This window comes from Rhyacophila brunnea, unplaced genomic scaffold (assembly GCF_057557595.1).
Source record: "Rhyacophila brunnea isolate RB1 unplaced genomic scaffold, BYU_Rbru_1.0 scaffold_13, whole genome shotgun sequence".
Lineage (NCBI taxonomy): Eukaryota > Metazoa > Arthropoda > Insecta > Trichoptera > Rhyacophilidae > Rhyacophila > Rhyacophila brunnea.
The window spans coordinates 17247927-17369911 of record NW_028232785.1 but is presented as its reverse complement, the minus strand read 5'-3'; the positions used below and the strand labels follow the sequence as shown (position 1 = coordinate 17369911).

The following is a 121985-nucleotide window of genomic DNA, read 5'->3' as shown; positions in this document are numbered from 1 at the left end:
CACAAAACGATACATACTGGTGAAAAACCATATAAATGCATTCAATGTTCTTTTACATTCACACAGGCACATAATCTGAAAACACACAAAATGAAACATACTGGTAAAAACCCATATAAATGCAAAGTTTGTTCTTATTCATGCAAACAGGCACAGTACCTGAAAATACACAACAGGTTGCATACTGGTAAAAAACCATATAAATGCAATGTGTGTTCGTATACATGCAAGTATTCACATAACCTTAAAAGACACAAGATGAGACATACTGGGGAAAAACCATATAAATGCATTGAATGTTCTTTTACATCCATACAGGCACATAATCTGAAAACACACAAAATGACACATACTGGTGAAAAACCATATAAATGCAAAGTTTGTTCTTATACATGCAAACAGGAACAATACCTGAAAATACACAACAGGTTGCATACTGGTGAAAAACCATATAAATGCAATGTGTGTTCGTATACATGCAAACATTCACAGAGCCTTAAAAGACACAAAATGACACATACTAGTGAAAAATCATATAAATGCAATGTGTGTTCATATAAATCCACACAGGCACATAATCTGAAAAGACACAAAATGATACATACTGGTGAACAACCATATAAATGCGATATATATCCGTATACATGCATACATTAACATAGTCTAAAATTACATCAGTTGAAACATACTGGTGAAAAACCATATAAATGCAATGTGTGTTCGTATACATCCAAAGATTCACAAAACCTTAAATTGCATAAATGACACATACTGGTGAAAAACCATACAAATGCAAAGTGTGTTCTTATACATGCAAACAGGCACAATACCTGAAAATACACAACAGGTTGCATACTGGTGAGAAACCATATAATTGCCATGTGTGTTCGTATACATGCAAACATTAACAGAACCTTAAAAGACACAAAATGACACATACTGGTGAAAAACCATATAAATGCGATATATGTTCGTATACATTCATACAGTCACATAGTCTAAAATCACATAAGTTGAATCATACTAGTAAAAAACCATATAAATGCAATATGTGTTCTTATACATGCAAACAATCACACGACCTGAAACTACACAAAATGTGCCATACTGGTGGAAAACCGTTAAAATGCAATGTATTGTCTTATAAATTCGCTCTGGCAGATCACTTGAAAAAACACAAAAAGACATATTAAGACGAAAAGCTATATAAATGCGATATTTGTACTTATACTTGCATACATTTACGAACCCGATTAAATCTCAAAAAATGTCATATATGACAGACGCTTCTTGTGAATAAAACTCAAATCTGCAAAATGGGCCATCTTCTTCATGTTATCGCAATGTCCAAACCATAAATACTGAAATGAGATAATAAATCGCTTGAATAGTCACTTTAAAAGTGTTCATCCAACGTATTCTACCACTGCTCACGCATGCTTGTACAACGTAGACCTGTAATATACGAATGTCGCAACTTGGCATCGAAAGGTGCATAATAGGCATAATTTCACCAATTACTTTCTAATTACTTGCCAAAATTTCCTTCTAAATTGAACAATTTAAATTCAAATCTTTCGAAATATGAGTACTATTTCTGAACATATTGTAATATTAAAATAACTCAATAGTCTTTCAGAATGCTTAGAATTATTACTGTCAAGCATGTCATGTTATTTTAACACGACACACTAAGCCAAGCGAAGTTTTTACGCTGGCAACACCGAGAAGCAGGGGCGAGCAAGATGGCGGCTGGCGACGGATGTTTGTTATTGTTTTGTGGATGACAAGCGAATTTGTGCGGAAATGGACAATCAATAATCAATTAAGACGAAGAGAGGCTGGTGTGAGGGGGCTTACGTTAGAGACCACGGTGGAGGACGGACGTCTTGGGGGGCCGTTGACAATGACGGTCCGCCGCAAGAAGAAATGGCGTTCGCGTAACTAAATAGGAGAGATTCCATCGACAATAGCCATCGGACAATAGTAAGCTGTATCGTTCCATGTTTTGTCCTAATATTTATTAGACCTATCGCAAGATTGCCAGGTTTTCTTTGTTTCTTGCCAGTCAGTTTGATCCGTTGCGTAAAGTTCTTTTTCTAACCTGTAAAATCCAATGTCCAACTCTGGCGATAATATAACTTCTTTAATTGAATTTAACCTTTACTTTTATTTCGCTCCTAGTATCCAAATTCATTCCTTATTAGATCTAGGAGCTGACGCCCAGTACATCATTTATTAAATTATGTTTCGACTTGTGGGAGGAGGTTTCGGAGGAGTTAGGCTTTAAGACGGCCGTATGACACTCAAAGCACCTACGGCCTGGGGGTTTGAGTCCTTCTAATACCTGCTAGCCGGCACCAATACTCAATTCTTAGCTTTTAACTGACTATTAAACCTCGTACAAAAAGTTATGTGATAAGCATTTAATTTAACATACGCCGATTCAATATTTATCCTTACATCTTTTCACTTTTACACATTCAAACATATAAAGGCAATTTAGGTTACTATTGTCTGGTGGCACCACTCTTCAGAGCTAGGAATCATCATAGTGATGGAAATTTTTTTAGTTTTCTTGCCTCTTTCACTAAATTAAGTTGCTCCAAAATCTACTACCCATTGTAAAACGTTTTTCTTAGCTCGTATTCTTATTTATCTGGTACAAATCTTGCAATCGATTTATAACTAACCTTCCGACTAGCTAGACATTTGAAACATAAAGAATACATCAGAAAACGATGCCAATGCGTTTTTTTAATACTTTTAGCCATCTTTAAGTATATTTGAATTCATTTTCAGTTATGTCTGTTTTGTATGAAAAGTTATTTCGACACCATTAATGATTGCTAGTGGTCTGGGGTCCTAGCAACTTAATTATTAATATATTATACATGCGTTACTATGGAAATCAATATGATGTCAAGTACAATTTTTTTTATCGTTTAAGCTAGTCAAGTTTATATGGTTCAACAGAAAATTTAAAAACGTTGCATATAAAAAGTTATTTTTATCTTGTAATAATTAAAAAATTTTGTTGGCAAATTCTCTATAGTTTATGTATTAGTATAAATATGTATATTAATATATTTTTTAGAATACTTTACTCCTTATTCTCTTATAAGTATTTTTACCTAGATTAATCATTTGGAATAGCTCTCTCCAACATAAATTTCAAAGATGTTTATATTGTTTGATTTATTTACTCATTTGTTCACATGTTGGAACCATCACCAAATATATTGTTGTATTTTAATCCGAATATTCAGATACTTATTTTATGATTGATCTTGTTGATTGACATAAATAAAACAAATATATAAATAGTGTGACATTAACATAAAAGAAATCATTAGATAATGATGTAAACAAAAGTACGTGATGTGATAGTGGTCGCCAAGTGGATGAAAGTAGTTCACTGGACATGTCGCTCGGCGAAAGGACAACTGTGATATATTATGACCATAAAGACGCTATAAAACCCGCTGGATTGACAAAGCTCATAAAGTTCGGAAGACCACGTTGAACTATGTACCTACATAGAAGAGCGGAACGAGCTTAGGGAAGCCTTCATCCACCAGTGAATCGCCCCCAGTTGATAATATCGAGTCAATACTTTAATAGCACATGATCCTTATAACAATAGAAAATAGTAAATTCATTTTTGATGTGCCTAAAGTCCTTTGCAGAGAATGTAATAATAATTGTAGTGTAATATTTGTAATTTCTACCATAGATGGATTAGCGTATTCTATAAATAGGTTAAGCATGTAATTTTACAGATTCAGTAGTTATTTTAAAAATGTGTTTGCTTTATTTAAATTTATATAAAAACCTTTTTCTTATTCTTTAGTTGTATAATATATTCTTTGTTTTACTTGTACATACTTTTCCACGTAATGCCACCATCATATATAATATGCGACGTCGAGACTCGTAAAACAATGCATTATTATGGCCGTGATTGTTTCAGACATAAGTTATTAAAAAAAAAACGAATATCCCGCCATTTGTAATTATTAATAATTATCACTTGTAGAAAATTAATGAGGTGCATTTGATAGGGTAAAACAAACGCCGTTTACTATATAATGTTGCGGAGGGGAGGTGTTGTTATTTAATGTAAGCCCCGATTTTATGGTTACTTGTAAGGATACCGTCTGTTATAATTTCAGTTTATGTATAGGTAACATACTCGTAATAGGTAAAAAATTAAATACACGTAACACTTAAAAATGTGCATAAATAAAATAACTTGTGGTTACTCGTGGGAACTTATAATTTTTTTCAATCACACTTCTCCCTTAAAACGAATTAATCACGACGAGTACCTACTTTTCTTACATCAATTTGATAGTAACCAGATGTCTATGATGACAGCGGCCCTCGCAGTGCATTGCGTAATGCGCTAAGGTTACATCCGGGGTTTCCGGGTTCGACCACGGTGACGTCACAATACATTTATCATTTATGTGATTTTCTCATAACTTGGTTGTCCCTGACTCGTTTATTTTACTAATTAAACTACTCTTTCACTACACTACTATTATTAAGCCAAAGACATTGCACGGTCTCTCTCGGTCGGTAATCTATTTAAATTAAGCCGTATGACATCATTTAGTGAAAGAATACCTATAATAAAAAATATTTTTTTTTAAATAAGTACCTTGTGAATAACTTAATTCAAATTTATTTATTTTAAGTAGGTACTATGGTAAACTTTACAAATTATAAATTTAAGACATGAACAAAATGCCAATTAAAAACAAAAAATATTATTAAAACAGTAAACACAGAAATATTAAATTTATAGAGTAAATACATAGAAGTACACCAAATGATAGGTACTTACCTACTATGTATAATTTTTGTAATAATGCAGTTGCTCGGAAGATGGATAAAAAGCCTTTGACTTTGATTTAAAATAGAATTTCTTGAATAATATTTCGCGGCGAGCGTTTTTGCTCGATAGAGATAGTTACTTACTAAAATAAAAAAAGGCATTGGAATTTTTCTAATTCTACGTTTTTTGTGATAATTTGTTTCTGAAATACTATATATTATATTACAACGTTTTTATTAGCTCGTATTATTATTTGTCCGGTGGTTGTTTATCGAGTACAAAATATATTGCAATCGATAGTAGAATTGAATTCATTTGCAGTTAATCCTGTTTTATATGAAAAGTTATTTCGGAGGAAATCCGTAATCCAATCCACAATTATTAGTTGTTTAAGTCGGTGGTCCTAGCAACTAAAGTATACATATATACGTGCGTTACTATGAAAATCAAAATGACATTTAGATATACTATATTTGTTTGGTTTTTATTTACTTCATATCAAGTACAAGTTTGAGCATATTGAGGATAATAATTCAACAGAAAATTTAAATGTTGTCTATAAAAAGTTCTTTTTCTTGTAATTATTTAATTAATAATTTCTAATACCTCCTCGAACGGCGTTGCCATGTCAACTGATATTTCAGTAGGTCTACTGATATTTTAACCCAAAATACCTACCTACTAAAATATTGTTTTTTTTTCGAAATTCAAGAAATCTACTGATAGTTGGAAGTTAATGTAGGTACTGATACATCCCTGTTACAGGCGGGCTTCTCCCGGTTTAAAGTAGTCATTCTGTAGTTATAAGCCGAAATGTAACCCTAACCTCTAGAAACGGCTTCATAAAACATCTTATCTGATTCCTTGCTCAACTATGTAAATATTTTATTTAAAAGTAAAGGTCTTCGTACGGTGTGTGAAAATCACATACTGGGCGGAGGTGTGATTAAGATAAATTCTAAAGTATAAACGATGATGGATGAAAGAGATAATTTTAAGACTAAATAAAATATAAGTATTCCAATGTGGTAAATTTAACAGGGTCAGGCTCGTGATTCGCCGAATCCAAAGATCATCCGATCAGATTTGGCTAATTCCAAGAGCTCTTTGGTAAGTCGACGTGGGTTCGGAGGTATTTCAATAAGTTCGGTTATAAAATACCTATGTTAATTTATCAACATACGAGTTACAGCGCAGGACAACTTTGTATGATCTTGTTAGTTACCTACTAACCTAATTTATTTATAATTATCATACAAACATACCATAATTTTTTTATTTAAATTCACACAATCTACTGAGAATTGCATTTTTACGAAACCTGCTCTCAAACATTTATTAGTGGTTTTTGATAGGTGGAGGGCTGTGACAATGACAGGTTTGCAGGTACCATTGTTTTTTTACGCTTTGATTATTATTTAAATTAAAATGTCGATACTTTCTATTGAAGCAACCTAATGGAAAACTGCCACTTCTCTCAAAAGTTGTAATAGTTTAAATCGTTTCTCCATCCGTCGTTTACTATGGTCGCTCCTATGCAACACATGGCCTACCTATCCAATAACACGTCACTCCTCATCGATTGTTCCTTTTGTAGTCTTTCCGCGTTATGCCCAACGCTTATAGTTTTAGGATTTTTGTTCCATTCCATCCATCATGTGGGCCCTTGAATGCGTTTGTTAAACACACGCTCATATACATTAGTGCAAAAATTGCGCAAAGTATTTCGCTCAAGTATTTCAATACTTCTGTGGCTGCCGTTAAATTCCATTGTTAATTGCTACGAGCAATAACATAATAGATTTGTTTTGTTCAATTATCGCATTCATTTGTTCAATAATGAGTTTTAAATTGTCCATTATGACACTTAGGTCTTCCGTCGACGCATTTAAACTCTCGGTTGTTTCACTCAAATTCATCTTAGCTACGTTTAAATCTCTTCTCAAACGCTCTAAAGTCTCCAAAAGTGATTCCACATGACCGTTTTTCACTTGGGGACTCTTTTCAGCGGTAGAAACACGAGTATGAGTCAATTTTGATCTGCTGCTAGCTTCGGATGTAGGTGGAACAGGTGCTGGACTGTTGTCAGTTATTTCTTTAGATTCCTCTTCATCATCGCTTGAAGAATTTGAAGAACTGTCCGAGCGAGTATCATTTGCATTAACCTGTAAAATTGTATATTAATTATTCAAATCTAATCGGTTAATATGTTATAAGCCATTAACGTATTATAAACAAACATAGAAAATCAACAGACATGCTGAATTGGTGGTGGACTGAAGTCGGTTATTTCTTCGGATTCCTTTTCATCATCGCTTGAAGTATTTGAAGAACTGTCCAAGTGAGTAGCATAAGTAGTTATCTGTAAAATAATAAACTTATTAATATCTATTCTTCATCATTTAAAAACATCTTAGAAACACACGGTTCCATGACAAAACAGAACATGCTAAAACTGAACATGACAAAACAGAACAGTGACAAAGCAGAACAACGATAAATATTACCAAGACCTTTTAGGAAAAATATAAATTTAATGTTGAAATCGTCCTATCTCGTTGTGTTTATGTTTTATGTATCATGTTGATAATTTGATTTTTTCTGATTTGACAAGTTTGATGAAGTTGATAATGATTTTTAATAGCAGATGTTTTCAATACGCCATAATAAATCAAATTAAAAACCTTTTCTCTGCATTCCTAATCGCTAGAGAGCCTCAAATAAACAGGATTTACCTTGATGTTGCCGGCAAGCTTAGGATATCTCATCTTATTCAATATAATATGTTCAAAATTATTGGGTGACTAGGTAAAACGAAATAATGACCTAACCTAAATAGATTCCACAAAAATTAATGTTTCATTTTTCCCCTCACTGTTCTGTTTTGTCACTGTTCTGTTTTGTCATGTTCTGTTTTGTCCGGTTCGGTTCGACATGGATTGAACTGCACAAAGAGTGCCGGGAGTCGGGGAGACATAGTCTGCCGTCAATGATGTTATCTGTCAATCTTTGGTTTCGATGGGAGTTTAGTTAAGGCAATAACCTCTTGGTGATTTTTGATTTATTTATTTATCTCACATGAACAAAGCAGTTCACTCGTCAAGATCTTATATACTTTATTAATTCACGAAGACAATATTATATTCGTCTAAATATATCTAGATAATTTTTAATTTTAATTAAAATATTCATTTAATAAAAGAAATAGTAGGTATTTATCTGTATCCATAGGCATTTGAGCATAGTTTTATAATAGGGTAATATTTATATTCATACGTTGATTTTTATTTGTCCAATCGCTGAGCGATATGCCAACTTACTGTCATTTCATCCGCTTATCGACCTCTATCACATTGCATACTCTTGTCTGCTTCCTTATCCATTCGTTTATTTTGTGATCTTTACGCATTATGTCCAACGTACATCTTTACATGCACGTTGCGCTACATGTAATTTTTGGATTTTTCCTATATTAAGAGTCCATGTTTCACTTGCATATGTGAGCGTTGGTAGCGCATATTGGTTGAACACTTTACGCTTAAGACAAAATGGTAGGTCAATTTTGAATATACTAAAATAATGTGTTTATATAAACAATTATTACTTTGTCTTATCCTCGTAATTATGAATAGAATATATTTGCGAAGAATGGAAGGACCTAGGGTAGGACTTCATTCAGCAGTGGATAAACCCCAACTGATGATAATGACACTTTGTACCCTCATATTGTACAGTCCATTAGATGGCTACACAGGATAGACAGATTCACTTACGTCATGCGATGGCGTGACGTTCTTCATTGTCAATGCATGCTGACCACAATGTGTATCCACTGGAAGTTGTAATTTTTGACTGCAATTGGTAAATGGTTCTGGTTCAACATCTGGACATTCTTGCTTCAGGTTTGATATAAACTGGAAACAAAACAAAACAAAATAGTTAGCACGACACCAAACGAGATTCGAATGTCGTCGTGAATTTGTGCCGATGTGTATTAATTTATAGGCTATGTGTGTCCTATCTAATTGCGACGAAGTTAACTAATGTTTTTATAATTCTCATTGAAGTGCCTTCTAACTTTCATTGATTTTTTCTACTGGTTGCATATTGCTCGCAGGTGTTTTCAAATTATGTATGTTTAATAAAGAATGTGACATTCCTAAAACATGCAAATATATACAGAGCACTGAGAATGAAAATATGTATTACTTGAAACTTTTCTGTTTGTTCTTTCTCCATATTTCCTCGATGTTTCGGACTCATGGCAGAGGCCATTCTCAATCGTACTTTGTAGCAGGTTGTTTTCTATGGTGCTACTTAAGTGAATGGGTGTACGCAAAGACCTGACAACAATCATTATTAACCGGTTCTATGCCTTCAGTGAGTTTTCTCTCTCGTCCGAATTTAAACTCAAATTACTAGCTACTCTCAATTGATTTGCATAATCTAAAAAATTAAACACACAGTGACATCTGTGTGAATAATTATGAAATGCTAAGCCACAAATTATCTGTATTACAGCGATTTTAGTAAGAAATTCGATCTACATTCAATATATGTGTCGTTAAAAATCTGCGGCCTGTCAGATACTGCCATAGTTATATCGTGAGGCATAGAAAAGGTTAAACAACAACTGAAACACAACAATCGCAAAGAAAGTGACCAAATTACGGAATACATAGGTACGTCAAAACGTAATGAAACATGTGGCCAACAGAGCATGGATTTGCGGATATTCATATTGCATAACTTTTGCCGAAAATAAATTAACGATCGGCAGAAAAGATATTTTGAAATACTTAAAAAATGTGATTCGAACTCACGTAGTCTTTTGTGCAGGTGAGTGCTTTTATCTTTTGAGTTATCGATCCTTCTATGATTCTTGCAAATGATTACTAATGACGACGCTTATCTGAGGTAAGTTTTGCATATTCAGCCAAATGGAAGGCAACCAACTTTGTAATTAATTAAGAAAAATGCAGTTACATTTTATAATGGTTTCATGTAATGGATCTACCAAGTAATCGCTAGGCAGTGCGAAGGGTGGAGGTAGGATGTTAAAATTCGACACAAATAATCCACACTAAACTTTGTCAGTCAAACGTATTTGTTTACATTGAACTAAGACTAGAATATTATGTAGATAGTGTTTGTTTGTTTTTAAAATTCAATTAAACAGTGCGTATCAGATAATAGCCAAAAAAATATTCGTTGAAGTATCTATAAAATATCTAAAATTATGCCATTAAGCCATACATAAATATAGATATTTTGGTACTGTTCGATTATCAGGAATACAGCCGTAAACACATTTTGAAAATAGCCGATAAACTGGAATATTTGTTAGGTTAAACTAACCAAATCTAACCTAACTCAACTTAACCTTACGTAGACTAACCCAAACTAAAAAATAATCCAGTTTATCGGCTATTTTCAAAATGTGTTTTCCGCTGTATTCCTGATAACCGTATAGTACCGATATTTTTTATCGATTATTGTTTGATATAGGCAAGGTTTAATAAATTTAAAAAACTAACCAACGCCATCTGTAAAATATGTATTCTTAATTCAACATAAACAAATAAGTTTGACGGAAAAAGTGAGCATTATTTTTGTTGTATCGCCCAAAACAAATGTAAACTACTATGGTTTGGTTTGGGCAGGGTTTACTTAATTGAATTTTAAAAACGAATCAGCACCATTTGCAAATTGATTCTTAGTTCAATGTAAACAAATAATAAGTATGATTAACAAAGTTTCGTCTCTGTTCTGGCAGAACACACTAACTGGAGAATACTAGTTTTGAGTAATTTGACTTTGAAGTTGTTAAAAAGTTTGAAATAATGGCATATCATGTGAGTTTATTAAGTAATAGTAAAAAGGATGACTTTAAATTTTTTTTATTAAGAAGGTTTCCAGACGGTAAAGTTTAAAATAAGGAACATTTTGGTACTAACTCAATATGTCATTTTTTCGAATTAGTGTCTTCTGCCAGAACAGCAACGGTTTAACGTAGCACTATTTATGTTAAATCTCAATTAATACTTTTACTAAAATTAATTTTTGATTTGATTGCTCGGTAACAAACCTTATATTCTTCGATATCACAAATGCTCCCAGGACTGGTCAGCAATTCTGGCATCGGCGTCTCTGCATTATCTCCCTCGTTTACGGTCATTGCCAATGGATCTGAAATCTACGAAAGCAAGAAGACAGTAATTCCCAACCTTTTTTGTTTGCCAGAACCTTTGAGATTTTTTTTAAAATCTAGTAGGACCCTTACTCGACTGACACATTAAGCAGTGCGTAGTTACATAGCTTAGCAGAGAGCCGACAGTAAGCGGACTAAAAATGCCGTTCCTTACTATTTTAATCTCAGATGCTATCTAAATTCATTACCTACCACAATATAATATGACGTGTAACTAACGTAAACAGATAATATATATGCTTAGACTTTTTAGCATATAAATTTTGCTTTGGTTATAAAATCAGCCACATTCAAGCTTTCAAGTGTTTTACTACTAAAATTATATAAGTATATGTCAAATTATTGTCAAATTTGGTTTTCAACAATTTTTTTACTCAAATAAATTTATGATTCGATTGCTCGGTAACAAACCTTACAGTCTTCGACATCAGAAATACTTCCAGGACTTGTCGGCGTTTCTTCCACTGGCGTCTCCGTATTATTTTCCTCAGTTTTAGTCATGGTCAATGGATCTGAAATCTGCAAAAGATAGAACTCTATAAAGGCATAAAAAATGACAAACGTTTTGAATTTTTCTTATAAAACATCTTTTTTCTTCTGTGTCCCACTCAGCGGAATCTTTGGATCATTATTTAAACAAAGTTTCATTTGCTTTTGGTAGGTTAGATAATTGTGCGTACGTTAACGTGTTGGCCTTTGTGGGTCTCAGATTCAAATCCCGGGTGTGACAAATTAGCACATTTTTTCAATATGTGTTTGGACTTAATAGTTTGAGCAAGTGGCTAACATCCATTTACCTGTTAATACAACCTCTACTCTGTGAATGCACGAATGGTTACCTTGGGATCGAACGTGGCATTGACGAAGGGTGAGGATAGGCTTGTCAAGATTCGACATAAACAGTGCAAACTAAACTTTGTCAGTCATACTTATTTGTATAGACATTCAAATATATGGCTGTCATTGGCGGCTCCATCTTACCAGAAAACTTCTGGCATGCTTCTTAAATTATATTATCGTTCATACGATGCACATGACCTAGCCAGCATTCTCCGAATCCTAATTGATTGAATTGCACTGAAGCATTGTATTTGTCCTTTAAAAATAATCAAGAGTTAATGTCCAAGATACTAAGGTGTAAGTGAGCGCATGCTTTATCAAAATTGACTGTAACATGCTTTTGGAAATAACAAAAAATTACGTCTTGCGTCGGTCTGTCTTCGATAACCTCCGGCACATTTAGAGACGCCATCAACACAGCGATCCTTCTCTGCAAGTCTGTTAATTGAAGTGCGCCCACCCAGCCTCTTTCCCTGGCTTTCTGGAATCGGTGGATAGTTCGTTTGGTCGAAAAAACCAGGTCGCACCACATCTGAAAAAAGTACAGCTTCATGGAGAAAATACTTAATAGTTTTAATTTTAAAAAAAATCTACATAACAGGATAATATGGTGCTTTTTTCAATATACTGTAAACACAAACAGCGATGAATTTTAAATTGACAATAATTGATGAAAATTGGTGCAAAGGATAACAAGGGATCAGCGACGAAGGGGGAGGTTTATTGTGAAAATTTATTGTGCACTATTTATGTCAGATCTCAACATAATACTCCACCCTTCGCCACTGGTGTATCTTGTATATTGACAATATTATTTTTTATCCTTGAGCGGCAAAGGAAATGATTTTTCTTCAACATACCTGGTCTCTACTATCAATGTTTATACGATGGAACTGTGTATTTACCTTCTTCCAAAGTATGGGTGTGCGCATCGGCCCCAGAGTGTTAAGCTTATCATTTAGTTTCATCCAGTGCTGCTTAGTCACCGTGGTATCACATTGATTCAATGGTAAATCCACCAGCACGGGATTTTCTGAAAAGATGATAGAAATATATTGTTTACATGGAACATAGTAAGAAGCACTCGGCATGAATGTCGCTGAAGGGAACAGAAAATTAATGGGATCCGGCTTACCATATTAGGTATCGAATAACAAGCTACGGATAGCGAGTGTGGAAAAATATGAGATACACTCTTCTTCGTCGTGTTGGGTCTTCAATAGCAACAATGTGTAACTCCAGATGATACCGAAGGCAACGCCATTTTCCTCGGCTTGTAGGATCTAGTCGAAGCTGCAGCTTAATGGGCATGCCTTGCATAAAAATAGGTGCTCCGTGCTTTGCATTTCACCGCACTTGCAGGTTTGGTCATCAGAGAACCCCCACTTCATCGGGTGCGCCCTACCATGGATTTCAGTCTGTTAAGGGCTTTCCATGTATAGTACCCGAGACTGGCTCCGGGTGGGATATGCTCTGCTGGCTTTACCCAATCTTCTGATCTATAATATATCACTCTTGCCGGGAACTTAAAAATATCACACGAACTCACACAGATACTGACAGGCCACGGAGCGGTGCGAGCTTACCTATCTAAAAAGATTTAAATTGAGGGATGATGACTGTTGTCCATGTGACGGCAACACATCTCGAATTGTGTGGCATTTCATCAACGACTGCCCTAGACTAGAAAGGGAGCGATGGACTCTCAGGACTCGATATAGACAGCATAATTATGAAATTGACCTCCAAAAGCCTCGCGAAGTACTAAGCAATAACTCAAGAATACTACACAAAATATTTAATCCTGGCCATAAAGAAAATTAAAGATATAAATGGAGAACCTAATTAGCTCCACATCAATGCAACTAACCCACCCAACCACCTTGTACGAAAAAGCAAGCCATGACACATATCTTGTAATTTCTATCGGATAGGTACTGCAGTTTATGTTTATTGTTAATGTTAACACTTAACTGTCACTTTGTGCGTAAGGATACAACCCAAAAGCATTACAAATAAATATTTACGTACCTTCCATGTAAGTCAACAGGGCGTTTCTTTGAAGTTTAGTAATTAGAACAATATAGGGTTTCATTTTGTTTATATTAGTTACTATTGTCATAAGAAAATAATATGTTTCGAAACCGAAACGCATAGACTAATCCGAAATGTCAAATTAGCACAGTGTTGCCATCATTTTGTCAACCAAGTGTAAACACCTTATTCTATATCCGCTAGCTCAGCCAATTTCAACGATTGTCGTAGTATATTGTCTACGAGTACCTACATATTATTATATTAGTCTATGGGTCGCAATTTGTCACCGCACCGCCATCTTGTCAGTCGGCAATGGTTGTATCCGTAATGTTAATTAATTTCGTCCGATTTTCCTTCAATAATATTGCTTAAATCTTGAAAATGGACACTAAATTTGAACCGGTAGATTTTAAATCCGATACTGATACTGGAACCTCAAGTGATTGTTCGTACAGCTCGGATGATGATTTCTCATCGGAATTTTCTGTCAAGCAGGAACGTGTTGATTTCACTAATTTTGAGGCTGATTTTTTACTTCCATCCATCCATACATCGGTATAGTATATTGTGACACGCAGTTGTTAACAACAAAATCATTTTTCCCCCTTTTCATTTATATATTAAGGATATTGTATTGTTTTCAGTTTGCCGTCAAAGTTGAAAACGAAACATCGGAAGTCAAAAACTATATTGACAACTGCCTTGGGCCAAGTATACGAAATGATTCACATGTAAGTTTATATCGCCAACTACATATTGTCAAATTATTTAAATTCAATAGGTAAAAACTTATTATTTTAATAGTAGAGATCTTCAGTCCGCTATGAAAATTATGCTTCTAACTAAGAACTAACTTCTAAATTTGAAATTCGAGTTCCACAGCAGATTTTTAGTAGGTAGTTTACACATGTGCCCGGTTAAAGTTCGAGTGAAATTGGTTTTGGTTCTCTTCTGTTTATAGCCAGCAGCAAAGAATTTTTGAAAACAGCCGACATACTCAATCATTTGTTAGGTAAGGTTAGGTTTTCAATCTTGAAATCATGAATTTTGCCAAATTCGCCTATGTAAATTAGCGCGGTTCCCACCTGGCATCATCTAAACCGACCTGTACCATGGTTTTTTCTCTTAGATAATGTAATCTTGGTTAATTGGGTTTTTATTGCCATGTTTAATTAAAATTTTCAAAAACAATAGATAACAGTTCAATAATTCACTAAGCATCTCACTCTTTACACATGTACCGTGTTGGGCAACTCATTTTCATTTGGCACACGCCTTGTGTTGCTGGATTCGCCTGTAAGGTATGCCATGAATAAATGATATCTCTAAACCAGTGGTGGCAAACCCTTTTACGTGCGCTTGCCAAAATTTTCCAAATATAATTTTTTTACTGTTTCGCGTGCCGAGCTTTCATGGGAGTAATATGGAAAAATGAAGAATTCTATTGAAAAAGTTTAAAAATTACAATTGAGTTATTGAGATTTTTTCTTTTACCGTTTCGCCGAATGCATATCTTTTATTCATTGAATATTTTTTCCTTGTTTTTAAAATTTTCAAAACATCGTGGGAGCATTTTAACTAGGATTTTTGTAAGTTACGGTCAGTTCCATTCAGTCGGTCATCCGGTAACGTGTCACATAAAATAAAAAATATATATACACACATAATTTGAAAATATGTAAATAGGTACCTATACATATTGGACAAAATCTGGAAAAATATTACGACAACTGGCAGGACTCAAACCTGGACAATGTCTTGTATGTTATAGATTCATATCATTGTAAATACAGTTCTCAATATATTGAAAGCCTTTCAGGGCGATGCTCTGCTGGTGCTATTTTAGACCTTCGGAGGCTGGATTTGTTTATCATGAGTAGAAACGCCAGTTGAATTAATAAATTAAGTACCCTGCTTCAATATCTTTCTCCATGGCGATGGCTTTCAAATGTAGATGTAAATAATCTGTTTTGTTGTTTACATATTATTTCCTAAACATGTATGACACGTCGCAGATCTCTAGGCATACAAACCTTCGCCATCACTGCCATAACCACACTTAATATTTTTTTAATAATGTTTGCATTTTTCATTTCGGCTTTTATTAAGAAATTAATTTTATTGAGCAAACATAACTTCAGATACATACCCACTAAATAAAAAATGAAAAAAATACGAACCTCGATGGTATTTGAACTGAAGTATTTTCAACTTATGTATATTCTTTGTTTGGATTATTACATTTCAAAATCTTGTGAATTATTCATTTGAATACAAGAAATAGTTCATTAAATGTTTTTTTTTTGATCAAATTTAAGATATTTATTTTTGTTTGCTTATATAGCGACTCACGCGGCTTACGCGTCGGCCTATAATGTCGTGGATGTTCGAATCCTGGGTCTGGCAAGTACACATTGTATTTAATTTTGTGTATGAGACAGGGTTTGAACCTAATAGGTTGAGTAAGTGGCTGATATCCGTTTCTCGTAAAAACAAAACGGTGTACACAAACCTCTACCCTGAGGGGTTCATATGATCTTAACGAATGATATAGATAACAATTATTTATTCCCATCTAAACTAAAGATAGATTATTGACATATTAATATTTTGTGAAATACTACCAATATGGAAACATACGGAGATTATACTTAATTATATTCAGTGTTGTACCGTCTAAAATACATTAAAGCTTTTAAATTTGCAGAAGCTTGCCGAGCAACGTTTCTCAGGACGTCAAAGTGCCGATAGGCTGGGTAGCAACACTCACACTTCAGACAGCACGGTCATTAAAAACGATAACGCCAAAGCTTTGGAATCTACATCCGGAGGAAAACGGGATGACATAGTGCTTCACTCGGAGATAACTATAGACGTACAGAATATCAAACAGGAAATTCTAATACGTAATATACCAAAAGATATTCGGATTATGTTGAGAAGGGTGAAGCATTTCTCACATCACTTTATTTGCAGGGAATGTAGCGCAGTTTTTGGGTCCATTAAAGGTCTAAGCAGCCACAAGATTATCCACGGTGTTACGATTGCAAGTCAACCCAAAGTAAAAACCGAGCAGCATTTCTCAGGATGTCACAGTGCCGACGAGGAATCATCGGGTAGCAAAACTGTACAGAGTAATGATCAAAATGATCCCATGGAATCTACAAATACAGATAAATCCTCGAAAGATGTGATACCGTATTCCGAGATTATGATAGATCAACAAAATATGAAAAGAGTTAGCCTATTAAGGAATATACCAAAAGATGTACGAATTATATTGAGAAGGGTGAAGTATTTTCCAAGTAACTTTATTTGCAGTGAATGTAGCGCCGTTTTTGAAACCCTTGCAGATTTGAAAAGTCACAATATTGTTCACAATGATACGTTTGCAAGTCAATCGCATAAAAAAACTTCTGTCATTAGACATAAACTTACCAAAACAAGTGTAAAGCCGTTCAAATGTGCAATTTGCCAAATAAATTTCTCGTTTAAATCATATCTCGACCGACATAAACTAACCCATTGCGGTGAAAAACCGTTTAAATGTGACATTTGCCCATTTACATGTTTGCTGAAAGGGGGTCTCGACCGACACAAACTTACCCATACATGTGAAAAGCCGTTTAAATGTGACATATGCTCATTTAAATGCTCGCGTAAAGGTGGTCTCAACCTCCATAAACTTACCCATACAGGTGAAAAGCTGTTTACATGTGACATATGCTCATTTAAGTGCTCGCGTAAAAATGATCTCAAACAACATAAACTTAGCCATACAGGTGAAAAGCCATTTAAATGTAACATTTGCCCATTTACATGTTCGCTGAAAGGAAATCTCGACCGACACAAACTTACCCATACAGGTGAAAAGCCGTTTAAATGTGACATTTGCCCATTTACATGTTTGCTTAAAGCTAGCCTTAACAAACATAAATTTATCCATACAGGTGAAAAGCCGTTTACATGTGACATATGCTCATTTAAGTGCTCGCGTAAAGGTGGTCTCAAACAACATAAACTTAACCATACAGATGAAAAGCCATTTAAATGTGACATTTGCCCATTTACATGTTCGCTGAAATGGGGTCTCGACCGACACAAACTTACCCATACAGGTGAAAAGCCATTTAAATGTGACATTTGCCCATTTACATGTTTGCTTAAAGAGGGTCTCGACCGACACAAACTTACCCATACATGTGAAAAGCCGTTTAAATGTGACATATGCTCATTTAAATGCTCGCGTAAAGGTGGTCTCAACCTCCATAAACTTACCCATACAGGTGAAAAGCTGTTTACATGTGACATATGCTCATTTAAGTGCTCGCGTAAAAATGGTCTCAAACAACATAAACTTAGCCATACAGGTGAAAAGCCATTTAAATGTAACATTTGCCCATTTACATGTTCGCTGAAAGGGAATCTCGACCGACACAAACTTACCCATACAGGTGAAAAGCCGTTTAAATGTGACATTTGCCCATTTACATGTTCGCTGAAATGGGGTCTCGACCGACACAAACTTACCCATACAGGTGAAAAGCCATTTAAATGTGACATTTGCCCATTTACATGTTTGCTTAAAGAGGGTCTCGACCGACACAAACTTACCCATACAGGTGAAAAGCCATTTAAATGTGACATTTGCCCATTTACATGTTCGCGTAAAAGGGGTCTTAACCTCCATAAACTTAACCATAAAGGTAAAAAGTCATTTAAATGTGACATTTGCCCATTTACATGTTCGCTTAAAGGGGGTCTCGACCGTCACAAACTTACCCATACAGGTGAAAAGCCATTTAAATGTGACATTTGCCCATTTACATGTTTGCTTAAAGAGGGTTTCGACCGACACAAACTTACCCATACAGGTGAAAAGCCATTTAAATGTGACATTTGCCCATTTACATGTTCGCGTAAAAGGGGTCTTAACCTCCATAAACTTAACCATAAAGGTAAAAAGTCATTTAAATGTGACATTTGCCCATTTACATGTTCGCTTAAAGGGGGTCTCGACCGTCACAAACTTACCCATACAGGTGAAAAGCCATTTAAATGTGACATTTGCCCATTTACATGTTCGCGTAAAAGGGGTCTTAACCTCCATAAACTTAACCATAAAGGTAAAAAGTCATTTAAATGTGACATATGCTCATTTAAATGCTCGCGTAAAGGTGGTCTCAACCTCCATAAACTTACCCATACAGGTGAAAAGCTGTTTACATGTGACATATGCTCATTTAAGTGCTCGCGTAAAAATGGTCTCAAACAACATAAACTTAGCCATACAGGTGAAAAGCCATTTAAATGTAACATTTGCCCATTTACATGTTCGCTGAAAGGGAATCTCGACCGACACAAACTTACCCATACAGGTGAAAAGCCGTTTAAATGTGACATTTGCCCATTTACATGTTCGCTGAAATGGGGTCTCGACCGACACAAACTTACCCATACAGGTGAAAAGCCATTTAAATGTGACATTTGCCCATTTACATGTTTGCTTAAAGAGGGTCTCGACCGACACAAACTTACCCATACAGGTGAAAAACCATTTAAATGTGACATTTGCCCATTTACATGTTCGCGTAAAAGGGGTCTTAACCTCCATAAACTTAACCATAAAGGTAAAAAGTCATTTAAATGTGACATTTGCCCATTTACATGTTCGCTTAAAGGGGGTCTCGACCGTCACAAACTTACCCATACAGGTGAAAAGCCGTTTATGTGACATTTGCCCATTTACATGTTCGCTTAAAGGGGGTCTCGACCGACACAAACTTACCCATACAGGCAAAAAGCCATTTAAATGTAACATTTGTTCATTAACATGTTCGCTGAAAGGGAATCTCGACCGACACAAGCTCACACATACAGGTGAAAAGCCGTTTAAATGTGACATTTGCCCATTTACATGTTCGCTTAAAGGGGGTCTCGACCGTCACAAACTTACCCATACAGGTGAAAAACCATTTAAATGTGATATATGCTCATTTAAGTGCTCGCGTAAAGGTGGTCTCAACCTCCATAAACTTAACCATACAGGTGAAAAGCCATTTAAATGTGACATTTGCCCATTTACATCTTTGCTGAAAGGGAATCTCGACCAACACAAACTTACCCATACAGGTGAAAAGCCGTTTAAATGTGACTTTTGCCCATTTACATATTCGCTGAAAAAGAATCTCAACCAACACAAACTTACCCATACAGGTGAAAAGCCATTTAAATGTGACATTTGCCCATTTACATGTTCGCTTAAAGGGGTCTCGACCGACACAAACTTAATCATACAGGAGAAAAGCCGTTTAAATGTGACATTTCCCAATTTAAATCTTCATTTAAAAGTAGTCTCAGGAGTCATAGACTACTTACCCACACAGGCGAAAAATCGTTCCATTGTGACATCTGTCCTTTTAAATGTTCCCTTAAAAAGCGTATCAAGGAACATATTATAGGTACTCACAGGTAAAAAGTCGTTTTAATGTGACAGTTTACCCATTTAATTATTTGTACCGTGTGGCTCCTATCCATCGATTACCTTCAATTAGTAGCGGGCAGCACTATCTTTGTGGCTCTCGGTTCGAGCAGTTTCCGTTCTCGTTTCTTTCTTTTATTCCGTTTTTGATGTTCAACTTACGAAATAACTATCCCCGTTCAATTGATTTTTATATTTAAGTAAGTTTAATTACAAATTTAAACTTGCATTACCCGTTAAACTAGGTTTAAACCGGTGTCTAGTTTTGTTAACTTTATTACTGTAAAGTATTAGGTGCGTACTCTTGCCTAGACTTTTATAACTGATCGTTGCTCATATAGCCAGAAAGGCGAATCGTAAATTGTATAGATCTCTGAGAGCCGCCATGATCATGGAAACTGATTGCCTGAGAGAGAAAGACTATAGATAACTTCACGAGAATAATAAACGTCGCATAATTTGCACACGTGTTAAATATAAAATTTTGTCTACTTTTTCATTTTTAACACCACAACAGGTCATAAGACCTAATAACGGTTTTGTAGTGAAACAGCAGTTGTATTTAGTTATATAACTGAATCGCAATCAAAATCCTGTAAACATATTGTGACAGTGAAGGAATCAGGGGTTCGAACGACAAGCCTTGGGATGAAAGGCCAGTGCCTTTCGCACTAGGCTACGAGAGCCCAATTGTTATATGAAGTCGTTCGAACTGGCAATGTTTGTATTTAGTATATTATTATGGCTACTCTTCCTTGCCATATATTGATATTATTGTCAACTAAATGAATCTAAATTTATACTTTTGTACGAATTCCCCGCCGAAAGGCTTATTATAACAAAATAAAGTACCTAACAAATAGACATTTCGTACGACGGGTTTCAAAAACGAATCTGCAGTTCACAGCATCCTGGTTCGAACCAACACCTATAGGAAAAGTTACTCGGTGAGCAAATCCAACCAATAGAATGATCTCTGTCTTGACACGCCTCGCCAACGGACGCGCAAAGACAATGGAAAGTTTTTTGATGTGGCCACACGAACCGATCAATTAAAAAAAAATCAAAAAGACAACGGCATGGCAGTCGTCGTCTGCATCCCTTACGACACTCGTCCTTTTGGAGTTATCGCCGGAGTCTAAAGTGAAAATGAAAAAGTAAACCTCAGTCTTGAATAATATTCTATTCTTTCAACTTACTATCTACTACAATGTAACATTGCTCTGTAACTCCCTTTTAAAACAATAAATATACCTAACATTGTGTTTCATTCTTACTTTTATAATATTAAACTAAGGGCGTAATGCTCAATTCGTACTTACCACAAACTTACAGTAAAATTGGTAAATGGCCGAAATCCATCTGTTAACTATAGATTATAGAGATAAGGAATCCTTAACCATAGACTACTTTTGTTACAGTGTTGCCAACCGTACTATAATTATAGTATTTGTACTATAATTTTGGTCCGCGTACTATGTACGATATAAAATAGGTATAGTACGCCCAAAATACTATAATTTTGAAAATCGTACTATAATTTTATATAAAAGTACTATAATTCTGCATTTGCCATTTCGCAATCGAGTGGTCTTCGAAAATTTGGAAATCTGCGGCCCGCGGCGAAATATTTTTCCCAAAAAAAACAAGCCGACCACGAAAAATCGGGAACGTGCGGCCCGCGGCGAAATATTTTTCCTAAAAAAAACAAGCCGACCATGAAAATTTGGGAACGTGCGGCCCGCGGCGAAATATTTGTTTTAAAAAAAACGAGCCGACCATGAAAATTTGGGAACCTGCGGCCCGCGACGAAATATTTTTCCTAAAAAAAACAAGCCGACTATGAAAAATCGGGAAAATTTTCATTTTCAACAGGTGACAACGCGTACTATATTTTATCTCCATTCCACTGACAGCTGCTGTCAAAATAAATTTACGTATCTTTAAAACGGCCAATACACTCAAATTCATTTCACAATTGATTTCAATATGGGTATTGACCAACTATTAAATATCCGTGACATTTAATACATGTTTTCCTTTACTTTCTTGATTCTGTACATGTCTTAATTTAGTTAAACCGATTATCTAATTGAAATGTCAGTATCAATGAATTACGAATTAACTTTTCTTATTCAGATTTAGATATTTATGTAATATTAAACCAATAGATAGGTAGTTGAATTATATAAGTACTTAGTTACCTACACACCAACATGGTAATATTAGTTTTAATCACTCTATATAATTATTCACATCATGGCATATTTGTATTAATTATTGTAAATGACAAAATCTGACATTTCAACGGCAAGTGTTACCGTATCGGGAAAAACATGGGTCAAAAAATAACTTATATAATTCACTAATTGCGGAGACATTTTAATTAAATATTAAATCTGTATTTATAGTTATTGAATTTATTTTGTATATTTTTCATATTTTTGTCATCGTTTAACAATTACAAAATAATTTACCTAAATTATGAAAAAGAGAATTTTTATATATGGTAATATTTTCAATAGAAAAACAGAACGAAGCTATTGCAGATTTGGTGGACCATAGACAACTCGATCAAAACTATAAAAGGCTTTCTGCATAGTGTTTTGTTGTAATAATGACAGACGATTGAGCATCGCGCTCCAACCCTTATGCCGGCGCTCCACTGGCATGCAAGTCGGACGATTTACAGTCTTCGGACTTTTTTTTCGCGTGGAGCACCCCAGATCTGCGGACTTTTTAATCCGCAGACCAGGCTCGTTGGATTTCAAACATGTTTGATATTTTACTCTCCGAGTTGCCAGACTTCGTCCGTCGATCACTATGCAAATTCGATTGGATATTAACTCGCGATCATTCGAACTGAAAAAAATCTGTAATTATTTTAAATATTTTCATTGATTAATTTGTTAATTTAGACACATCAGAAAATGAGATATTTACCAGTTATTGTTGTATTTGTATTTATGAAATTCATAAAAGAAAACGTAAAACTTGTGTTGTTTTCACTGCTTTATTTATTATTGTATGCAAGTCTACATATAAATAACACACAATTATAGGATTATCGGAATACATTACGATAATCGCAACTTTTGACTTTTGGCAGCTCGAATTTTTTATTCGTTCGTTGATCAGTAGCAGAGCATAGACAAATCGGACGATTTATTGTCCTCGAACTTTTGGCTCGTCAATGGAGCGCTGGCATTACCAATAATTCATATTATGTATGTTCTCTCCCTTGGTAATAGTACCTTGTGAAACATTTGACAAAGTGATTAAAATATTTAAAGTTTTTAAACTATTTAATTTAAACTATGCAGTTCGGACACTCATTCCAGACTTCTAGACAAGTCTTCTGATAAAAAATCGCACTTCAATCTAAATTAATTGTTACATACGCAATCCATCTATTTCTCGTAGAAACAAAATCTGTTCTCCACCCTGTGCAGGCGCATATTATAATCCTATTAGGATCGGACATGGTCGAAAAAAAAAACATACGCAATACTATTGGAGGTCACTCTCCAGGAAAAGAGAGTTATTCTCTGTTTTGTTAGGTATTTCAAATCAATCAGATTTAGCCATCAAAATTAGTAATATTTCTTAACTATTGTCAACAACAAAATATGGCATTAGAAGTAAACTTCAATGACAATTAGCTAAAAATTCTTCCATTTTAAAGATAAATACAAAACACTCACGTAGGTACATTACTACTAGGTACCTACCTAGGCTATAATATAATGTTTGAGACGTTCACGGTTGTTTTTTTTATCATATTAGATTCGTGGGTTTCCACCGCATGTACTTCTTCCTTCGAATTTCCTAAAAAGTAAAATACAAACTTCTCGAACGATAGGTAAAGAAGCGTGGTCCGGGATAAGGGAAATTTCTCACAATTGGTAAAGGAAGCCAACGGAATCCATAGAATTTTTCTTAAAAAACATCTTTTTTCATCTGTCTCCCACTCAGCGGAATCATTTGATCATTATTAAAAGAAAGTTTCATTTGCTGTTGGCAGGTAAGATAATTGCGCATGCGATTGGCGTACGTTAACTTGTTGGCCTATAAATTTGTAAGTCTCAGATTCAAATCCTGGGTGTGACAAATTAACACATTTTTTCAATGTGTGTTTATAGTCTTGAGTCTCTGAGCAAGTGGCTAACATCCATTTATCTGTAGATACAACCTCTACTCTGTAAAGGCACGAATAACTTACATAAGGATCGAACATGGCAGTGACAAAGGGTGGAGGTAGGCATGTCAAGATCCGACATAAATAGTGCAAACTAAATTTTGTCAGTCATATTTATTTGAATAGACATTCAAATATATGGCTGTCATTGGCGGTTCCATCTTGCCAGAAAACATTTGGCATGCTTCTTAAATTACATTATCGTTCATACGGTGCACATGACCTAGCCTGCATTCTCCGAATCCTAATTGATTGAACTGCACTGAGCATTGTATTTGTCCTTTAGGTTCGTTTCTTTCAACCTGAACGAAACAAATCAAATTAAACCATAGACAATATACATACAAATTGTAGTTGACCGGAAATGGTTTGAGATTTGACGTTTGGTTCAGTGTATCATTGAAAATCAAACCGTTCTCGGACCATCAGAAATGGTTTGACATGAAACGTCAAACCAATTCGGACGATCCATAGACTAATGGCAATCTGTCAAAGTGTTGATAAGCATTATTCGGCATTTATATATCGTGAGGTGTTCATATTAATATGTTAGATATTTACACCATAGGAGTTCACTTGAATTATGTATATTGTAGATTAATAATTAATACCTATTATTCATAAGTAACCATACGCTAACAAGACGCCGCTTTTGGTCTTATTATCTCAAAATCCAGCCATATTTTCTATGCAAAGAGTTCGATTTAATATCATTACTATAATTATTATGTTAGACAAAGAATTTATTTTCATTTTAATTATATTTTGTAACGGAGATTCTAAACTACAAACTGTGTTAAATCAACCCGGAATGATCTTTATTATTTAACTAAATAATCTAATAACCTAACGAATTTAATATTTGTTCGATTGTCGTCTAAGTCACAATATCATACTGTCGACATGAACAAGTGGTCAATTATGAAAAGCTCTAATCAAAAGTAATTTTTAAAAACTCGTCATACCTATAAATCTTATAGATTAACTAAATGGCTACCTATTTATGAAGCATTCTTTATATTTTGTGTATTTAAAATGAATGAATACGACAGTTTGTTAAATTTGTATTATTGTAGACCACGATAGGAGGTTAGAATTTCGTAACAAGTTGACGTTTCAATAAATATGTTTCTGTTTTAGAGACTAATATATTATTATGAATTAATTTTAAGTACTAGCAACACTAATTAGTTGTCAGAAAAGCGTTTCCGTGGACATTCTACCAAACGGTTCCAAATCAAATAAATCCAACGATACCATTTGATTCGTTCAGTTCAGGTTCAATGATACGAACTTAAAAATAATCACGAGTTAATGTCCAAGATACTAAGGTGTAAGTGAGCGCAAGCTTTATCAAAATTGTCTGAAGCATGTTTTTTGATATAACTGAAAACATAGGTCTTGCGTCGGTCTGTCTTCGACAACCCCCCGACACAGTTAGAGACGCCATCAACACAGCTATCCTTCTCTTCAAGTCTGTTAATCGAAGTGCGCCCACCCAGCCTCTTTCCCTGGCTTTCTGGAATCGGTGCATAGTTCGTTTGGTCGAAAATACTAGTTCGCACCACATCTGAAAAAAGTACAGCTTCACAGAGGAAATACTTATTAATTTTAATTTCATTATTATAAGCGGAGGGCAATTATCTGCTGGTTAAAAGCCTACCCTAGTTACATCTATTTTTTTAGTCTCAGTTCTTCTCTGCCAAGTACATTGACTACTAATTTAGGAATTAACAATCAAAATATGTTTTTCAACATTACATTCGAGCACTAAAATTTTAGATTAGGTGAGATTTTTCCTTTTTTCATTTTTTATTTTCCACTAAAGTATTTATTTAAAACAAAAAAAAATATACATAACAAGATAATATGGTGTTTTTTTCAATATACTGTAATCACAAACAGCGATGAATTTTAAATTGACAATAATTGATGATGATTGGTGCAAAGGATTACAAGGGATCACAAACGAAGGGTGAGGGTAGACTATGGACTGTGGCTGACAAAGTTTATTGTGCACTATGTATGTCGGATCTCAACAGCCTACCTCCACCCTTCGCCACTGGTGTATCTTGTATGTAGACAATATTACTTTTTATCCTTGACCGGCATAGGAAATGATTTTTCTTCAACATAACTGGTCTCTACTATCAATGTTTTTACTATGGAACTTTGGCTTTACCTTCTTCCAAAGTATGGGTGTGCGCATCGGCCCCAGAGTGTTAAGCTTATCATTTAGTTTCACCCAGAGCTGCTTAGTCATCGTGGTATCACATTGATTCAATGGTAAATTCACCAGCACAGGATTTTCTGAAAAGATGATAGATATATATTGTTTACATGGAACATAGTAAGAAGCACTCGGCATGAATGTCGCTGAAGGGAACAGAAAATTAATGGGGACCGGCTTGCCATATTGGATGTCGTATAACAAGCTATAGATAGCGAGTGTGGAAAAATATGAGATACACTCCAGATGTTACCGAAGGCAACCACTATTTTCCTCGGCTTGTAGGATCTAGTCGAAGTTGCAGCTTACTGGGCAAGCCTTGCATGAAAATAGATTCTCCGTACTTTGCATTTCACCGAACTTGCAGGTTTGGTCATCAGAGAACCCCCACTTCATCGGGTGCGCCCTACCATGGTTCTCAGTCTGTTTAGGGCTTTCCATGTATAGTACCCGAGACTGGCTCCGGGTGGGAGATGCTCTGCTGGCTTTACCCAATCTTCTGATCTATAATATATCACTCTTGCCAGGAACTTAAAAATATCACACGAACTCACACAGATACTGACAGGCCACGGAGCGGTGCGAGCTTATCTAAAAAGATTTAAATTGAGGGATGATGACTGTTGTCCATGTGACGGCAACACATCTCGAATTGTGTGGCATTTCATCAACGACTGCCCTAGACTAGAAAGGGAGCGATGGACTCTCAGGACTCGATATAGACAGCATAATTATGAAATTGACCTCCAAAAGCCTCGCGAAGTACTAAGCAATAACTCAAGAATACTACACAAAATATTTAATCCTGGCCATAAAGAAAATTAAAGATATAAATGGAGAACCTAATTAGCTCCACATCAATGCAACTAACCCACCCAACCACCTTGTACGAAAAAGCAAGCCATGACACATATCTTGTAATTTCTATCGGATAGGTACTGCAGTTTATGTTTATTGTTAATGTTAACACTTAACTGTCACTTTGTGCGTAAAGATACGACCCAAAAGCATTACAAATAAATATTTACGTACCTTCCATGTAAGTCAACAGGGCGTTTCTTTGAAGTTTAGTAATTAGAACAATATACGGTTTCATTTTGTTTATATTAGTTACTATTGTCATAAGAAAATTTGTTTCGAAACCGAAACGCATAGACTAATCCGAAATGTCAAATTAGCACAGTGTTGCCATCTTTTTGTCAACCAAGTGTAAACACCTCATTTTATAACCGCAAGCTCAGCCAATTTCAACGATTGTCGTAGTATATTGTCTATGAGTACCTACATATTATATTAGTCTATGGGTCGCATTTTGTCACCGCACCGCCATCTTGTCAGTCGGCAGTGATTGCGTCCGTTATGTTAATTTATTTCGTCCGATATTCCTGCAATAATATTGCTTAAATCTTGAAAATGGACACTAAAATTGAACCGGTAGATTTTGATTCCGATACTGATACTGGAACCTCAAGTGATTGTTCGTACAGCTCGGATGATGATTTCTCATCGGAATTTTCTGTCAAGCAGGAACGTGTTGATTTCACTAATTTTGAGGCTGATTTTTTACTTCCATCCATCCATACATCGGTATAGTATATTGTGACACGCAGTTGTTAACAACAAAATCATTTTTCCCCCTTTTCATTTATAAATTAAGGATATTGTATTGTTTTTAGTTTGCCGTCAAAGTTGAAAACGAAACATCGGAAGTCAAAAACTATATTGACAACTGCCTTGGGCCAAGTCCACAAAATGATTCACATGTAAGTTTATATCGCCAACTACATGTCATATTATTTGAATTCAATCAGGTAAGTAGGTACTTATTGTTTTAATAGTAGAGATCTTCTGTCCGCTATGAAAATTATGCCCCTAACATTGAAATTGAAATCCGAGTTCCTCGGCAGGTTTTTAGTAATTTACACCTGTGCCCGGATAAAGTTTGAGTGAAATTGGTTTTGGTTCTTTTCTGTTTGTAGCCAACAGCAATGAATTTTTGAAAACAGCCGACATACTCGATCATTTCGACTGCTCCAAGTAAGACAGAAGTAGGTCAAAATTCGTCATTTTGCAGTAAAATTAATTTAAGTTTTGAAAAAATATTCTTATTCTCCTGTACGGAAATTTCAATTTTTTTATTGATTGTTGCATACTGTTTAATGGTTAAATTTATTAATGTACTGTTTTGTTTCCATCGACATTCTTTCGGGGTACACTATGACTTACTGCCATTTTCCTCGGATATAATAAAAATATATCAAGGCAGTATGTTGAGTTACTTCCTTATTCCCTGATAATTTTTAAATAAATGTAAACAACTAATTGAAAAGAAAAATATTTATTAAAGAAAATATCAATAAATTGACACAATTATCAAAAATAATATATTAGAAGAAAACATTAAGGCAAATAATATACCTAATGTATACATGCAAAAAGTCCAGAATAACATAAACACTAGGGTGTTTTTTCCACATTTATTAACACAATACACAGTTAATGCAACCAGATCAATAAAAAGGACAAAACCTAATAATGGTAAAGAACAATGTTGGTGACAGCTGTTTCGTGTAGCTATCCCATCCTCAGAACAAGCCGCCGGAGAATTGGATATCAATACAAAATAGAAGAACAATATCAATACCAAGTAGTTAAATTAATATACAGTCACTATCTTCAAAGGATACCGTAGAAATGATTGTGAAATTAATAAAAAATATCGTTTAATCACTTTCTAACTCATCCGATGCGTCATCTCTTTCGTTAAGAGTATGTTCAAGAAAATTATCGTTTGAAGTAAGTGACCGATAAAAATTATGATAAGCTTTTGGAATGAGAGTGTTTTCGCATAACGATGTCAAATCTTTCAGTCTTGTTCGTCTTTGAAGTAAAATGGTCATTAGATCCTGCGTGTATGTGTATTTAATACACACTTCGGAAGGTTTTTATATTGCACGACACCTCGCGGACTTTATTCCATTTCACTGTGGAATTATCACTAGCCGTTTTCCAATTTCTTGCTGTAACTAATGGCTTAAAGTCCAGTCTTCATAAGACATTTCATTTATTTTGTATGGGTGACCTTTCACTTTCGCACAGCGAATTAACATGACCCATTGTTCAGGGACATAGATAATTTTGTGTTTTCTTGCATTTTCTATTGTTGCATGCATTGAGTCCCCCTCATTTTATGTATGTCCTTTCTCTAAAAAGCTATGGGTAATGTCAATCTTTAGAGTGTTTGCTGCATATTCTAATATAGTGAATACAATGTGGTTCCGATTTTGCCCCCCGCAGTTATCAGAATACAAAACAATTGTTTTTATGCCTGTTGCATGTGCGGCACGTATACATTTTAAGAGGCATGTTGCAATTTCATTTGCTTCCCTTTTTGCCTCTGACTGATGCCAAATAAAACAATGGCCCTGCTTCTTACCAATATTATACACTGTAAAGTTGTATATTTTCTCTTATAGTAAAAACTATTAACAGCTGACTGCAGGGTCTGCAAAACTTTCTGCAGGTCGAATACAGCCACACAAAGATGTTAGTCGGTTACGCATTTCTCTTTGTCACCATCTTTTAATGCTGTTACTTAAATTTTATTGGTTAAATGGGTTTCATACTCATTTTTTTTTTTAATTACTTTTTCATTTTCTGCTGCGACTTTATACTTATTTCTCGCATATCTCACACTGCAGGTCGATTCCGTAACTTACGACTCGTGTGAAACATCGTAGTTATTCGCGAAAGTGACGTAGGTTATCGAAATAAGGCATGTCGAAACTTATCACTACCTGAATTAGTCATAATCTGTGTCGACATTATTGCCCATACCAAAGGGTACTCGTGACCAGAGACGGCCATACGACTTGAGTCACTCTCTCTCTCTCTCGCTTTGATGTCTCGCTCCGATACGTAGGTAGTTTAGTTTAGAACTGTCAAAAATGAGAGGCTAATGGTACGTTTACATTTGACATTTATATTGTCATATTTATGTATGACACCATATTCACCAAGTGTAAACAGTAATTATGTTTGTACCAGCCACTTATTTTGCGTGTGTCGACACTCACCTGTCACTTATTCAATCTACTTATATACGCAAATGTAAACACCGCGTATTCGACAATTCCGAACTTGCCGCGATATATCACCGAAGTTAGACCACCGTCTACTTTTATATCAAGTACCTACCTGACACATTATTCGTAGTTTGACAGGTACCTAGTGAATTGCATATGTATATTTCTAAAACAACGGACAATCAATTATCATAGGTACACCACGAATGTATGCCCAACGTTTACGTTAATAATGTACTGTAGCGATCTGTCAAAAATCATAGACAAAATAAAATATCGCTTGTTCTCGGCACATGCGATTAATTCTGATGCACTCTGTGAAGAAAAAATGCCCTTCAAATGGTATTACCTAATTCATTTTGGCCCACACCTGCACTCGTATTACGATAATATTATATTGAATATGCAATGACGATCAAGTGCTAGATATCGCAATGTTACTGTTAATCATCGTTCTTCTACACTTATGGTATTTCTGAATTGTGTGTCTTGTTTTTTGGCAAAAGGTCCAATCTTGCAAACTAAAGTTCACAAATTGAGTTGGATCTTCGATTTTAAACTCTGACATTAAACGGAAGGCACCTAGTTCTTCTTGTCGCTGAATCCATTCCCGCACCCATCTAGACCATTTTTTCCTCCTTTTTCTTGCCAAAAGACTTAAAATAATAATACTCGCTGCTTTCTTTTTTAACATTCCCATATTGACAACTGACATAACGTTTTTGAGAAGTATACAAAATAAGTGTCCGAAAAAATTACAATATCATATGTAAACACCGCATATATTTATTCCAATGTTGCCATTGAATAAAGTGTCGAGACTTTATTTCAACGAGAAGTATACCAGAATTTTATGTCAGATCCATGCAGGTGTAAACAGTAAGTGAAATTTTATTAATTCAGTAAGTATTATTTTATTTATTAAATTAAACAGTATATGAAATTATATTTATTTAAATTATATAATTATTTATTAAAATAAGTAAAACGGTATAAGTGTCAGATGTAAACGTACCATAAGCTGCGATCGGATATTATTATCTTATCTTTACCCGCGAGAATAATTACATATTATTGTTTTATATTTCGCCAAAGCACTGCTATATATGTGTATCGTTCACCCAATTATTTTAAAAGATGTCAATCCCAGAAATAGTTACTTTTGCTTCAGTTTTAGGATCACGTAATCATCCGCGAAACATATCAAATAATCAGGCTAACTTATCTGAAAATGCTTTTTTACTCAGTGATGCACTATTTATACGTAATTTCCGGTTAAACAAAAAGCTTGTGAGATATATTTTACAAATTCTCACGCCATATAGGTATATTATCGTACCTAAGTTTAATGTTACTATCTATAAGCGTGAAGAGTTTACAATGCGAAAAAATGAATATGGTTGTATAGCTTAAAATTAATCAAAGACATAGAAGATGTACCTATGATATATATTGACACATTATGACGTTTATACTATTATATCCATGGAGAATTAAAAAGTCGTAGGTAGGTATAATGTTGAGACGGACATAACCTTACCTGATTTCAATTAAGATCACTTAATTGAAACCTCTCCTTTCTTTTGCTACTTTTGCACGACGAAGGACGTGAATTCATGTATCTACCTATTTCCCGATTTCCATGTTTATTTTGATATTTCGTTTCGTATGTGACAGTGACCTTGAAAATCAAAACGTCAAAATGAATGAGTTCGCTCACGGAAAGAACAAGCCAATTACGGCAATTACCAATTTATAAACAATAAAGATGCCAAATTATTATATTACTGTTAATACAATGTTACTTAATACTCTGTTATCTTGAGTTCAATTAATTATGTTAATGTTTTATAATGGTTTGTAATGAATAAATACCGACATACAAATAAAAATGTTATTGAAGACACTGTGTTTATTTTGTTAAATCTTGTTTTACAGTGTAATAATATTATATGGTTTCGCAATTATGTAAGGTTATATTCTACGTACATATATCTATATCATATTGATACCTCCACGTTTCTACGGGCATGGAGGACCCCTTAATAGTAAATCACGAGCGAAGATATGGATGCCACATTCATGTTTCTCATATCCCGCCAAAATCCTTCCATCGCCGTTTTATGCATAAAATGCTCTTTAGTAATCAACTATAAATGTTGCTTCTTTTGGGCTCAATTCTTAGAAATCTCTGTAACTTTCAGTCTGCCTGCCAAAAAGGTAGCTTGGACGACCCTTACGGTAAAACCCAGGCAAAGGCCAAACATTCGCCGCATGCAAGAATGATAGAGAGGGGTGGTCGTTCAGGGGTAGATTGAAAGAGACAGCGATAAAGCTCAAAAGAAGGAGAGCTAGCCGCAACACGGCAGGTAGAGAGAGTTAGCGTAAGACTCCCAAACGCGACAGGCTGTGTGCCCTGTGGAAGCTTAATTTTTAATTGACAGCCTAGGCGCCCATTTTTAATAAATTTAGGGCTGTTAAAAATTTATAAAGTGTGAAATTGTTAATGTGTAGTAATATTGTGTTGTGTATGTAATGTGTGTTGTGTAATTTTTTTCGTGAACCTAACTAATTAGGTAATAAAACTTTCGGCAACGATTGGTGCTACGAACAACGTGCGTTCATCATTTTTCCATCCCGTCAATCCTGCATTTACCCCCAACTGTCAAGACCTACCGTGCACTGAACGTGCTCTACCGGACTAAAAACCAGCTACTATTGACCGCCTTGAACTATTCTGAGCTAGTCGAAGGGTGGAAGCTGGTCGTGTGGCTCGCGCGTTCTGCCGACGGCACGCTACGAGGGCCTCATTGACGCCCGGTTGACCGGCGAGTCGAGCTCTGAGGTCGGATCGGCCGTGCGGCCCCGACTCCCCTCCCTACCCGGACTTCCGGGGTGTCAATATTATACTAAATCAATCGAATATTATAGGAATTATACACAAACATAACCAACAAAAATAATGATTTCGTTTGACATTTCATTTTTGACGTTTCATCTCGTACCATAGACACCGATTTTCTCGGTTTTGGCGATGTTGCCAACTGGTCACTCGCGAATTAAAATGGTCCGTAGCGAGTGGCTTCAAAAATACTTATTATCGTATACGGCATGAAACGGGAGATACTAACTTGTCATCCCACACGGTTGTCGACCACACGAGTCGATATTTACGAATTCGTGCTGGTCCTTCTTCGGTTGCTGGAACGCATTATTGAACTCACTATTAAAAACAACTGAGTACTGACGCAAAGTGGCAGATGTTTTGGTGTTGTCTGCTTTCAGCTATTCTATATAGAGCCTATGCATTTTAGCAATGGAAAGGTCGCTATCCAAGTATTGTTTTTTAGACGATTTTCGGGTATAATGAGACTCGACTACTGGAAAACTTAGTATGTGGTCTCGAACCGTTTCAATAATCTCTGAAGAAATTTTATTTACCCTTTTTACATGTTTTCCTCGCATATCTGCCACCATTGCACCTCCTTCATCAAGTTTTTTACACGCAGTAGATCAGTGACGTCCCTAGACAAAATGCCGCCCCTAGGCAGCGTCAAAATGCCGCCCCATTTTTTTATCATCCTTTCATTACTCCAATTTCTAAGAAATGTGTTGTATGAAGCATGGCCCCCTCATCCTGAAGCGGGCCCCATGTTAGGATCTTTGACCCCCCTACCTATCGCTAAGGATAAAAGCAGTGTGACGCTCTACAGTAATGTTTTCCAAATGGTGTACGCGTTAAAATTTATGTGTATATTTAGTGTTTTTTGTATATTTTAATACATACACTTGAATTATGGAGCTTTTGAGTATCGCTACACAATTATAAATTGTATTGTGTAACCACATAATTTTAAATAATATCATTAATGAAGGAAAATAGCACCGCAGGCGAATTTTTTGCTATTAGAGCAAATTTGTGATAAGTGTGTATCTCACTTATCGAGCCCGAGCCCCAGGTTAGAGCCCTGTCAGCCCCCCCCTTGCGGGGGGCATGGTTTGGATACATTACTAATAAAATATACACCTACCACTAAGCTGAAACATACAAAATTAAATTTAGATATCAGTAAATAAATAAGCGAATAAATATAATATTAGTTAGACACTTACCCAAATCACCAGAGTCTGAGATGCCATTTGGTTGATATGTCTGACACATTTGGTTTGTATCATTTAGTAATACCTACGCAGATGTATTATTTTCACACCATTTTTTCTATGCTATTATTGTACCCTACAACATGTAAACAAAATAATTTTCCTCATTATTTTGTAAATATAAACCTAAATTTAATCATAAATACACTATTAATTAATAGTCTCAACATTCAACCGTTGATGATTGAAATAAACTACAAATCCACACTATTATCAGCAAAAAATATGTTTACAAAAAAAACGACTTAAAAGAAGCTATTGCACAGTATTGTATTCACAGCACGATAAATATGATATAATCTAGGTAGATACCTACTAGTGTACATTTTTATTACAATTAGCTGGTACTTAACGTAAATACCTATTATATGCACGAATACTAATTGATTATGTCAAATGTCAATAAGGATTAATAATCATTATGAATAGGTATATATTTGCAATAGGTACATCCGACAACTTTTAAATCTCGCGAATGACTGGCAAAAATATTTGGATAAATTAAAAAATACGGTATGTACCTACCTATAAATCTCTACCATAAATTCTCCTTGTTTCGTTACCAACGTTGATATAATATATAATATTATTTTCTTTTAATAACTATGGCGCGACATAATTATTGGCTTTTGCGCAGTATACCTACCACTGTTATGAAAGGAACTCTTTAATCTGAGTAAATGACATTATATTATTATGACTGATTTATTATTCGTTTGTGATGTTTTACATTTATAAAAATATTCATAATGTGTATAGGCGCCAAGTTTATTAGCATTTGTATACGAAACCGAGCAGTCAAAAATAAAATAAAAAAATCTCTAGCGGAGCGTGGTGACATCATACTAAAATCGCTGCGAGTACCGACTGGGTAATAATAAAAAAAAGCATCCGGAACAAAACATCTCCAAAGCTCTGGTTATAATATAACTAAGTTTAGGTAGCTATTTCTATATAATACCAAATGATTCTCCTCGATTTGCCGCCCTTCGAGTATCTGCCGCCCCCAAGCGACGCTCAATCTGCCTACCCCCACGGGACGTCACTGCAGTAGATACCATTTTGTCAGAGATTCCCAATGTCTCTATAAACATCTTTTGAAAAACACGCATGTCAGAAATATTACATTCATCATTCACAAGTTTTATGAAATATTGTCGTGAGACGGTTCGCCTAGAATTATTGGCATCGGAAGCTCTTATTTGCTTCTTCGGAACAAATTTTACGTACCAGCTGATAAAATTCCACTGTTTTTCACAGTCTGGTAATTTCCACAAAGCTTCAAATATTTTTTTTCGTGCTTCATCGCATATATTTGTCATGTCTTTAATTTTATGACAGTTCAACCTAAAACCTGCTCCCATGTACTTGGCAACCATAACTTCACCTTTTCTAGTTTTATATTCTAAACCTCGCTTATGAATCTTTTTAGATTTATCGACAGCCCACTGTCAGGATTTCTCATGCGTTTTCTTACAATCTTTCATCAAGGTGTCACCTGTCTTTTGTGAATACCAGATGATTGTTTTACTGGATGCATTTCATTTTTGATATCAAGCGAATTTTCCGGTCTCTGTAAATGTAATATATAGTTATTATATTACCTATCAGGTATTTGTACATCAATCTCATTGGATATTTCAAATTATAAAAGTATGTATTTTCATACAGAGTTTGGTACTAATTCTTCCAAATTAGTAGCATCCGAAGTATCATAGAATATTCCTGTCTTCTCATCAAGGTGCATCATAGGCGACTGTGTATCTTGCCTTTCAAAATTAAAACGTCTTATATTTTTTTGTAATGTGATTGTTCGATTTACTAATCTACTTACTAGTATCCACTATGGGCAAAGATCCTCCGTTTACCATTTCCATTATTATTTTTGTTCTGTTTGAAATAATTTTGATGTTACATCGTATAGTATAACAAGTTTTGCACCATAGACATAATACTTCCGGTGAAGAGAGACGTATGTCTGTCTTACGGCCGGTACATCAAAATAATATCCCATGAAAACGGCAGTAATTCAACTTACTTCTGTAATACATGGAAAAAATATTAGTATTTGACATACGACAATTTTTAAATTGAATTTAAAGACAATCTATTTACGTTAGAGTAACCACTGTCTGACAAAAAAATAGAGAAAAATTTTCTGCTTACGAAAGTGGACCTAACTCAAAAACCCAAAAAAGAGAGTTACTTCCGTCTTACATGGAACAGTCGATTTGTTAGGTTTGGTTAGCTTTTCAATCTTGAAATCATGAATTTTGTCAAAGTCGCCTATGTAAATTAGCGCGGTTCCCATCTGGCTTCCTGTAAACTGACCTGTACCTTGGTTTTTTCTAGTAAATAATGTAATCGTGGTTAATTAGGTTTTTTATTGCCATATTTAATTAAAACTTAAAAAAAAATTGAAAACAGTTCAATAATTCACTAAGCATCTCACTCTTTACACATGTACCATATCTGGCAACTCATTTTCATTTGATACACGCCTTCTTATGTGTCGCTGGATTCGCCTCTAAGGTATACCTTGATTTATAATATTTCTAGATCATATTCCGTGTATACATATATATAATATTGATCTTATCTCGTTGTAGATTTCTATTCAGCGATGTGACACTGAGTGTCCCAATACGAATAGCATCCGACAACCGACAACTGATGGAAACCTAGATAGCGTGATAGAGTATTCAGAAATAACTATAGATGAACAAAATATAAAAGAAGAAATTTCCGCAGCCAATTCTCCGAAGGTTGCTGCAATGTTGTTGAGAAAAGTAATGCATTTTCCACGAAATTTCATTTGCAGCATCTGTAATGCAGTCTTACAATCCTCTAGTATATTAAAAATACATAAAACTATTCACAATGAAATTAGTGTAAATAGTGAAACGTATGGCCGTTCACCCACAACTGATGATAACCAAGATGGGGTGATTGAGTATTCAGAAATAACGATCGATGATCAAAATTTTAAAGCAGAAATCTCCGCAGCTAATACTCCGAAGGTTGCTGCAATGGTGTTTGAGAAGAGTAATGCATTTTCCGCGAAATTTCATATGCAGTATCTGTAATGCAGTCTTCGAATCCTCTAGTATTTTAAGAATACACAAAACTATTCACAATGATAATCATGTAAATAGTGAAACGCATGGCCGTTCCCATTTAAATAGTGGTAAAATATATAAAGGAAAAGACACCAGCGAAAGACCTTTTAAGTGCGATATATGTTCTTATACATGCAAACTGTCTCATCACCTTAAATCACACAAAATGATACATACTGGTGAACAACTATGTAAATGCAATGTGTGTTCGTTTACATGCAAACATTCACATAACCTTAAAAAACACAAAATGACACATACTGGTGAAAAACCATATAAATGCAATGTGTGTTCGTTTACATGCAAACAGGCACAATACCTGAAAATACACAACAGGTTGCATACTGGTGAAAAACCATATAAATGCAATGTGTGTTCGTATACATGCAAATATTCACAGAACCTTAAAAGACACAAGATGAGACATACTGGTGAAAAACCATATAAATGCATTGAATGTTCTTTTACATCCACACTGGCACATAATCTGAAAACACACAAGATGAGACATACTGGTGAAAAACCACATAAATGCATTGTGTGTTCTTATACGTCCACACAGGCACATAATCTGAAAAGACACAAAATGAGACATACTGGTGAACAACTATATAAATGCAATATTTGTTCGTATACATGCAAACATTCACAGAACCTTAAAACACATAAAATGACACATACTGGTAAAAAACCATATAAATGCAATGTGTGTTCGTATACATGCAAATATTCACAGAACCTTAAAAGACACAAGATGAGACATACTGGGGAAAAACCATATAAATGCATTGAATGTTCTTTTACATCCATACAGGCACATAATCTGAAAACACACAAAATGACACATACTGGTGAAAAACCATATAAATGCAAAGTTTGTTCTTATACATGCAAACAGGAACAATACCTGAAAATACACAACAGGTTGCATACTGGTGAAAAACCATATAAATGCAATGTGTGTTCGTATACATGCAAACATTCACAGAGCCTTAAAAGACACAAAATGACACATACTAGTGAATTCGAGAATGGGGTCCTAGCAACTTAATTAATATATACATGCGTTACTATGGAAATCAATATGATGTCAAGTACAATTTTTTTTATCGTTTAAGCTAGTCAAGTTTATATGGTTCAACAGAAAATTTAAAAACGTTGCATATAAAAAGTTATTTTTATCTTGTAATACTTAATTAATAAATTTTGTTGGCAAATTCTCTATAGTTTATGTATTAGTATAAATATGTATATTAATATATTTTTTAGAATACTTTACTCCTTATTCTCTTATAAGTATTTTTACCTAGATTAATCATTTGGAATAGCTCTCTCCAACATAAATTTCAAAGATGTTAATTGTTTGATTTATTTACTCATTTGTTCACGTGTTGGGACCATCACCAAATATATTGTTGTATTTTAATCCGAATATTCGGATACTTATTTTATGATTGATCTTGTTGATTGACTTAAATAAAACAAATATATAAATACTGTGACATTAACATAAAAGAAATCATTAGATAATGATGTAAACAAAAGTACGTGATGTGATAGTGGTCGCCAAGTGGATGAAAGTAGTTCACTGGACATGTCGCTCGGCGAAAGGACAACTGTGATATATTATGACCATAAAGACGCTATAAAACCCGCTGGATTGACAAAGCTCATAAAGTTCGGAAGACCACGTTGAACTAGGTACCTACATAGAAGAGCGGAACGAGCTTAGGGAAGCCTTCATCCACCAGTGAATCGCCCCCAGTTGATAATATCGAGTCAATACTTTAATAGCACATGATCCTTATAACAATAGAAAATAGTAAATTCATTTTTGATGTGCCTAAAGTTCTTTGCAGAGAATGTAATAATAATTGTAGTGTAATATTTGTAATTTCTACCATAGATGGATTAGCGTATTCTATAAATAGGTTAAGCATGTAATTTTACAGATTCAGTAGTTATTTTAAAAATGTGTTTGCTTTATTTAAATTTATATAAAAACCTTTTTCTTATTCTTTAGTTGTATAATATATTCTTTGTTTTACTTGTACATACTTTTCCACGTAATGCCACCATCATATATAATATGCGACGTCGAGAGTCGTAAAACAATGCATCATTATGGCCGTGATTGTTTCAAACATAAGTTATTAAAAAAAAAAACGAATATCCTGCCATTTACAATTATTAATAATTACCACTTGTAGACAATTAGGTGCGTTTGATAGGGTAAAACAAACGCCGTTTACTATATAATGTTAGAGGCGGGCAGGTGTTGTTATTTAATGTAAACCCTGCTTTTATGTATATCAGTAAGGATGCCGTCTGTTATAATTTAAGTTTATGTATAGGTAACATAATATTATGTAAAAAAAAATACACGTAAGACTAAAAAATGTGCATAAATAAAATAACTTGTGGTTACTCGTGGGAACTTATAATTTTTTTCAATCGCACCTCTCCCTTAAAACGAAATCACGACAAGCACTTTTCTTGCATCAATTTGATAGTAACCAGATGTCTATGATGACAGCGGCCCTCGCAGTGCATTGCGTAATGCGCTAAGGTTACATCCGGGGTTTCCGGGTTCGACCACGGTGACGTCACAATACATTTATCATTTATGTGATTTTCTCATAACTTGATTGACCCTGACTCGTTTATTTTACTAATTAAACTACTCTTTCACTACACTACTGTTATTAAGCCAAAGACATTGCACGGTCTCTCTCGGTCGGTAATCTCTTTGAATTAAGCCTAATGACATCATTTAGTGAAAGAATACCTATAATAAAAATATATTTTTTTAAATACTTTCCTTGTGAATTACCTAATTTAAATTTATTTAAAATAAATATATATTACATAAGTACTATGGTAAACTTTACAAATTATAAATTTAAGACATGTACAAAATGCCAATTAAAAAAAAGAAATATTATAAAAACAGTAAACACAGAAATAGTTGCAGTAGGTACCTAACCTACATAATATAAAAACAAAGATATTAAAATTATAAAGTTATACATGGAAGAACACCGAATGATAGGTACTTACCTACTATAAATAATTTTTGTAATAATAAAGTTGCTCGGAATATGGGGAAAAAGCCTTTGACTCTGATTTAAAATAGAATTTCTTGAACAATTCGCAGTAAGCGTTTTTGCCCGATAGAGATAGGTACCTAGGCATTGGAAGTTTTAAAATTCTCCATTTTTTTTGTGATAATTTGTTTCCAAAATACTATATTTTACAACGTTTTTATTAGCTCGTATTATTATTTGCCCGGTTGTTGTTTATCTAGTAAAAATATTGCAATCGATTTTTAACTAACTTTCCGACTAGCTAGACATTTAAAACTTTTAGAATACTTATATCAGAACACGATGCCAATGCATTCTTTTAATACTTTTAGCCATCTTTAATTAGAATTGAATTCATTTTCAGTTAATTCTGTTTTGTATGAAAAGTTATTTCGGAAGAAATCCGTAATACAATCAACTATTATTGGTTGCTAAGTCGGTGGTCCTAGCAACTAAATTATTAATATATACGTGCGTTACGTTGGAAATCAAAATGACATTTGAGTATTCTATATTTGTTTGTTTTTTATTTACATTTCAAGTACAAGTTTGAGCATATTGAGAATAATAATTCATAAGAAAATTTAAACGTTCTTGTAATGATTTTATTACTATATTCTGATACAACTGAACTTTCAGTAGGTCTTCTGATATTTTTAGCCAAAATACCTACCTACTAAAATATTGATTTTTTTTCGAAATTCAAGAAATCTACTAATAGTTGGAGGTTAACTCATTCGCTGCTGACTATATAATGATTTTGTAATTAGCACCTTTAAAATGCACGTTAATTACATCGATCGGCCGCCTGGTCATTACGCGCATGTGCGTCTTCAGCGTCCAAAGTATTAATTTATGTACTGATACATCCCTGTTACAGGCGGGCTTCTCGCGGTTTAAATAGTCATTCAGTAGTTATAATCCGAAATGTAACCCTAACCTCTAGAAACGGCTTCATAAAACATCTAATCTGATTCCTTGCTCAAATACGTTAATATTTTTATTAATAGGTAAAGGCTTACGTCCGGTGTGTGAAAATCACATACTGGGCGGAGATGTAATTCAGATAAGTTCTAAAAGATAAATTATGATGGATAAAAGAGATAAATTTAAGACTAAATAAAAATATAAGTATTCAAATGTGGTAAATTTAACAGGGTCAGGCTCGTGATTCGCCAAATCCAAAGATCATCTGATCAGTTTTGGCTAATCCCAAGAGCTCTTTGGTAAGTCAACGTGGGTTCAGAGGTATTCCAAAAAAAAGGAAGTTAGTAAGTGTCCCTTGTTAATTGTATACGGACCTGCGACACTAATTGTAAAAACTACCCGCACAAGAAAGACTTCATGGTTTTATTTAATTTAACAAATTTAATATAAGTATCTTTTTTTTAACCCAGGGTTCTATGACACCTGAGCTAGCCGCTGGAACCTCGGATATCTCAATACCTATTATATTCTTTTTATCACTACAAGAAACCATGAGGGCCGATGACAGTAGTGTAGCTAGTAATAGAAGGGTAACAATCACAAACACAGACTTTGAGAAAATCCCAAAAATTTAATGTGAACTCACCATGGTCAAACCCGGAGTCCCTGAATGAAACGCCAGACTATTACGCACTTGACTACGGAAGTTTATCAAAGCCAATAAGCTCAACAGCAGCCATTTTTAATATGTTTTGACCAACGGCAGAAATAAATATCAGGTTGATAATTTTGTGCTTTATTATTTATTGAGGTGTTTACCCCTGTATCTTATTATTTATTTTTAGAACCTAATTTATTCATGTCAATGTTAACATTATGGGATTGATTTTGTTAGGGCACCTAGGCCACAAGTGAAACATGTGTTAATACTAGATTTATTTTTTTAATTTGGTTCGGTTATAAAATACATATCGTCGCTATAGGATTGGTTTATCGAATTTCCGTTTTTGTCGAAATCGACCTTTAATGCATAATGATTTTTTGTATCTAAATGGACCAGAACCATCATTTTCTTTAAATTACATTGTAATGAATACATCATTCGTATGCTGTAAAAACAACAATTTAAATACTTCCATGTAGGTAAGGGGATGTATTATCGTGATATAGGTAATATCGTGATACATTTTCAATTCGATATTACCTAGCCTGGTGACGAATATGAAGCAACGCATACGATGAGTCAAAGGAGTGAAAAGGACAATGGTATTTTCACATTGTTCGCTAAGACGCTGTCGAGCGAGTACAAAAACTTTTAATTCGCAAACCTGTCCAAACGTGTTCAACTGATTTTTGCAACATATACGCTCAGTTTTTCGTAAAATTATCTAACTGGTAACCGGTAAGTTATTTTTTTTCTGCACAAAATCGATAGTTAATAGATCAACCTTACTATATTTGTTGGTATTTGTTCAAAATTTAATAAAATATTGAACAAAATCCCTAAGTTAGCCGATGATTTTGTTAGGTTGTTTTCAAAAAATTACATGCTATTTTGACGACCTATTTTTGAATGAACTGTTTCAATGTTTTAACACATTTTTACTGCTATATTAATATATGTACGTACAGCTTATACGGTCGGCATTATTACTTGATAGTTATTTATCCGGTTTTCGTTGTTTTTTTTTTATCACGATATTGCCTATATTAGTATAATTTCTTTGATTCAGATATGGCTGCGACAGCGAAAGAATCCAAAAAGGAGATAATACGCATCTTCAGATATAGATCGTGCTTTACAATTAGTGCAAGAAGGTGGAATGAAAATTTATGCAGCTTCAAAATCATCATTCACGCTATCCCTGTAGTTCTGCTTCTTGATTCCCACTCATCTCACATAACTCCAGACGTGATTAATCTGGCGAAGGATAATTCAGTTTATTTGTTCACTTTTCCGGCACACAACACTCACATCCTACAGCCATTGGACGTTGGTGTCTATAAGTCCCTTAAGCACCATTGCAATGATAGCGTGAAGGATCATATGAAAAATCATCCGATAGAAAAACCAGACAGAACCAATTTTCACTCCATGTTAAATCCGGCTTATTTCAAATCATTCACATCCAGTAATATACAAAATGCTTTCAAAAAATGTGGGATTTTCCCTTTTTGTAAGGATGCTGTAAACTCAGACGCTATGGCACCTTCTCGTTTAACAGAAAAAAAATTACAAGTGCTGATGAAAATGTAATGGCTGATCAAAACATTGAAGATGTGTTGCCTATTCCGAAGCCTATTGAAAAAACGAAAACCACAACAAAGAGAAAGTCCGACTCGTCAGCAAAATATTTGAATGATATAGAGATCATCAGTCATGCATCTACTTCAACAGAGGCTATTAAAAAAGAAAAGAACAGCCAAAACAAAGAAAAATCAAACAGAAACGCCAGAAAACTAAAAAATACTGATGAAGATTGGATCTGTGGTGCATGTGGATTAACATATTCTCATGATGCAAAAGAGAAGAATGGGAAAAAAATGGTACAGTGTTCTTATTGCATTCGTCCATATCATAACGATTGCTTGAACATTGCACCAGACGATGATGAACTTTACATCATGTGTGACGAGTGTTCAAATATAATTTATTAATTTAACCATTCAATTAATTTAATTATTCAATTAATTGATCAATCTGTAGATAAAAATACCAATGTCAGAATCTCTTTCATCTATAAATAAATATTTTCGCTGATTTCCTTTTTATTCTAGTTGTCACGATATTACCTTACCAGTATCACGGTATTAACTGTGCTTATCACGATATTACCAAACTTTTTCGTTTCAAATAAAATTGTAAAAAAAAAGAATAGTTATTATGTTTATAAAGTCCATTTAATGTTCATCATTAAGGTGAAGCATGGCCATTTCCATTACATATTTCACATTTTTAATATTATGCAAGTTTACAGTTATATATAGTACTTTGTAAAATCTATCACGATAATACATCCCCTTACCCTATTTAAATATAGGAGAATGCAATTGATTTTTCGTCTCCTGAACATTTGACGTTTGGTCTATTCGACAAACCAATCCTACAGCGACGATATGTTAATTTATCAACTTACGAGTTACAGCGCAGGACAACTTTGTATAATCTTGTTAGTTACCTACTAACCTAATTTATAATTATTTAATTTCAGCTATATTCAAAAAACAAACACACCATAAATTTTTAATTTAAATTCACAATCTACTGAGAATCGCGTTTCCACGAAACCTGCTTTCGAGCATTAATGGTTTTAGACTGTGACGCTGACAGGTTTGCAGGTACCCTTGTTTTTTTAACGTTTCGATTATTATTTAAATTAGAATTAATTTCTATTCAAGCAACCGCATGGAAAACTGTCACTGCTCTCAAAAGTTGTAATAGTTTTAATCGTTTCTCCATCCGCCGTTTACTATGGGCGCTCCTATGCACCGCATGACCTGCCTACCCAACGACACGTCACTCCTTATTGATTGTTCCTTTGTGGTCTTTCCGCGTTACGCCCAATGCTTATAGTTTTAGGATTTTTGTTCCATTCCATACATCATGTGGGCCCTTGAACGCGTTGGTTAAACACACGCTCATATACATTAGTGCAAAAACTGCGCAATGTATTTCGCTCAAGTATTTAAATACTTCTGTGGCTGGGGTTAAATTCCATTGTTAATTGCTACAAGCAATAACATAATAGATTTGTTTTGTTCAATTATCGCATTCATTTGTTCAATAATGAGTTTTAAATTGTCCATAATGACACTAAGGTCTTCCGTCGACGCATTTAAACTCTCGGTTGTTTCACTCAAATTCATCTTAGCTACGTTTAAATCTCTTCTCAAACGCTCTAAAGTCTCCAAAAGTGATTCCACATGATCGTTTTTCACTTGGGGACTCCTTTCAGCGGTAGAAACACGAGTATGAGTCAATTTTGATCTGCTGCTAGCTTTGGTTGTAGGTGGAATAGGTGCTGGACTGTTGTCAGTTATTACTTTAGATTCCTCTTCATCATCACTGGAAGAATTTGAATAACTCTCCAAGTTAATAGCACCTGTAGATAACTATAAAATAATAAATTTATTAAAAAACTATTCTTTTATTAAGTAATACGTCATTGACTTAAAGACACACATCGGCAGCTAAGAGTGGAGGTAGGCAGTTAAGATTTGACATACATAGTGTACACTAAACTTTATCAGTCACACTTATTTGTTTTCATTAAACTAATAATACAACTTGCAGATGGTGTTCGCATGTTTTTAAAATTCAATTAACCCTGCCAAAACCAAACCATAATCGATAAAAAATATTTTTCTATCTATAAAATAACTAAAATTATAATATATGATTTAATGGCGTAATTTTAGATATTTTATAGATAAACAAATATTTTTAGACTATTACGTACTATGGCTTGTATTAGGCAATGTTTAATTGAATTTTAAAAACTAACAAACACTATTTACACATTGTAGCGATTTAGTCTGCGTTCAATGAAAACAAATATATTATTTTTTTGTTTGACAAAGTTTAGTGTGTACCTACTATTTATGTCGGATCTTAACAACCTACTTTCACCCTTCACAACTGACACACATAGAGTATAAACAAACTTGTGGTGTAGGTGCTGGACTGACGTTGGTTATTTCTTCGGATTCCTCTCCATCATCGCTTGAAGAATTTGAAGAATTGTCCGAGCGAGTAGCATTTGCAGTAATCTGAAAATTGTATATTAATTATTGAAATCTAATCGGTTAATATGTAATAAGCCATTAACGTACGAGGGTGGGTCAATAAGTCCTTAGAAAAGCCGACAGGTGGCGCGACTAGTACTGTAAGCGGTTTGTTTTCATGTAGCGGCACTACCGATTCAGTATGCTGCGAAGTTTCAATCAGATTGGTCGGGTTGTTGTTTTTTATTTTCGTACATTTAAAAAAAAAATTTGCTTGTTTACAAAAATGGAGAAAATTGAGTTTAGAGCTGTTATTAAACATTTTAATATAAAAGGGTTAACAGCAAAGGAAATAAAAAATGAGTTGGATTTAGTTCACGGCATATCTGCTCCTTCACTTGCAACTATTTATAACTGCTTAAATGAATTTAAACGTGGTCGTACATCAACAAAGGATGAACCACGCTCAGGACGTCCTGTAGAGGTGACTACACCAGAAATGATCAATAAAATCCACGATATGGTGTAAAGTGACCGAAGATTAAAGTTGAGTGAGATAATTGAGGTTACAGGGATCTCAAAAGGTAGCGTCATTTCTATTTTACATGACAAATTGGGCATGAAAAAAGTTTCTGCAAGATGGGTGCCGCGTTTGCTCACAGTCGACAATAAACGCAATAGGGTGGTGGCCTCTAAAGCCCTGTTGTCGCTCATGCAACGCAATCCGGATGAATTTTTTCGTCGCTTTGTGACTGTAGATGAAACATGGATACACCACTATACTCCCGCGACGAAAGAACAGTCAAAGCAGTGGTTTGCGAAAGGCGAACCATGTCCAAAGAAGGCGAAAACCGTAAAATCAGCTGGTAAGGTTATGGCTACTGTATTTTGGGATGCACGTGGAATTATTTTCGTTGACTATTTGGAAAAAGGAAAAACAATAACAGGGGATTATTATGCATCTTTATTGGACCAGCTAAAAAACGAAATTGAAGAAAAACGGCCTCATTTAAACAGGAAAAAAATCCTCTTTCATCAGGACAATGCCCGTGTTCACACATGTTTACGATCAATGGCTAAAATTGAAGAATTGAAGTTCGAATTGGTCGACCACCCACCGTATTCGCCAGATTTAGCCCCCAGTGACTTTTTCCTTTTCCCAAACTTAAAAAAATGGCTAAGTGGACAACGTTTTTTTTCAAATGAAGAAGTCATCGATCGGACAAATGCTTATTTTGAGGACCTTCCGAAAACTTATTTTTCTGACGATTTAAAAAAAATTGAGAAACGTCTAACCAAGTGTATTGAGCTCCTAGGAGATTATGTTGAGAAATAAAAAAAAAATACAAAAATAAAAACTGTTTTAATGCTTTTTTCTAAGGAATTATTGACCCACCCTCGTATTATAAACAAACATAGAAAATCAACAGACATGCTGAATTGGTTGTGGACTGAAGTCGGTTATTTCTTCGGATTCCTTTTCATCATCGCTTGAAGTATTTGAAGAACTGTCTAAGTGAGTAGCATAAGTAGTAATCTGTAAAATAATAACCTTATTAATATCTATTCTACATAATTTAAAAACATCTTAGAAACACACCCATTGGAAAATATCTGGAAAAAAATGTGTTGGGAGGGACTTAAAGTTAATATTGTTTCCATGAATCAATAAAGTACACAAAATTTATGTAGGTACTTATCTAGATGAAACCATGATTTATTTTACCAAAATCATTGTTGTGTACTTTCTATCAATATGTTTCTAATATAAACATCTATTTCATCCATGACAAAACAGAACAACGATAAATATAACTATGGCTTTTCAGGAAAAATATAAATTTAATATTGAAATTGTTCTATCTCTATTATGTTGATAGATTTTTAATAGCACAGATTTTCAATACGCCATAATAAATCAAATTAAAAACCTAACTTCTGCATTCCTAATCGCTAGAAAGCCCCAAATAAACGGGACTTAGCTTGGTGTTGCCGGCAAGCTTAGGATATCTCATCTTATTCAATATAATATGTTCAAAATGATTGGGTGACTAGGTACAATGAAATAATGACCTAACCTAACCTAACCTAAATAGATTCCACAAAAATTAATGTTTCATTTTTCCCCTCGCTGTTCTGTTTTATCCGGTTCTGTTCGACATGGATTGAGCTGCACGAAGAGTGCCGGGAGACATAGTCTGCCGTCAATGATGTTATCTGTCAATCTTTGTTTTCGATGGGAGTTCCGTTAAGGCAATAACCTCTTGGTGATTTTTGATAAGATGCCAAGCGACCTGATGGTATCCCGATGATTCTACGGAGGGAAGGCAAATTTATGGTTTGGGATGTCATTGTGGTTGATACACTCGCGGCATCTCACATGAACAAAGCAGTTCAATCGTCAAGATCTTATATACTTTATTAATTCACGAAAACAATATTATATTCGTGTAAATATATCTAGATATTTTTTAATTTTAATTAAAATATTCATTTAATAAAAGAAATAGTAGGTATTTAGCTGTATCCATAGGCATTTGAGCATAATTTTATAATAGGGTAATATTTATGTTGATTTTTTATTTGTCCAATCGCTGAGCGATATGCCAGCTTATTGTCATTTCATCCGCTTAGCGACCTCCATCACATTGCATATTCTTGTCTGCTTCCTTAACCATTGGTTTATTTTGTGATCTTTACGCATTATGTCCAACGTACATCTTTACATGCCACATTGCGCTACATGTAATTTTTGGATTTTTCCTATATTAAGAGTCCATGTTTCACTTGCATATGTGAGCGTTGGTAGCGCATATTGGTTGAACACTTTACGCTTAAGACAAAATGGTTGGTCAATTTTGAAGATACTAAAATAATGTGTTTATATAAATAGTTATTACTTTGTCTTACCCTCGTAATTATGAATATAATATATTTGCGAAGAATGGAAGGAGCTAGGGGAGGCCTTCATTCAGCAGTGGATAAACCCCAACTGATGATAATGACACTTTGTACCCGCATATTGTACAGTCCATTAGATGGCTACACAGGATAGACAGATTCACTTACGTCATCCGATGGCGTGACGTTCTTCATTCTTAATGCATGCTGACTTTTTGACTGCAATTGGTAAATGGTTCTGTTTCAACATCTGGACATTCTTGCTTCAGGTTTGATATAATCTGGAAACAAAACAAAATAGTTAGTACGACACCAAACGAGATTCGAACGTCGTCGTGAATTTGTGCCGATGTGTATTAATTAATAAGCTATGTGTGTCCTATCTAATTGCGACTAAGTTAACAAATGTTTTTACAATTCTCATTGAAGTGCCTTCTAACTTTCATTGATTTTTTCTACTGGTTGCATATTGCTTGCAGGTGTTTTCAAATTATGCATGTTTAATAAAGAATGTTACATTCCTAAACATGCAAATATATACAGAGCACTGAGAATGAAAATATGTATTACTTGAAATTATCCTGTTTGTTCTTTCTCCATATTTCCTCGATATTTCGGACTCATGGCAGAGGCCATTCTCAATCGTAATTTATAGCAGATTGTTTTCTATGGTGCTACTTAAGCAAATGGGTGTACGCAACGACCTGACAACAATCATTATTAACCGGTTCTATGCCTTCAGAGAGTTTTCTCTCTTTTCGCACATAAAAATTTCGCGAGTTATCTCGTCCGACTTTAAACTTAAATTACTAGCCACTCTCAATTGATTTGCATAACCTAAAAAATTAAACACACAGTGACATATCGCACCCCCAGTAAAGTACTGCAGGAGAGCCATTTTGAAGTTTTAAATATTCTTTGTAAATACAGGAAAAGTCTGAATGTAAAAATTATTACTCATTTTTATGGAAAAACATGATCTAATTTCAACTGTATTCATCATTTTTCTCTAAAACATATACAAACGGAGATAAGTATTTGAATATTTCTGAGTTACGACTGTATTTTATTAGGATATTTGACAATTTCATGGTAAAATTTGAATCAACTCAATACTATATATGTAAATTTTCCTACCATCACTCTAATAATTTTAACAAATTTGTTGGGCAATGTAAAGGATGGTTTTCAAAATATTAAGTTATGGTACAATCTTTAAAGATTTATTGAAAAAAAAAGAAAAATACAATTATTAGTTCAAAACAACAAAAAAGTACTTAATTATTTAATTTAATGGGAAAATAAAATTTTTACATACGATTTTTAATTTTGAAACATCACTTGGAAGAGAAGCAAAAAAATCATAATAAAATTCACGATGTTTAGCGGTGCAGAGGAAAGCAAATCCTTCTTTTTAATGGTCGTTATTTTTGGCCACTCTTGATATGCTTTGGACAAATTGAGACCATCCATTGGTAACGGTTTACCTATTTGCTATTGTCGAACATTCAGTTTCCTACATTCTTCATGATAACTGGTTTTAAAAAAAATAATGTATGGATAGTCTCTGTCTACTTCTATAACTTTAAACTTCTGCCACAAAACTTTTTCTCCATTTTCATCCGTTCCATATTATGTTTGAATAATAATGAAATGCTTAGCCACAAATTATCGGTATTACAGCGATTTTAGTAAGAAATTCGATCTACATTCAATATTTATGTGTCTTTAAAAATCTGCGGCCTGTCAGATACTGCCATAGTTATATCGTGAGGCATTAAAATGGTTAAAATACAAGTGAAACACAACAATCGCAAAGAAAGTGACCAAATTACGGAATACACACGTCAAAACGTAATGAAACATGTGGCCAGCAGAGCATGGATTTGCGGATATTCATATTGCATAGCTTTTGCCGAAAATAAATTAACGATCGGCAGAAAAGATATTTTTAATACTTAAAAAATGGGATTCGAACTCACGTAGTCTTTTATGCAGGTGAGTGCTTTTATCTTTTGAGTTATCGATCCTTCTATGATTCTTGCAAATGATTACTAATGACGACGCTTATCTGAGGTAAGTTTTGCATATTCAGCCAAATGGAAGGCAACCAACTTTGTAATTAATCAAGGTAAATGCAGTTACATAATATAATAGTTTCATGTAATGGATCTACCAAGTAATCGCCAGGCAGTGCGAAGGGTGGAGGCAGAATGTAAGATTCGACATAAATGGTCCACACTAAACGTATTTGTTTACGTTGAACTAAGACTACAATATTATGCAGATAGTGTTTGCTTGTTTTTAAAATTCAATTAAACAATGCGTATCAGATATTAGCCAAAAAATAATCGTTGATTATGCCATTAAACCATACATAAATATAGATATTTTTTATCGATTATGGTTTGATATAGGCAAGGTTTAATAAATTTAAAAAACTAACCAACGCCATCTGTAAAATATGTATTCTTAATTCAACATAAACAAATAAGTATGACGGAAAATGTGTGCACTATTTTAGTTGTATCGCCCAAAACAAATGTAAACTACTATGGTTTGGTCTAGGCAGGGTTTACTTAATCGAATTTAAAAAACGAACCAGCACCATCTGCGAATTGTATTCTTAGTTGAATGAAAACAAATGCGTATGACTGACAAAGTTTAAAGTGCACTATTTATGTCAAATATCAATTAATACTTTCACTAAAATCAATTTTTGATTTTATTGCTCGGTAACAAACTTTATATTCTTCGATATCACAAATACTTCCAGGACTGGTCAGCAATTCAGCCATCGGCGTCTCTGCATTATCTCCCTCGTTTTCGGTCATGGCCAATGGATCTGAAATCTACAAAAGCAAGACAATAATTCCCAACCTTTTTTGTTTACTAGAGTGTTTGAGATATTTTTTTAAATCTAGTGGAACCCTTACTCGGCTGACACATTAAGCAGTGCGTAGTTACATGCTTAGCAGAGAGCCGACAATAAGCGGACTCAAAATGCTGTTCCTCACTATTTTAATCTCAGATGCTATCTAAATTCATTACCTACCACAATATAATATGTCGTGTAACTAACGTAAACCGATAATATAATATGCTTAGACTTTTAAGCATATTAATGTTGCTTTGGTTATAAAATCAACCACACTGAAGTTTTCAAGTGTTTTACTACTAAAATTATATAAGTATACGTCAAATTATAGTCAAATGTGGTTTTCAGCAATTTTTTTACTCAAATAAATTTATGATTCGATTGCTTGGTAACAAACCTTACAGTCTTCGACATCAGAAATACTTCCATGACTTGTCGGCGTTTCTTCCATTGGCGTTTCCGTATTATCTTCTTCAGTTTTAGTCATGGCCAATGGATCTGAAATCTGCAAAAGAAAGTAGTCCATAAAGGCATAAAAAAAATGACAAACGTTTTGAATTTTTTTTATAAAACATTTTTTTTCTTCTGTGTCTCACTCCGCGAAATCTTTTGATCATTATTTAAAGAAAGTTTCATTTGCTTTTGGCAGGATAGATAATTGCGCGTGCGATGGGCGTACGTTAACGTGTTGGCCTATAAATTTGTGAGTCTCAGAATCAAATCCCGGGTGTGACAAATTAACACATTTTTTCAATGTGTGTTTTGACTTAATAGTCTGAGCAAGTGGCTAACATCCATTTATCTGTTGATACAACCTCTACTCTGTGAAGGCACGAATGGTTACCTTGGGATCGAACATGGCAGTGACAAAGGGTGGAGGTAGGCATGTCAAGAGCCGACATAAATAGTGCAAACTAAATTTTGTCAGTCATTGTTATTTGTATAGACATTCAAATATATGGCTGTCATTTGCGGCTCCATCTTGCCAGAAAACTTCTGGCATGCTTCTTAAATTATATTATCGTTCATACGATGCACATGACCTAGCCAGCATTCTCCGAATCCTAATTGATTGAATTGCACTGAAGCATTGTTTTGTCCTTTAAAAATATTCAAGAGTTAATGTCCAAGATACTAAGGTGTAAGTGAGCGCAAGCTTTATCAAAATTGTCTGAAACATGCTTTTGGAAATAACTGAAAAATTACGTCTTGCGTCGGTCTGTCTTCGATAATCCCTGGCACAGTTAGAGACGCCATCAACACAGCGATCCTTCTCTGCAAGTCTGTTAATCGAAGTGCGCCCACCCAGCCTCTTTCCCTGGCTCTCTGGAATCGTTGCATAGTTCGTTTGGTCGAAAAGACCAGGTCGCACCACATCTGAAAAAAGTACAGCTTCATGGAGAAAATACTTGATAGTTTTAATTTCATTATAATCGGCGGAGGGCAATTATCTGCTGGATAAAAGCCTACCCTGGTTCCATGTATTCTTTTTGGTCTCAGTTCTACTCTGTCAAGTACATTGACTACTAATTTAGGTAATAATCAAAAAGTGTTTTTCAACATTACATTTGAGCACTAAAATTTTATATTTAGAGCAGGTGTGATTTTTCCTGTTTTCATTTTTTTATTTTCCACTAAAGCATTTTTTTTGAAACAAAAAAAAAAACATAACATGATAATATGGTGTATTTTTCAATATACTGTAAACACAAACAGCGATGAATTTTAAATTGACAATAATTGATGAAGATTGGTGCAAAGGATTACAAGGGATCACAGACGAAGGGTGGGGGTAGACTGTGGACTTTGGCTGACAAAGTTTATTGTGCACTATGTATGTCGGATCTCAACAGCCTACCTCCACCCTTCGCCACTGGTGTATCTTGTATGTAGACAATATTACTTTTTATCCTTGATCGGCATAGGAAATGATTTTTCTTCAACATAACTGGTCTCTACTATCAATGTTTTTACTATGGAACTTTGGCTTTACCTTCTTCCAAAGTATGGGTGTGCACATCGGCCCCAGAGTGTTAAGCTTATCATTTAGTTTCACCCAGAGCTGCTTAGTCATCGTGGTATCACATTGATTCAATGGTAAATTCACCAGCATGGGATTTTCTGAAAAGATGATAGATATATATTGTTTACATGGAACATAGTAAGAAGCACTCGGCATGAATGTCGCTGAAGGGAACAGAAAATTAATGGGAACCGGCTTGCCATATTGGGTGTCGTATAACAAGCTATATATAGCGAGTGTGGAAAAATATGAGATACACTCCAGATGTTACCGAAGGCAACCACTATTTTCCTCGGCTTGTAGGATCTAGTCGAAGTTGCAGCTTACTGGGCAAGCTTTGCATGAAAATAGATGCTCCGTACTTTGCATTTCACCGAACTTGCAGGTTTGGTCATCAGAGAACCCCCACTTCATCGGGTGCGCCCTACCATGGTTCTCAGTATGTTTAGGGCTTTCCATGTATAGTACCCGAGACTGGCTCCGGGTGGGAGATGCTCCGCTGGCTTTACCCAATCTTCTGATCTATAATATATCACTCTTGCCAGGAACTTAAAAATATCACACGAACTCACACAGATACCGACAGGCCACGGAGCGGTGCGAGCTTATCTAAAAAGATTTAAATTGAGGGATGGTGACTGTTGTCCATGTGACGGCAACACATCTCGAACTGTGTGGCATTTCATCAACGACTGCCCTATACTAGAAAGGAAGCGATGGATTTTCAGGACTCGATATAGACAGCATAATTATCAAATTGACCTCCAAAAGCCTCACGAAGTACTAAGCAATAGAACAACTCATGAACACTACACAAAATATTTAATCCTGGCCATAAAGAAAATTAAAGATATAAATGGAGAACCTAATTAGCTCCACATCAATGCAACTTACCCACCCAACCACCTTGTACGAAAAAGCAAGGTCATGGATATTAATATTTAAAAAAAAAAAAAATATGCATGCCGGGCTATTAGATAGGTATTATCTTTTAGTTTCTATCAGATAGGTACTGCGGTTTATGTTTATTGTTACCTAATACTTAACTGTCACTTTGTGCGTAAAGATACGACCCAAGAGCATTGCAAATAAATAATTACGTACCTTTCATGTACGTCAACAGGGCGTGTCTTTGAAGTTTAGTAATTAGAACAATATACGGTTTCATTTTATTTATATTAGTTACTATTGTCATTAGAATGTATGAATCGGAACCGAAACGCATAGACTAATCCGAAATGTCAAATTAGCAAAGTGTTGCCATCTTTTTGTCAATCAAGTATAAACACCTTATTTTATAACCGCAAGCTCAGCCAATTTCAACGATTGTCGTAGTATATTGTCTATGAGTACCTACATATTATATTAGTCTATGGGTCGCATTTTGTCACCGCACCGCCATCTTGTCAGTCGGCAATGATTTCGTCCGTTATGTTAATTTATTTCGTCCGATATTCCTGCAATAATTTTGCTTAAATCTTGAAAATGGACACTAAAATTGAACCGGTAGATTTTGATTCCGAAACTGATACTGGAACCTCAAGTGATTGTTCGTACAGCTCGGATGATGATTTCTCTTCGGAATTTTCTGTCAAGCAGGAACGTGTTGATTTCACTAATTTTGAGGCTGATTTTTTACTTCCATCCATCCATACATCGGTATAGTATATTGTGACACGCAGTTGTTAACAACAAAATCATTTTTCCCCCTTTTCATTTATATATTAAGGATATTGTATTGTTTTCAGTTTGCCGTTAAAGTTGAAAACGAAACATCGGAAGTCAAAAACTATATTGACAACTGCCTTGGGCCAAGTACACGAAATGATTCACATGTAAGTTTATATCGCCAACTACATATTGTCAAATTATTTAAATTCAATAGGTAAAAACTTATTATTTTAATAGTAGAGATCTTCAGTCCGCTATGAAAATTATGCTTCTAACTAAGAACTAACTTCTAAATTTGAAATTCGAGTTCCACAGCAGATTTTTAGTAGGTAGTTTACACATGTGCCCGGTTAAAGTTCGAGTGAAATTGGTTTTGGTTCTCTTCTGTTTATAGCCAGCAGCAAAGAATTTTTGAAAACAGCCGACATACTCAATCATTTGTTAGGTAAGGTTAGGTTTTCAATCTTGAAATCATGAATTTTGCCAAATTCGCCTATGTAAATTAGCGCGGTTCCCACCTGGCATCATCTAAACCGACCTGTACCATGGTTTTTTCTCTTAGATAATGTAATCTTGGTTAATTGGGTTTTTATTGCCATGTTTAATTAAAATTTTCAAAAACAATAGATAACAGTTCAATAATTCACTAAGCATCTCACTCTTTACACATGTACCGTGTTGGGCAACTCATTTTCATTTGGCATACGCCTTGTGTTGCTGGATTCGCCTGTAAGGTATGCCATGAATAAATGATATCTCTAAACCAGTGGTGGCAAACCCTTTTACGTGCGCTTGCCAAAATTTTCCAAATATAATTTTTTTGCTGTTTCGCGTGCCGAGCTTTCATGGGAGTAATATGGAAAAATGAAGAATTCTATTGAAAAAGTTTAAAAATTACAATTGAGTTATTGAGATTTTTTCTTTTACCGTTTCGCCGAATGCATATCTTTTATTCATTGAATATTTTTTCCTTGTTTTTAAAATTTTCAAAACATCGTGGGAGCATTTTAACTAGGATTTTTGTAAGTTACGGTCAGTTCCATTCAGTCGGTCATCCGGTAACGTGTCACATAAAATAAAAAATATATATACACACATAATTTGAAAATATGTAAATAGGTACCTATACATATTGGACAAAATCTGGAAAAATATTACGACAACTGGCAGGACTCAAACCTGGACAATGTCTTGTATGTTATAGATTCATATCATTGTAAATACAGTTCTCAATATATTGAAAGCCTTTCAGGGCGATGCTCTGCTGGTGCTATTTTAGACCTTCGGAGGCTGGATTTGTTTATCATGAGTAGAAACGCCAGTTGAATTAATAAATTAAGTACCCTGCTTCAATATCTTTCTCCATGGCGATGGCTTTCAAATGTAGATGTAAATAATCTGTTTTGTTGTTTACATATTATTTCCTAAACATGTATGACACGTCGCAGATCTCTAGGCATACAAACCTTCGCCATCACTGCCATAACCACACTTAATATTTTTTTAATAATGTTTGCATTTTTCATTTCGGCTTTTATTAAGAAATTAATTTTATTGAGCAAACATAACTTCAGATACATACCCACTAAATAAAAAATGAAAAAAATACGAACCTCGATGGTATTTGAACTGAAGTATTTTCAACTTATGTATATTCTTTGTTTGGATTATTACATTTCAAAATCTTGTGAATTATTCATTTGAATACAAGAAATAGTTCATTAAATGTTTTTTTTTTGATCAAATTTAAGATATTTATTTTTGTTTGCTTATATAGCGACTCACGCGGCTTACGCGTCGGCCTATAATGTCGTGGATGTTCGAATCCTGGGTCTGGCAAGTACACATTGTATTTAATTTTGTGTATGAGACAGGGTTTGAACCTAATAGGTTGAGTAAGTGGCTGATATCCGTTTCTCGTAAAAACAAAACGGTGTACACAAACCTCTACCCTGAGGGGTTCATATGATCATAACGAATGATATAGATAACAATTATTTATTCCCATCTAAACTTAAGATAGATTATTGACATATTAATATTTTGTGAAATACTACCAATATGGAAACATACGGAGATTATACTTAATTATATTCAGTGCTGTACCGTCTAAAATACATTAAAGCTTTTAAATTTGCAGAAGCTTGCCGAGCAACGTTTCTCAGGACGTCAAAGTGCCGATAGGCTGGGTAGCAACACTCACACTTCAGACAGCACGGTCATTAAAAACGATAACGCCAAAGCTTTGGAATCTACATCCGGAGGAAAACGGGATGACATAGTGCTTCACTCGGAGATAACTATAGACGTACAGAATATCAAACAGGAAATTCTAATACGTAATATACCAAAAGATATTCGGATTATGTTGAGAAGGGTGAAGCATTTCTCACATCACTTTATTTGCAGGGAATGTAGCGCAGTTTTTGGGTCCATTAAAGGTCTAAGCAGCCACAAGATTATCCACGGTGTTACGATTGCAAGTCAACCCAAAGTAAAAACCGAGCAGCATTTCTCAGGATGTCACAGTGCCGACGAGGAATCATCGGGTAGCAAAACTGTACAGAGTAATGATCAAAATGATCCCATGGAATCTACAAATACAGATAAATCCTCGAAAGATGTGATACCGTATTCCGAGATTATGATAGATCAACAAAATATGAAAAGAGTTAGCCTATTAAGGAATATACCAAAAGATGTACGAATTATATTGAGAAGGGTGAAGTATTTTCCAAGTAACTTTATTTGCAGTGAATGTAGCGCCGTTTTTGAAACCCTTGCAGATTTGAAAAGTCACAATATTGTTCACAATGATACGTTTGCAAGTCAATCGCATAAAAAAACTTCTGTCATTAGACATAAACTTACCAAAACAAGTGTAAAGCCGTTCAAATGTGCAATTTGCCAAATAAATTTCTCGTTTAAATCATATCTCGACCGACATAAACTTACCCATTGCGGTGAAAAACCGTTTAAATGTGACATTTGCCCATTTACATGTTTGCTGAAAGGGGGTCTCGACCGACACAAACTTACCCATACATGTGAAAAGCCGTTTAAATGTGACATATGCTCATTTAAATGCTCGCGTAAAGGTGGTCTCAACCTCCATAAACTTACCCATACAGGTGAAAAGCTGTTTACATGTGACATATGCTCATTTAAGTGCTCGCGTAAAAATGGTCTCAAACAACATAAACTTAGCCATACAGGTGAAAAGCCATTTAAATGTAACATTTGCCCATTTACATGTTCGCTGAAAGGGAATCTCGACCGACACAAACTTACCCATACAGGTGAAAAGCCGTTTAAATGTGACATTTGCCCATTTACATGTTCGCTGAAATGGGGTCTCGACCGACACAAACTTACCCATACAGGTGAAAAGCCATTTAAATGTGACATTTGCCCATTTACATGTTTGCTTAAAGAGGGTCTCGACCGACACAAACTTACCCATACAGGCAAAAAGCCATTTAAATGTGACATTTGTTCATTAACATGTTCGCTGAAAGGGAATCTCGACCGACACAAGCTCACACATACAGGTGAAAAGCCGTTTAAATGTGTCATTTGCCCATTTACATGTTCGCTTAAAGGGGGTCTCGACCGTCACAAACTTACCCATACAGGTGAAAAACCATTTAAATGTGATATATGCTCATTTAAGTGCTCGCGTAAAGGTGGTCTCAACCTCCATAAACTTAACCATACAGGTGAAAAGCCATTTAAATGTGACATTTGCCCATTTACATCTTTGCTGAAAGGGAATCTCGACCAACACAAACTTACCCATACAGGTGAAAAGCCGTTTAAATGTGACTTTTGCCCATTTACATATTCGCTGAAAAAGAATCTCAACCAACACAAACTTACCCATACAGGTGAAAAGCCATTTAAATGTGACATTTGCCCATTTACATGTTCGCTTAAAGGGGTCTCGACCGACACAAACTTAATCATACAGGAGAAAAGCCGTTTAAATGTGACATTTCCCAATTTAAATCTTCATTTTAAAGTAGTCTCAGGAGTCATAGACTACTTACCCACACAGGCGAAAAATCGTTCCATTGTGACATCTGTCCTTTTAAATGTTCCCTTAAAAAGCGTATCAAGGAACATATTATAGGTACTCACAGGTAAAAAGTCGTTTTAATGTGACAGTTTACCCATTTAATTATTTGTACCGTGTGGCTCCTATCCATCGATTACCTTCAATTAGTAGCGGGCAGCACTATCTTTGTGGCTCTCGGTTCGAGCAGTTTCCGTTCTCGTTTCTTTCTTTCATTCCTTTTTTGATGTTCAACTTACGAAATAACTATCCCCGTTCAATTGATTTTTATATTTAAGTAAGTTTAATTACAAATTTAAACTTGCATTACCCGTTAAACTAGGTTTAAACCGGTGTCTAGTTTTGTTAACTTTATTACTGTAAAGTATTAGGTGCGTACTCTTGCCTAGACTTTTATAACTGATCGTTGCTCATATAGCCAGAAAGGCGAATCGTAAATTGTATAGATCTCTGAGAGCCGCCATGATCATGGAAACTGATTGCCTGAGAGAGAAAGACTATAGATAACTTCACGAGAATAATAAACGTCGCATAATTTGCACACGTGTTAATATAAAATTTTGTCTACTTTTTCATTTTTAACACCACAACAGGTCATAAGACCTAATAACGGTTTTGTAGTGAAACAGCAGTTGTATTTAGTTATATAAGTGAATCGCAATCAAAATCCTGTAAACATATTGTGACAGTGAAGGAATCAGGGGTTCTAACGACAAGCCTTGGGATGAAAGGCCAGTGCCTTTCGCACTAGGCTATGAGAGCCCAATTGTTATATGAAGTCGTTCGAACTGGCAATGTTTGTATTTAGTATATTATTATGGCTACTCTTCCTTGCCATATATTGATATTATTGTCAACTAAATGAATCTAAATTTATACTTTTGTACGAATTCCCCGCCGAAAGGCTTATTATAACAAAATAAAGTACCTAACAAATAGACATTTCGTACGACGGGTTTCAAAAACGAATCTGCAGTTCACAGCATCCTGGCTCGAACCAACACCTATAGGAAAAGTTACTCGGTGAGCAAATCCAACCAATAGAATGATCACTGTCTTGACACGCCTCGCCAACGGACGCGCAAAGACAATGGAAAGTTTTTTGATGTGGCCACACGAACCGATCAATTAAAAAAAATTCAAAAAGACAACGGCATGGCAGTCGTCGTCTGCATCCCTTACGACACTCGTCCTTTTGGAGTTATCGCCGGAGTCTAAAGTGAAAATGAAAAAGTAAACCTCAGTCTTGAATAATATTCTATTCTTTCAACTTACTATCTACTACAATGTAACATTGCTCTGTAACTCCCTTTTAAAACAATAAATATACCTAACATTGTGTTTCATTCTTACTTTTATAATATTAAACTAAGGGCGTAATGCTCAATTCGTACTTACCACAAACTTACAGTAAAATTGGTAAATGGCCGAAATCCATCTGTTAACTATAGATTATAGAAATAAGGAATCCTTAACCATAGACTACTTTTGTTATGAACTCGCCCCCTTTCCCCCTTCTGTATTTCCATTTTCCACTGACAGCTGCTGTCAAAATAAATTTACGTATCTTTAAAACGGCCAATACACTCAAATTCATTTCACAATTGATTTTAATATGGGTATTGAACAACTATTAAATATCCGTGACATTTAATACGACATGTTTTCCTTTACTTTCTTGATTCTGTACATGTCTTCATTTAGTTAAACCGATTATCTAATTGAAATGTCAGTATCAATGAATTATGAATTAACTTTTCTTATTCAGATTAAGATATTTATGTAATATTAAACCAATAGATAGGTAGTTGAATTATATAAGTACTTAGTTACCTACACACCAACATGGTAATATTAGTTTTAATCACTCTATATAATTATTCACATCATGGCATATTTGTATTAATTATTGTAAATGACAAAATCTGACATTTCAACGGCAAGTGTTACCGTATCGGGAAAAACATGGGTCAAAAAATAACTTATATTATTCACTAATTGCGGAGACATTTAATCATTTTAATTAAATATTAAATCTGTATTTATAGTTATTGAATTTATTTTGTATATTTTTCATATTTTTGTCATCGTTCAACAATTACAAAATAATTTACCTAAATTATGAAAAAGAGAATTTTTATATATGGTAATATTTTCAATAGAAAAACAGAACGAAGCTATTGCAGATTTGGTGGACCATAGACAACTCGATCAAAACTATAAGGCCTGCCGCGCATGAACGATTTACTATCGTACGGTCAACAATCGAGGAGTTGTAACCATCGTATTGCAATGCAACCCCGCGCATGGACGATCGAGCGAACGGCCGAATTGAAAATCTGTGTTCAGTCACAAAATTGTACACCGATTCGAACCGGCCGGGGTCCCATTGGCAATGCTATTAAATGAGAGCCCGCGCATGGCAAGTTATGGCCGGCCGAGAGTGCACTCATACATGCACGCACAAGTGACGCGGTCGTATGGAGCGCACACACACATCGAACCGTTATGAGATCCACATTTGACTTGACAGTTCATCGATGCGTACCTATTGGCTTTGCATGCGCGTACCAGTCCCATTTTTTCAGTTTATTTCTTCATAAATTAATAATATATACACCCACATTTTAAAACAGTTTGATAATCTATACAAAACCTCTATATAGTATATAATATAAGCTCTATAAAATCCATTTTGACGTTTCTTATATTGGGTCCGCCATTTTTCGGTGCGGATGTATATCTTCAGTGCGCGCGCATTGCCTCCGATCTATATCACGCCATGCGCGCTCAAACATGCCGGCCGGTAAAAAATTGGATCATGCGCGGGCAAACCGACGATTGTCCGAATGCAACCGGCCGGTTATGTAATCGTTCATGCGCGGTAGGCATAAAAGGCTTTCTGCATAGTGTTTTGTTGTAATAATGACAGACGATTGAGCATCGCGCTCTAACCCTTACCAATAATTCATATTATGTATGTTCTCTCCCTTGGTAATAGTACCTTGTGAAACATCTGACAAAGTGATTAAAATATTTAAAGTTTTTAAACTATTTAATTTAAACTATGCAGTTCGGACACTCATTCCAGACTTCTAGACAAGTCTTCTGATAACAAATCGCACTTCAATCTAAATTAATTGTTACATACGCAATCCATCTATTTCTCGTAAAAACAAAATCTATTAATACAAACCTCCACTCTGTGCAGGCGCATATTATAATCCTATTAGGATTGGACATGGTCGGAAAAAAAACATACGCAATACTATTCGAGGTTGCTCTCCAGGAAAATAGAGTTATTCTCTGTCCTGTTAGGTATTTCAAATCAATCAGATTTAGCCATCAAAATTAATTATATTTCTTAACTATTGTCAACAACAAAATATGGCATTAGAAGTAAACTTCAATGATTTCACTTCAAGATAAGTACAAAACACTCACGTAGGTACATTACTAGTTGGTACCTACCTAGATTATATAATGTTTGAGACTTTCACGGTTGTTTTTTTAATCATATTAGATTCTTGCGTTTCCACCGCATGTAGTTCTTCCTTCGAATTTCCTAAAAAGTAAAATACCAACTTCTCGAACGATAGGTAAAGAAGCGTGGTCCGGGATAAGGGAAATTTCTCACGATTAGTAAAGGAATCCATAGAATTTTCCTTATAAAACATCTTTTTTCTTCTGTGTCCCACTCAGCGGAATTTTTGAATCATTATTTAAAAAAAGTTTTATTTACTTTTGGCAGGTTAGATAATTGCGCGTGCGATGGGCGTACGTTAATGTGTTGGCCTATAAATTTGTGGGTCTCAGAATCAAATCCCGGGTGTGACAAATTAACACATTTTTTTCAATGTGTGATTGGACTTAATAGTCTGAGCAAGTGGCTAACATCCATTTATCTGTTGATACAACCTCTACTCTGTGAAAGCACGAATAACTTACCTTGGGATCGAATATGGTAGTGACGAAGGGTGAGGGTAGGCTTGTCAAGATCCGACATAAACAGTGCAAACTAATCTTTGTCAGTCATACTTATTTGTATAGACATTCAAATATATGGCTGTCATTGGAGGCTCCATCTTGCCAGAAAACTTTTGGCATGCTTCTTAAATTACATTATCGTTCATACGGTGCACATGACCTAGCCAGCATTCTCCGAATCCTAATTGATTGAACTGCAGTGAGCATAGTATTTGTCCTTTAAAAATAATTACGAGTCCAAGATACTAAGGTGTAAGTGAGCGCAAGCTTTATCAAAATTGTCTGAACCATGTTTTTGGAAAAAACTAAAAAATTACGTCTTGCGTCGGTCTGTCTTCGCTAACCCCCGGCACAGTTAGAGACGCCATCAACACAGCTATCCTTCTCTTCAAGTCTGTTAATCGAAGTGCGCTCACCCAGCCTCTTTCCCTCGCTTTCTGGAATCGGTGCATAGTTCGTTTGGTCGAAAAAACCAGGTCGCACCACATCTGAAAAAAGTACAGCTCCATGCAGAAAATACTTAATAGTTTTAATTTAAAAAAATCTACATAACAAGATAATATGGTGTTTTTTCAATATACTGTAAACACAAACAGCGATGAATTTTAAATTGACAATAATTGATGAAGATTGGTGCAAATGATGACAAGAGATCAGCTACGAAGGGTAGAGGTAGACTGTGGACTGTGGCTGACAAAGTTTATTGTGCACTATTTATGTCGGATCTTAACATCCTACCTCCACCCTTCGCCACTGGTGTATCTTGTATGTAGGCAATATTATTTTTTATTCTTGATAGGCATAGGTGATGATTTTTCTTCAACATACCTGGTCTCTACTATCAATTTTTATTCTATGGAACTGTGGGTTTACCTTCTTCCAAAGTATGGGTGTGCGCATCGGCCCCAGAGCGTTAAGCTTATCATTTAGTTTCATCCAGAGCTGCTTTGTTTTCTTGGTATCACATTGATTCAATGGTAAATTCACCAGCACGGGATTTTCTGAAAAGATGATAGAAATATAAATTATTGTTTACATGGAACATAGTAAGAAGCACTCGGCATGAATGTCGCTGAAGGGAACAGAAAATTAATGGGAACCGGCGTACCATATTGGGTATCATATAACAAGCTACGGATAGCGAGTGTGGAAAAATATGAGATACACTCTTCTTCGTCATATTGGGTCTTCAATAGCAACAATGTGTTGCTCCAGATGTTACCGAAGGCAACGCCATTTTCCTCGGCTTGTAGGATCTAGTCGAAGTTGCAGCTTACTGGGCAAGCCTTGCATAAAAATAGGTGCTCCGTGCTTTGTATTTGCATTGCACTGCCCTATACTAGAAAGGGAGCGATGGACTCTCAGGACTCGATGTAGACAGCATAATTATGAAATTTACCTCCAAAAGCCTCACGAAGTACTAAGCAATAGAACAACTCAACAACACTATACAAAATATTTAATCCTGGCCATAAAGAAAATTAAAGATATAAATGGAAAACCTAATTGGCTCCACATCAATGCAACTAACCCACCCAACCACCTTGTACGAAAGAGCAAAGGCTTGGTTATTAATATTAAAAAATATATATATTATGCATGCTGGGCCATGACACATAACGAGTGCTTAAAGTCAGACAACGTTATCTACAAAAAAGTGTTTTTTTTTTTTTTTGAGATAACGTTATTTTACATTTACGGCTACATGATAGTCAAACAACGTAATGTCAATCTTTTCTAATGTCTTATTAAATCGTCAGTAAAGTTTAACGTAAGTACATAAGTTACCCTTGTTTTCATCATCATAAGCAAGATAAATGTACAATACACAATAAATTATAAAATAATAACATTAGGTTTTAAATAAACATTTCCCTTGTTGAGTTACAAGAATCTATAATAACGATTTTTGACTCTCCTGTTAAGTTGCACTTTTGTAGATAGTGTTGTTTGACACTAAGACCTCGATAATATCTTGTAGTTTCTATCAGATAGGTAGGTACTGCGGTTTATGTTTCGTCACTGTTCTTGCAGAAGACACTAATTCGAAAAAATTACATATTGAGTTAGTTATACCAAAATGTTCCTTATTTCAAACTTTACCGTCTGGTAATATTCTTAATAAATAAACAGTCTTTATTTTAAAGTCATCCTTTTTACGGTTACTAAATAAACTCACATGATAGACCATTTCAAACATTTTAACAACTTCAAAGTCAAATTACTCAAAACTAGTATTCTCCAGTTAGTGTGTTCTGCCAGAACAAAGACGGTTTATTGTTAACACTTAACTGTCACTTTGTGCGTAAAGATACGACCCAAAAGCATTACAAATAAATAATTACGTACCTTCCATGTAAGACAACAGGGCGTCTCTTTGAAGTTTAGTAATTAGAACAATATACGGTTTCATTTTGTTTATATTAGTTTCTATTGTCATAAGAAAGTATGTTTCGAAACCGAAGCGCATAGACTAATCCAAAATGTCTAATTAGTACAGTGTTGCCATCTTTTTGTCAACCAAGTATAAAAACCTCATTTTATACCGCAAGCTCAGCCAATTTCAACGATTGTCGTAGTATATCAGTGTTGTCAACCGTACTATAATTATAGTATGTGTACACTAATTTTCGTCTGCATACTATGTACGATATAAAACAGGTATAGTACGCCTAAAATACTATAATTTTGAGAAATCGAAAAAAAAGTTGCCAATAGAAGAAACGAAAAAAAATAATCCTCGTGTCTAAAAAAAGGTGCCGTTAATTACTAACACATCGATTTTCAAACTGTGAGGCGCGGAGTGTTGCGAAGAGGCGCAAAAAGTTTAACACAATTAATGTAGCCACAGGCTTACAGTAAGCAAATGCATAGTTTATAAAACGGCCGCCAGTTATAAAATACACAAAAAACAGTCATATAAAAGGTTGTTTGCAAACCTTTCTGCAAATATGGAGACTACTTTTATAATTCCTCACTTCTATACTATTGTGAATCGCAATGGCTATCTCGTAAAAAAATGAAATAAAATGGTCAAATTAATCATAATGTTGAATTTTGATTCAAATTTGTGTAGGAACGATAATTTAGTTGTTAAACTTATCTATTTGGTTGAATTAAAAAAAAAAAATGAGTGAATAAATCAATCCAAGGACCATTAATGCATTCACTGATATAAAACGACAAAGTGAAGGCATTCATAAAAAATTGGAGCTTAGGAAATCAAAATGACAAAAAAAAGTTCACCATGTCTCCTTTTTTTAATGATTTCTACGCCAGATGTATTGAAGCAAACAAAAATTAATTTACTGAGTTCCTGGTTAGTTTGCTAATGCACTTTTTCACATTATTTTATTAATAGTAAAAAAATCGCCTGCAGCGCTGCTTTGTTTCAGACCTATTAAATATTTTTAATATGTGGTTGAAAAATCCTCACTCGGGGGGGTCCGCTTCAGAATGTGGGGTCCATGATAGAATCCATTTATTTGTCAATGAACGAGGATGAATTTGGATTGACTACTATTGAAATCAATTTATTGTGCCAATAAACAAGCACATTCGTCAAAAATTAATGTAATATAGTAATAAAACCTTGTTTTTTTTTTTCATTTTTGTATTCGTAAGTAGGTACTTTGTTGACTATTTAAAAAGGTGTCTGTATTATTTAATGAAATAAGGGGGGGGGGAGAGGTGCCTAGAGTAGATATTTTTAAAGGCGTTACTACATAAAGTTTTTGAAACTACTGAGTTAACATTTGAATTTTGTTTAAAAAAATAAGACCTTAATTACCCTTCATGGATATTTTGTCTAAAAAAACAAGACGTTAATTACCCCACGTTTAATTTTTTGCAAATGCAGAAAATTATTGGTCATTCAACGCGTACTATATTTTTTGCCGAAATACTATAATTTTTTGCCGAAATACTATAATTTTGAAGGCATGTACTATAATTCCACTTTCAAAATATGACAACACTGTAGTATTTTGTCTATGAGTACCTACATATTATATTAGTCTATGGGTCGCATTGTGCCACCGCACCGCCATCTTGTCAGTCGGCAATGATCGCGTCCGTTAAGCCCATATTCCATTGGCAGATTGCGTCTGGCCCGATCGTCTGCCACGACTGTCAAACTCTATTCTCTATGGTTTTCAAGGATCGTGAGCGATCGGGTCGAAAGTGGAAAATTTTCTATTATCCGTCGTGCGATCCTTTCATTATCAAGCGAAGATTGCCGAAAGCGTACGAAAATAGCCGAATATGCGCCTGAGTCATGCAAACGGTCGTTCATTTCATTCTACTGGACACTGGTCGATTTCAACTGAACAACTACAAAATGGCGAAAACTTAAAAAATATATATGGAGTATCACCGAGGACACAGTCCTCGTCGAATAAATACACGCCAAAGATATAGTGTGGAACGTAAAAAAACCCGCCATATTCAATGGCGATCACGCTGTTCTTCAGTTAGCCAACTTTTGACCCAGTGTTTTCGTTTACGGCGAGTCCTGACCGCCTGAGCCAGTTGAAATATAGCCATACTTGCTACAATAAATTAGTCTTTGGATTATTCGATTTCGATATTCGAATTACTCAATTGGGTTGGAGATTCAAGCTCGCCCAGTTATTCATGATGTAAATTAACAATAAGTATACAAACTTTCTATAAATGTCAAACGGCCGCATAAATTTTAACAGATCTGATGCTCGCTAGGTTTGACAGCTGACAGCTCAGTTTTGTTGACGTAAAATTGCGCGGGAATGCGTTCAGTGTAGCCACCAATCTAAAAAATATCTAGTTTTCACTCAACCTATATTTTTAATAATAGCAACACTAGTATTATTTTAACCAATCAAATCATGGACCAACGAGATTGAATCGTTGCGTGTAATTGCAAATAGCTAGCGACGACGATTGGCGTTGACGTTGGATCGGGTTGGGTCTGTGCGTCTGCCAATGGAATATGGCCTTTATGTTAATTTATTTCGTCCGATTTTCCTGCAATAATATTGCTTAAATATTGAAAATGGACACTAAAATTGAACCGGTAGATTTTGATTCCGATACAGATGAATTCATCACTGGAACCTCGTCAAGTGATTGTTCGTACAGCTCGGACGATGATTTTTCTTCGGAAGTTTCCGTCAAGCAGGAACGTGTTGATTTCACTAATTTTGATGCTGTTTTTTTACATCCATCCATCCATACATCGGTATAATATATTGTGACATTCATTAGTTAACAACTTATGGCCTTTATACCTTTTCATTTATATAGGTATTAAAGATATTGTTTTGTTTTCAGTTTGCCGTCAAAGCTGAAAACGAAACATCGGAAGTCAAAAACTACATTGACAACTGCCTTGGGCCAAGTCCACAAACTGATTCACATGTAAGTTTATATCGCCAACTACATGTCATATTATTTGAATTCAATCAAGTAAGTACTTATTATTTTAATAGTAGAGTTCTTCAGTCCTCTATGAAAATTATGCACCTAACATTGAAGTTCCACGGCAGGTTTTTAAAAATTTACGCCTGTGCCCTTATAAAGTTCGAGTGAAATTGGTTTTGCTTATTTTCTGTTTATAGCCAGCAGCAAATTTTTTTTGAAAACAGCCGACATACTCATGCATATGTATGGTTAGTAGGGTGCCTCCGAATTCCTCGGCTAGCTCTGAGGGGTGTGAAGTGGAGGTTCATCATTGAGGAGTCGCATGCCAAGGTCTCGTGGAAGGTGGTGACCACATAAGTCTTCGAAATAAAACTCGCAGAAAAGTCAAACGGGTCCATATATTGTTCACAGTCACAGAAATTCACAAATGTTGATTTAATTATAGGCAGTAAAGTTTATATATAGTTCGCAAAAAGTTAATTAGTAAATTATTACACAATTCCACATCAAATGTCAAAGTACAAAAGTTCACAATCGAAAATAATTAATATCGAAATTCAGAATTATGTCACACGTATGCACGGGCTCGCCACGAATGAGCTTTAGAACCGATGATCCAGAGAAAATAAAAGCTTGAAAAATTTCGGGGCCTCCGTTGAAGAACCGCTGTACGGAAACTAAACTTCACGTTCCAAAATGTTTAAGTACCGAGTAGGTATTTTATTTTAAAAATTTCACGAAGTCCGGTTTAGGTATTTATAATTATTTTTCGTAAGAAAACTATAAGTCCAACTTTAGGTATTGATTCCAATAAAGGAAGTGAGTGGTGGGTGATCCACACAGCCCGTTGAAACTTGCAAAGATATGAGATTCATATGAAGAATTTGGTGCACAATCTGTCGTGGATTTAGCGCTAGAACCGAAATTAAACTGAATATTGAATCTAAGATCCAGTGGTTTTTATCTGATTCTGGCAATTTCATCCCCTGAGATCGACGTTTCGAGCAGTGAAAATTTACATAACGGTTTCATTATAAAATTCGAGCTTTATTGACCGTTACGCAAAATCACTTTCCCGAAACCCTTTTAAAGTGTTTGTACACGGTGGCTACGAGCTATGGGTACGCATAGGCCGTCATAGCAACTCGCTGTGACCCCTTATGCAGTACCTGTCCATACTACAATTGCAGATTCTAAAAAGTATTGTTTTCTAGTATTTACATTAACCAAGCGAAAACTTCACGTACGGAGGTGTATAAGGTATCAAAATTTTTGTCTTCAAAAACTCTAACATATGAGTTAACCACACGTGACGTAAGTTTCGTCATGCGAAGCGAATCACAAGTCCGTACCTACAAGAGGGCCGCCCGTGCGCACCGTACACAGTAGCAATGAGAATTAAATTTATTAAATTATTAGACATCCTAAGCTAAGTACATGTATATTTATTATGCCTAATTGTCTTATAATTAATGTGTGAAAATTAATCCTCGTCCTCAGCCATATATGGTTGGATGTGTCGCAACCCTTTCTAGTTACGTAATCAAACGAATAACTCAGCCCACCGCGATCCAAAGATGGTTACGCTATAAATTTCAGTTCGATCGGATGCGTGGAACTCGAGCTATCGTCTATGATTTGATTGTATGGAAATCTCGCGGATTCAACAGCTTGTACGTGAGGGATGAGGCTATACGTGTGAGGGAAACGGTGGCCGCAATACCGATCTAGAAACGCCGTTCACGGAACAGCCGCGCTTCGGATCGCGAGAAAATTCGCGGGTCGATAGACGCGGATGCCGCCTCCCACTTGTCTCCCACATGTATGAAAATTTAATATTAAACTGATGAAACGAAAATCGGGAAAAACTTGTTTCCTTGTTAAGAGTTTAGATTCTATGTTGATGTTTTGTATGGGGCTTGGACTCAGATAGATTTTAGGCTGATTTAATCGGTACAATAATTAATCGACATCTAGATTTATCCTATGGTTTAAATTATGCTTATGTTATATTATAATTATCATTACTAGCTGAGCCAGCTGGCTCTCGCCAGTCTGTCTCGCTAGGTCTTGCAGACAGCTTTTCGCCATGATGACATGGTGTTGGATTTTAATATAATTTTAAAGTATGTATAGATGGCGTCATAGTTTTCCCTTCGGGATGGATTTTCATTCACGTCAGACAGTTTGACATTTCGCTGATTTGTCAGTTTTACGATTTGCATGTCGTCACTGCCAATACAAATTTGGAGTCATATGCGTAGTCGATTCTGGTGTCTGGCCTTCACAATATCGTCTGACACTACTACAGGCTGCTAGGCCTAGCAGAACAGCTGGCAATCGCCGATTGCTACCAATGACATTTTAATTTTAATACAATATAATATGTGTAGGTATGTGCATTTAAATATGATAAATAATTATATATCTCATTCATTCGAATATACAGCAATATTATGTGATTATCATAAAAAGCGATCCAATATATCCAAATATTAATCTCTTTTGGGTCCCATTTAATTTAGATTAATTAAAAAGGTTAGCAGCATAAAAAACAAATTTAAACATTGTTTTGTTTCATTGTCTATAAAAAAAAATGCTTGCAGCCATAGAATAATATTTAAAAAATTAAAATTAACCAAAGAGATTGAAATTATACTTTGAAATTAACCTTAACCAATATAGTTTCCCGGTGCGGGACATTCATATCGAGACAATTGTTGATAAATAATAAAGCAATACCTACATATTATATCTGAGAGGAATAGACCAATTCTGATAAGAATAGAAATTTATAAAACCTAAAAATGTGGCATCAGCTTAAAGAGGCTTTCATCCAGCAGTGGATTGATACAGATTGATGACGATAATGACGATATAAATAGGTAGGCATATAAAATCACAAATTTAAAAAAAAATATGGCAGTTTATACTAACTAAGAAGAGTAGAATTAGGTTGGGATAACCTTCATCCAGCAGTGGATTGATCTTGGTTGATGATGATAATGACGATATTATGAATGGGTTAATATAATATCAGTAATTTTGATAAATATAGCAATTCATTTGACCGACAGAAATACAAACAACTTAGAGAGGCCTTCATCCACCAGTGGATTGATTCAGGCTCATGATGATAATGGTAATATAAATAGATATACTATAATATCACCGATTTTGATACATACAGCAATTCAAATGACACAAATGAGTAGAATCAGGCTAGGGAGGCCTTTATCCAGCAGTGGATTGGTTCAGGTCGATGATGATAGGGACGATAGAAATAGGTATAATATCACAAATTCGTTAAACCTATAGTAGTAGAATCAGGTTGCGGAACCCTTCATACAGCAGTGGATTGATCGTGGTTGATGATGATGGCGATATGAATATGTAGATTAATATAATATCACCGATTTTGATACATACAGCAATTCATATGACAGAAAGGAGTATAATCAGGCTATGGGAGGCCTTTATCCAGCAGTGGATTGGTTCAGGTCGATGATGATAAGGATGATAGAAATAGGTATAATATCAACAATCAACGTAGAAAGGCCTTCATACAGCAGTGGATTTATTGAGGCTCGTGATAATAATGGCATTATAAATATAGATAGGTAGATAGTATAATATCACTGATTTTGATAAATATAATAATTCATGTGTAAGTAAGGAGTAGAATAAGGCTGAGGAGGCCTTCATCCGGCAGTGGATAAGTCCAGATTGATGATGATAAGGATGATAAAAATAGATAGTGTTACCAAATATCATAATGCCCAAATCCCCCATCAACAATCCTCCAATCGACAGAGTTGAGAATATAATGATAATATTATTGTAACTGTAAATGAGTCAAGGCTAAACGATGGTCGATGATGCACAGCGAAACAAACAAAAAGAAAGTTACCGTTATCTGTTTCTAGGCAAACGAAGGATCGAGGGTAGGTACGGCCAGTCGGCTACCTACCCTTGTTGAGCCCTTACGTCGCCTCCAAATACGATTAGCCACCTTTTTCGCGCCAAAGCACGCGCTTACAAAAATGTTGTCAATAATTGATTGTTATTTGCCAAGCGAAATATACTTAATGTCCCTGAATCGGTGTTTTTAATTAGTGGAAAAGTGTAAATCAACACCTTCCGTAAATCCATACCTATCAATAGATATTATACAATATCACAAATTTTGTTAACTATGACAATTCGTATTAATTTCTTTCATTGTTTGCAATGGCAACTTAATATGACTATATTGTAATCTATGGAAATTAGTAGCCTAATTATTCAATAAAAAAAGCCGTGAACATCCACAAAGAAGTATTAAAGAAAAATCAAATTTGGAAAACAATTACGTTATCTATGGAATAATTGCATATCATCATACCATAATATAATCAATAAAATTCTCTATGATTATTAATTAATAGAAAACTCATTTTACAATAAAAATGTCTTGATTGAAATTGATTATTTAATATGCTAATAGAAATGTCACATTTTTTTCGATTATTTCTGCAAATTCTAAATTTGAATTCTGACACGTCAAATGAACTTTATATCACAAAAGAAACCAATTGAAAATCAATCATCTATTATTTTAGTTTGACAGATAAGTGGCAGTGAAGTGGTTTTGGATTATATTTTCATAGCAATTAGTGAGGAAATATACATTTAATTCTAGTTAAAACTCAATAGTACGCCAATGTGCTGCTTACAGATTTGAATAGTTTTGTGGAATATTACTTTAGATTTCGGTTATATAGAAAGTATTAAGCGACAATATAATCAATTTGAGGTAGACGGACGGCAAGATGCGAAAATGTATGGTGACAAATATAAAACGCTATTTAAAAACGATATTATCTGTGATTGTGTCGAGTTTTATCAGATTGTGCCGGATTCAAATGGAAGTAGATTCGGGACTCCAAAAATTGAAGTGAATTCCTTTAATAAACAACAAAATGGTATTTAAATAAAAAATTTAGTGCGTTTTCCAAAATCTCTTAGGATAATAATATATAGGAGATGATTCTATAGATTAATGCCTGTCTACATTCTACACACTGCTAATATCTAATCATTGCAATTACATGGTTCATCATTTTATATTACATTCGTTATCATTATTATATTATCGAAGTCCAACACATGATTATTCTATTCCATTTATTTATTTGACATCAAAATACCTATCACTATTGTAGAAATACCTATTATTAACAACTTATTTATTCGAATTTAATTACTACGTTATATGTTTATTTGTTTTACTAGAATCTACGTTAATTTTAATTATTATTACTTCGTCGTTATATATACTCTTACCATTACTCTTTCTGGTCCTTATGACCGACTTACATCATCCACAGTTCACCTTGAAGCGTTGGGGGCTTGTCAAAGCAAACTGCGGGTCTTCTACATACATTTATACATTGCTCTGCTTTGTCGAGTATCACCGGTGGCACATTGACTACTAGGATCAAACCGGGCAGTAGGGTGGCACTACTCCTTATGGGAGCGCCCCCACAGGGGTCTGCGAATTAGGTGCACGACATTAGGTCAAGTTTTCAATCATGGTTTCGGGTTCAGGTTCGCGAATTCTCATACCCCGTTGGATACGGCTATCAGCCAATTCTGGAAGAAAGCAATCATTATAAAAACTTATCAAACGCGGTAGAACACGTGTCGTGAACCAATGTCGGCATATACAATTAAATCACAGTATTCCTTCTTCGCAATGTACAACTATCCCTGTATTTGAAACCAGTAATTATATGATTCTTTTAAGTGAAGTACGGAGTTCACAATAGTTAAACATAATATATTGTTTTGTAATGCCGCCTCTAAAATTGGTTTGGAACCGATGGACGGAAGACATTTAACCTCAATCAATCCATTTTCCCCAATCAAACCGTCGGGGCTTGCTCCTAAAAATGGGAATTCCGTTCTTACAATAAGACCACAAGGCATAACAGTGACTTTGTTTTTTGCTTCATATAAGACAATAGCAGTGCGTTTATTCTTCCTACCATACATGATATCCTTTGTCACAATATCACTTGGAAAAAGCATATTTTTAACAGTATTATGCCGTGGTGTCGTATTTCTCATTTTGAAAATATTCCCAAACTTAGATACTGTCAACCGTTTATGCCTGAAATCAATCCACAAATAATTTTCACTTTGCCCTACTGTCGCCAAATGCAATTGCTTACAATGCTGTATCGCAAGACACCCCAGCCTGTAAAGATTCCATAATTTCCTTCATTTTCTCCTGCAATTCCAACTATGGAATATCTGAATCGGCAGCATGCGGGCCATATACACAGTCAGCTTGGTTACCTACAGGGACAGTTGGTTTTTTATACCTGGAAGTGAAATCTAAACGTCTCGCCTTAAGACGATTTTGACGTTTTAGCCGACTAATAGTACCTAACACTTTTAATTATTTGACTAGGAGACATACCGGTTATATTGTTATGCATACCTAAAATATGTGCTGACCCCAGCGAATGAGCTAGTCCAGCACCATAACATTTACCCGTATAACTACTGCCTCTGGAGAATTAATCAACTCTTTTTCCACCTGTCAATTTGCTCACCAATGACATATAATTTTCTGCCGAGTTTGTGGTAACATTCGTTACCAGTCTATCAGTTTTTTGAATTATTCCGTCTAGTTGGAGGCGTATACCTTTCATCATCAAAGATTTTTCCAAATACATCAGGGTGTGTATTCTTGCAGTAATCTGCACGGCACTCAGAGTGTTCGCCAAATACATGATAGGGTCCATTTTTCAAATCCAACTTTAACTGAGTGATATTGCCTTCGCATCGTTTTATAGCGCATCGTGCAGCACTTTTGAGACGTCCTTTGAGATCTCCTTCCGCAATAAGCTTCGGCTTTTCGTGTCGTGTTTCACGTTATTAACTATCGTATAAAGTTTGCTAGTGTAGCATTTGACCATGTGATTCGCGCATTCCATTTTTTAAATTTTATACCCAAACGGTGCTCTCTCACGCACTCTTGCAAATACACTTTTACAAATTTTACCCATACTTGATGTTGTCAAAAATATAATTTAGTCCCTCAACTATAATGGTTTGCTCCATGCCTGTCGATGGTCCAGAAAAAGATATATTACACTCATATTTCTTAGCTGGTTTTTTTTCATCGGCTGCCATGGTACAAATGTGGCAATATATTTTGTTCTTAACACCTAGATAAAGTAGTTTTCCTGTTCGTTTTTCGATGATGCATGCCAATCCGGATTTGGCAGAAAAACTATGGCCATAACTCCTTCTTGACCAACCTCCGTCAACAATGACCGTTATGTAGGGGTGTTTTTCAACAATTTCATAATTTTCTATCGCCAACTGTCTCTCAATCTCTATATACTTCGACATTTGATCACACAAATGAGTTTTCCATGAGTGGCCAAGTTTTTTGCCTTCAGAATGTTCCCGAAGACATGAATGGAATTCCCACAATACCGCATAATTCCTGTGCCTGACTGTAACCAATCCCGATATTTAAAGATTCCCAAACAAATGATGTATTAATCGTAGACGTTTGGGATTCAGTTAATATTGACGCTGTTTTCTCACAACACCTGCATTCAAAATGCAATGTTGACTTAATACCGTCTATTGTTTCTCTTTTTAGGACCATTTTTCCTCCAGTGCATTTTAACGGATGACTAAAGACTTGTGCCATCTGTTTAAACAGGTATCCAATGTCGACGATGCGTCTGCCAGAAGGCATATAGCTCTGGATGTCTTCTTCAACACAATTGTACTCAACGACTAAAGGTGGTAGATTGTCCGAATCATCTGTGATGGTTATATACAAATCATTATATATTACCCGAACAGGTTCGATAACCGATGGTTTAGGTCCGGTCGTTTTCGAATACGTTTTCAATGTTTTCAAGTCTCACACAATAATTGTGCTCATCTGTCAATACTGGAAGATTGTCTGGGTCATCCGTGATGGATACATCACTATTTATCACCGAAATTGGTTCACAAGCAACGGCTGTGTTGCATGATACTAACTTCCGTTTCCTAAATTATTCATCACAACTTTCCATCAATTTTTTGGTAGTTTTGTATTTTTTCTAGTGTATTACTTATATTTTTTAACACTTACTCATGGAACATCCATAATTAATAAAATATAGGTACTAGATCAATATGTAACAAACATTTATATTCACTTATCACACACTTCTGGTATTCACTATTCGATTTAAACTACACTGAATATGTAATGTAATTTAAACACTCACAATATAATTTATCACAACAATATCACCTAATTTGCACTGAGTAACATATATTATATAAAAATGCATAAAACAAGAATAATAACGCCAACTGTCAGTAACTACAACATAACATAATAAAATTATTTCGGTTGAAGAAAATCATACAATGTGTGATGTCTTCACCAAAAATCAATCTATAATCACACGAACTACTTAGTAACAAAAATGTTACTGATGAGTAAATTAATTCCAGTTTTAAAACAATAATAAAAATGATTCTCAAAGATTATATAAAAACGAATGCCGTAGGCGTGTGTGATTACAGATGAGTGTTGAGTGCAAAGAGATTGGAGGAGTCCAATCTCTTTGGTTGAGTGAGAGTCAAAATGCGAGATTTGTTTATTTTTATTATAAATAATGGTAAAAAACAGTTGTAATTTAAGCAAATACTAATTGTAAATAATTTTCAGTTTCAAATTTTGAATATAAGCAGGTTCCTACGTATATTAAGTAAATATTATAATTTTAATTATTAAGTTTTTTTTTTCATATGGCAATTTCGCCTCGAAGTTTTATCCATAAACTGATTTTTACCAAATGAAGACAGAAAAATGTTATTTTGTCTTGTCTATGGCTGAGTTTCATTTTCAACGTCATATTGTGGTATGTGTGTGTATTTTGTATGTAGGTATTGTTTCGAAATAGTTCCATGACGGCAGAACCGGACAGCTGAGCATCGGCTGAGTATTGTCAATTTGGACAATTATTATTGTTTCGATTTCAATCGATTCGTTAATATACAAAAATACAAGATTAAATTTAAATAACTCCCGTAAAAATTAATAAATAATATTTTTAATAGAAACTCTAAGCGTTTTTCGTCATTCATTGCGTCTTAACCGAGATTTTTCGATTTTATTTACATGCTTTCTAACCTCTAAATCGATGTTTTTTAAATTTGAAAAAAAAAAGATTTTATAAAGGATATAAGAAATTCCAGGATCCGTTTAGTATCTATATATATCCTATAGTAGATTTTTATCGTCATTTTGATAATAAAACTTACGTCATTCATTCTTGCCACCCGATATAAATGTACCAAATTTGACACGTATTTTTGGAATACAGAACTCCACAATACTTTTTAATTTTAATTTTATTTTTCTTATTACTTTTGAATATATATTTACCGATTATTAAACTTTTCTAGCTATTTTTTGATAAAAACTTTACCTAGAGACATCACCTTAATTGGGTTATTTTATTGCCATATTTAATTGAAACTTTCAAAAAAATAAAAAAACAGTTCAATAATTCACTAAGGATCTCACTCTTTACACATGTTCCGTGTCTGGCAACTCATTTTCATTTGGCACACGCCTTCTTATGTGTCGCTGGATTTTCCTGTAAGGTATACCTTGATTTATAACATATCTAGATCGTATTACGTCTATACATATATATAATATAGATCTTATGTCCTTGTAGATTTCTACCCAGCGATGTGTCACTGATTGTCCCAATACAGATGGCAGCCGACAACGCACAATTGATGGAAACCAAGATGGCATGATAGAGTATTCAGAAATAACAATAGATGAACAAAATATTAAAGAGGAAATTTCCGCAGCCAATTCTCCGAAGGTTGCTGCAATGGTGTTGAAAAGAGTAATGCATTTTCCGCGAAATTTCTTATGCAGTATCTGTAATGCAGTCTTAGAATCCTCTACTATTTTAAAAATACATAAAACTATTCACAATGATATTAGTGTAAATAGTGAAACGCATGGCCGTTCACCCGCAACTGATGATAACCAAGATAAGGTGATAGAGTATTCAGAAATAACGATCGATGAACAAAATATTAATGAAGAAATCTCCGCAGCTAATACTCCGAAGGTTGCTGCAATGGTGTTGAGAAGAGTAATGCTTTTTCCGCGAAATTTCATATGCAATATCTGTAATGCAGTCTTAGAATCCTCTAGTATTTTAAAGAGACATAAAACTATTCACAATGATATTCATGTAAATAGTGAAACGCATGGCCCTTCCCATTTGCATAGTGCTAAAATATATAAAAGAACGGACACCAGTGAAAGACTATTTAAGTGCGATATATGCACTTATACATGCAAACTGTCTCATCATTTGAAAATACACAACATGTCGCATACTGGTGAAAAACCATATAAATGCAATGTGTGTTCGTATACATGCAAAGATTCACAGAACCTTAAAACACACAAAATGACACATACTGGTGAAAAACCATATAAATGCAAAGTGTGTGCTTATACATGCATACAGGCACAGCACCTTAAATCACACAAAATGACACATACAAGTGAAAAACCATATAAATGCAATGTGTGTTCGTATACATGTAAACATTCACAGAACCTTAAAACACACAAAATGACACATACAGGTGAAAAACCATATAAATGCAATGTGTGTTCTTATACATGCAAACGATCACACCACCTGAAAACACACAAAATGACACATACTCGTGAAAAACCATATAAATGCAAACTGTGTGCTTATACATGCATACAGGCACAGAACCTTAAAACACACAAAATGACACATACTGGTGAAAAACCATATAAATGCGATATATGTCCGTATACATGCCTACATTCACATAGTCTAAAATTACATAAGTTGACACATACTGATGAAAAACCATATAAATGCAATGTGTGTTCTTATACATGCAAACATTCACAGTACCTTAAAACACACAAAATGACACATACTGGTGAAAAACCATATAAATGCAATTTGTGTTCGTATACATGTAAAAGTTCACAGAACCTTAAAACACACAAAATGACACATACTGGTGAAAAACCATATAAATGCAATTTGTGTTCGTATACATGTAAACATTCACAGAACCTTAAAACACACAAAATGACACATACTGGTGAAAAACCATATAAATGCAATGTGTGTTCGTATACATGTAAACATTCACAGAACCTTAAAACACACAAAATGACACATACTGGTGAAAAACCATATAAATGCAAAGTGTGTGCTTATACATGCATACAGGCACAGAACCTTAAAACACACAAAATGACACATACTGGTGAAAAACCATATAAATGCGATATATGTCCGTATACATGCCTACATTCACATAGTCTAAAATTACATAAGTTGACACATACTGATGAAAAACCATATAAATGCAATGTGTGTTCTTATACATGCAAACATTCACAGTACCTTAAAACACACAAAACGACACATACTGGTGAAAAACCATATAAATGCAATTTGTGTTCGTATACATGTAAACATTCACAGAACCTTAAAACACACGAAATGACACATACTGGTGAAAAACCATATAAATAAATGTGTGTTCTTATACATGCAAACGTTCACACCACCTAAAAACACACAAAATGACACATACTGGTGAAAAACCATATTAATTCAAAAGTGTGTGCTTATACATGCATACAGGCACAGAACCTTAAAACACACAAAATGACACATACTGGTAAAAAACCATATAAATGCAATGTGTGGTCGTATACATGTTAACATTCACAGAACCTTAAAACACACAAAATGACACATACTGGTGAAAAACCATATAAATGCAATGTGTGGTCGTATACATGTTAACATTCACAGAACCTTAAAACACACAAAATGACACATACTGGTGAAAAACCATATAAATGCAATGTGTGTTCGTATACATGTAAACATTCACAGAGCCTGAAAACACACAAAATGACACATACTGGTGAAAACCCATATAAATGCAATGTGTGTTCCTTTACATGCAAACGATTACACGACCTTAAAACACACAAAATAACACATAATGGTGAAAAACCATATAAATGCAATGTGTGTTCTTATACATGCAAACGATCAAACGACCTGAAATCACACAAAATGTGGCATACTGGCGAAAACCCATTAAAATGCAATGTATGTTCTTACAAATGTGCTCTAGCAGATAACTTGAAAAGACACAAAATGACACATTAAGACGAAAGCCATATAAATGCGATATTTGTACTTATACATGCATACATTTACGAACCCGATTCAATCTCACAAAATGTTACATATGACAGACGCTTCTTGTAAATAAAACTCAAATCAGCAAAATCGCCCATTTTCTTCATGTTATCGCAATGTACAAACCATATATCCTGAAAATGAGATAATAATTCGCTTGAATAGTAACTTTAAAAGTGTTCATCCAACTTATTCTACCACTACTCACGCATGCTTGTACAACATAGACCTGTAATGTACGAATGTTAACTTGGCATAGAAAAGTGCATGTTAGGCATAATTTCACCAATTACATTCTAATTTGCTGGCCAAAATCTCCTTCCAAATTGAACATTTTAAAATTAAAATCTTCCAAAATATGACTTACTATTTGTGAACATATTTTAATATCTAAATTAATCAATAGTCTTTCAGAATGCTTAGAATTATTACTGTCAAGCATTATATTTAACCTACACAGATTCAAATCTTTTCTCTTTTACACATTCAAACATATAAAGGCAATTCAGGTAATTATTCTCCAGTGGTTCCACTCTTCAGAACTATGAATTACACAGTGATGGAAAATTGTTTTGTTTTTCTGCCTCTTTTACTAAATTAAATTGCTCCAAAATCTACTAGCCATTGTAACTGGGCGACTATTTTTTACTGTTTTTTTTTTTTGACAAACTGTCTATAGGTATTTATATATTAGTATATTATATTTTTTTTTGAATATTTTACTCCTTATTCTCTTATAAGTATAAGAAGGATACCTCTGTGATTTCTCTTTTAATCATTTGTAATAGCTCTCTCTAATGTAAATTTCAAAGCTATTTTTATTGTTTGATTTAATTATGTTTTCAAGAAATGAAAACGACAAAACCTGTAGAATTTCATATTAATTATATTTTCATTTCTTGTAAAATCGAATTCTACCAAGTAAATGTTAACTCAATTAATTATGCTTTTGTTCGCCTGTTGTTGGGACCATCACTAAATATTCTTGTATTTTAATCCGAATATTAGGATACTCTTTTGTGATTGATCTTGTTGATGATATAAATGAAATAAATATATAAATACTGTGACATTTACATAAAAGAAATCATTAGATAATGATGTAAACAAGAGTACGTAATGTGATAGAGGTCGCCAAGTAAATGAAAATAGTTCACTGGACATGTCGCTCGGCGAGTGGACAATTTAATATATCATATAGCAGTTTCCATAGGGCACTTAATGACCATAAAGACGCTATAAAACCCGCTGGATTGACAAAGCTCATAAAGTTCGGTACACTTGGTACCTACAAAGAAAAATGGAATAAGCATGGGGAAGCTTTCGTCCACCAGTGGATCGACCTCAGTTGAAAATATCGAGTGAATCCTTTAATAGCACATGATCCTTATAACAATAGAAAATAGTAAATTCATTTTTGATTATATCGCAGTAAACTGCAATGCACAGTGTGCATTAGATTGATGTATGTACCTATAGTCCTTTTCAGTGAATGTAATAATTGTAGTGTGATATTTCTAATTTCAACCATAGATAGATTAGCGTATTCCATTAATAGGTTAAGCATGTAATTTTACAGATTCAGTAGTTATTTTAAAAATGTGTTTGCTTCATTGAAATTTATATAAAAACCTTATTCCTTCTCTTCAGTTGTATAATATATTCTTTGTTTTACTTGTACATACTTTTCCACGTAATGCCACCATCATACATATGCGACGTCGAGAGTCGTAAAACAACGCATTATTATGGCCGTGATTGTTTCAGACATTAGTTATTAAAAAATCAAATATCCCGCCATTTTCAATTAGTAATAATAATTATCACTTGTAGAAAATTACTCAGGTGCGTTTGATAGGGTTAAACAAACGCCGTTTACTATATAATGTTGCGGAGGGGAGGTGATGTTATTTAATGTAAAACCCGCTTTTATGTATCATAATTAGTTAGGATACCGTCTGTTATAATTTCAGTTTATGTATAGGTAATATAATATGTAAAAAATTAAATACACGTAACACTTAAAAATGTGCATAAATAAAATAACTTGTGGTTACTCGTGGGAACTTATGATTTTTTTTTAATCACACTTCTCCCTTGAAACGAAATCACGAGTGCGTTTCTTGCAACAATTTGATAGAAACCAGATGTATATGATTATAGCGGCCTTCGTAGTGCATTGCTTAATGCGCTAAACTTACATCCGGGGTTTCCGGGTTCGTCCACGGTGACGTCAAAATATATTTTTCATTTATGTGATTTTCTCATAATATCTTGATTGTCCCAGACTCGTTTATTTTACTAATTAAACTACTCTTTCACTACACTACTGTTATAAAGTCAAGACAATGCACGGTTCCTCTCGGTCGGTAATCTCTATGAAATAAGCCGAATGACATCGTTTAGTGTAAGAATGCCTATAATAAAATAAAAATATTTTTTTAAATATGTACCTTGTGAATTACTTAATTCAAATTTATTCATTTTAAATAGGTACTATGGTCAACATTACTTATTATAAATTTAAGACATGACCAAAATGCAGATTAAAAACAAAGAAATATTATTAAAACAGTTAACACAGAAATAGTTGCAGTAGGTACATAATATAAAAACAGAAATATTAAAATTATAGAGTAGATACATGGAAGAACACCGAATGATAGGTACTCACCTACTATGTATAATTTTTGTAATAATAATGTAGCTCGGAATATGGGGAAAAAGACTTTGACTCTGATTTAAAATAGAAATTCTTGAATAATTCGCGGTGAGCGTTTTTGCTCGATATACATAGATACCTACCTAAATACAAAAGGCATTGGAATTTTTCAAATTCTCCTTTTTTGGTGAGAATTGGTTTCCGAAATACTGTATTTTATTACGTTTTTTTTTGGCTCGTATTCTTATTTTTCCGGTAGTTTTTTGTCCGGTACAAATCTAGCAATCAATTTTTAATAACTTCCCGACTAGCTAGACATTTGAAACTTTTAGAATATATAAGAACACGATGCCAATGAATTTTTCAAATAATTTTAGCCATCTTTAAATAGATTTGAATTCATTTTCAGATAATTCTGTTATGTATGAAAAGTTATTTCGACACCATTAAATAAACGTCTCTGTTCTGGCAGAAAACACTAACTGGAGAATACTAGTTTCGAGTAATTTGACTTTGAAGTTTTTAAATGTTTAAAATGGTTTACCATGTGAGTTTATTGAGTAATCGTAAAAAAGATGACTAAAATAAAGACTGTTTATTTCAAGAAGGTTAAAGTACAAAATAGAGTAAACTTTTCTTTTATTATGTTTATTTTCTTATCTGATAAAACAAATTAGTGTTTAGACATATTAATAGAGGGAATTTCAGAGTAACTATCATTGGTAGATAATTAGCATCGTTAGAGTCACCGTCATCAGTATGAATCAATACACTGCTGGGTGAAGCCCTCTACAAGCTGATTCCACTTCTCGGTCCTGTGCGTTGCGTTGCCACGTACTTCCGCAGTACTTAACCATTTCATCGATCCAGCGGCCTCTAGGTCGATTTTGCGGACGTTTTGTACCTCTTGGGTACCACTGGATGACTACAATTGTCCATCGGTTGTTCCTTTTTCGAGCTATCTATCCAGCCATTGTGATGTTTAGATCCATTTGTGATGTTTAGAGAACACTATTACATCGCAAGCCCTTGTCTATTTTCTTATACAATCATTCCGCCTTTTGTCATTTCGCGTTATGTCCAGCATGCACCTCCCTATACCACGCTGTGCTACTATAAGTTTCTGGGTCTCTGTTTTACTTAGGGTCCATGTTTTACACGCACTTGTGATTACGGGAAGCACACAGTGGTTTAACATTTTGCGCTTAAGAGGGGACTGATAGGTGGATACTCAAATACTATTATAATATCTTTATGATTTCAAAAAAATAATACGATGGTATATAATCCATATCAATTATTTGAAAACATTACATTTTTTGCATGTATATTATAATATAGTGAAAAGGTCAGATAATTGTTTATTTTTCAAGATAACATCAACATGTGCATATTATACTTATCTAAATGACGAATGACATTCATTCATAGGTTTGTTTACTATATACACCGAGAAATATCCATTTATAAAATCGGAAACGATTTTTATGAAAGAGTTTTGGAATATAATACAACCAAAACTGGAAAAAATTCTATCATAGGTGTTTACTTCCTGAATTGGTTGATCCCAGAAAAAACAGGTCCATGCCACTACATGAACCACAGTGTATATTATGCCATGTCTACACTGGCAACAAGTTGCTGGCAACCTCATTAAATTTTACCATAATTATCATAATTGCTTAAGAATTTTTACGATAATTATCGTAAAATCTAAGGACGTTGCCAGTGTGGACCCGTTATTAGATGCGCAAAACTAAAATAATATATAGGTACTTATTATAAATTAAATTGTAATTAACTTTAAATATTAATTACGTCAGCCCTGACGGTATAAATATGAAATATGAGTCGATCGAGTGGCCGAAAAGTTTATTGACATAAACAACTTTCACGCGACCTCATTATAATAAATAGTAGACCAGATATTATGGACCACATGTAAAGAAATCATATTTTCAATTCTCAAAGCCAATTCTGTCGAACATCCCCTTAAGGCACGGGTCATTTTTGAAGACATTGACAGTCAAAAGTTTTTTAGCCCAGCTTCACTTTGCGAACAATTTCATCAAATAAATATACATTCACCTACAGACACCTTGTTGTTCCAGGAAATATAAATTGAGTTACTACATATGGCTCTTGCAGACGAATCACAAAATAAATTGCATCTCTCATAATTATTACGAAAAAGTGTTTCAGCAATGGCTTAATAGAAAATTAACCATGTGCATCTAGTCAAGTTAAGTGGTTATTCGTGAAAGGCATGACCACTTCCACGACTGGAAACACGATTTTCATGTTTTCCTATTGCCTCGATTACGTCTGTCAGATAAATTTTATCGCCAACAAACTTCTTGGCGACTTTATATAAGAGGTATTAATTAAACATGCATCTATGTAAATCAATAAAATAAATCATTATAAGATCACACAATTTTTTCTTATCATTTCTCTTCAAGTTATTTAATAATATAACATTTTCACACATTAGAGCATTTAGATACATTGGATAATGTCATATTGCGATAATATTGATAACTAAATTTAAAATGTATAAAACAAAATTTGTATATTATTTGTACTTACTTACATTGTGAAATACTTTAATACTGAATGATCGTTTTGACAATCATTCTACTGCAAACGTGTGAACAGTCTAACGATAAGATATTATAAATACATACTAATACAAATTGAAAAAGGCAGTTAGGTATGTACAGCCAAGTAATACTATTCAGTAAGTATAGACTTTTAGGGTTGGGTCTAGTTACAAAACATAAACTATGAAATGATGATGGCAACTCACGCGTGTACAGTAATTCTATGACTATTACAATAAGCAATTTCATAATGAAGAACATATTATTATAATGGAGCACAATTATATCTGGACATATTTTAGTTCAATAGATTTCTAAAATAAAACAACTCAAAATTAATATTTACAAAATCAAAAATAATGCTAGGTTGTAGAAAGATAAGAATAGATTGTAGAAAGAGTTATTAATGAAAACATTAATGTACCTACACCATAATAATTATTTAACACAAACTCAACTTAAAAGGGTTTTTCTAGCCATGCTAGGACGGGCCCTTTTCCGCTTTTGTCCGGGTGGCAAACATTTTGCTTCCAGTGGCACTTTCTCTTTCCCTAAACGAACAAATATAACTAAGCAATGCTTACATACATTCTGCTTGGAAAATTTGGGGCATGAACCTATAATATATACTGTTTTTTGTAGAATTCTACAAAATCCTGGCTGAAAAATTCTACTCCACTAGACGGGATATAAAATTTCGATGCAGCACCCCCTTTGTCTTCCAGTATATTGACGTCCGACCTGGCCTACTGATAGGCATCAGTCCAAATTTTAGTTGTGTAGTCTACCGATGTAGCAAACAATTTACAATTTATATTCGTAGGATTTCGTGGCGTGGACCAGTTCATAACTAAAGACTTATCTAATAACTCCAAAAATTGACCAACAGGAAGACGCTCACGGAAGGTATACTCCCGTTTTATAACTGCATTTGTTGACTCCAATGCATTATTAGTACTAGGGAAACATGGCCTAGCCCCTTCATACCAATAACGGTGTCCTTCGAACCACACTGATTGAAAATATTCAAGAAAACTCTTAACACTGTCATACCTTTTAGAACTCCACTTGCGTACGAAAAGTCTTGCAGCAACATCAATCACGTCATCGTCACTGCATAAATGCAACACTTCAATGTCACTCTTGACCTCTACTTTATAAATGATAGTTCGTAGCCTATCATCAATGTTTTTAATAACATGGAAGTAACACATCAACCGTCGTTCCGGTGGGCCAAAAACATTTTTGAAGCCATTTGTAAAGGCATCACTGGCATCGGACAACAAAACTTTTGGCTTCCATGTTGTTTCAAAAATGAGAAATAAAAATTCTTTTGTTCGAAATATGAATGTGAAGCCCGCTTCACATTCATTACTACAAACAGCAATGGTAAATGGGTGGAATGCTCGGTTGCAATCTGACGTTCCTATAATCAGTACGTGCATGATAACCCTGCCAAAAAAGTTTGTAAGTTGCGTCATCTTGCACACCCTCACTGTCTTGAGAATCATCTAGCACACCCTCACTGTCTAGTGCAAGTCGGAGTAACCGTTTGATTGATAAGACAATTTTGAGGTCTTGTTTTGTATGATCAACCTCATCCACCTCAATATTGGCATTTGCCACAAATGGCGTGTCATCGTCATCTGGAATATCTTTTTTACTGGCACACCATTCAACTAATTCCGCTAAAGATATAGTTGGCGGGCCAAACTTTTCCTTTCGGAGTGATGTCAGAAAGGACTTCAATTTTGGCTCTTCTAGATTACGGGCACGGAATGCACTTAAAATAGCATTCGGTTTTCTAACACCGGCATCAAATAATTGCCGTACAATGTTTTTTGTTGACGCTGCAAGACCTCGAGGACCGTCCGCGTGGCTGTCATGCTCATTTATTATTTTATACACTTTCCGCATGAAATAGTAGCTGGATTCTAGCACGGCATTGTTCTTTTCTTTATAAACCAGCTGTGCAGCGATAGCATTCCTTATCCCCTTCGGACGTTTTGTAGCATGCGTACTTGCTCCACGTGTTCAAAGAGGCCACGTGGGCTCGAGCCAATGCTGCTGTGTCAAATTCTTGACATTTCATCCACTCACGTTTGATAGCTGGCTTTCTTCCATTCAAAATTTGCGGCACTTCAATATCATCGGAATCACTGTCTGATTTACATGCATCCACATATTGCAAAGAAGTCATCGTAGGTGCACTTGAACACGAAAGTCGAAAAAGTTATAATAATAATTTGGGTATTTAGGCGATGTATTCACGATGTAGTCACGAATGAGGTTGTAACACGAATAATGGCGGAATAATCTAATCTTAATCATAGCGAATAATAAACAAAATAATGTCAGTACAATACGCCGTGAAGTTGGTGACATTTCGAATTTCAGTATTCTTGCCAGTATATGGTATTGCCACTACAATTATTCCTTTGACATTTGTGAATTTCTACCTTTTCTTTGTCCGATCTATTATTTATCGGTGAAAACAATTTTACCAATGTGTGCAGTTGTCAAAATTTTGTTAACTTATATTTACAATGAGTGATGTATGATTTTTGTTTTGTGAAACAAACTATTTTGTGTGATTTCATTTATTAATTGTGAAATCATTTATTATGTGTGAAAACTACTTTCTAAATGTTAGAGTTATTTTTTTTAGTGAATTTAGTTTATTGCGTTGTGCGATTAATTCCCACGCATTTTAAATCCGCTAGCTCAGCCAATTTCAACGTCTGTCGAAGTAAGCTTAATTGTCTATGAGGAATTATTATATTAGTCTATGGGTCGTATTGTGTCATGTGTCATTGCTTAAATCTTGAACATGGACACTAAAATTGATCCGGTAGATTTTGATTCTGATTCAGTGGAATCAGAGGACTACACCACTGGAAGTGATTGGTCGTACAGCTCGGAGTCGTACAGCTCGGATGAAGATTTTTCTTCGGAATTTTCCGTCAAGCAGGAACGTGTCGATTTCACTAGCTTTGACGCTGTTTTTTTACATCCATCCATCCATACATCGGTATAATATATTATGACATGCGGTAGTTAAAAACAAAATCACTGCAATCTTTTCATTTATATATTAAAGATATTGTTGTGTTTTCAGTTTGCCGTCAAAGCTGAAAACGAAACATCGGAAGTCAAAAACTACATTGACAACTGCTTTGGGCCAAGTCCACAAACTGATTCACATGTAAGTTTATATCGCCAACTACATGTCATATTATTTGAATTCAATCAGGTAAGTACTTATTATTTTAATAGTAGAGATCTTCAGTCCTCTATGAAAATTATGCCCCTAACATTGAAGTTCCACGGAATTGACGCATATAATTTTAAATCGTCTGCAAATAGTAAAAACTGGATTCCATTGATAAAATTGACAATGTCATTAATATAAGAAACATAATTCTGTCATGATTTGATCCTTGGGGAACACCTGAATAAGTTTGAAAGACGTTAGATCTACACCTTTCATACTCCACATATTGACAGCGATACGAAAAGTAAGATTTGAAAAAGTTAATAAAATTTATTGATCCACCTACTGCACTTAATTTGTTAATGAGAATATCATGATCTACCCGATCAAAAGCCTTTGACATATCTGTATAAATTACGTCCACTTGACAATTTACGTTCAGCGAATGAGATATGTACTCAGTATAGATACGTCATAAGGTTTGTAATTGTTGACTGAGATGATCGTAATCCAAGCTGAGCGTCAGTCAGTTGACCGTCTACATGTTTATAAATATACCCATGCAAAATAGACTCAAATAATTAAGCTTGTGCAGGTAGAACAGCCACCGGTCGAAAATTTATTATTTCAGAGAGCGAGCCTTTTTTGTGCACCGGACGAATTCGGGTTAGGCTCCAGCAATCTGGGAAGACAGAAGTACTGAAGACCAATATCTAGTACTGGCCAGGAAGATGAAATACTATCCGGGTGAGGTGTGGGCAATATCGAAGGAGTTTTAGAATAGACAGACATAAAACATTGAGCGAAACCGTTAGCAATGGACTGGGAGCCACTCAAAACATTCCCTTCCAGAGACATAGATGATAATTATGCAGAAGAGTCGCGCGTACTTCTGACGTAATTCTAAAATGATTTAAGCCTCGCACAAACCAAGGCGAATATTCGAAGTGAATTCGCAACGCCCTCGCTATCGCTGTCGCTACCGCTTGGATTTGATGCGAATTTAAGAGTTCCAGTAGTTGGATTCCAGCAGGGCATTCTTCTTTTCGGTATAAGCCGGCTGTGCAGCGATAGCATTCCTTATAACCTTCGGACGTTTTGTAGCATGCGTACTTGCTCCACGTGTTCAAAGAGGCCAAGTGGGCTCGAGCCAATGTAGCTGTGTCAAATTCTTGACATTTCATCCACTCACGTTTGATAGCTGGCTTTCTTCCATTCAAAATTTGCGGCACTTCAATATCATCGGAATCACTGTCTGATTTACATGCATCCACATATTGCAAAGAAGTCATCGTAGGTGCACTTGAACACGAAAGTCGAAAAAGTTATAACTAATAATAATTTGGGTATTTAGGCGATGTATTCACGATGTAGTCACGAATGAGGTTGTAACACGAATAATCTAATCATAATCATAGCGAATAATAAACAAAATAATGTCCGTACAATGCGCCGTGAAGTTGGTGACATTTCGAATTTCAGTATTCTTGCCAGTATATGGTATTGCCACTACAATTATTCCTTTGACATTTGTGAATTTCTACCTTTTCTTTGTGCGATCCATTATTTATCGTTAAAAACAATTTTACCAATGTGTGCAGTTGTCAAAATCTTGTTAACTTATATTTACAATGAGTGATGTATGATTTTTGTTTTGTGAAACAAACTATTTTGTGTGATTTCATTTATTACGTGTGAAAACTACTTTCCAAATGCTAGAGTAACTTTTTTTTGTGAATTTTGTTTATTGCATTGTGCGATTAATTCATACCCATTTTAAATCCGCTAGCTCAGCCAATTTCAACGTCTGTCGTAGTAAGCGTAATTGTCTATGAGGACTTATTATATTCGTCTATGGGTCGTCATTTGTCATGTGTCATTGCTTAAATTTTGAATATGGACACTAAAATTGATCCGGTAGATTTTGATTCCGATTCAGGAGATTCAGACGAATACACCACTGGAAGTGATTGGTCGTACGATGATGATTTTTCTTCGGAATTTTCCGTCAAGCAGGAACGTGTCGATTTCACTAGCTTTGACGCTGTTTTTTTACATCCATCCATCCATACATCGGTATAATATATTATGACATGCGGTAGGTAGTTAAAAACAAAATCACTGCAATCTTTTCATTTATATAGGTATAAAAGATATTGTTGTGTTTCAGTTTGCCGTCAAAGCTGAAAACGAAACATCGGAAGTCAAAAACTACATTGACAACAGCTTTGGGCCAAGTCCACAAACTGATTCACATGTAAGTTTATATCGCCAACTACCTACATGTCATATTATATGAATTCAATCAGGTAAGTACTTATTATTTTACTAGTAGAGATCTTCAGTCCTCTATGAAATTTATGCCCCTAACATTGAAGTACCACGGCAGGTTTTTAAAAATTTACGCCTGTGCTCTTATAAAGTTCGAGTGAAATTGGTTTTGCTTATTTTCTGTTTATAGCCAGCAGCAAATTTTTTTTGAAAACAGCCGACATAGGTACTCATGCATTTGTATGGTTACTGAGGTGCCTCCGAATTCCTCGGCTAGCTCTGAGGGTTGGAAGTGGAGGTTCATCATTGAGGAGTCGCAGGGCAAGGTCTCGTGGAAGGTGGTGACCACATAAGTCTTCGAAATAAAACTCGCAGAAAAGTAAAACGGGTCCATATATTGTTCACAGTCAAAGAAATGCACAAATGTTGATTTAATTATAGGCAGTGAAGTTTATATATCATCATCAGCCGGGGTCAATCCACTGCTGGATGAAGGCCTCCCCAAGCTTTCTCCAACTCTCTCGGTCCTGTGTTGTTCGCTGCCACGTATTTCCGCCGAACTTTACCAGTTCGTCAATCCAGCGGCTTTTAGGGCGACCCTGTGGCCGTTTCGTACCCCTTGGGTATCACTGGATTACGGCATTTGGCCAGCGGCCGTCCTTTCGGCGAGCAATGTGCCCCGCCCATCTCCATTTCAGCTGTTTGGCAACGTCTATTACATCGCGTACACTTGTCTGCTTCCTAACCCATTCGTTCCTCTTACGGTCCTTTCGCGTGATGCCCAACATGCACCTCTCTATGCCTCGCTGTGTGACTCTTAGCCTTTGGACATCTCTCGTGTTGAGGGTCCACGTCTCGCAGCCATACGTGAGCACGGGTAGCACACATTGGTTGAACACCCTACGCTTAAGACATAATGGTAGGTCACTCTTGAAGATACTATTCAGACGTCCGAAAGCACTCCATCCCAGCTTTGTTTGTTCTTCGAGCAATTTCATCGTGCATGCTTCCGTCTATGGACACCTGCTGTTCGAGATAGACGTAGCTGCTGACTTGCTCGAGTTGGGTGCCAGAAATACAGATAATCGCAGGGTCCGAAAAACAGTTCCTCATCACTTTTGTCTTTGAGACATTTATCTTTAGACCGACCGTTTGACTGACATCCGCGAGTTCTTGCATTCTACCTTGGAGGTCTTTCGGGTCTTGTGAGAGCTCTCACAAAGTTTATATATAGTTCGCAAAAAGTTAATTAGTAAATTATTACACAATTCCACATCAAATGTCAAAGTACAAAAGTTCACAATCGAAAATAATTAATATCGAAATTCAGAATTATTTCAAACGTATGCACAGCTTTAGAACCGATGATCGATAGAAAATAAAAGCTTGAAAAATTTCGGGGCCTCCGTTGAAGAACCGCTGTACGAAAACTAAACTTCACGTTCAAAAATGTTTAAGTACCGAGTAGGTATTTTATCTCAAAATTTATATCCAAAATTTCAAAAGTCCAACTTTAGGTATTGATTCAAAGAAGGAAATGGGTGGTGGGTGATCCACACAGCCCGTTGAAACTTGCAAAGATATGAGAGTTATATGAAGAATTCCGTGCGCAATCCGTCGTGGATTTAGCGCTAGAACCAAAATTAAACTGAATATTGAATCTAAGATCCAGGTGTTTTTATCTGATTCTGGCAATTTAATCCCCTGAGATCGACGTTTCGAGCAGTGAAAATGTGACTTGACGTAAGTCTTGTCATAGCCGAGCGGCGCAAGTCACAAGTCCGTACCTACAAGAGGGCCGCCCGTGCGCACTGTACTCAGTAGCAATGAGAATTAAATTTATTAAATTACTAGACCTCCTAAGCTAAGTACATGTGTATTTATTATGCCTAATTATCTTATAATTAATGTGTGAAAATTAATCCTAGTCCTGAGCCATATATGGTTGGATGTGTCGCAATCTTTTCTAGTTACGCGGTCAAACGAATAACTCAGCCCACCGCGATCCAGAGACGGTTACGTCATTACAAATTTCAGTTCGATCGGATGCGTGGAACTCGAGCTATCGTCTATGATTTGATTGTATGGAAATCTCGTGGATTCAACAGCTTGTACGTGAGGGATGGGGCTATACGTGTGAGGTAGACGGTGGCCGCAATACCGATCTGGAAACGCCGTTCACGGAACAGCCGCGCTTCGGATCGCGAGAAAATCCGCGGGTCGATAGACGCGGATGCCGCCTCCCACATGTATGAAAATTTAATATGGAAACTGATGAAACGAAAATCGGGAAAAACTGGTTTCCTTGTAAAGAGTTTAGATTCTATGTTTATGTTTTGTATGGGGCTTGGACTCAGATAGATTTTAGGCTGATTTAATCGGTATAATAATTAATCGACATCTAGATTTATCCTATGGTTTAAATTATGCTAATGTTCTTTACAATTATCATTATAATTCTATAGATTAATGCCTGTCTATATTCTATACACTGATAATACCTAATCATTGCAATTACATGGTACATCATTTCATATTACATTCGTTATCATTATTACATCATTATTATATTATCGAAGTCCAACACATGATTATTCTATTCCTATTATTAATATACCTATCGTTTATTATTAACAACTTATTTATTCGAATTGAATTATTACGTTATATGTTTATTTGTCATACTAGAACCTACTTTGTCGTTATATATACTCTTACCATTACTCTTTCTGGTGCTTATGACCGACTTACATCATCTACAGTTCACCTTGAGGCGTTGGGGGCTTGTCAAAGCAAACTGCGGGTCTTCTACATACATTTATATATTGCTCTGCTTTGTCGAGGGTCGTCGTCATATAACCGGTGGCACATTGACTACTAGGATCAGACCGAGCGGTTGGGTGGCACTACTCCTTATGGGAGCGCACCCACAGGGGTCTGCGAATTAGGTGCACGACATTAGGTTAAGTTTTCAATCTTGAAATCATGAATTTTGCCAAAATCGCCTATGTATATTAGCGCGATTCTCACCTGGCCTCCTGTGAACCAACCTGTACTATGGTTTTTTCTCGTATGGGTTATTTTATTGCCATATTCAATTGAAACTTTCAAAATAAACAGTTCAATAATTCACTAAGGATCTCATTCTTTACACATGTTCCGTGTCTGGCAACTCATTTTCATTTGGAACACGCCTAATGTGTCGCTGGATTCACCTGTAAGGTATACCTTGATTTATAATAAATTTAGATCGTATTCCGTCTATACATATATATAATATAGATCTTATCTCCTTGTAGATTTTGACCCAGCGATGTGTCACTGAGTGTCCCAATACGGATGGCAGCCGACAACGCACAACTGATGAAAACCAAGATGGCATGATAGAGTATTCAGAAATAACTATAGATGAACAAAATATTAAAGAGGAAATTCCCGCAGCCAATTCTCTGAAGGTTGCTGCAATGGTGTTGAGAAGACTAATGCTTTTTCCACGAAATTTCATATGCAATATCTGTAATGCAGTCTTAGAATCCTCTAGTATTTTAAAAATACATAAAACTATTCACAATAATATTAGTGTAAATAGTGATACGCATGGCTGTTCACCCACAACTGATGATAACCAAGATAAGGTGATAGAGTATTCAGAAATAACGATCGATGAACAAAATATTAATGAAGAAATCTCCGCAGCTAATACTCCGAAGGTTGCTGCAATGGTGTTGAAAAGAGTAATGCTTTTTCCGCGAAATTTCATATGCAATATCTGTAATGCAGTCTTAGAATCCTCTAGTAATTTAAAGAGACATAAAACTATTCACAATGATATTCATGTAAATAGTGAAACGCATGGCCCTTCCCATTTGCATAGTGCTAAAATATATAAAAGAACGGACACCAGTGAAAGACTATTTAAGTGCGATATATGCACTTATACATGCAAACTGTCTCATCATTTGAAAATACACAACATGTCGCATACTGGTGAAAACCCATATAAATGCAATGTGTGTTCGTATACATGCAAAGATTCACAGAACCTTAAAACACACAAAATGACACATACTGGTGAAAAACCATATAAATGCAAAGTGTGTGCTTATACATGCATACAGGCACAAAACCTTAAAACACACAAAATGACACACACAAGTGAAAAACAATATAAATGCAATGTGTGTTCGTATACATGTAAACATTCTCAGAACCTTAAAACACACAAAATAACACATACTGGTGAAAAACCATATAAATGCAATGTGTGTTCTTATACATGCAAACGATCACAACACCTGAAAATACACAAAATGACACATACTGGTGAAAAACCATATAAATGCAATGTGTGTTCTTATACATGTAAACATTCACAGAACCTTAAAACACACAAAATGACACATACTGGTGAAAAACCATATAAATGCAATGTGTGTTCTTATACATGCAAACGATCACACCACCTGAAAACACACAAAATGATACATACTGGTGAAAAACCATATAAATGCAATGTCTGTTCTTATACATGCAAACGATCACACCACCTGAAAACACACAAAATGACACATACTGGTGAAAAACCATATAAATGCAAAGTGTGTGCTTATACATGCATACAGGCACAGAAACTTAAAACACACAAAATGACACATACTGGTGAAAAACCATATAAATGCGATATATGTCCGTATACATGCATACATTCACATAGTCTAAAATTACATAAGTTGACACATACTGATGAAAAACCATATAAATGCAATGTGTGTTCTTACACATGCAAACATTCACACCACCTGAAAACACACAAAATTACACATACTGGTGAAAAACCATATAAATGCAATGTGTGTTCTTATACATGCAAACGTTCACACCACCTGAAAACACACAAAATTACACATACTGGTAAAAAACCATAATAATGCAAAGTGTGTGCTTATACATGCATACAGGCACAGAACCCTAAAACACACAAGCCATTTAATGCAATAGTTTTACTTATACTTGCATACATTTACGAACCCGATTCAATCTCACAAAATATCACATAATATGACAGACGCTTCTTGTAAATAAAACTCAAATCAGCAAAATCAGCCATTTTCTTCATGTTATCGCAATGTACAAACCATATATACTGAAAATGAGATAATAATTCGCTTGAATAGTAACTTTAAAAGTGTTCGTCCAACGTATTCTACCACTGCTCACGCATGCTTGTACAACATAGACCTGTAATGTACGAATGTCAATTTGGCAAAGAAAAGTGCATGTTAGGCATAATTTCACCAATTACATTCTAATTTACTTGCCAAAATTTCCTTCCAAATTAAACATTTTAAATTAAAATCTTTCGAAATATGACTTACTATTTCTTATAAATCAAACAATAGTCTTTCAGAATACTTAGAATTATTACTGTCAAGCATTAAATTTAACATACACAGATTCAAATCTTTTCTCTTTTACACATTCAAACATATAAAGGCAATCCAGGTAACTATTGTCTGGTGGTTCCACTCTTCAGAACTATGAATTCTCAGTGATGGAAAATCGTTTAGTTTTTCTGCCTCTTTTACTAAATTAAGTTGCTCCAAAATCTACTAGCCATTGTAACTGGGCGACTATTTTCTACTGATTTTTTTTTGACAAACTGTCTAGGTATTTATGTATTAGTATATATGTATATATATTTTTTAAGAATAATTTACTCCTTATTCTTTGTAGAAGAATATCTTTGTGTTTTTTCTTTTTATCATTTGTAATAGCTTTCTCCAATGTAAATTTCAAAGCTATTTTTATTGTTTGATTTAATTATGTTTTCAAGAAATTAAAATATAATTAACATTAAATTCTACAGGTTTTTAAAAACGTTATGTCGATAGCTATTTCGGTTGTATCACCATTATCAAGACTATTTAGATACGCCGTTTGTGTATTTTCGATAAATTTTGCAAATTTTGATATCCATTAAATCTCATAATAAGAGTATACAAAGTCAAAATAAAATTTGAACTAATAAGAAAATGTATTCAATCTCTATCTATACGTATAGTATTTAAGCAAAGGCAAACGTCCTATCTAAATAGTCTTGATAATGGTTTACAACCGAAGTAGTTATCGACAAAACATGTAGAATTTTATATTAATTATATTTTCATTTCTGGTAAAATCGAATTCTACCAAGTAAATGCCAACTTAATTAATTGTGCTTTCGTTCGCCTGTTGTTGGGACCATCACTAAATATTCTTGTATTTAAATCCGAATATTAGGATACTCTTTTGTGATTGATCTTGTTGATTGTCATAAATAAAAAAAATATATAAATACTATCATTAACTTAAAAGAAATCATTAGATAATGATGTAAACAAGAGTACGTAATGTGATAGAGGTCGCCAAGTAAATGAAAATAGTTCACTGGACATGTCGCTCGGCGACTGTACAACTGTGATAAATGTTATATAGCGGTTTTCATAGGGCACTAAATGACCATAAAGACGCTGTAAAGCCTGCTGGATTGACAAAACTCATAAAGTTCGGTAGACCACGTTGAACTAGGTACCTACATAGAAGAGTAGAACGAGCATTCGGGAAGCCTTCATCCACCAGTGGATCGACCCCATTGATTATATCGCAGCAAACTGCAAAATAGTGTGCATCAGATTGATGTACCTATAGTACTTTACAGTGAATGTAATAAATGTTGTGCAATAATTGTAATTTCTACCATAGATAGATTAGCGTATTCTATAAATAGGTAAGGCATGTAATTTTCATCGATTCAGTAGTTATTTTAAAGATGTGTTTGCTTTATTTAAATTTATATAAAAACCTTATTCTTTCTCTTTAGTTGTATTATATATTCTTTGTTTTACTTGTACATACTTTTCCACGTAATGCCACCATCATACATATGCGACGTCGAGAGTCGTAAAACAACGCATTATTATGGCCGTGATTGTTTCAGACATTAGTTATTAAAAAATCAAATATCCCGCCATTTTCAATTAGTAATAATAATTATCACTTGTAGAAAATTACTCAGGTGCGTTTGATAGGGTTAAACAAACGCCGTTTACTATATAATGTTGCGGAGGGGAGGTGTTGTTATTTAATGTAAAACCCGCTTTTATGTATCATAATTAGTTAGGATACCGTCTGTTATAATTTCAGTTTATGTATAGGTAATATAATATGTAAAAAATTAAATACACGTTACACTTAAAAATGTGCATAAATAAAATAACTTGTGGTTACTCGTGGGAACTTATGATTTTTTTTTAATCACACTTCTCCCTTGAAACGAAATCACGAGTGCGTTTCTTGCAACAATTTGATAGAAACCAGATGTATATGATTATAGCGGCCTTCGTAGTGCATTGCTTAATGCGCTAAACTTACATCCGGGGTTTCCGGGTTCGTCCACGGTGACGTCAAAATATATTTTTCATTTATGTGATTTTCTCATAATATCTTGATTGTCCCAGACTCGTTTATTTTACTAATTAAACTACTCTATCACTACACTACTGTTATAAAGTCAAGACAATGCACGGTTCCTCTCGGTCGGTAATCTCTATGAATTAAGCCGAATGACATCGTTTAGTGTAAGAATGCCTATAATAAAATTAAAATATTTTTTTAAATATGTACCTTGTGAATTACTTAATTCAAATTTATTCATTTTAAATAGGTACTATGGTCAACATTACTTATTATAAATTTAAGACATGACCAAAATGCAGATTAAAAACAAAGAAATATTATTAAAACAGTCAACACAGAAATAGTTGCAGTAGGTACATAATATAAAAACAGAAATATTAAAATTATAGAGTAGATACATGGAAGAACACCGAATGATAGGTACTCACCTACTATGTATAATTTTTGTAATAATAAAGTAGCTCGGAATATGAGGAAAAAGCCTTTGACTCTGATTTAAAATAGAATTTCTTGAATAATTCGCGGTGAGCGTTTTTGCTCGATAGACATAGGTACCTACCTAAATAAAAAAGGCATTGGAATTTTTCAAATTCTTCTTTTTTGGTGAGAATTGGTTTCCGAAATACTGTATTTTATTACGTTTTTTTTTTGGCTCGTATTCTTATTTTTCCGGTGGTTTTTTGTCCGGTACAAATCTAGCAATCAATTTTTATTAACTTCCCGACTAGCTAGACATTTGAAACTTTTAGAATATATAAGAACACGATGCCAATGAATTTTTTAAATAATTTTAGCCATCTTTAAATAGATTTGAATTCATTTTCAGATAATTCTGTTATGTATGAAAAGTTATTTCGACACCATTAAATAAACGTCTCTGTTCTGGCAGAAAACACTAACTGGAGAATACTAGTTTCGAGTAATTTGACTTTGAAGTTTTTAAATGTTTAAAATGGTTTACCATGTGAGTTTATTGAGTAATCGTAAAAAAGATGACTAAAATAAAGACTGTTTATTTCAAGAAGGTTAAAGTACAAAATAGAGTAAACTTTTCTTTTATTATGTTTATTTTCTTATCTGATAAAACAAATTAGTGTTTTTTGCCAGAACACATTTTGTCTTTTTCAGCGGTACTGATTACATTAAGTGTTATTTAGTGTTTTCTACCTGGAGAAAAATGCAGAATAATCTAAAGCCATTGTCATAGTTTTAGGGAATAATTTTAGTATGTAAAATAATCTAGGTATTTTTATAAAAAACAATGAGATAGATACATACTGCAGTAGTATATTCTTATAGAGCGTATAGATTATAAGTAGGTACATGTGTAAATAATGACAAGTAGAAGACATTAATATAGGGAATTTCAGAGTAACTATCATTGGTAGATAATTAGCATCGTTAGAGTCACCGTCATCAGTCTGAATCAATACACTGCTGGGTGAAGCCCTCTACAAGCTGATTCCACTTCTCTCGGTCCTGTGCGTTGCGTTGCCACGTACTTCCGCAGTACTTACCCATTTCATCGATCCAGCGGCCTCTAGGTCGATTTTGCGGACGTTTTGTACCTCTTGGGTACCACTGGATGACTACAATTGGCCATCGGTTGTTCCTTTTTCGAGCTATCTATCCAGCCCATTTCCATTTGTGATGTTTAGAGAACACTATTACATCGCAAGCCCTTGTCTATTTTCTTATACAATCATTCCGCCTTTTGTCATTTCGCGTTATGTCCAGCATGCACCTCCCTATACCACGCTGTGCTACTATAAGTTTCTGGGTCCATGTTTTACACGCACTTGTGATTACGGGAAGCACACAGTGGTTTAACATTTTGCGCTTAAGGGGACGCTCTACAGAATTGCCCTTGAGAATTGAAAATATGGTTTTTTTACATGTGGTCCGGAATTGTTGCTCTACTGGTAATATTCAAAGGTCGCCGACAATGCTTTGGTCTAAAGTAAATAATGATCTCTTAATTAAATTTAAATCATAACACTGTCAACGTGAATAAAATATGGGGTGACCAAAAAATGATATTTTCTAATATACGTAAATACTACTAAATTCAATTTGTTAATCATCTGTTTGGTGGGAAATATTGTAACCAATATGATGGATAGCCACGATATAAACTTAATAATATATTAATAACGTTTTAACCTGAAATTGTCCGAGAGCTAAACATACGAAGGATGTTGAAATACATATCTACCTACATTTTTATTTCATGTGCTATCCAAAAAACATTATTATTGAATAGTATTTATTTTGAATGTGTAAGACCTATTACATAATTATTAAAAAAATAGGTACACATTGTTTTATTCTAATGCATATTTATAAAAAAAGTGTAATATAGTGATGTCTGTTTATTATAAAAAGAAAGTGACTTTTTATTAAAAGAAATGAAAATATAATTAATTATATTTTCATTTCTTTTAAAATGGAATTCTAACATTTACTTGGTTACTACTGCTAACTCAATTAATGACTTTTTATTACTTACCCGATTAGTTTAATTAATTTAGTCTGACACTTTTACAAACAAGTAACGCAATTTTACTTTTATAAAAATAGGTAGGTGCAATAATTATTGTTGGTAAGTAAAGCCACTGCAAGAAATAATTTATATAAAAAATGATTATTAACGTAGAGACACCCACACATTTTTTTATTCAAAGCTAGCGTCGCTGAGAAGATAGCAAAGTTACCGACCAGGGCTGTCGAAGACTAATTAGGTACTTATTTTTATGATGTGTTTTTAATTGTGTGCAATTTGGCGGAAAAATATAATATATAGATACAGTTGCTTACCATTCGGTTATCCAATGAGCTGGGCTTTGTTTAATCTTTTGCAGACATCCTAGTTTTATTTTTTATCTTGCCCATCTCACGTAAGGATATCTGATATTATAAAAGTTACATAGTACAACAGTGTTTAAATCTAATATGTAATTGTACAGGTTTAATTAAAAACTATAACAAAATTAACATTTTAATGATTTACAGATTTTCCTATGTTATATCAACTTAATAGCAATTTTAATGAGACCAGATACATATTACGATATATCCAAAATACACATCATCATATAATATGTGAAATATTTTGATAAGCAAAAAAATAAGAACAATACAAAAATAACATAACATAATCATCCAGTCTTTTCATAATTATTTTAGATGAATGTTGTATGCCGTTTAACGCTTGGAATTATGTAATTATTCCATCTGTTCAGTAAGCTATTTTTATCTTTAAATTTGTAACTTTTTAAAACGTAAAATTAGATCCTGTATTCGTTCGGCCGGCTTCAGTTTACGTCGCATACATGTTATGTTTGAAGGGAATAATAATAATAATAATAATGATATTCATTCGCCCGAGAATTGTAATTATTAATTATTGCGTTTCTTAAAATAAATCCCCGATGGTTAGAGGTTTTTGAGGTTAGACTGAATTAAAATGACGTCCTTTCAACTCTGAGATTACTCTCTGAATGAACTATGAATGACCTTGTCCCTGTTCATCGGGCTCTTAAGAGGGGACTGATAGGTGGATACTCAAATACTATTATAATATCTTTATGATTTCAAAAAAATAATACGATGGTATATAATCCATATCAATTATTTGAAAACATTACATTTTTTCCATGTATATTATAATATAGTGAAAAGGTCAAATAATTGTTTATTTTTCAAGATAACATCAACATGTGCATATTATACTTATCTAAATGACGAATGACATTCATTTTCATTTTTATTCGTAGGTTTGTTTACTATATACACCGAGAAATTTCCATTTATAAAATCGGAAACGATTTTTATGAAAGAGTTTTGGAATATAATACAACCAAAACTGGAAAAAAATTCTATCATAGGTGTTTACTTCCTGAATTGGTTGATCCCAGAAAAAACAAGCCCATGCCACTACATGAACCACAGTGTATATTATGCCATGTCTATACTGGCAACAAGTTGCTGGCAACCTTATTATATTTTACCATAATTATCATAATTGCTTAAATTTTTTACGATAATTATCGTAAAATCTAAGGAGGTTGCCAGTGTGGACCCGTTATTAGATGCGCAAAACTAAAATAATATATAGGTACTTATTATAAATAAAATTGTAATTAACTTTAAATATTAATTACGTCAGCCCTGACGGTATATATATGAAATATGAGTCGATCGAGTGGCCGAGCAAGTTTATTGACATAAACAACTTTCACGCGACCTCATTATAATAAATAGTAGACCAGATATTATGGACCACATGTAAAAAAATCATATTTTCAATTCTAAAAGCCAATTCTGTCGAACGTCCTCTTAAGGCACGGGTCATTTTTGAAGACATTGTTCAGACAGTCAACATTTTTTTAGCCCAGCTTCACTTTGCGAACAATTTCATCAAATAAATAAACATTCACCCACAGACACCTTGTTGTTCCAGGAAATATAAATTGAGTTAGTACATATGGCTCTTGCAGACGAATCACAAAATAAATTGCATCTCTCATAATTATTACGAAAAAGTGTTTCAGCAATGGCTTAATAGAAATTTAACAATGTGCATCTAGTCAAGTTAGGTGGTGATTCGTGAAAGGCATGAACACTTCCACGACTGGACACACGATTTTCATGTTTTCCTATTGCCTCGATTACGTCTGTCAGATAAATTTTATCGCCAACAAACTTCTTGGCGACTTTATATAAGAGGTATTAAACATGCATCTATGTAAATCAATAATATAAATCATTATAAGATCACACAACTTTTTCTCATCATTTCTCCTTCAAGTTATTTAATAATATAACATTTTCACACATGACAGCATTTAAGTACCTACATTGGATTATGTCATATTGCGATAATATTGATAACTAAATGTAAATGTAATAAAACAAAATTTGTATATTATATTTTGTACTTACTTACATTGTTAAATACGTTACTACTGAATGATCGTTTTGACAATCATTCTATTGCAAACGTGTGAACAGTCTCACGATAAGATATTATAAATACATACTAATTCAAATTGAAAAAGGCAGTTAGCTATATACAGCCAAGTAATACTATTCAGTAAGTATAGACTTTTAGGGTTGGGTCTAGTTACAAAACATAAACTATGAAATGATGATGGCAACTCACGCGTGTACAGTAATTCTATGACTATTACAATAAGCAATTCCATAATGAAGAACATATTATTATAATGGAGCACAATTATATCTGGACATATTTTAGTTCAATAGATTTCTAAAATAAAACAATTCAAAATTAATATTTACAAAATCAAAAATAATGCTAGGTTGTAGAAAGATAAGAATAGATTGTAGAAAGAGTTATTAATGAAAACATTAATGTACACCATAATAATTATTTACTTTGCATACCACATCCTTGACCAGATCGACGCCAAGAAAAATAGAGGAGGAGATCTATGCCTTCAATGGATCCCATCGCACATGGGCATTGAGGGAAATGAAAGGGCAGATGAGCTGGCAAAGGTAGCCGGCCATTCAGGGGTACCATATCAGTGGATACCAGAAAACCTGGACTGGAATGAGGCTATAAAGAAAATGTGCCATAGTATGTGGATAGATTTTCACCATAGGGCATCATTAGAAAAGGGGAAATGGAGTAAGTCGATTCTACCAACACCACGAGAGGTGCCCTGGTTTGTAGAGTCTTCTTTGACGAGGAATGAGCTTAAGTTAATACTGAGGCTAAGAACAGGGCACACCATGGGCAAAAGATTTGATGTCCTCATGGGAAGAAGCGAATCGCAGCTCTGCGATGAATGTCATGTTTTAGAGGACATTGTACATATAGCACTGCAATGCCCCAAATATGAAGTTCACAGAGTACAGCTGCGAATTGCAGATATCTATGAGAATGTCGACGAATTGAAGGGTGTCCTGGCGGTGGGTAAGACGGAAGAGTTAGGCAAAATTGTAAAGTTATTTAACAGAATAGGAGTGAGGACCTGATCGACGGATCCCCTTCTAGAAGAGAAGAGGCGATATGACAGCGAGTCGCAGTCAAAGCCTCGGTAAAATCACAAAAAAAAAAAAAAAATTATTTAACACAAACTCAACTTAAAAGGGCTTTTCTAGCCATGCTAGGACGGGCCCTTTTCCGCTTTTGTCCGGGTGGCAAACATTTTGCTTCCAGTGGCACTTTCTCTTTCCCTAAACGAACACATATAACTAAGCAATGCTTACATACATTCTGCTTGGAAAATTTGGGGCATGAACCTATAATATATACTGTTTTTTGTAGAATTCTACAAAAACCTGGCTGAAAAATTCTACTCCACCAGACGGGATACAAAATTTCAATGCAGCACCCCCTTTGTCTTCCAGTATATTGACGTCCGACCTGGCCCACTGATAGGCATCAGTCCAAATTTTAGTTGTGTAGTCTACCGATGTAGCAAACAATTTACAATTTATATTCGTAGGATTTCGTGGCGTGGACCAGTTCATAACTAAAGACTTATCTAATAACTCCAAAAATTGACCAACAGGAAGACGCTCACGGAAGGTATACTCCCGTTTTATAACTGCATTTGTTGACTCCAATGCATTATTAGTACTAGGGAAACATGGCCTAGCCCCTTCATACCAATAACGGTGTCCTTCGAACCACACTGATTGAAAATATTCAAGAAAACTCTTAACACTGTCATACCTTTTAGAACTCCACTTGCGTACGAAAAGTCTTGCAGCAACATCAATCACGTCATCGTCACTGCATAAATGCAACACTTCAATGTCACTCTTGACCTCTACTTTATAAATGATAGTTCGTAGCCTATCATCAATGTTTTTAATAACATGGAAGTAACACATCAACCGTCGTTCCGGTGGGCCAAAAACATTTTTGAAGCCATTTGTAAAGGCATCACTGGCATCGGACAACAAAACTTTTGGCTTCCATGTTGTTTCAAAAATGAGAAATAAAAATTCTTTTGTTCGAAATATGAATGTGAAGCCCGCTTCACATTCATTACTACAAACAGCAATGGTAAATGGGTGGAATGCTCGGTTGCAATCTGACGTTCCTATAATCAGTACGTGCATGATAACCCTGCCAAAAAAGTTTGTAAGTTGCGTCATCTTGCACACCCTCACTGTCTTGAGAATCATCTAGCACACCCTCACTGTCTAGTGCAAGTCGGAGTAACCGTTTGATTGATAAGACAATTTTGAGGTCTTGTTTTGTATGATCAACCTCATCCACCTCAATATTGGCATTTGCCACAAATGGCGTGTCATCGTCATCTGGAATATCTTTTTTACTGGCACACCATTCAACTAATTCCGCTAAAGATATAGTTGGCGGGCCAAACTTTTCCTTTCGGAGTGATGTCAGAAAGGACTTCAATTTTGGCTCTTCTAGATTACGGGCACGGAATGCACTTAAAATAGCATTCGGTTTTCTAACACCGGCATCAAATAATTGCCGTACAATGTTTTTTGTTGACGCTGCAAGACCTCGAGGACCGTCCGCGTGGCTGTCATGCTCATTTATTATTTTATACACTTTCCGCATGAAATAGTAGCTGGATTCTAGCACGGCATTTTCTTTTCGGTATAAACCGGCTGTGCAGCGATAGCATTCCTTATCGCCTTCGGACGTTTTGTAGCATGCGTACTTGCTCCACGTGTTCAAAGAGGCCACGTGGGCTCGAGCCAACGCTGCTGTGTCAAATTCTTGACATTTCATCCACTCAAGTTTGATAGCTGGCTTTCTTCCATTCAAAATTTGCAGCGCATCAATATCATCGGAATCACTGTCTGATTTATATGCATCCACATATTGCAAAGAAGGCCATCGTAGGTGCACTTGAACACGAAAGTCGAAAAAGTTATAATAATAATTTGGGTATTTAGGCGATGTATTCACGATGTAGTCACGAATGAGGTTGTAACACGAATAATTAGACATGCGTCGTTCTCGAACGAACGTATCCTTTAAAACTAATCTATAGCCAGCGAACAAATTGGTCCCGTGTCACCTGGCGCTTATGTCGTTCGAGGCGAACGAGATTCGCGAGAGTGCGCGCGCAGTATAGGAAGAAACGTGGTTGCGAAGGATACGCTGCCCGGCGAACGGAATATGTCGTTCGCCTCGAACGAGATACGCGAGAGTGCGCGCGCAGTATAGGAAGAAACGTGGGTGCGAAGGATACGCTGCCCGGCGAACGGAATATGTCGTTCGCCTCGAACGAGATACGAGAGAGTGCGCGCGCAGTATAGGAAGAAACGTAGGTGCGAAGGATACGCTGCCAGGCTAGTACTATACATTTTATTACGGCAACAAAAGACACAATTGACCTAATCTGTCCGAACAAATCCCTATCCGTAATTAACCTATTCGGTCGGAGTCATCATTAAGTGACTCATTTCCCATATCTACCGGAATAATCTAATCTTAATCATAGCGAATAATAAACAAAATAATGTCAGTACAATACGCCGTGAAGTTGGTGACATTTCGAATTTCAGTATTCTTGCCAGTATATGGTATTGCCACTACAATTATTCCTTTGACATTTGTGAATTTCTACCTTTTCTTTGTCCGATCTATTATTTATCGGTGAAAACAATTTTACCAATGTGTGCAGTTGTCAAAATTTTGTTAACTTATATTTACAATGAGTGATGTATGATTTTTGTTTTGTGAAACAAACTATTTTGTGTGATTTCATTTATTAATTGTGAAATCATTTATTATGTGTGAAAACTACTTTCTAAATGTTAGAGTTATTTTTTTTAGTGAATTTAGTTTATTGCGTTGTGCGATTAATTCCCACGCATTTTAAATCCGCTAGCTCAGCCAATTTCAACGTCTGTCGAAGTAAGCTTAATTGTCTATGAGGAATTATTATATTAGTCTATGGGTCGTATTGTGTCATGTGTCATTGCTTAAATCTTGAACATGGACACTAAAATTGATCCGGTAGATTTTGATTCTGATTCAGTGGAATCAGAGGACTACACCACTGGAAGTGATTGGTCGTACAGCTCGGAGTCGTACAGCTCGGATGAAGATTTTTCTTCGGAATTTTCCGTCAAGCAGGAACGTGTCGATTTCACTAGCTTTGACGCTGTTTTTTTACATCCATCCATCCATACATCGGTATAATATATTATGACATGCGGTAGTTAAAAACAAAATCACTGCAATCTTTTCATTTATATATTAAAGATATTGTTGTGTTTTCAGTTTGCCGTCAAAGCTGAAAACGAAACATCGGAAGTCAAAAACTACATTGACAACTGCTTTGGGCCAAGTCCACAAACTGATTCACATGTAAGTTTATATCGCCAACTACATGTCATATTATTTGAATTCAATCAGGTAAGTACTTATTATTTTAATAGTAGAGATCTTCAGTCCTCTATGAAAATTATGCCCCTAACATTGAAGTTCCACGGAATTGACGCATATAATTTTAAATCGTCTGCAAATAGTAAAAACTGGATTCCATTGATAAAATTGACAATGTCATTAATATAAGAAACATAATTCTGTCATGATTTGATCCTTGGGGAACACCTGAATAAGTTTGAAAGACGTTAGATCTACACCTTTCATACTCCACATATTGACAGCGATACGAAAAGTAAGATTTGAAAAAGTTAATAAAATTTATTGATCCACCTACTGCACTTAATTTGTTAATGAGAATATCATGATCTACCCGATCAAAAGCCTTTGACATATCTGTATAAATTACGTCCACTTGACAATTTACGTTCAGCGAATGAGATATGTACTCAGTATAGATACGTCATAAGGTTTGTAATTGTTGACTGAGATGATCGTAATCCAAGCTGAGCGTCAGTCAGTTGACCGTCTACATGTTTATAAATATACCCATGCAAAATAGACTCAAATAATTAAGCTTGTGCAGGTAGAACAGCCACCGGGCGAAAATTTATTATTTCAGAGAGCGAGCCTTTTTTGTGCACCGGACGAATTCGGGTTAGGCTCCAGCAATCTGGGAAGACAGAAGTACTGAAGACCAATATCTAGTACTGGCCAGGAAGATGAAATACTATCCGGGTGAGGTGTGGGCAATATCGAAGGAGTTTTAGAATAGACAGACATAAAACATTGAGCGAAACCGTTAGCAATGGACTGGGAGCCACTCAAAACATTCCCTTCCAGAGACATAGATGATAATTATGCAGAAGAGTCGCGCGTACTTCTGACGTAATTCTAAAATGATTTAAGCCTCGCACAAACCAAGGCGAATATTCGAAGTGAATTCGCAACGCCCTCGCTATCGCTGTCGCTACCGCTTGGATTTGATGCGAATTTAAGAGTTCCAGTAGTTGGATTCCAGCAGGGCATTCTTCTTTTCGGTATAAGCCGGCTGTGCAGCGATAGCATTCCTTATACCCTTCGGACGTTTTGTAGCATGCGTACTTGCTCCACGTGTTCAAAGAGGCCAAGTGGGCTCGAGCCAATGTAGCTGTGTCAAATTCTTGACATTTCATCCACTCACGTTTGATAGCTGGCTTTCTTCCATTCAAAATTTGCGGCACTTCAATATCATCGGAATCACTGTCTGATTTACATGCATCCACATATTGCAAAGAAGTCATCGTAGGTGCACTTGAACACGAAAGTCGAAAAAGTTATAACTAATAATAATTTGGGTATTTAGGCGATGTATTCACGATGTAGTCACGAATGAGGTTGTAACACGAATAATCTAATCATAATCATAGCGAATAATAAACAAAATAATGTCCGTACAATGCGCCGTGAAGTTGGTGACATTTCGAATTTCAGTATTCTTGCCAGTATATGGTATTGCCACTACAATTATTCCTTTGACATTTGTGAATTTCTACCTTTTCTTTGTGCGATCCATTATTTATCGTTAAAAACAATTTTACCAATGTGTGCAGTTGTCAAAATCTTGTTAACTTATATTTACAATGAGTGATGTATGATTTTTGTTTTGTGAAACAAACTATTTTGTGTGATTTCATTTATTACGTGTGAAAACTACTTTCCAAATGCTAGAGTAACTTTTTTTTGTGAATTTTGTTTATTGCATTGTGCGATTAATTCATACCCATTTTAAATCCGCTAGCTCAGCCAATTTCAACGTCTGTCGTAGTAAGCGTAATTGTCTATGAGGACTTATTATATTCGTCTATGGGTCGTCATTTGTCATGTGTCATTGCTTAAATTTTGAATATGGACACTAAAATTGATCCGGTAGATTTTGATTCCGATTCAGGAGATTCAGACGAATACACCACTGGAAGTGATTGGTCGTACGATGATGATTTTTCTTCGGAATTTTCCGTCAAGCAGGAACGTGTCGATTTCACTAGCTTTGACGCTGTTTTTTTACATCCATCCATCCATACATCGGTATAATATATTATGACATGCGGTAGGTAGTTAAAAACAAAATCACTGCAATCTTTTCATTTATATAGGTATAAAAGATATTGTTGTGTTTCAGTTTGCCGTCAAAGCTGAAAACGAAACATCGGAAGTCAAAAACTACATTGACAACAGCTTTGGGCCAAGTCCACAAACTGATTCACATGTAAGTTTATATCGCCAACTACCTACATGTCATATTATATGAATTCAATCAGGTAAGTACTTATTATTTTACTAGTAGAGATCTTCAGTCCTCTATGAAATTTATGCCCCTAACATTGAAGTACCACGGCAGGTTTTTAAAAATTTACGCCTGTGCTCTTATAAAGTTCGAGTGAAATTGGTTTTGCTTATTTTCTGTTTATAGCCAGCAGCAAATTTTTTTTGAAAACAGCCGACATAGGTACTCATGCATTTGTATGGTTACTGAGGTGCCTCCGAATTCCTCGGCTAGCTCTGAGGGTTGGAAGTGGAGGTTCATCATTGAGGAGTCGCAGGGCAAGGTCTCGTGGAAGGTGGTGACCACATAAGTCTTCGAAATAAAACTCGCAGAAAAGTAAAACGGGTCCATATATTGTTCACAGTCAAAGAAATGCACAAATGTTGATTTAATTATAGGCAGTGAAGTTTATATATCATCATCAGCCGGGGTCAATCCACTGCTGGATGAAGGCCTCCCCAAGCTTTCTCCAACTCTCTCGGTCCTGTATTGTTCGCTGCCACGTATTTCCGCCGAACTTTACCAGTTCGTCAATCCAGCGGCTTTTAGGGCGACCCTGTGGCCGTTTCGTACCCCTTGGGTATCACTGGATTACGGCATTTGGCCAGCGGCCGTCCTTTCGGCGAGCAATGTGCCCCGCCCATCTCCATTTCAGCTGTTTGGCAACGTCTATTACATCGCGTACACTTGTCTGCTTCCTAACCCATTCGTTCCTCTTACGGTCCTTTCGCGTGATGCCCAACATGCACCTCTCTATGCCTCGCTGTGTGACTCTTAGCCTTTGGACATCTCTCGTGTTGAGGGTCCACGTCTCGCAGCCATACGTGAGCACGGGTAGCACACATTGGTTGAACACCCTACGCTTAAGACATAATGGTAGGTCACTCTTGAAGATACTATTCAGACGTCCGAAAGCACTCCATCCCAGCTTTGTTTGTTCTTCGAGCAATTTCATCGTGAATGCTTCCGTCTATGGACACCTGCTGTTCGAGATAGACGTAGCTGCTGACTTGCTCGAGTTGGGTGCCAGAAATACAGATAATCGCAGGGTCCGAAAAACAGTTCCTCATCACTTTTGTCTTTGAGACATTTATCTTTAGACCGACCGTTTGACTGACATCCGCGAGTTCTTGCATTCTACCTTGGAGGTCTTTCGGGTCTTGTGAGAGCTCTCACAAAGTTTATATATAGTTCGCAAAAAGTTAATTAGTAAATTATTACACAATTCCACATCAAATGTCAAAGTACAAAAGTTCACAATCGAAAATAATTAATATCGAAATTCAGAATTATTTCAAACGTATGCACAGCTTTAGAACCGATGATCGATAGAAAATAAAAGCTTGAAAAATTTCGGGGCCTCCGTTGAAGAACCGCTGTACGAAAACTAAACTTCACGTTCAAAAATGTTTAAGTACCGAGTAGGTATTTTATCTCAAAATTTATATCCAAAATTTCAAAAGTCCAACTTTAGGTATTGATTCAAAGAAGGAAATGGGTGGTGGGTGATCCACACAGCCCGTTGAAACTTGCAAAGATATGAGATTTATATGAAGAATTCCGTGCGCAATCCGTCGTGGATTTAGCGCTAGAACCAAAATTAAACTGAATATTGAATCTAAGATCCAGGTGTTTTTATCTGATTCTGGCAATTTAATCCCCTGAGATCGACGTTTCGAGCAGTGAAAATGTGACTTGACGTAAGTCTTGTCATAGCCGAGCGGCGCAAGTCACAAGTCCGTACCTACAAGAGGGCCGCCCGTGCGCACTGTACTCAGTAGCAATGAGAATTAAATTTATTAAATTACTAGACCTCCTAAGCTAAGTACATGTGTATTTATTATGCCTAATTATCTTATAATTAATGTGTGAAAATTAATCCTAGTCCTGAGCCATATATGGTTGGATGTGTCGCAATCTTTTCTAGTTACGCGGTCAAACGAATAACTCAGCCCACCGCGATCCAGAGACGGTTACGTCATTACAAATTTCAGTTCGATCGGATGCGTGGAACTCGAGCTATCGTCTATGATTTGATTGTATGGAAATCTCGTGGATTCAACAGCTTGTACGTGAGGGATGGGGCTATACGTGTGAGGTAGACGGTGGCCGCAATACCGATCTGGAAACGCCGTTCACGGAACAGCCGCGCTTCGGATCGCGAGAAAATCCGCGGGTCGATAGACGCGGATGCCGCCTCCCACATGTATGAAAATTTAATATGGAAACTGATGAAACGAAAATCGGGAAAAACTGGTTTCCTTGTAAAGAGTTTAGATTCTATGTTTATGTTTTGTATGGGGCTTGGACTCAGATAGATTTTAGGCTGATTTAATCGGTATAATAATTAATCGACATCTAGATTTATCCTATGGTTTAAATTATGCTAATGTTCTTTACAATTATCATTATAATTCTATAGATTAATGCCTGTCTATATTCTATACACTGATAATACCTAATCATTGCAATTACATGGTACATCATTTCATATTACATTCGTTATCATTATTACATCATTATTATATTATCGAAGTCCAACACATGATTATTCTATTCCTATTATTAATATACCTATCGTTTATTATTAACAACTTATTTATTCGAATTGAATTATTACGTTATATGTTTATTTGTCATACTAGAACCTACTTTGTCGTTATATAATACTCTTACCATTACTCTTTCTGGTGCTTATGACCGACTTACATCATCTACAGTTCACCTTGAGGCGTTGGGGGCTTGTCAAAGCAAACTGCGGGTCTTCTACATACATTTATATATTGCTCTGCTTTGTCGAGGGTCGTCGTCATATAACCGGTGGCACATTGGCTACTAGGATCAGACCGAGCGGTTGGGTGGCACTACTCCTTATGGGAGCGCACCCACAGGGGTCTGCGAATTAGGTGCACGACATTAGGTTAAGTTTTCAATCTTGAAATCATGAATTTTGCCAAAATCGCCTATGTATATTAGCGCGATTCTCACCTGGCCTCCTGTGAACCAACCTGTACTATGGTTTTTTCTCGTATGGGTTATTTTATTGCCATATTCAATTGAAACTTTCAAAATAAACAGTTCAATAATTCACTAAGGATCTCATTCTTTACACATGTTCCGTGTCTGGCAACTCATTTTCATTTGGAACACGCCTAATGTGTCGCTGGATTCACCTGTAAGGTATACCTTGATTTATAATAAATTTAGATCGTATTCCGTCTATACATATATATAATATAGATCTTATCTCCTTGTAGATTTTGACCCAGCGATGTGTCACTGAGTGTCCCAATACGGATGGCAGCCGACAACGCACAACTGATGAAAACCAAGATGGCATGATAGAGTATTCAAAAATAACTATAGATGAACAAAATATTAAAGAGGAAATTCCCGCAGCCAATTCTCTGAAGGTTGCTGCAATGGTGTTGAGAAGACTAATGCTTTTTCCACGAAATTTCATATGCAATATCTGTAATGCAGTCTTAGAATCCTCTAGTATTTTAAAAATACATAAAACTATTCACAATAATATTAGTGTAAATAGTGATACGCATGGCTGTTCACCCACAACTGATGATAACCAAGATAAGGTGATAGAGTATTCAGAAATAACGATCGATGAACAAAATATTAATGAAGAAATCTCCGCAGCTAATACTCCGAAGGTTGCTGCAATGGTGTTGAAAAGAGTAATGCTTTTTCCGCGAAATTTCATATGCAATATCTGTAATGCAGTCTTAGAATCCTCTAGTAATTTAAAGAGACATAAAACTATTCACAATGATATTCATGTAAATAGTGAAACGCATGGCCCTTCCCATTTGCATAGTGCTAAAATATATAAAAGAACGGACACCAGTGAAAGACTATTTAAGTGCGATATATGCACTTATACATGCAAACTGTCTCATCATTTGAAAATACACAACATGTCGCATACTGGTGAAAACCCATATAAATGCAATGTGTGTTCGTATACATGCAAAGATTCACAGAACCTTAAAACACACAAAATGACACATACTGGTGAAAAACCATATAAATGCAAAGTGTGTGCTTATACATGCATACAGGCACAAAACCTTAAAACACACAAAATGACACACACAAGTGAAAAACAATATAAATGCAATGTGTGTTCGTATACATGTAAACATTCTCAGAACCTTAAAACACACAAAATAACACATACTGGTGAAAAACCATATAAATGCAATGTGTGTTCTTATGCATGCAAACGATCACAACACCTGAAAATACACAAAATGACACATACTGGTGAAAAACCATATAAATGCAATGTGTGTTCTTATACATGTAAACATTCGCAGAACCTTAAAACACACAAAATGACACATACTGGTGAAAAACCATATGAATGCAATGTGTGTTCTTATACATGCAAACGATCACACCACCTGAAAACACACAAAATGATACATACTGGTGAAAAACCATATAAATGCAATGTCTGTTCTTATACATGCAAACGATCACACCACCTGAAAACACACAAAATGACACATACTGGTGAAAAACCATATAAATGCAAAGTGTGTGCTTATACATGCATACAGGCACAGAAACTTAAAACACACAAAATGACACATACTGGTGAAAAACCATATAAATGCGATATATGTCCGTATACATGCATACATTCACATAGTCTAAAATTACATAAGTTGACACATACTGATGAAAAACCATATAAATGCAATGTGTGTTCTTACACATGCAAACATTCACACCACCTGAAAACACACAAAATTACACATACTGGTGAAAAACCATATAAATGCAATGTGTGTTCTTATACATGCAAACGTTCACACCACCTGAAAACACACAAAATTACACATACTGGTAAAAAACCATAATAATGCAAAGTGTGTGCTTATACATGCATACAGGCACAGAACCCTAAAACACACAAGCCATTTAATGCAATAGTTTTACTTATACTTGCATACATTTACGAACCCGATTCAATCTCACAAAATATCACATAATATGACAGACGCTTCTTGTAAATAAAACTCAAATCAGCAAAATCGGCCATTTTCTTCATGTTATCGCAATGTACAAACCATATATACTGAAAATGAGATAATAATTCGCTTGAATAGTAACTTTAAAAGTGTTCGTCCAACGTATTCTACCACTGCTCACGCATGCTTGTACAACATAGACCTGTAATGTACGAATGTCAATTTGACAAAGAAAAGTGCATGTTAGGCATAATTTCACCAATTACATTCTAATTTACTTGCCAAAATTTCCTTCCAAATTAAACATTTTAAATTAAAATCTTTCGAAATATGACTTACTATTTCTTATAAATCAAACAATAGTCTTTCAGAATGCTTAGAATTATTACTGTCAAGCATTAAATTTAACATACACAGATTCAAATCTTTTCTCTTTTACACATTCAAACATATAAAGGCAATCCAGGTAACTATTGTCTGGTGGTTCCACTCTTCAGAACTATAAATTCTCAGTGATGGAAAATCGTTTAGTTTTTCTGCCTCTTTTACTAAATTAAGTTGCTCCAAAATCTACTAGCCATTGTAACTGGGCGACTATTTTCTACTGATTTTTTTTTTGACAAACTGTCTAGGTATTTATGTATTAGTATATATGTATATTTTTTTTAAGAATAATTTACTCCTTATTCTCTTATAAGTATTAGAAGAATATCTTTGTGTTTTTTCTTTTTATCATTTGTAATAGCTTTCTCCAATGTAAATTTCAAAGCTATTTTTATTGTTTGATTTAATTATGTTTTCAAGAAATTATAATATAATTAACATTAAATTCTACAGGTTTTTAAAAACGTTATGTCGATAGCTATTTCGGTTGTATCACCATTATCAAGACTATTTAGATACGCCGTTTGTGTATTTTCGATAAATTTTGATATCCATTAAATCTCATAATAAGAGTATACAAAGTCAAAATAAAATTTGAACTAATAAGAAAATGTATTCAATCTCTATCTATACGTATAGTATTTAAGCAAAGGCAAACGTCCTATCTAAATAGTCTTGATAATGGTTTACAACCGAAGTAGTTATCGACAAAACATGTAGAATTTTATATTAATTATATTTTCATTTCTGGTAAAATCGAATTCTACCAAGTAAATGCTAACTTAATTAATTGTGCTTTCGTTCGCCTGTTGTTGGGACCATCAATAAATATTCTTGTATTTAAATCCGAATATTAGGATACTCATTTGTGATTGATCTTGTTGATGACATAAATAAAATAAATATATAAATACTGTGACATTAACATAAAAGAAATCATTAGGTAATGATGTAAACAAGAGTACGTAATGTGATAGAGGTCGCCAAGTATAATGAAAATAGTTCACTGGACATGTCGCTCGGCGAGTGGACAACTGTGATAAATATTATATAGCGGTTTCCATAAGGCACTAAATGACCATAAAGACGCTGTAAAACCTGCCGGATTGACAAAGCTCATAATGTTCGGTAAACCACGTTGAACTAGGTACCTACATAGAAGACTGGAGCGAGCTTAGGGAAGCCTTCATCCACCAGTGGATCGACCCCAGTTGATAATATCGAGTCAATCCTTTAATAGCACATGATCCTTATAACAATAGAAAATAGTAAGTACATTTTGATTATATTGCAGCAAGCTGCAAAATAGTGTGCATCAAATTGATGTACCTATAGTCCTTTTCGGTGAATTTAATAAATGTAGGTAGTGTAATAATTGTAATTTCAACCATAGATAAGTGTATTCTATAAATAGGGTAAGCATATAATTTTACAGATTCAGTAGTTATTTTAAAAATATGTTTGCTTTATTTAAATTTATATGAAAACCTTATTCCTTCTCTTTAATTGTAGAATATATTCTTTTTTTTGTGATTGTTTCAGATATTAGTTATTTTAATATAATATAATGTAAAAAAAAATACACGTAAGACTAAAAAATGTGCATAAATAAAATAACTTGTGGTTACGCGTGGGAACTTATGTTTTTTTTCAATCGCACCTCTCCCTTAAAACGAAATCACGACAAGCACTTGCATCAATTTGATAGTAACCAGATGTATATGATTACATCGGCCCTCGTAGTGCATTGCGTAATGCGCTAAACTTACATTCGGGGTTTCCGGGTTCAACCACGGTGACGTCAAAATATATTTATCATTTATGTGATTTTCTCATAACTTGATTGTCCCTGACTCGTTTATTTTACTAATTAAACTACTCTTTCACTACACTACTGTTATTAAGTCAAAGACATTGCACCGTCTCTTTCGGTCAGTAATCTCTTTGAATTAAGCCGAATGACATCACATAATGTAGTGAAAGAATACCTATAATAAAAATATATATTTTTTTAAATACTAACTGTGAATTACTTAATTCAAATTTATTTATTTTAAATATGTACTATGGTAAAAGATATGTAGAAAATGCCAATTAAAAACAAAAAAAAATATTATTAAAACAATAAACACAGAAATAATGGCAGTAGGTACATAATATAAAAACAGAAATATTAAAATTATAGAGTAGATACATGGAAGAACACCGAATTAATTTTTGTATTGATAAAGTTGCTTGGACGATACATAAAAAGCCATTGACTGTGATTTAAAATAGAATTTCTTGAATAATTCACCGATGAGCGTTCTTGCTCAATAGAGATAGGTACCTACCTAAATAAAAAGGCATTGAAATTGTTCAAATTCTCCGTTTTTTTGTGATAATAATTGGTTTCCGAAATACTATATTTTTTATTAATAATTTGTGATACTTGCTTTAACGGCGTTGCCATGTCAACTGAAATTTCAGTAGGTCTACTGATATTTTTTGCCAAAATACCTACCTACTAAAATATTGATTTTTTTCGAAATTCAAGAAATCTACTGATAATTATTGGGAGTTAATGTAGGTACGATATAATAGTCCGATAATAATAATTTAGAAGTTTTGGGAAAAAAGCTCGCAATTGATGTTGCGTAATAGTTGCTTGAGAAACAGGTCACCAAAAAAAAGCTCCCGATTCTTTGCCTGCAGGAAATTTTTTCATGCTAATTTGGTGATGCTAATTACTTTTTCCAAAATTCTATAAAATCCACTTATAATTTATGAATCTACTGAATCAGCGCCATCTTTAGATTATTAAAGGTTGATCATGTCTTTTTGCATAAGCAACGAGTGGTCCACTGTTCAGCTGTCAAAATCAGATCCTAGAGTGATTGACAAATTGATACGCCTTTTCTCGTTTTAAATTGAATTATAAAACATTCTCAAATCAAATATATTGACTATCAGTGTTATTTATAAATACTATTATATTCCTGTTATTCATCAGCTGTCAAAGTCAAACTAGTCCTTCACACAAAAACCGGTAGTAATAACGATTTCAAAAAAAAAGTAGCATTGATCTATACATTACATTATAATAGAAGGTGTGTTAATTCTAGTGTATTATTTTATCATGTAATATAACTACCCAAATCAAAACATTCCCTGTGTGAACACGACTAATGCATCAGTATGAGCACTCTAGAGATAGAATAATGACAGGTCATCCATAGAAAATAACGAGATGGGCGGAAAAGGCAAGACAAGTCGTTGTGAATGTATCGGCTTTCTACTTGAGTCGGCAATGACTGAATTCTCTTTGTCAAAATCTAGTGAAATTTTGACATGGCTACACTGTTCTAGAATTCAAAGAAAAAAATAGGGCAACACTGGTCTATGGCCACTGTCATACATGTTTGACACGTCGTCCTTCTGTCCGGAATAATACGGTTTAAGTTGAAAAATGGATGTAAAGCATGAACCAAAAGACGATGAATATAATATTCAAGGACGGCCGCGAAGTCCCGTCTGGTTTGATGTTCCGATAAAACGATCAAACAGCTCGGACGCCATGGATTCTTCAAATAAACATTGTGATGAAGCCGTTCAAAATTTTGAGGTGAGTGTTGTACAATACATATGACATAATCGTTATAACATAACAAAAGACTATGGCCTTATATGCATTCCGTAGGTATTCGGAATTTTTCTGGCGGTACGATATGCGAATCGACGTTGTATTGGTAATAATAAATGTTCATTATTTTCTTCTTTTATTGACAGCGCCGAAAACAAACAGATGTTTCGCGTTATGACTTGATAACTGTATACATAATAGCGCCTGTACACGTGCATGGATTTACTTGCATCAATAGTGTGTATTTTAAACTATCTCGATGATAACACTGTTTACACGTAAAAGGGCTGACTGGGAGCGGAAAACAGAATCTAAGATTTCGATCCTAAGGATAAGTCGCCGAAAAGCATGACTTAACTATAGACAATCCTGAGTATAGAGTTAAGAAATCCTTAACCATAGACTACATGTGTTATGTACACGCCCCCTTCTGTATTACGCATGAGTGCAGGATCGTAACAAAAATATCGATATTTTAAAGTATCAATACTTTATGAAAGATACGTCGATATTTTTCTATTGATAATTTCTTTCGATAACGATGGATATTAAATAATAAAATTATAAATAATCCTTCGCAAACAACCATAATTTGACAACGATTTTTACAAACATGGCCCCCACAAGGCGGGGAGGCTAACAGGGCTCTAGCCTGGGGTCAATCAGATAAGTGAGATAAACACACATCACAAATTTGCTCTAATACTAAAAAAGTTGCCTGCGCACTATTTTATTTCAACGATTTTAACAATAGTAGTACGATGCATTTTTTTATTATCGTATGTCGCTACTTGACAACTCCGCAATTCAAATAGATATGAATTCGAATGGTTTTAAGTTTTGTTCTATTCCATTTGAATCGTTTTTTGCGACACGGGTATCTCCTTTCGGCATCTTCGGGCACTATGCACACTCA

The 121985-nt window shown here is 34.8% G+C and overlaps 7 protein-coding genes and 2 long non-coding RNA genes across 11 annotated transcripts; 5 read left to right on the top strand and 4 right to left on the bottom strand.

The window, feature by feature from the left end:
* Positions 1-11438: 11438 nt before the first annotated feature.
* Positions 11439-14020, bottom strand: LOC147076715 (uncharacterized). Its single transcript, XM_085941599.1, has 4 exons — positions 13926-14020; positions 12800-12927; positions 12256-12426; positions 11439-11573 (listed from the first exon to the last, which is right to left on the bottom strand). The coding sequence occupies exons 1-4, from the start codon at positions 14014-14016 to the stop codon at positions 11439-11441; spliced, it is 525 nt and encodes a 174-aa protein (XP_085797725.1). The 5' UTR covers positions 14017-14020.
* Positions 14021-24713: 10693 nt separating this feature from the next.
* LOC147076714 (uncharacterized) lies at positions 24714-28012 on the bottom strand. Its single transcript, XR_015069689.1, has 3 exons — positions 27873-28012; positions 26793-26920; positions 24714-26180 (listed from the first exon to the last, which is right to left on the bottom strand). It is a non-coding gene; the product is annotated as an uncharacterized LOC147076714 (long non-coding RNA).
* A 123-nt stretch (positions 28013-28135) lies between these two features.
* Positions 28136-44977, top strand: LOC147076713 (uncharacterized). The gene is made up of 3 exons (XR_015069692.1): positions 28136-28427; positions 28517-28603; positions 43952-44977. It is a non-coding gene; the product is annotated as an uncharacterized LOC147076713 (long non-coding RNA).
* A 237-nt stretch (positions 44978-45214) lies between these two features.
* LOC147076712 (uncharacterized) lies at positions 45215-55989 on the bottom strand. 2 transcript variants are annotated; one of them, XR_015069691.1, is made up of 9 exons: positions 55850-55989; positions 54716-54843; positions 53929-54099; positions 53120-53227; positions 52589-52696; positions 50013-50125; positions 48376-48480; positions 46884-46988; positions 45215-46331 (listed from the first exon to the last, which is right to left on the bottom strand). XR_015069691.1 is itself a non-coding variant. In XM_085941338.1 (7 exons), the coding sequence occupies exons 1-6, from the start codon at positions 55968-55970 to the stop codon at positions 50042-50044; spliced, it is 720 nt and encodes a 239-aa protein (XP_085797464.1). In that variant the 5' UTR covers positions 55971-55989; the 3' UTR covers positions 48345-48480; positions 50013-50041. The 2 variants fall into 2 exon arrangements, 1 of the variants encoding a protein (XP_085797464.1); XM_085941338.1 differs by lacking the exons at positions 45215-46331; positions 46884-46988 and having other exon boundaries at positions 48345-48480.
* A 241-nt stretch (positions 55990-56230) lies between these two features.
* On the top strand, positions 56231-62029 carry LOC147076711 (uncharacterized). The gene is made up of 3 exons (XM_085941598.1): positions 56231-56404; positions 56494-56580; positions 58557-62029. The coding sequence occupies exons 1-3, from the start codon at positions 56231-56233 to the stop codon at positions 60546-60548; spliced, it is 2253 nt and encodes a 750-aa protein (XP_085797724.1). The 3' UTR covers positions 60549-62029.
* A 1162-nt stretch (positions 62030-63191) lies between these two features.
* LOC147076710 (uncharacterized) lies at positions 63192-66979 on the bottom strand. 2 transcript variants are annotated; one of them, XM_085941332.1, is made up of 3 exons: positions 66828-66979; positions 65307-65479; positions 63192-64966 (listed from the first exon to the last, which is right to left on the bottom strand). In XM_085941332.1, exons 1-3 carry the CDS (start codon positions 66946-66948, stop codon positions 64784-64786), a joined length of 477 nt encoding a protein of 158 aa, XP_085797458.1. In that variant the 5' UTR covers positions 66949-66979; the 3' UTR covers positions 63192-64783. The 2 variants fall into 2 exon arrangements, with proteins under 2 accessions (XP_085797458.1, XP_085797457.1); XM_085941331.1 differs by having other exon boundaries at positions 65352-65479; positions 66828-66932.
* Positions 66980-79771: 12792 nt separating this feature from the next.
* Positions 79772-81658, top strand: LOC147076709 (uncharacterized). The gene has a single exon (XM_085941330.1). The coding sequence runs from the start codon at positions 79802-79804 to the stop codon at positions 81518-81520; it is 1719 nt and encodes a 572-aa protein (XP_085797456.1). The 5' UTR covers positions 79772-79801; the 3' UTR covers positions 81521-81658.
* An 8594-nt stretch (positions 81659-90252) lies between these two features.
* On the top strand, positions 90253-93307 carry LOC147076708 (uncharacterized). The gene is made up of 4 exons (XM_085941597.1): positions 90253-90500; positions 90588-90674; positions 92854-92940; positions 93209-93307. The coding sequence occupies exons 1-4, from the start codon at positions 90300-90302 to the stop codon at positions 93305-93307; spliced, it is 474 nt and encodes a 157-aa protein (XP_085797723.1). The 5' UTR covers positions 90253-90299.
* Positions 93308-109324: 16017 nt separating this feature from the next.
* On the top strand, positions 109325-112379 carry LOC147076707 (uncharacterized). Its single transcript, XM_085941596.1, has 4 exons — positions 109325-109572; positions 109660-109746; positions 111926-112012; positions 112281-112379. The coding sequence occupies exons 1-4, from the start codon at positions 109372-109374 to the stop codon at positions 112377-112379; spliced, it is 474 nt and encodes a 157-aa protein (XP_085797722.1). The 5' UTR covers positions 109325-109371.
* The last annotated feature ends 9606 nt before the right edge of the window (positions 112380-121985 follow it).

What these genes read in the sequence shown, in the direction of transcription:
- LOC147076715 (XM_085941599.1), bottom strand. Translation starts at nt 14,016, where the DNA reads ATGACAATAGTAACTAATATAAACAAAATGAAACCCTATATTGTTCTA. An exon ending in CCTGTTGACTTACATGGAAG is followed by an intron (nt 12,928 to 13,925) that starts GTACGTAAATAT and finishes TCATCTTTTCAG; the next exon opens with AAAATCCCGTGCTGGTGGAT. An exon ending in AAGACAGACCGACGCAAGAC is followed by an intron (nt 11,574 to 12,255) that starts GTAATTTTTTGT and finishes TATCTTTTGCAG; the next exon opens with ATTTCAGATCCATTGACCAT.
- LOC147076712 (XM_085941338.1), bottom strand. Translation starts at nt 55,970, where the DNA reads ATGCGTTTCGGTTCCGATTCATACATTCTAATGACAATAGTAACTAAT. An exon ending in CCTGTTGACGTACATGAAAG is followed by an intron (nt 54,844 to 55,849) that starts GTACGTAATTAT and finishes TCATCTTTTCAG; the next exon opens with AAAATCCCATGCTGGTGAAT. An exon ending in CTGATGTCGAAGACTGTAAG is followed by an intron (nt 52,697 to 53,119) that starts GTTTGTTACCAA and finishes TTGCTTTTGTAG; the next exon opens with ATTTCAGATCCATTGGCCAT.
- LOC147076711 (XM_085941598.1), top strand. Translation starts at nt 56,231, where the DNA reads ATGGACACTAAAATTGAACCGGTAGATTTTGATTCCGAAACTGATACT. An exon ending in TTCCATCCATCCATACATCG is followed by an intron (nt 56,405 to 56,493) that starts GTATAGTATATT and finishes TATTGTTTTCAG; the next exon opens with TTTGCCGTTAAAGTTGAAAA. An exon ending in GTACACGAAATGATTCACAT is followed by an intron (nt 56,581 to 58,556) that starts GTAAGTTTATAT and finishes TTAAATTTGCAG; the next exon opens with AAGCTTGCCGAGCAACGTTT.
- LOC147076710 (XM_085941332.1), bottom strand. Translation starts at nt 66,948, where the DNA reads ATGCGCTTCGGTTTCGAAACATACTTTCTTATGACAATAGAAACTAAT. An exon ending in CCTGTTGTCTTACATGGAAG is followed by an intron (nt 65,480 to 66,827) that starts GTACGTAATTAT and finishes TCATCTTTTCAG; the next exon opens with AAAATCCCGTGCTGGTGAAT. An exon ending in AAATTGATAGTAGAGACCAG is followed by an intron (nt 64,967 to 65,306) that starts GTATGTTGAAGA and finishes TACTTTTTTCAG; the next exon opens with ATGTGGTGCGACCTGGTTTT.
- LOC147076709 (XM_085941330.1), top strand. Translation starts at nt 79,802, where the DNA reads ATGGTGTTGAAAAGAGTAATGCATTTTCCGCGAAATTTCTTATGCAGT.
- LOC147076708 (XM_085941597.1), top strand. Translation starts at nt 90,300, where the DNA reads ATGGACACTAAAATTGATCCGGTAGATTTTGATTCTGATTCAGTGGAA. An exon ending in ATCCATCCATCCATACATCG is followed by an intron (nt 90,501 to 90,587) that starts GTATAATATATT and finishes TTGTGTTTTCAG; the next exon opens with TTTGCCGTCAAAGCTGAAAA. An exon ending in GTCCACAAACTGATTCACAT is followed by an intron (nt 90,675 to 92,853) that starts GTAAGTTTATAT and finishes GTTGTGTTTCAG; the next exon opens with TTTGCCGTCAAAGCTGAAAA.
- LOC147076707 (XM_085941596.1), top strand. Translation starts at nt 109,372, where the DNA reads ATGGACACTAAAATTGATCCGGTAGATTTTGATTCTGATTCAGTGGAA. An exon ending in GTCCACAAACTGATTCACAT is followed by an intron (nt 109,747 to 111,925) that starts GTAAGTTTATAT and finishes GTTGTGTTTCAG; the next exon opens with TTTGCCGTCAAAGCTGAAAA. An exon ending in GTCCACAAACTGATTCACAT is followed by an intron (nt 112,013 to 112,280) that starts GTAAGTTTATAT and finishes ATGGTTACTGAG; the next exon opens with GTGCCTCCGAATTCCTCGGC.